Raw genomic sequence first — 122416 nt, 5'->3', positions numbered from 1 at the left:
AGGAGGATCGCCTCTTCCAGCAGCTCGTGTGACAGTCGTACTAACTCGGTCCTGCATTAATTCATCAAAGGTGGTAATTAATGAGTTGTGATTCTGGTCAGAGGAGAGGAGTCGCATTAGCAGATTTTGTCTACTGACCTTCCGTCTTTCACATAGTGTTTGCATATTTAAAGTATCTAAAGCTTTGGTGAGGCTATCTCTTCCTTTCAGTTTACATATAAAACGTAGTGCGTTGTTTTGCACCATTTCAAGTACATGTTGTAGTAGCTTAGTAGAAGGGTCCCACACAGTGGAGGCACACTCAATATGTGGCCTGCAAAGACTAGTATATGCTAAGAGTTTGGCCTTTTCAGGAGCTTCATATAGCACACATCATATCTCTTTATCCTGACGATACATCGCTGCTTGTGTGTTGGATTGTTTTCGTTTGGTTTGGTTGTGAATGTAATTTGTTTCTCTCTTTTATTACGTTTATTTACACATTAACTTTTGAAGTTTGTCTAAATAATTATGGTCATACAGATAATTTAATAAACTGGTTCTTGTGAGTAGACTAATTGCAGGTCTTACTAAAACGTGAAAATGTGACGATAAATAACTCTTCTTTCATGAACAAAGAAAAACATTAATATTTAAAATGTATTAAATCGTAAATCTAGAATGTTGGAAACATGGTATTATTGTTTACCGGTATTATTGTTTTTGCTGATTGTGGGCATCGCATGCTTGTACTGCTAATTGCAGTACAAGCATGCGATGCCCACAATCAGCGAGGTCTCAGGAGGCATCAAGGGACTCGACGATTAGAAATGTCAAAAGAATATTATGAACTACAGACAATCAATCATATTAACTACGTCAACAGAAACCACCAAAGAAATGTAGAAACAATCAAACCTACCAACCACCGGCAAGCACCATGGAAAATAACTGAACTTACCGTCACCCCAACCCAGTACTTTTCCCTGACGTATGTACAGTGCCAACGGAAGTAATGTTACACCATCATGATACCCAAGCCACAAGTTCAGCGCTCTTTCGACGACGTACCCAAAGACAGTGTTCCCTATAATGGACTGACGCCTACAACATGAAGATATGACACCGAACATTTATATACCCGTCCTCAGGCTATTGAAATACCTATAAAAGAGAACAATTTCCAATAGCTCATCCTCTTTTGACAGTGACACTTGTAGACGTACAAGACGAGCTTAAGAGTATATACAGCTGTTGGCATAAGAGATTATTTTACTTAGCTTTTACTACTTGTTATCTATCTTATATTCTAGAATTTTGCTACTTGTGTATTAGGGTTTTGGTTCATAAGAATAAAAGATATTTTGATTGCTATACCAAACATCTGAGATTTAGCATAGTTGAGGCTTACACAAAGATCTGGGTCAAGCCCCATGCTCACACTCTTGGCAATCATTGAATAAACAAGGTGGCTTGCCTAGTCTAATTAACCACAACAAGCAAAGTTTAGATTGAAGTAGAACTTGTGGTTATTAATCATTGATGTTAGTGTGGTATTCAAGTAAAGCAAATTACTTAAATAACCATATAACATTTTTGGTGGAGGTGCCTTATCGGTCACCAACCTTTCGCATAGCTAAGTGGGTATTCCCAAATGCTTTAAATCTTTCATAACACTTTCATAATATTTCATAGCGCTTACCTTAGATCTAACATCTTCATTTCTATTCATATCTGGTTGCTTGACTATCTAGAATATTTTATTTGGTCACTATATTCTACTGGGCAAGTAGATAATTAACACTATTGTGGGACTAATTAAAAAGTCCATGTTAGCTGAGATTTTGGTGACTAATCTAGGTATATCTTTTAGTCAAAACATAACCTTTCGTAACACCTTCGTTATACTTGTGCAGCGCTTAATTACAGCCTATATTGGGATTGATCACCCACTTGCATACTGCTAATAGGCTTGAGGATCCTAATCTATTTTAAGAAAATCTGAGGTCAGATTTACATTTGCCTAGGAGAAAACAACTAATTTACTATTTCCGACTGTTTCGCTTGCAGGGAAATCATATAAACAATTTCACAGCCGCGTGCTTTCATTTACATTTGCCATAGTGTCCACTATTTCCGACTGTTTCGTTTGCAGGGAAATTACATTTACAGCTGAGCACTGTTATTAACTATACTGCCTACCTTTCCGACTGTTTCGTTTGCAGGAAAAGTGCAGATACATTGACAATTTGATATAAGTACAATTTCACAAATTTCTCAGGACACTTTGATTTACCTTTCTGACTGTTTCGCTTGCAGAGAAAACATAAATCTATTCACACATTGGCAACTTTTCATGTACATTCAATTCTGCAGATTTATCCAGTCACATGCTCACACTTTTAACCTATCTTTCTGACTGTTTCGCTCGCAGAGAAAGTATAGCTTCATACTATTTCCGACTGTTTCGTTCGCAGGGAAATCAAACTTATATCCTTTCCGACTGTTTCGTTTGCAGGAAAAGCATATCCTCATTCTATTAGTGACTGTAGATACACAGAGCTCTAGGTTATTACACATAACATTTACATACATATAAGGCCTAATAATAATAATACACCGGTTATAAATAAGTTACATCAGCTTGACTCATAGACAAGCACACTACTGTAAGAAACTTAAACTCGAGTATAAACTTTGAGGTAAATACTAATATAACCTACCAGCTACCCCTAGCTTTCCAACCTATTTACAGAAGGTATTGAATAAACAATTACCAACTTATAACAGCGATTCATACGCTCGCGATACTAATCCTCTACATTTTGTTATGCTGTTAACTTATATATAAACGTTACAGACTCATACTTACGGTTGAACTCCAACCATTTGGAAAGCAACCCTCACTATACAGAATAACTTTCTCGTTGACAGACATAATAGACTATATTTTCTTTGTTACTTACTCGATACTTGCCTTAACATAAAACTGTCCAATAATTAAACATCTCTGTCAGCTACATACATATAAGAATATTCATAAACTATAGAGCTCATTACTCATAGGTTGCATATTAGCTGAGTTTGTTGTAGCAGACCAGAACCTACGCACACATACACACACACACCCTTCACTACAACCAGGAGTCAAACCAGCAGCAACGAGATAATACCCAAAAAGGAGCAGCCGAAGCCAGCGTTGAGCTACTCCCGCAGCTTGGACAAGCTAAACCAAGGCAACACAGCCAGACTGTAAAAATGCCAAGGAAGAAAGTCAATAAAGTACCTTCTACGGCAATAAGAAACTTGAGAAGCCAACTCAAAGCTCCGGACCAGCGCCCACAAGGTGAACAACAAGACTCGGATACCCTCGAACCCCAAGAGCAGTGCCCACAAGGTGCAAACACAAACGGAGACAACTCCGAGAGTTTCATAGAGTTCGACCCGTTCGCTAACGGAGCACCAAGGCTGACCGATGGACAGCTGCTATTCCCACCACCTCGAGCCGGACCACCTATCATCAGTGTAGTACCTAACACTGATAGCATAGAGCCATATAAGAAAGGAGATAATTTTGAAGATTACCTTGAACGATGGGAAATACTGATGGCTCAATACAACTACGACAACAGACAGCTAGTACAAGCCCTACCTGCTAAACTTGTTGGACCAGCATGGGAGTCCTATAGGAACGTCATAAAGCTTAAGCCAGCAGACGCGATAGATTACAACTCCTTGAAGGAGGAGTTGATATCCGCCTTTCGAGTCGATCACCCACTCCGAGAGAAGAACCTGTAGAACATCACCCAAGGGAAGAAATCGATCAACGATTTCTACTCCCGAGATTGTGGCTGCAGGTCGATCAGTGTTTAAAGATTTACCAGAAGTGAATCGCGACCAGGTAATAAAATCCGCATTCATAGGAGGCCTGAAGGAAAGTTATCAGAGATCGATTCTGAAACAAGAAAACATCACTTTACAAGAAGCTCCAAAGGAAGCAAGAAACCTAGAAGCCATAGATAAAGCAGTGACAAGAAATAAGACGATGAGTGTTAATCAAGTAGACACTGACTCCCTCGCACCATTGACGAGACAATTACAAGGATTGACCATGCTAGTGAACGATCAAGCAAGAAGAATAAAAGAAAATGAAACGGAACTTTCGAGAAGAGAAGCGACATCAGGAAACTGCAGAGGTAGAAGAGGTTACTCAAACCCAATAAATAATTATGATGGCCGTCAACGTTACCGACAGCAGTCTAGAACGAATTCATACAACAGGAGTTACAGCCAACGAAGAAGAGATGATAGAATCTCACCCGAAAGAGACAGATATTCCCCACCTCAAAGACCGAGATCCCAAGACACACAGACAAGGAATGAACACCGACCACGAAAAACACATTACAGGAGAGAACTACAATATGGACGTTACAATTCACAAGCTAGAAATAATAGCTCACGAGGAAACCATGAATATAGAAGGCCAAGAAACGCTAATACGCAGGCTTACTGTAGATACTGTAATAGGACTCACGCATTCGGAAGATGTCCTACAAGCTATCACGTCGCAGAGGTGTCAAACTTTCCCTTAAAATCCGATGACAGTCTGACAACGCGAGAATTCGTGCATAACTTTTTAACAACTGATCACGATAGCGCTGTCTCACTAAACGCGAGACGTCCCAGAGAAGACAACCCTTCATCCGAAACGGTCAACTGCATAGAAACAACCAAAATTGTACGCTCCGACTCCGTAGACCGACGACCTAAACGCAAAAGATTTACCGAAGGACGGCTAGGTCTGTTCAACATGGCCAGCTACTTCCAATTCAGCCTCTTGTGCATAGCGCTATGCGTTACTGGGGCGACAGCATCTCAAAGACAACCGAGCAACCCAATGATCTGCGGCACAGGAGAAAGCGATTCTCCGCAAACATTTCAAATAAAACAAGAATATGAATGCTCTACAGATACAAGCAAACGATCAGACCTGGTTCCTCAGAAGGTCAACGTTACCGTCTATAAGAAGAACATGATAAAACAAAAGACTATCGCTTACCAATGTACAAAGTTCACGACGCACGTCACGACACAAATATCGTTCTTCAGAGACATTAAGACACAGACATCCTCGAGCAGCACCCAGAAGGTAACATTAGAGGAATGTGCCGACATGGTGAGACACAAGAAATGCCAAGCAGGAGTTTTGCACGGAGGAGATGGCATATACATCACAAACAAACCAACCAATGCCATGTACGTTTGGTGCTGCCAAAAGAAAGTCTTCAGCGCAAAACAATGCAGTTACATAGAGACCTACTTGTATAAGAAACACGGGTCTGATAAATTCGAAAGTACAGCTGGGGACGTCAGTCACTGTAATTACAACAACGGGCATTGCGAATTAAACGACGGATCAATGCTTATGTGGGATCTAGACCTAGTCGAAACTTGCGAACATACACCATGGTTTAGTGAAGAAGGAGAATATTTCGAAGCTCACTTTGTCTCTAAGAAAAGGGGCCTAGCTCTAACATTCTACAACTCGGGACTGAATTCACAGAAAGATTGCAACAACTCTGCCGTTTCACTTTCAGACCAAGGCCTTGTAGTCAAGTTTTCTACACCCCTGGTGAATGTCACACTGAACGATACACTAAAAGAGAGAATGACAGTCGTGGGTCAGCAAGCTGCTCTCTTCAATTCAATGTTACAGTCACTTGCCTACCAGCAAACTAAGACGGCTCAAGACCTATTTTGGTCAGCCTACTTTTATGCATGCCACAATTTAGCCGCCACTTTACAAATAATTACCATGCTATTAGCATAACACCCGACACTCAGTGCGAGATATCTACTAGACAAACCAAATGTCATTGCTACAGCAGGTCCTGGTTTCCTCCAAGTTCACCCTTGCACTATACTTAACAACAGTCAATACGAAGTACTGCCAATGGAAGAGAATAATTGTACAGAATTTATTCCGATGAACATCAAGATAGCTGGTACAGAAAAGATTGGATATTTTAATCCGAAAGACAACGTCATACATCCAGACACTTATACAGTCAATTGCAAAACGAAAAGAGGCACAATAATGATGCTAGAAGGTGTTTCTGAGTATTTTCCAAACGGAACGGTATCGCCAATAAGAGAGATCACCAACTTGAGCATCCCGGACATCAATCTCGGAAGCCAACCTCTACAAATACAAGAAACCATATTCAGTAAAGCCCACGTACTAGGATGGTCAATCATAGACGATTATGGAGGACTGAATGAACTTCTATCTACCTTAGACAGACAGAAAAGAGTACTAAAATCCATGGGAATTGTCACAAACCGCCACAACACCCTACACTACAATACCATAGAAAGCAGAGAAAAACTATTTGGCTCGTCACTATTCAGCTTTTTATTTGGAGGGCATGTAGCATCGGTTTACGAACTCTAGACATTCACTTGCAACGTCATTCTCACATTAATGGTTTTATCTACAGTCGTTGCAGGTATCACGAAAGGATGCTTTATATACAGAACAAGAAAGAGCGCCACGGTAAACGATCTAGATGTAGAGACAGCACTGGAACTAACCAATATGCCAGAGGGAGAAGACGACTCCGAAACTGAGATTGATATCAACCCATCAGCACCGCCAGAGGATTCAGAATCCGAATCATCATCAGAGGACTTGAGCAGTGCGCCCCCATCATATAAACCCTACGTACCCATATACTCACGACCAGGAGCAACTGACGAAGAACGTGAATGCTTGAGGGCATGGAACGAATACTTTTCGCAGGCCTACAATATACAAACTCCACGGAGACACCCCGAACAGGTTAACAGTGTTGCCAACGCCTCAAGAAAAGATTGTAGAAGAGCCACGATAGATGTGAAGATCAACGGATTTATCTGCACATCACTCGTCGACGCAGGAGCCACGATAAGCCTGATCAATATAAGACTTGCTCGCGAACTGAATCTACACTTACAACCGAGCGACCTGACAGCTACAGGCGTAACCAAAGACACTTTGAATATCATCGGACGATCAACAGTGATTTTGAACATCGGAGGAGAATGGGCAATAGCGCAATAGAGATCATGCATGGGAAGAAATTTTTTAGCTCGATAGATTTGTGTTCAGGATTCTTTTAAGTTTCTCTACACAAAGACTCAAGGGAAAAATCAGGTTTCATCACTCCATTCGGACGCTATGAGTTTAATACCATGCCACAAGGGATGTCAGGCAGCCCAGCTACTTTTACAAGACTAGCATTGGCTATCATGGCGGACCTGATTAGCGAAGGCAGCAGCTGTGTCTATCTAGATGACTGGCTGATGACATCAAGGACTTTTGAGGAACACATCCAGCTACTGAGAACCGTCTTCACCCGTCTTCGCTTTGCCGGACTGAAGTACAGACCATCGGAGAGCCAACTCTGCAAAAGGGAAATTTTGTATCTAGGACACATCATATCAGAAGAAGGTATAGCAGTCGCACCACACAACACGGAGAAGATAGATAAATTCCCCACACCTAAGAATAAGACAGAAGCTAAAAGATTGCTAGGACTGTTTGGCTACTATAGGACATTTATAAAAGGATTTTCAAAAATTGCTGCACCCATCACACAGCTGACAAGTAAAGACAAAGAGTTCGAATGGAACCCAGAATGCGAAGAAGCAATGCAAATTCTGAAGTCACGTATTACCACTGCCCCTATACTTAGCTTCCCAAACTTTGAAGAACCCTTTATCCTGACTACAGACGCATTTTCTACTAACATAGGAGCAGTACTATCACAAAGACAAGCCGACGGAAAAGAACACCCAATATCTTTCTACTCCAGAACATTGAATAAAGCCGAGAAGAAATGGGACTCATGTGAACAAGAGCTCTTCGTCATAGTAACAGCGGTTAAACACTACAGATCTTACCTGATGAATATGCCTTTCAAGATCTTCACAGACAATGCGGCATGCACCTACATCCTGAAGAGGCCGGAGTTATCTCCACGCCTAGCCAAATGGGCTATCCAACTCTCAGACTACACCTTTGAAGTAGAACACAAGATGGGCAGTCAAAATAAAATGGCAGATGCTTTATCAAGAGCAGTCACAGCCATTAACACAGATTCACCATCATCAGCGATAGATATCGACATGAGAGAAGATCAGAAGAAAGATTTCTTTCTAGGACCTATTTGGAGATATCTCACAAAATCTAAATTCCCACAAGATGCAAGAAAAGCAAGAAGAGAAATTGTTACAGACAGCGAAAATTTCATGCTAAGAAGAGAAGCTTTGTACCGAAAACAGGATGAGAAATTACTACTTGCCATACCTGCAGTGCAGCGACCACTTCTACTCTATGCTATCCATGACAGCTTGACAGCCATGCACCCAGGAGTGACGAAAACTTTGTTGAAGCTCAAGGAGAAGTATTGGTTCCCAGCTATGTCACGAGAAGTAGAAGATTACATCCGACACTGTATTTCCTGTCAACAAAGAAAAAACCTGCATGCACCTACACGAGTACCACTTGGCACCCAGATGGCTAAAGCACCATTTGAAGTCCTATCTGTCGACTTTCAAGGACCGCTAACAGAGAGCTCATTTGGAATGAAGCACATACTCGTTTTCACAGATCACTTCACAAAATGGACAGAGATAATACCAAATAAAGATCAACTAGCTACAACAGTTGCTAAAGTGTATGTAGAACAGATATTGTGCAGATATGGAGCTTCAAAAATTCTACTGAGCGACCGTGCTAAAAACTTCATGAGCGAAATGATAGCAGAAACTAACAGACTTCTAGGAGTGGAACACAGATTCACCAGCCCTTACAGACCCCAGACAAACGGACAGGTTGAGATTTACAACAAATCAATAGCAAACATGCTATCACACTTCGTGAACCCGAGCGACCATAAGGACTGGCCTCGATACATACCATTCTGCCAACTCGCACACAACTCATCCAAACATACGATTCTACAAGCCTCATCAAGTTCACTCCTAATGTGCAGAGAAATGAGGCTACCCTACGACCTGACTAAACCATCACCAGAACCAATTGAAGCAGATGATGGCGCGTACAAGTCAAAATTACACGAGAGGATGACAGCGGTTTGGAAGCAAGCTAGAGAGCTAATGGAAAAATGGAAAGCCAGACAGAAGAGTTACTACGACCAGAAAGCTTCACCCAGTTCTCTACAAGTAGGAGACTATGTTCTCTACTATGACAAGAGAGGTTACAAGAACAAGACATCGAAATGATCAAAAGATGAAAGGACGCTTACGTAATTAAAAGCAGGACAGACACCAATGCAACCATTCAACCTTTCGACCGCCCAGACCCACCAGCCATTACCGTACACCTCAACATGCTTAAGCCACACATTGGACCACTGATTAGAGGAGAACACACAGACATCACCCTCGAATTGAACTCACCAGAAGGAACAGATAGTGAACAAGATGAAAATGAGGTACAGGATAAGACCACTCCATATGAAGACAACGAACGACTTGATTCAGACTTACCGGAAGATATGATGATGGAAGAGGACGTAGAACTGCCAGCGAACACGAGAGTACGCTTCCAGCTTCCAGAAATAATAATAAATCCTGACAGACAAGATCAGTATGGTGAAACAGCACCTGAAACAGAAAATCAACCATTACTACCGGATATGAGTCAGAATTCAGATGATAAATATGAACGCGAGACACCATTTATGCAAACAACAGGAAAACAACCAAACCCGATCACCCGGCTATGAACAAGAAAGAAAGACCGAGAGAGCTCACGGACTCCGAAGAAGCCCGAAGCCCAAGCGGATAGAAGATTTCGAATATTACGAATAGCTGTAGTTCTTACTTACACGATCGGAACAAGATTTTGGACTAAGACAAACTCTTCCTCAAGAATTAAACCCCAAGGACTATGATTAACAGAACAACAATAACAAGAAGTTCAACATATTTTATTTTTTCCTTCTATAACAACAAACAACAATAACAATAATAACGATCACCGCCACACCCCCAAACAGAGAGGCACCACGAGCCTGGGATCTAAAAGAAGACAACAATAACCACTACACGCTCGAGACGACCATTTAAAAGAAATCTTTTTTTTGGAACTCAATTTCATTCATATGAGACCACAATTAAGACAAGTTTAATAACCTACCGACTACCACTGGGAGATCAGGCGTGACAGCTTTTCCCATTACGAAGTGAGAAGGCCACCCCGAGGCTTGACGTAAGGTCGGATCAGTGAAAGCGTCAGGCGCTACAAGGAACCAATAGTGACAAGAAACATTAGCACTGGCATAAAGAACGGCGGAATAAGAAAATGAACGAAAACAACAAAAGAAAAATTCCCACTTACAAGTAGTTGGGACAGTGAGACGCGTTATGATGGCGCCCACTCCAGCCGTAACCATACCCCAGGTGTCCTCGCTGGTAGCGTCCGCCGTGGGTGCACCGGTTGTCAGGTCTATACAGGCGCTAACCTTACCAAAGCAAGTGCACCTAGTGAGGTCACATGGCTAAAAAAAAATTCAAAGATTCAATTCAAAAAATGTCCACTGGCACGAACAACCATCATCTAGGAATCACTCATACGCATATGATTAAACAAATGAACTTGCCGCTTCCGTGATGAGATAAGGCCAAACCAACGGCCAAAGTAAAAACAAAAGAGACACAACCCTGAACATGTTTCGCCTTCAATTACACAAAGAAGAATGAAGGGAACAGGACTAAGAACTCGCCGAAGGACAGTATACTGATCATACGACACCAAACGGGTTCCGTCATTGGTCACTATCTTCCTGCCGGCCAACCAGTAGCTTCACCCACTCTTTAAGGCTACAGATTGCGCAAGCCATTACGTGACCTCCAGACAATGACTAACCAACTGTACATCAACGGACACGACCACTGACTACCACCGATCAAGCGTTGATTAATCGAACAAACTGCAGCTTAGATCACGAAATACACTGACAGAATCCACAAAACTAATGACTACACACTAATAACTGTTTGACAGACAATGAATGAGACACATACAGATAGGTCCAAATGAATTTCATTTTAAGAGAGTGGGTAAGAAAAATAAGAAAAATGAAAGGAGGCTGAAGGAGAGACTATACGCCACTGGCACATTCGCACCACACATCCCGCTGGGTAAAGTTCCCACAGTTCAAACAGAACCGGCCTCCGTGATTACATTGCCGGTAACCCATTCTCACCCAGGCCAGGCACGCCGGCCCACACTCTATCGAGGACACCGAATCCATTTCGTCATCGGAGCTTTCCTCCCCTGCCGGGAGTGCTCTCGGAGCTGGTGACCTAGAATAAAACACAGAACACGTACAGAGCTATTCATTCAGGACAGAAGATAACTAAAGGACACACACCACATTAGAGCTTACCTGGCCTGCTCTTCCAGGTAACGGAGAAGCCTAGCTCCCCGTCCCACTGGACGCTGTGCCAGCCGAAAGGGCGGTACCCTCACCAGCCTCGGATCAGCCAGAGGAACGACCTCCTGTAGCGGTCGGATCGGCCTCTCCACAATGGCCTCTGTTTGGGTGGAGGCATCCACCGTAGTTGGTTGTCCTCCATGGAACTCGGCATTGACGATCTGATTCAATCTGCCACACACATAATACCGATCCACACATGACTGGTAAGTACCTTAAGAATAGGAATATTCAGTTTTAAGCCACGCTTAACTGTTTGCGGCCTTGATCAACCTACCTCCTTACGAATGCCAACAATTCAATTATCACCGCATCCACAAAATTTTTGCTTGCCATATTGATTCAAAATGCTGTTAAAATCTACGCCACGATATTTATACCTTGCCACCTCTGATACCTTTGGTTAACCACTCATTCCTTACCACCAAATACGATATATCAATTACATCATGTTAAACTATATTCTCTTGACAGGTACAACGTGCCGTGCCATATGGTTTTATCAATTTTGGATAAGTGGCAGACTGATATCTAATTTGATTAACCACAACATATCCACATAACTTGTGATGGAAATTAATTATAGCCACTGTAAGAAAATGGTTGGCGTGCCTCACTTCATGTAATGAAAACTTGACTTTTGAGTTTTTAGGATAAACTCTCTTGTTAATAGAGACGGCACATAACAAAAAAAAGAAAAAAAAAGAGTTACTTTAAAATTTTCAATTTCTATTATGACTTTCCAATTTTTTTTAAGGATAAGTCAGGGTAGTGATGAACACAGATGCTGAACTACTTTCTTTTTTTCTGTAGGTAGCTAATGGAAATTGATAAACACCTCCTACACACAGCTGAACCATACATACTATAACTTGTAATTTTGTGATTTTAGAATTTCCAGAGGCACGCCAGCTTTTTACTGTAATGTTATATGAAGTTTCTATTTCAAGATTTAGCTTTCCACCTTGACTATCATGCCTATGACCACAAACCCGGCCGATGACTACACATGCATACCGACATACGGGAGGACCCGTCTACTTTACTAAGGGAGATGCGATACAAACGATAACGCACAACTCCAAAATGACAATTGACACTTGCTTAAACTACATGGCAAACCAACGGCCATACCCTTCGACTACTTTCATATATACTTGCTACTTTTCAAAAAATTTTTTTTTATGTTTAGTGTTATGGTTTTGGATTTTACATATAACTCATGGCTCTGCTATTTTAATTGTTTGTTTATATTAAATTTGGTACATGGGTTTTAATTATTGCTAACTTTATAATTTCTATTTTTACTATCCTTACGCCAGCATCATCCTCACCGTAGAACGCCGACACCGATATGAGGACATATCGTTCTTTAACAATGGGAGAAATGTTGTATGGAAATACATGTACTTCGAAAACAAGATACCAGCAGGGAATGTAGCCAAATCGCAGTACAAGCATGCGATGCCCACAATCAGCGAGGCCTCAGGAGGTATCAAGGGACTCAACGATTAGAAATGTCAAAAGAAGATTATGAACTACAATCAATCATATTAACTACGTCAACGTAAACCACCAAAGAAATGTAGAAACAATCAAATCTACCAACCACCGGCAAGCACCATGGAAAATAACTGAACTTACCGTCACCCCAACCCAGTACTTTTCCCTGACGTATGTACAGTGCCAACGGAAGTAATGTTACACCATCATGATACCCAAGCCACAAGTTCAGCGCTCTTTCGACGGCGTACCCAAAGACAGTGTTCCCTATAATGGACTGACGCCTACAACATGAAGATATGACACCGAACATTTATATACCCGTCCTCAGGCTATTGAAATACCTATAAAAGAGAACAATTTCCAATAGCTCATCCTCTTTTGACAGTGACACTTGTAGACGTACAAGACGAGCTTAAGAATATATACAGCTGTTGGCGTAAGAGATTATTTTACTTAGCTTTTACTACTTGTTATCTATCTTATATTCTAGAATTTTGCTACTTGTGTATTAGGGTTTTGGTTCATAAGAATAAAAGATATTTTGATTGCTATACCAAACATCTGAGATTTAGCATAGTTGAGGCTTACACAAAGATCTGGGTCAAGCCCCATGCTCACACTCTTGGCAATCATTGAATGAACAAGGTGGCTTGCCTAGTCTAATTAACCACAACAAGCATAGTTTAGATTGAAGTGGAACTTGTGGTTATTAATCATTGATGTTAGTGTGGTATTCAAGTAAAGCAAATTACTTAAATAACCATATAACACAGTTAAATTGACTGCCAGTCGTTTTAACTGTTCGAGACTAGATAGTAATAAAATGTTGCCAACCTTTTGGTTTTACAGTTTGGGACTGAACGAAAGAATATGAACAACTACTACCCAATTACTCTATGTTGTTCACCGAGCTGCTGAAGCCTATGACCTAAACAAACGCTATCATTTGATTAGCTTCGATTTTAGCAAAGCATTTGATAAAGTTCTCCACAATCTATTGTTATTCAAACTTCGCCAATATAATTTTGACAATTAATGCGTTGACTGGATAGAAGACTGGCTCCTGGGTCGCAGCTCTGTGGTGTCTGTGAATGGGATTACTTCCTCTAGTTTCCCTGTCAAATCTGGAGTGCCACAGGGCTCTGTCCTTGGCCCCCTTCTCTTCTCGTTATAGATTAATGACATGACAAACCAAGTTACTAACTCCGATGCTAGGCTCTATGCAGACGACACGGTGTTATGCTCTTCCCACCCGACCCTCAAGTTTTACAGGCGGACGTAAACCAGTTGCATGACTGGGCAAGTCAATGGGGGATGAAATTCAACCCGCTGAAATGCTGTCACATTCAATTTGAAAAAGGACACCCCAGATATAATTTTTGAGCTAGGTAGTGAGAAGATTCCAGTCTCCAATTCTTTCAAGTATTTCGGGATCCTTATAGACTCAAACTTGAAGTGGAACACCCATATTAGCAAAGTTATTGCCAAGGCGAATCGAACACTAGGTATCCTAAAAGAAACTTAACTGGTGCCCCAAAAAAGACAAAGCTTATAGCTTGTCATACCATGGTCAAACCAATCCTTGAATACTCAACCCAAGTATGGTCTTCACACACAGTGGGACTATCAAATAACATTGAAAAGGTCCAAAACAATGGTCTGAGATGGATATTCTGACTCCGTAAAAAGAGCTAGTAGGATATAACAGAATGCCGCGACGAAAATGAAATTCTTTCTCTGAGTGACAGGCGAGACAGTCTGGATACCCTATTCCTCAGAAAAATTGAAGCAGGTCTCTATAACATACAATTAAATGAATACATTAAATTTGCACCTGTAGCACATGACACTAAAAGTAAGATATTAAGCCACCAACACCGAACAAATGTGTGGCATTTTAGCTTTTACAATCGCATTAAAAATCAAGTTATAGCATATTTTCCACCCACAGACAATCAGACTGATAATACGCACTGATATGCACAAATGCTCATATATATCATTTACATCACCTTTGGCCTTAGACAATCGGACTGATGATACATAAGTATATATATATATATATATATATATATATATATATATATATATATATATATATATATATATATATATAGTTTTTACCACTTTATTACCCTCATTTTATGCAAACAACTATACTTTGATTCACTTTACTCAAAGCTCAGTTAATACACGGTGATAATACAGGTTAATATACCCTATATGCCTTGAACTGGCTCTTAGGATCAATTGGAAAGTAAGTAAGCATGTAAGACTGTCCATATAAGGCTGTGATTCTAATTGGCTATTCTTACCCTTTTGTCATTAGTATTATTGTTTTATAATTTTATTAGTTACGTATTTTAATTGTTTGACTTATAAGATAAAGCAGTATCTTCTACTGAAAACATCAGTGTTGCTTATATTAGCTTAACAATTTCACTAGAAGCTGAACCAGTACTAGTCAAATTAGTTTACACAACCTAAGCAAAGGTGCCTAAACTAGACATATTCAAAATGGAATAAGATGACAAAGCTAGTTCAACACTGATGTATGTGTAGATGCGAGTTAGTTGTGTATAACGTAACTTCTCCCAAATCCCACATAACAACCTTCAATATACTGGCCAACAATCTTACAATATCTCAATTGAATATCAACAACATAACACAAAGAAATAAATTTATATATGAACTGTCAGATGTATGGCTAGTGCGCGTAGAACACAAAACTTCTTTTGCATTTTCTGTCAATCTCGGACAAAATGACCATTTCGATATTGTTGTATGGAAATATCACCCAAACAAATTACAAACAAGAAGTGAAGCCGGACTACAAAATACATATCCAACATGCACCAACAACATGACGCCCAAAACTTCAAAAGATACAATAATTGAAAATGCAACATCAGACAAATAGTAACTCTAAAGCGGAAGGAATCTAGCACAGAAGATGCATTATTCGTACTGTCAGAAATCCACCAAAAGAAATTAGACCATTACCAGATATGTTTAAAACAACTGAAGTTATTCATAATTTCCAATCAGTACTCTCCCATAATGTACTCAAAACAAGACCTCTCAAATACCAACCCTCCCCAACACAAAGAAGAGAACCTAATTGCCTAAACACCTTTCCACAGGCTAACAGAGACATATATAAAAGAAAACAGCTCCTTTGATGCAGCGTCTTCCCACTCTGCCTGCTGAGGCTCTTTCCTCCGCCTGTGGAGCCTCCTTCTCGAGGGCCTGCAGAGACTCTCTTTCCCTTGTGTCTGCAGAGCCCCTTTTCCTGCTGAGGCTCTTTTCCCTGTCTTTGAAGCCTCTTCCTTCATCATCACCTGAGCCTCTATATCGATAGGCTGTCATGACTCTTGTTTGACTGTCGAGGTTAAAAGATGTACGGGACTGAGCAAAGAACATGGATGACCCTTCTACTAAGGGCATAACTTTTATTGGCTATTTTAATCTTTTGTCATTAATATTATAGTTTTGAAATTTTGTGAGTTGTGTCTTTTAATTGTTGGACTTATAGAATAAAGAAGTAACTTTTGCTGGGAAATATCAGTATGGCTTCCACTAGGGTAACACCTTCACTAGTATCTGAACCAGTAATGAACAAATTAGTTGACACAGCTAAGCAAACGTGCATAAACTAAACATAGTCAGAATAAAATAAGATGACAAGGCAAATTCATCACTGACGTGTGTGGATTCGTATGAATTGTATATAACATAATTTCTCCATAACCACTCATAACAATGTACATAACCGGTCGGTCACGTTTAAGAGTTACCACAAATCACTCACTTAAATTGATGGAAAACCATTACTTGTCTAAGATAATTAAAATTTAAGATTAGAGTTTAATTGAAATATAAATACATTGACTGGGCATAATAATCGAAAAATACTCTGCATGGAGCCCTAGAGCCTTAAACCTTGATGTAAAGCAGCTTGAAACAAACCTTGGGAAATTTTAGATAGTAAATTAGCCAGAAGCATTTACATGTATACGGAAATTATGTACAGTTATTACATGTTCAAAATGTAACATAATATGGTATTATAAACCAAACCGACCATGGTATCGTCGAAATATCCATTCAAGGGTAGAAGGCGTGAGTGTTAGAGGGAAAATGTAGTTCCCATCAGAATAGTCTTGCAGTCGCGGTATACGGTAGAAACTTTTTTCTTTTGTATCAGAAATCTCCTTTCATCTTTAACTCGCTTCAACCTGTGTATTCCTTTCTCATTCCTATGTTGCGAGTACTTGGTTCGAAAAATAATAAATAGCGATAAAATATTGAGAATGCATAGTGCATCATCTTCATTGTTGATTAAAGTGGTATATTGTTGACTTGGAGTAATATATTGTCGACTTACAGTGGTCGTAGCATGATTTCTGATGAGAACGATTTTTTCTCTACCATATATACTGTATACCGTGACCACAAAACCTTTATGACGAGAGCTACATTTTACTCTAGAAATGAACGCATCTTTTGCTCTATCAGTATATTCACCCATCTTTGCACATTCAAGAAACAACAGACAAATTGAGCTAAGGAAATCTTATGAAACTGTCTGATGGCTCGTTTGTTATAATTGCAATAGCAACATCTCATCTATTTATAATAAATTTTTGTTGTCGTCAAATTCTGTTAAATTTTGAGACTAGATCGTTCTATTAAAACTAACAACATGAACGAGGAAATAATTCTTAACAAAAATGCTACTCATTTACGAACATCTTGTACGACATTTCAATATTTAGAGTTACTTGATCATATATTAATTTTGAAAGGTTAAATTACATAGCATTGACTGCAGTTAAAACCATTTCAATTTATAATATCCTTGCTTTGTGTCAAAAGTAATTGGAAATAAAGGGGATTTAGTTGAAGGGGCTATTTAATGGGCCGTCTAATCTTTGATCTTATGTTTAGAGGGGCTTGCAACTCTAAATTTGCTGCTAGTTTCAAAGGGAAAATATCCTCTCTTTTGAGTCCTTACCTGTGGAAGTAGCTAATGGAGACACAACTGCCCTGCTGGTGCAACCAGGCTGTCCAGCCCTTGGGAGAGATCTCGCCATATTATAAACAATATAGAAGATTGCCAATCGGTGTCAGATGAGGCCTTTGCTGGTGCAATAAAAAAGGTTGCCTACCCAGTCACTTATTGAAAATGATGGTTGCTGATACATTGTGAAAGCTGGTGCAATTTAGAAGGCTTGCAACCCAGTTTATTGCAATGATCGATTGTCACTAGTGCAATGTAAAAGATTGCTAGCCAGCTAATGTTAGTAGAGGTCCAGAGAAGGTTACAGTTTAGTCTTGTGCACACAAATGAACATAAACATGCAATTTGCAGTATTTATATCCTAGAGAGCAAACCATGGCAGATTCAAGAAGGTTATTGGATGTGTTGATTATTTTAAGTGGTTAGTTATACAACAGGTACAATGATTTGTAATCAGTAAGACAGACACCACCTTCAACGCATAATTTTATGCAATGACTAGTCATATGGTATATATGTATACACACACATTATACAAATGAGAGAAATTGGGATGCCGTAAATACTGGTATTATCTACACCAGTTCACATCAGAACTATCTCACTTGCTGTCATTGTTAGAAGACTTTCTAGAAAAGCACAATAACGAGCTTCCAGTATGCGCTATATATAATACGTCGCTGTGGCCAAAGCCATCATAAGCTGTAAAGTCTGTGTTAGTGTCACACCCTATATTTATCATAATTGCTCTTTTTCTGTGCTTGTTACTTTGTTAAGATCATTGCTTTGCAGAATATTGCAGAGGTAACTGCTGGAATATACTGTTCTATTGATGTATGATACTGATGATATTAAATTTTGTTTACCCACACTTTTTGTTCTATTTTTCTACAATTTTTATTGCATTGGTCAGACAACTTCCATGCAGACCTGATGTTCCAGATCTTCACATCTTGTGAAGAGCAATGACCGGACAGTTTCTGTGCTTCCTTTTTCTAACGGCACATCGGTTATCTCTGAGATTCATTTTTGTTGTTGATGTCTTGTGTGGGTTATTTGTTGCGCTAGCATACTGTAGGCTCCTGCGTTACCTGGTTGGGTTAGACTAATTACACAAATTTGCTTATTTCTCACAGTTTTGCATTTGTTAAAGGTTGACTTGCAACAAAATTCACATTACAGTTATATGATATGAAAAGATTCACCATGTCTTACTCTGTTGTGTTGTAGGTGCAAAATATTTGGAAAGGTGATTACAAGCTCTTAAAAGCTAAAAGAAAAACAGAAAATCGCAGCCACATGAGACCGCCGTAGTTTGGATTCCCTTTCCAAAACGGCTCAAATGTGATGTAGTTGTGAGAGATGGTTTCTGTTTACTTTCTTGCAACCTTATTCGTCGAAATATTTTCACAAATATACTTCACGCATTCAGTAAAACTATGTCTATTGTTCTTACGCGTCTATTTTATCGTCATCGTAATGCTGTCACTTTTAGGAGTGATATCTTACAACTTACCGTAAAAATTAGTTTAATTTTTAGCCTTAGCTCGAAAGAGTACATATCTTTGTCTGATAATCATGCCGAGCCTGTTGGTCACTTGTGATTATTAAAAAGTGCTGCAGAAATTATTTGCGAAGTATTGGGTCACATGATCAGATTACGACTTGCCGATTAGACCAGGCCGAAACAAAACTGTAAAGTAGCGAGCATCTATATTTGATGCGGGGTCTTCAGTAAAACCCGAAGTGTTTGTCATAAACTAGTACTATAAAAAGTTTTATATTGAGCTTTTTATTGGCCTTTCAATTCACGGGAGAACATACGTGACAAGACGATAACCAAATTTCATGGCTACGCCATCGAAATAAGGAGATTCCAATCTACAGCGGCTTTTCGTTTTTGAGCTTTTAAGAGCTTGTAATCACATTTCCACATATTTGGCATTTACAACACAACAGAGTAAGACATGGTGAATCTTTTGATACCAAATAACTGTAATGTGAATTTTGTTGCAAGTCAACCTTTAAAGTTTTTAATTTTGACAATGACAATACAATCTTGGCAGGAAAACAGGTATGGCAGAAAGTGTTTCAATTCCACATGCATATAAACATACAATTAAACCTCGACTTACCATCCCTTTGACATCTGAATTTTTTGAGATATCAATGACTATTTTAGCAAATATTTGTCTTGGCATACAACGTACCTTTTAACTTGCGAGATTTGAGGTTTTACTTGATCTTGCAGTATCTGTAAAAGAGTGGTTATGACCACAGCTTTCTTTCATTTAACTTTCTTCTACTTTGCTCAAATAATTTTAAAATTTTCTAAATGGCCGAATTCAAAAAAACTAGTGCAAGTGGCAGCAACGGTGAAAAATGGTAGAAGGCAATATTTTTATATAGAACATAGTGCTTACACCTGTGATAGTTGCCCTAGTCATAAATTAGTTCATTAACAGATCGAACTACACAATACTGTAAGTAAGAATATATAAGTACCAAATAATTGTTCGACTTTAGTATGTTTAGCATCTCCTCTGCCACAGATGAGCACAGCTTCAGGGTAGATATAAGAGCCATAGTAACTCTTTTAATCAGAATCTTTTTGACTACTGTAACAGTGAAGATGCTTTAATTCTGCAGCAAGTCTTTCAACTCAAATAAAGCACACTCACTTTTGCTGAAACAATAAAAATATTGTCTTTGTGTGAATTCCAAGACATTATCAAACTAGTGAAATCATTAAAAATCAGTAAGAATGTCACACTGGCTGGTTAAGGTAGCAGAATCACCCACAAAAGCCAATCACATCGCAATATAAAAATCAATAACTTTGTTTTTATATATTAAACTAAACAAATAAGTCTTGATTTAAACTGATTGCATAACTGTGACTGAATGCTCCACCTACGAATTTAATAGTTGCTAGTGATTGTATTCAATGTTCAAATACCGAATATATCCCTTTGAGGCCCGAGGACAACTTAATTGTGCTGCAATGATGAAACTTGGTGTATGCAGTGTCTAAGTAGCACTTAGAACAAATATTTTGTCAATTTTGTTTTATTTATTTTATTTGAAACATTATAAAACGTCCCTCCCAGGGACGTTGGGGCTGGACTTGGGTATCTGCAAAATTTTGACATGTACTTGATAATAAAATAGGTTGAGCAAGTAATTATGACAATTGTATTTTGTACAATAGTACTGGCACTCTACTATAAAGCATGCACACAGCTTATAAGACTAGGAGTGAAACTCCTGCAAAGTCCAAGTGTCATTTAATTATGAAAGTCCAGAAAACAGTTTCTGTCCGGCACCGTGCAGAGGAAAACATTACAGTGCACACATTTCACACTTGTTTTGAATTTGCAACCTTCTCTTCGGCAACGCGCACCGTTTTTTAATCTCATTGCCATAGGTAAATGTTTTGCGCCTTTTTCTCGACTTTTTTGTGTTGGGAGAGGTACGACTTGACGGTATTGACGTGGAGTGTCATCAGGATCATCACTAGAGCTGCTGGAATACCAAGCATCATCAATAAGTTGCTCTCCTAGCAAAAAACGGTAGTCATACAGCTGCATTATTTTGGAACCTGTGTTGTTCCTTCTGTATTCTAGCCAACAGTTGTTCACAGCTACATCTGTAAGATGCATAATAACTCGGATCGGCCACCGCTTTGATCGTGCCGTAAACCGATGGTATGAAACCATCTGATCACATAAGTCTACTCCTCCCATTGATTTATTGTATTCTCGAACGGCAGCTGGTCGAGGCACAGTAAGAAATGACTTAGTCTTTTTGCACCATCTCCGGCACTCATCTCTTGGTTCTAAGCCATGTAAAGAAGAAGCAATAAGAATGCTCTTGTTGTCAAACCACTTTATGATGCTGATCTGCTCGTCTTTCTGGTTTGCAGAGACAAATTGCTCCATGGCTCCTCTATCTTTCTTCTTCATGACTTTATCTGCTGAAAACGTTACTGGAACATTCTTGAGGCTAATAGTCCCCGTTAGGGATATGTCCTTTTTGGCCAAGTAATCTATCAAAGGTATGGTAGTAAAGAATCTGTCACAGAATACATGACTTCCTTGCACCACATCTTTAGTGAGCCGCAGGACCGCTCCTACTCCTTGCCCACCCGAACCATCGTCAAGCTTGTAATCTTTAAATGTATTTTCACCCTGATATATTTCGAAGTCTAGTACCATGCCACTAGGAATTGCTAGCACAAAGTTTTTGCACGTATTGCCTAGCTGGACATCTTCCGGTGAAAGATATCATCTGCTCATCAATGCTCACTTTGTTTCCCCCAGCTACCTGTGTGCAAGCAGTTCTTATCTATTCAACGAAGGGACGGACTTTCCAACGTCTATCTGCTTTTTTCTCGTGCTCATTTACCGAGAAGTTGTCAACTACTTTAAGATTATTTCTGATTTTAAAAAACCGTGTTCGAGACATTGAATTTGCTATAATTGGTACCCTCGTCTTCTTAGACCAATACATTCGCAGTCTCTTCATGTTGATGCAACCTATTATGAGGCTCATCCCAAAGAATTTCTTAATCTCTGCCATCGTTGTACAAAGACTTTTGCCATGGTTCTGGGCATGATACTGGTTGGTCAGATCAGCTATTGTTTTGAATGTGTCATCATTCAGGTATGCTTTGAATGATTCCAGTGATGTCTTATCAAGCACTGGTGGGTCAGAGAGCGCAGGATGTTGGGAGAACCTACTGGAAAACGTGTCACTTTTCTTGAAATTATAGCTTCTCTTTTTGCTCGCATCCTTTTTTTTTGTAGGAGGTTGTGGTTCGGCAACATCATCATTTGTGTCAGCATCATAATCTTCTTCACTGGTGTTTTGAGAAGCTACATCTTGTTCTGGGTTGTACTCATCTTCGCTTGACAAGTATTCAAGATCAGACTCATCCAGTTGGGCTAATAGATTATTATCACCATCCCCATTTAGTGACAACTACCGCTTTTTTGATGAATTTCCTACAAAAATTAGTTTTATTGTCATAAAAACTTGGACAAATGCACACATGAGCATTGTTGACAAGTCAGCAAAATAAACTGTGACTAATAAATACTTCAACTTTACATTTCTAAAATGTATGCTAAAAATTGTTTGTAAGCATTAAGCTCCAGTGTCCCCACAGAGGACATCAGATTTAAGCTTGAGCAAAATAACTTCTAATACTAGTAAATAAACTTTAAACTAGTTCAACATTTTAAAATGCATGTTAACAACAAGAATATGTAGTTTAAAATTATAGATGCACTGCTTGAACAACTATACAGATAGATTTACCTGGAAGGTTTGAAGTTTCACACTTTGAAGTGGAGGTAAGCCATCTTGAATGTTTTCTACCTCTCACAAACGAGAGTGAAGCAAGTACCAACATGAGAAGACAATAAACACATTGTCCCCTGAGAAGGTCATTAGACCTTAATACCTACAAATTGCTAGGCTCAATGGTATCACTAATAAAAGAATGTCCTCTTCAGGGGACTCATGGCCTCAAAGGGATATAACAACATTTTCAAAACTCCATGCTATTCCGGTCAGCGTTTAAAACCTTTTGTCTTTCTCCATTTTTCCCTTCCTCCTTCTCCCCTCCCTCGCTTTCCCTCCTTTCTGCTTAATAACAGCAATAGATAGATAAATTTTAGTTGCACAGTCCTTGAAAGGAGCCTTGACAAAAGACTCTATTTGATTTCCAATTGGTTCTATAAGGTTTTTTATGCTGAATGAGATTGAGAAAATTGTATTTACCACTATACTACATGTATAAGTGAGTTGTGGTCTATTCCAATAACAAAAGTTTTAAACTGCCGGTTACAGCCATGAATATGCCTTAACTTGGTAGTCGAAAGGAAGTGTGTTTTAACCCAACATGCATTACCTTGATCATAGAACAAATCTTACAAGGAGTCATTACACCTTTTAGCCGTGTGTTTACAAACATGATTCCATGTAATATAATTACCCCATCCAGGTTTTGTGGAGAACATATTTTCTGAAGTTACAGAGAAAATTAAAAGAAACACAGGGCATTCTTATATGAATATTTACTTCAACAAACTATGATTTTCCCTGCGGAACGAGTCTCAGGACAGATTAAGTTCGTATATTGAGATTTGGCTACAGAACCAAAGCAAAACTACTACAGGCATGTTTTGATAGCGTTCACCCTCTGAAGATATACACAGCCATTGGTGTTGCTGTAAATGAAAACAAAAGCAATTTTTCTGAATGAAGGATAACGCCGATAAAATCTGTTATTGAAATAACTTGAAACATTACCATAATCATAAAGTACAGCAAGTTATTTAACCGATACTAAAACAATGGCGCTATTTGATAGATGTACGCAAAACCATAGAGCTATTGCATAATTGTACACAAACCACTGGAGATATTGCATAGATTTACATATAATATCTAGAACAATAAACACAACCTTTACCCATTCAAATATTTTTTGTAAATATTTGTGAACATTTAATAGAAAAATAACAATGCTTTAAAAATAGAATATGAAGAGGAATAGTAACGAATGTTGAAGTAGTGAGCCAGTAATAGTAAAGAGTTTATTTGCTGGCAAAGAGAGCCAGAGGAAAATGTACTTGCTATTATGAATCATGACATTTATGGAAGACGATCTAATATATGAGAGAGTAAGATAGCTATTAAATAAGACAATCTTATATAAGAGGGAGTAGGATGGCTATTACAAGAAGACAAAGGTTGAACTACAGCATTCCTAATAATAGGTTATTCTTCAACTCAGGAACAGAGTCACGGACCAGCACTATCATTGCGCTTGGCGAACCAGCGAGTCCGACCAGGATGTGTGAGTACGTCCTTGTCATTATTGTATAGGCAACACTCACACAGCGGATTGGCTTTCTTAGTCCCATTTTGTTTACCCTTTTGAATCTGTAAGAATACTTTGACACCTGATTCATGGATTCAATACATACAAACTACTTGTATACTTACAAAACCCAAAACCAGGTAGAATAACAAGTAATGAATAAAATAGACATTGAAGAAGAACTGAGAAGTAGCAGAAGTTGGTGTGGGCAATCTACAAAAAGATTGCTCATATCTCAACACAGAGATACATGTATCAGAGCAGTTCCTATGGTTAAACTTTTCCTGTGAGAATAGTAAAAATAAAAAAGAACTTTTAAACTTGTTAAAGATAATGAGAGAAAAAAAGAGTAATGCTTTGAACAGAAATGACAAGAATGAGTCAGCTGGCATGCTGTTGAGCCTTTTTAATTATTTGTACCTATGTATCTCTCTGACGTAGAGATCTCCCTTTGATGTTCCATATATAAGATAATCTTCTAGAGTGAGCAGTTGAGTTGTAATCTGATGGTTGTCTTCTGCGGTCCCTATAGGGAGTCTGTCCAGAAAATGCCCATTTATGGAGTACCGCACCAGGAATCTCAGCACCTGTAGGCATAAAATAACCCTAATAACTATTAGCTACTACTAGTAACTACTAATAACCAGTAATAACTATTAACAGCTATTAATAACTACAAATGACTACTAATCACTATTTATAGCTACTAATAACTATTATAAAACTACTAATAACTATTTATAACGACTAATAACTATTATCAACTACTAATACCGCAAGACCTCTACTTGAACGTCATGGTGCTCCATTTTTCAACTCTTTCTCTATTGTGGCATTTAAATAAAGGATGGCGCTGTATTTTTCAAATAACTCATCAGAATTTTGGGAAAATAAATTTAGTCCTTTTACGGGCAAAGCGAATGTCACCTATATTTTGCACTCTCCCTTGGGTAGAGTGACATATAAATAACCCTTTTGGATGCAATAAACCTGCTAACTTACATCCAAAGGGTAAATATCTAAATAAATATGCATGGGGAAGCCGAGAAATATCTCTACTAGCTGTTATCTATTGCTTGCAATCAACTTGCAATGATGTTATAGTCTGCGCCCTGCTTTGCAATTTGTTGGAGCTTTCAATTTTTTATTTCATGCTAAATTTAAAGGCATATTTTATAATTATATTTAACAATGTTCCATGAAAAAACTCATTGTATTCATTGATATGCGTTCTGTAGTTTGCAGCCAAAACTGGCTTTTTATGTGCGATAAAAGGAGTTTTGAGCGTCAATCCATTGCAAGCCTAGCTAGGATAACTGAGAAGATGCTATAAATATGCAAATTAATAAGTTATATAGTAATCTATCAAATGCTAAAAATATATATCCGAGAACAAATGACATAAATGAACTATACTTGTAATACATGCGGAGACAAATATTAACATTTTTGAAACAAAAATATTTGCATCATTCGCTTGGCCAGTTGCATTCTGATTGTTGTTATGAATGGAACGAACATTTTCTGGCTGTTCAATACCTTCCACAACGTTTTCTGACCTCAACTCTTCTTCTGCACTGCTTAACTAGTCAATATTAACGTCCAAGCAATTATCTAGCGTAGCAAAACTTGTACGCATTATATTTCGGACAAATAATGAAATCTTTTAGCTGCATGAGCACTAAGCACAACTTTTAGCCTAAAACTAGTGTTCATACACCATCGTAAATGTAAATCATTTATCATGTACGACGACACATAGAGGCCGCGTTAACTAAGGAACAACCATTAGCCCGATACAACTATTAATTATTTTTATGGGGTTGCTTTTGATATTTTAACGAAAAAAAATGAAAAACTTTGGAGTTGGAGAGCGGAACTTGATATGAACAGAAACAATGAAACAATCAATTATTATTGAATGTAACTGAGTCATTATTAGTATGATTTTGTGAACACTTTTCTACTGATCCCTTTCTATTATGGTCATAGTGGCCGTCAAAGTGGCGGTCAAATGAAGGTGGCATTCAATTAAGTAGTGGTGCTCTATTTTTCAATCCTTCTACTAGAGTGGCGGTCACATAGAGTTCAATTAGAGATTTTACGGTAGCTATTAATAACTACTGATAACTACTAATAACAGTAATAAATATCGATCTATCTCAATCTTTAACTATAGGAAATATTTGATTATTATGCGAGACAATAACATACTTTGATATACCAAATCATCTCTGATTGCTTATTTAATATTTTAATCCTAATTTTAATAGTTTTATATACATTTAATTTTGTTATTATAAAAGTATTATGTGATGCAGCATGATCAAAATTGTACATTCATAAATGAAAACCATGAACGATCTAAAAATATTTGCACAAAAATCAGAGAACCATCTTCACAGAAAGTGCATGAGCAGTAAATTTATCAACTTTTCGTAAAGAACTGTAGGAAATTTAGGATAGCAAATAAGAAGATTAAACTAAAAAGGTGTAAACCTGATAGAAGTTTGCAATGGTTTTAAATGGTTTTATCACATGAGACACAGTTAACATAGCAGTATCACATGAGACACAATTAACATAGCTGTATCAAATGAGGTTTTCAGTACTTCAAATAAGATCGTTTGACTAAATAATATTTTTTTCAGCAAGGAAAAGTGCAGGTTCAATTCCACTGCCACTGGTCTGCTTTAGGCTAGCATTATTTTCATGAAGTCATGAAACAGTTTGAATGTTGTATCTCTATGTCTAGAACCTTTACTTGTTCTTTTTGAGTTTTCATCTACAGTTGCTGTGACTAAAAAAGTTGATGCTTACTGCAAACTACAGTACTGTGGCCGGACATTAAACTGGACATAAATGCAGTGGTGTTTTTATGAGCATATCACTAGCCTTTCTAATACCTTGTCAGGAGAGGTAAGACTCGTCTCCTCCGTATAGGCTATTATGTTGCCAAGGCTCGTCAGAGCCATCTCTTTGACTACTAGCTGAGAATTCTCCAACTTTCTGTCTATAGACAGGGACTGCATGAACTGGCCTTTTCTCACAGTGTGGATGTTTATAGTCCCATCCTGATAAACAGAATCAAAAGTCTTTGACGGTTGCAACTTAGGAACAAGATATTAACATACATTGTGATGACAGTGAACAATCTAAGGCAACAACACAGTGTGACGAAGATGGTAAAAGAAAAGCTCACACCGACAAAGGCTAGTCTGAGATAATGAGGCGGGTCAGCTAGAGCCCGTACTACATAGCTTATTATGAATTATGCAGCGGGTGACATTACCGACTGTAAAAGAGAAACTGCGGTGGCTACATACATGAAGAATGTCACTCTCTAAATATGGATGAGGCATGACACTAATTATAACTGGAGAAGCGTATGACGTGTCTGACAAATAAACCACGAAGCGAAAACAACCATGATCTAAGAAATCAAGTGTAGATGGTATCGTCAGTCAATGTTTACAATGTAATAAATAAAAACCTTGGATCCGGAGACAGCCATATCATACTCAGTGCTCATCGACACACAAGTCACTTCGTCATCATGTCCGTAGAGACATTGAAGCGGTCTACACATCTCATTCAAGTCAGCAGTCTTCCAGATTTTACAGGTTGTGTCAGCAGAGCCAGTCATAAGGAGGTCTCCATTTGCGTCAAGATGTAAGCATGTGACGACTCCTAATGAATATAAATTATATACCTATCTCATTATATATATAATATACAGTCAAACATAGATAACTCAAACTTCACGGGACCGAGTGAAAGCGTTCGAGTTATCAGAGCACTGTCATAAGTCCATGTATTTATTAGTGGATACATGTACATATACAAACTATAATATAAATCAAAAGCATGAATGGCTTGCTTTAAATAAAATGCTTCTAATGTAAAGTTTAAAAATTTTTATCAGAAAGTATAGAGATTTTGCTATCCCTTGAGATTTGTTTGTTGTTTTATGCGATGTGACCGCCAGGACGTTTCCAGATTAAAATTGACAAAACTTGATCGTTGTCGAAACCCTCAGAAAAAAATCCATCTTTTTCTTCTGAGCGTTTTAACAGGAATCAATTTTGCCAATTTTAACCTTAAAACATCTTAGCAGTCACATCACCTAAAACTACAAACAAATCTTAGCTGACAGAAAAATATCTAAACTTTCGGATGATTTTTAAAACTTCACACAAGTAAACATTTACGACCAATCCAAAAACGCATGCTTCACATCTGAGTAGTTGTTTCATTTAAAAAACCTATCGAGTGTACTCGGTGAAAAGGAGTGTTATCCTTATATATCCACATATAATCACTCTTACAATATGCATTTTGCATGTTGTGTCGATCTTTATTAAATTTTTATCGCTAATAATTTTTAACGTTTTTAGTTTGGCCGTAACTTAGCTGACGTGTTAGCGACCCCATTAATCAGGTTTTAGACGGTCTCCTAATCGGTTCCATTATACGGTACGGGGGAAATATATGTACACTATATACCTATAGGAAGCACTTTACTCGCTAGGAAGGCAGAGTAGTCGTAGCTCCCCGATTAATGTAAATTCCTTCGGATTAAAACAAACCAAAGTTTGTTTTAAGGTTGTTCCTTCGGCAAAAAACTGTTTGAGTTAACTGTGTTAAGTTCGAGTTATCTAAAGCAATATATCATTGCGTAGGAACGGACCAAAGAATTCGTTCGAGTTAACAATGTGTTCGAAATATCTGTGACCGAGTTATCCATGTTTGACTGTATATATCTATAGATATATTTCTCAAAGTTGGTGTGTCTGTATGTGTGTTTGTCCAGCTGTAGCTATTATAATCTTGGAATGAAGAATCCGTATCACAGAAGATTTGATCTCGGACCTTTCCGTTCACCCATCCAATCCCTTGGCAATCAAGCCACACAGCTTGATGTATTCATTAGACGATGTATTTCGTAATATGGGTGCAAATATGCTACCGCCCTCCATTACGACTCAATGTCATGGAGGGCGGTAGCATAATTTTATCTATGCTCAATCATGAGAGCAATCAGTTAGCTCTTATTATTAAGCTTACTCAAATTATCCATTGGCAATGTGCCAGGCTAATAGCAAGTGGCAAGCAACTACATTACCTCGCATTGTTTATAAGCTGATTTTTAATACCCATGCAACGTATGTCTATATGTATATATATTTATATATAAATATATATATATACATGATTTTACATATACAATCAAACATGGATAACTCAAACTTCACAGGACTGAGTGAAAATGTTCAAGTTATCAGAGCGTTCAACTTATCAGAGCACTGTCACAAGTCCATGTATTTATTAGTAGATACATGTACAAACTATAATATAAATCAAAAGCATAAATGGTTTGTTTCAAATTAAATGCTTCTAATGTAAAGTTTAAAAATTTTTTATCAGAAAGTATAGAGATTTTTCTACCACTTGAGATTTGTTTGTTGTTTTAAGTGATGTGACTGCCAGGACGTTTTTCAGAATAAAATTGGCAAAACTTGATCGCTGTTGAAATGCTCAGAAAAAAAAAACTTTTTCGTTTGAGCGTTTTAACCAAGATCAATTTTGCCAATTTTTCTTGAAGTTTATGCGAAGGTTACCTAGCTTTTCCTTGCCTTCGGAAGACCATCGCTAAGCGGATGTTTGGTAAAAATCAAATTTTACCAAACCTTTAGAAAAGTCGTTGACAAAACTATTTTGCCGATGATGGTAATAACTATGCCTATAGACTACTAAAAGTTGAGGTTTTATCTCTATAACTTGGAATAAAGTGATATTCTAAGGCGATAACAACCGTCTCGGTAGCCATTGGGCAAAAAACTGTTCGAGTTAACGAAGTTGAGGTCGAGTTATCTGAAGCAATTTATCATTGTGTGGGAACGAACAAAACAAAACCGTTCGAGTTAACTATGTGTTCAAGCTATCCGAAGGTGAGTTATTCATGTTTGACTGTATATATGTGACCTCTCATGTGAGAGTCAACCAAAATGAGGAATTTTCAGATTTTGAGTTAGTCACACAGCCAGATGCAGAATTTTGTGGAGAATTTGAAGCATTTTGAACTTTTGAGTTAGCTTAAGTAGTTCATGATATATTGCGAATTTTTGGAAGGCACGTCATCTAAAACTCTAAAAATCTGAAATGGAGAAAATCGCAAATAAAGACGCGACGCACAGAAATAGGTTGTTTACGTTAGGTTCTACTTGGATACGGCCATTTGTATTCCACGGATTGAGGTGAAACTTGGTCTGTAGGGTATGTAAGCATGCTGAAGCAACTGGTGTACACCATTTTAAGGCCAGGACAACATAAGACTGGTAAACTCTGCTCTCAAATTGAAAAACAATTGGACATTTTTACACATCAGTACCTTACACTAACCGCACATTAGGAATAAGATGAGAAGCTCCTAGGTATATCACCACTAACTAATAAGCTTCAGGATTTAACATCACATCTGAAATCCATACTGAGGTTTATTTTGCCAAAATAGTGAGTGTAAAAAACACAAGGGGTATCAGACCCAAAACCACGATTACATTCCTACTCAAATCGGACTCAGAAAAAGGCTAAAATTCATGCTATGGTCACGTTTTACGTCTTTTACCATGAGGCTTCGGGCAAACTAAATCCTCAGTGCCAAGACGGCAAAATTCTCGAATGTTAGTATGCAAATATTCTTGGCGGTCATAGTCTAAACCTTCAGGTTTGATCACATTCGGCAGTCCATTGATACTTTCGAGTCTTACATCATACATCATGGCAGGGGAGTCTAGATACGTCTGAACCATTACCTTTCCTAAACAAAACAAAAACATGGCTGTGCATCAAAGTGACCCTGGTAGCATGGTTAGCAAACAGTACACACAACCATCTATTAGAATAACCTGTCATTGTACCGGGGTAAGCTTGGCTGAATGAAAACTTGTGAAAGCTCTTAATTCCTTTTAGAATTAAATCCTTAAATTACATTAATTTAGAATTTCCTTCAATTCCTAATTAATTCAGAAAAAATCTAAAGAATGAGCTAATGAGGTGATTGGCAACGGATTCTGACTCTGAGACACTTTTACGAGTAATAAACTTAGTTGCCTAGTGATCGTGTGACCAAGGGATTGATTGCTCATGCCATAGGGTTAATGTCAGCAGGCAAAGAAATAAACACACAAGCATTGACACATTGAATAAGTCATGTGGCAACTGGCAATCAATTATGAGTGAAAACACACTTAACTAAGGCCAGTGAGTACGACTGATCACTGAGTCATGTATTGTATGATGTAATTTTATGTGACTCAGGGAGGCAGCAACTAGTAGGCTACTACACCCATACTATTACTACTAAAAATAAACAGGGTAGATCAGAAAAAATTCAATAAGACTCACCATGATATTTAAAGTCGCATCTTGACCTTTTTCTGATCTTCTCCTTATGCTCGAAAGGTTTTGTGGTGTTCCCATCATCCACACAAGTAAAAATTCGGCCCATGATAACCAAATCTAACTCTGTCTTTGAAATTCCTTTATTGTAAGTCAGCTGACTGAAAATCAGAGCTCTATCAAATTTGTTGATGCAGTCACACTTGCAACTGAAGCTAATAGGTTTAGCAGACACCATAGGATGAGTTGATAAGCTGACAGCAGGTGATTCGGAGTCATTAACCGGAGTATTATACGAGTGAATAACAGTTAATCCTTCGGTAGGTTCAACATCATCTTCTTGTCGTAAATAAATTCGGGCATCCGAGCTTGCAGGTCATCATTAACATGAAAATCTGGATCTCTAGACATTGTTTCTCCATATTTAGCATCAATTTTATCGAGCAATGTGCCAAGTTCCTCAGAAAAAAAAGTTTTTTGAAGTTTTAGAATCTTCACGAGTAGACATTTTGATGACGTCACGATCGCATAGCAACGACTACGATCGCAAATTTTCGGCATAAGGAGCCGATGAAATCATTTTTTGACTTCAGAAATGAATTCCTCACACTCTGATTGGTCTAGGGTGAAATAATAAACAAAATAGCCATGCGCTCCCCAATAAACCTAATGCAAACTTCGAAGCTCCATTACTAACGATAGTGAACTTTTGGTCGATTTTCACGCGAGAGTTCACATATATACAGTGAAACTCGGCTAACTCGACCTTCACGGAACCGAGAGAAAGTGTTCGAGTTATCAGAGCGTTCAAGTTATGAGAACATTGTCACAAGTGCATGTATTATTGTATTTATCAGTACATATACAAACTATATATAAATGAAAAACATTGATTGCTTGTTGCAAGTTAAGGAACCTCTCATGTAATGTTTTAACAATTTTTATCAGAAAGTATAAATATTTTCCTTTTATTACTTGAGATTTGTTTGTTTGTGGTTATGTGACTGCTAGGACGTTTTCAGATTAAAATAGGCAAAACCTGATCACGGTTGAAACTCTCAGAAAAAAGACATATTTTTCTTTTGAGCGTTTTAACAAAAACCAGTTTTGCCAAATTTATCTGAATTACCTGGGTTCTCCTTGCTTGCGGAGAGCTATCTTCAAGCGGATGTTTGGTAAGATTTGATTTTTTGCAAACCTTTAGAAAAGCCGTTAACGAAAATATTTTGCCGATAATGGTAATAATGACGGCTAAGAACTACTAAAAATTGTTGTTTATCGCTATGGCTTGGAATAAAGTGATATTCTAAAGCGATAACAACCGTCTCGGTAGCCATTGGGCAAAAAACTGTTCGAGTTAACGAAGTTAAGGTCGAGTTATCTAAAGCAATTTATCATTGCGTGGGAATGGACCAAACAAATCCGTTCGAGTTAACTATGTGTTTGAGATATTCGAGGGCGAGTTATCCGAGTTTCACTGAATATATATAAATATATACATATATAATGTATGTAAAATCAATATTACTAAAATGGTAACTAAAAAGAGCTTTATAGCAAAAAGGGAATTCCAGTGGAGCAAAATGAAAATAAAATGGAGAAGAAGAAAGAATTCTTAGCTTATAATCATTTGCAGTTAATAACAATCACCACACATATTCACAATATATAAGCAGAATATACTATCCTACCATAGTGAGCGTGTATGTGCTTCATGTTTCCATCAGCCTTGACATTTCCATTCAGACGATAAACTCTCAATGTATTGTCCCAGTACCCTCCGACATACAGCTTCTCAGCATCCTTGCTAGCGGCTAGGAGCTTTTGCTTTAGTTTATTACCATGATGGAAAGGTCCAGCGAGACGGTGGCTTCTAGCAAATGAAAAAGAGCACTTGATGACTGAACATTGGTTCCCTATGTACGCGACTTCTCAAGACTTAGAAAGTGCCCAGCATTAGACCCGACACGCTCATTTAGTTATAGTTACAAAAACTATGACTATCATCTCATTTAATTACATCTACATATGTGTAAGTGTCATATATGTAAGTGCCATATGTATACGTGTTAATAAATAAGGTGAAATGGTTCCCAGAAGAGTGCTTTTATAAGTAGAAGCTTACAGTTGTTTTGAGTTTTTTTAACAAATTCTCCATGCAATAACACAGTCTTACCATTAAAGTGCCAGCTTTTGAGTGTCTTCAGCTTTAGATTGACTTTTTAAAACATGGCTCAATGAAATCTTAACCTCATCACAGCGGGTTCCTCTTTTTAACATGACTACATCTAACAATACTGACCAACCTCCAAAGCTAATCTCTATAAACATTGGAGCAAGTACAATGCTAAATTACATAGCACATTATTTAATTTGATCCCAAGCCCAAAAATTGATGATAGACGAATCAGGCAGCTATATACTATATTTAGCGCTGTATAGGTTACTAACCAAATTCCGGCGTTGCACGGGTATTAAAAAATAGCTTATAAACACTGGCCGGTAATGTAGTTTTCTGCCACTCACCATTAGCCTGGCACATTGCCAATGACTAATTTTAGTAAGCTACTATCCGCATCGTTAAATTTACTAATAAGAGCCGTGAGAGTAAGCTTTAGTGATGCTACGTAAAGCAGAGTGCTATGCATATTTACATAACAACTCGTAATGCCTAATGAATTCATTGCATCTCGCGTAGTTTAATTGGTTAGTTTATCGCCTGGAGGACAGGAAGATCCGCAATCAAATCCATGACAAAGCGGATCTTTCATTCCTAGATTTTAATAGCTGTAGCTGGACACACTGAATGCCAGACTTTGAGATTTATATATATAGATTTGTATATTTTATGCTATGTTATAACATTAAAACAAATATATATATATATTATACAAAACTAGGGAAGAGGTTGTTATAGGAATAAAGAGTTAGTCGAACTTTGACTAAATAAACTTTTAAATAACAACCTATTTACATTTTTTGTTTACATATATTTTTATATTCTATCTAAAATCTAAATTTTATCTTTATTTTACTCTCAGTTATAACTACCGAATTACTTTGAAAGAGTCTTTCAAGAACCGATCTCAATTTATTTACTCAGAAATTCGTTGTGTTGCGGAAAGTGTTGCGTGAAGTGATGCAAGTTCTCAAATTCAATTTGAATAGCGAGAATCAGGTAACTAGCCTTAAAAATATCGCATTCTCTCTTGCCATGCATGACATACATTATGCAAGGTCATCTCTATTATATATACATTGTACTAATAGCCTGTCAGTCTGGGTCGTCATGAGAGATCGCCAAGTGTGTTAACAAAGCGCAGAGAATAAGTAGCCATGCAGTTAGTAAGAAATACTTACATGTACAGGCGATTGATTAGTGCACAAGTTACAGTGCTGGTCGACCAAACTGAATGTCACAAATTGGAGTTTAACTGAAAACTATTATTTACTCCAACCTCAACTCTGGTGACGGACAGACAGATGGGCAAACAGACACGAGTCTTATTATAGCGAAGATATATTTTTGTTTTACTTTAATTTAGACAGATAAAATATTTTTGATTATCTTTTCTCTACCGAATAAACCTTGATGTTTATAAAAAACAGGTGTACGCTCCGGTTAAGTTATTGTGAATTTACCATGATCATGGACCCTAAACCAAGTGTAAGTGATAACAAAAAGGAGAAAAGTTGTCATTACAAACTAATAATACTGCATCTACTGTACAGTCATTGAATTAAAAAGTTAAATGTAGTTTTTCCCGTGATGAAGGGCCAAGGGGGTTTCCCGTGATGAAGGGCCAAGGGGGTTTCCCGTGATGAAGGGCCAAAGGGGGTAAGTTTGAGAAGATCTTAGGACAGATTAGACAATCCATCTGTGTTTTACTGTTCGTATAACTTAAAACTAAGGATTACATAAGCGTCTACTATACCGATTAACAAAACTGCAATTTAAAGAGAATTAGGGTGTCATATGATGGGAATGTCGAAATTCTGCGAGTCATGGTAGTGCTGACATCCAATATTACAACTTCTTTGATTGAATAGGCACAAAGCAATCGAGGAGATAATCTATGTCAGAGAGTGCAATTTTAATCGAATGAAAGTATTATATGTCATTCAGTCCAATACGCGCTAATCTTCAACAAGGCTTCAAGCTGACCATCAAAAAAGGCCAGTAAAACACTCCAGTGATTTGATGAGTTGGTATGTTGATAGTTCTTCAACTCACTTGCTATCTGACTGCGGATCTCTGTCAAACACAAACTTGTTGATGATTGCTCCATCAACTGGATGCCACTGATGTTGTCCAATATAGCCCTCATCACTTATGGTCACCTAGTAAAATGATACAGTTTTACCTGTGATGTTAACTACATCAACCGTAACTAAAGTTGGTGAAGATATGAGAACAAACAAGAATCCAATGATAAACCGAGCTCTGACTAATAGCAACATAAGTCTCACCAGAGTATCAAAGTTAGCCTGAGTGAAGGGCTTCGGCTGAGATGGAGGAATAGATACAAATATGACACTACCAGCCTCTGTCTTTTCGTGTATCTATAAGTAAACATGTCACAATTGTCTATAAAGGAATTAACACAGGCCATGACTACATTAGTATGAATGTTAGTATATGATCACAACGGTAAGGTTTCCTGAAAGCATACAGTTACCTAGTAAATATGCAGCACACACGTGCACTTACAGTGACACAGTAGCACTTGAGACTTTTAAGATATGGTAGAATACTGCTTGGTTTGCCATTTTTGAGCTGCACTTCGAGACATTCTTTCTGTGACAAGCGCTTTGGATGAGGGTTCTGTTGCACCATAAAATCATAACATACAGACCTTATTTAACATACAGACCTTACTTCTAATATACAGAGCTTACTTTTAATATACACACCTTACTTCTAATATACACACCATACTTCTAATATACACACCTTACTTCTAATATACAGACCATACTTCTAATATACACACCTTACTTCTAATATACAGACCTTACTTCTAATATACAGACCATACTTCTAATATACAGACCTTACTTCTAATATACAGACCTTACTTCTAACATACAGACCTTACTTCTAATATACAGAACTTACTTCTAATATACAGACCTTACTTCTAATATACAGAGCTTACTTTTAATATACACACCTTACTTCTAATATACACACCATACTTCTAATATACACACCTTACTTCTAATATACAGACCATACTTCTAATATACACACCTTACTTCTATTATACAGACCTTACTTCTAATATACAGACCATACTTCTAATATACAGACCTTACTTCTAATATACAGACCTTACTTCTAATATACACACCTTATTTCTAATATACAGAGCTTACTTCTAATATACAGACCTTACTTCTAATATACAGACCTTACTTCTAACACGCAAACCTTACTTCTAACATACATACCTTACTTCTAATATACAGACCTTACTTCTAATATATAGACCTTACTTCTAATATACAGACCATACTTCTAATATAAACACCTTACTTCTATTATACAGACCTTACTTCTAATATACAGACCATACTTCTAATATACAGACCTTACTTCTAATATACAGACCTTCCTTCTAATATACAGACCTTCCTTCTAATATACAGACCTTACTTCTAATATACAGACCTTACTTCTAATAGACAGACCTTAATTCTAACATACAGACCTTCTAACACAGAGTCAATATTTTAATGCAAACAGAACTTTGTGAGCAAATAGCCTCAGAACAGATCAAGCAATGTCAAAGCTAGAAAGAATTTGAAAGCAACTTTACCGTCTGTAGAAGCTGAATGGGCGTTTGACCAAATTCATTGATTATTTTTTCCGTAATTACCCTTTTTGACTCAGGTATCTTCGACAGGTCATATGCCCCTGTATCAACAACAGACAGGTCACATGTTTATTATAAAACAGCATGAATTAAATATATCCTTATATAACATTGTGTAAGCTATATGTCCATGTGAAATGTTAGATATATAACACAATCATCTGCTATCACTTGTTGATACTCTGTCATATCCTTAAATGGAGCCAAACACGAGTCACAGGTTTCTGTAATGATGTAGAGCTGATCCAATACCCTACAGGATGAATTTATTCGCGGAGTTATATTTCGCGAAAATTGCCATTTCATGCATATTAGTGGACTAATTTATTCGCGACTGAAAACTGTCACTCTCTAAGAAGAGTTAACTCTATTACGTCCAGCAATAGAGTTAATCCTACGCATGCGCACATTGCGTGTTTCGGTTTCTATCTAGCTTACAACTACACGTACGGGTCGACCGTGCTAAGCTATAAATTTTTTGCTGCGTTCAGAGGTTTTCACGAATATTCATAGATTTGGAGGCCTTTGATGAACCAACAATTTGTGGTAAGTAATGAGTTTTTCACATTTACTAAATTAGTTGAATTTTACTTTGGTTCTTCGGTAAAACGCAATATTTTTTTTCCATCCCTACTGCTTCAGTATTTGTTTTAGTGTGCAAGAGAGATTTTTCATCATACACAGAAGCACAATGATTGCAAGGGTGGTAGATGTCATTCTTAGAAGATCACCAATCATTCAGGGAGGTCTTGAAATTGCGGTAGAAATGACCGCAGCTGCTAACGAGGAGAATATATCTGTTTTAAAAAAGAAACAAAAACGCCTTTACGAGCACAAATCTTTGGCCAAACGGCAGAACTTTGCAATAGTAAGCCACGAGGAGAGTTTTGATGATAACTTCCTTACCAGTCATGTAGTAGTGAAAGAATCGCCTTTAACATCTACCCAAGACAGTGACAGCGACAGAGCTGCTATTACCAAAATAACTAGTCAGAGAGCACCATTACACGCTAGTATTCACTTATCAAGAGTACCAGTTTAATTTTATTGCTAGACAACCGCCATATGGACTAAACTGTTTATATTTACTCCATTCATCGTTTGTAAAATTTTAATTGTATTTGAAATATTTTAATTGTACACTCAAGTTTGTAATAAATTATAATATATCTATACATGAAATAAAATATATAATTTAATCATGTTTGCTGCAGCGAAATCAAAGAGTTCTTGTCGATGAAGGGGGTCTAGGTTGACTGGTTGCTTCTCTGCCAATATTCCTGCCTTGATGAATACTACTACTTGTCTCTAGTTTTCGTAATCGGAGTAGGTTGTTTCATTCTCAACCTGCAGTAAACACAAAAAAGAAAAAATATTAATAAGTGTTACGGAAATACAAAAACAATAGCTGAAGTATTCAATGAAAGCGATCAGTTTTTAAACAAAAAAAATCAACTAATGCAATTAATTTTGGAAAAACGTATCTGCACTGCAAATCAAATACATACCATAATGTCCAGATCAGAATCATGATCGTCTTCAACTTCGGTATTAGAGATTGATGGAGTTGATTTCAATGTAAAAAGACTAGGAGAGATTTTTTTGCGATGACAAAGCCATGCCGAATAACTTGTAAAAATCTTGAATAATTTTGTAAAGTTTGATACAATGGCAATAAAACTCAAAGCCCGGCGATGATTTTAAAGAAGTTTTGGAACTCGGCTACGCCTAGCGGCTATTTTTGCGATGACGCCATTCTGCATATCTTGTGACAACCTTGAATAATTTTGTAAATAAATGTGATGCATTGGCAATGATGTTAGCTCAAAGCCCAGGCAATGATTTTAAAAATGTTTTGGAACTCAACTACGTTTAGTATTTATATTAAAAACTAGCCTAGCGACTAGTTTTTAATTTGATGCAGTAGTTATTCTCCCTTGTGATTAATTGAACTAATTATTCACGGAATTTAATAATTCGCGGAAATGATTGTTCGCGAAATCGCGAATTTTTCCAACCGATGAATATTTTCATCCTGTAGGGTATATATATCATTGACGTAGTGCTAACACATAATTATAAGATACTATATATATCAGTGCAGCTGGTAGTTTGCAGTAGTTTTAAGAATGTTTAAACAATAGACTCATTCTCGTCTTAAAGTGCTGCATTGTGATTTTTATGCATTAATAAACTATGAAACAATGAAACTAGGCATAAATTGATGGATTAACTAACAGAAGGCTACGAAACGTAAATAACCTTGATAACCAATTGATGTCACAGAAACATAAATGACTATGGTAGCCAACCAATGACAGTCGAACAACCTTAACAGGTAGATTTGGTAAGTAAGGTAAACAATACAATATACTTAGCCTAGCAATACTTCGTAACCACGAGAAACATGTCCAAAATACTAAGCACATCTTATTCATATTACTGATCTTCAGTATCAGAAGAGAACTTTGATAAGAGCAAATGAAGAGATCAATTGGAGAATCTCATAGTATATTCGCACCTTCATAGCTGTAAGCATGAAAAACATTGCAAGCTTTTTCCGCTTCCTGCCCTCGCTGTTTGTAGCCAAAGATCAGGTCTATCCAGTGGTGCAGGTTTTCTGATACATAGTCCGACTCCAGGGCCTTCCGATGCTTATAGATAAAATCATCAGCTCGTCTTAGCTTCTCAGTAATACTGTCCGAAGAACTACCATTGCGAGCCCACTTGGGCAGAACAACATCCCCTTCAAGCCTACCAAGATCGAAACCTGCGGCAAAATACAATTAATGACAGCTAAAGTGATGGAAACTGTAAAATAACAATCACAGGCTTAATACTGGTCTTTTCAACGAACACACTTAAAAAAACACCACAAAAAAGGGCTCACTAAAACAGGTTCAACATTAACATCAAATTATGTGATTTCAATTGAACTTAATCTACAAGTCTGTGTTAAGTCTTCCAACACACATCACTATTTCAATACTATTCACTCAAATTTGAATGAATGATCATAAATGCTTTGCTGACTGCGATGACCATTAAATTTAAAACATTAGCAATTTTTCTTAAACCAACCGAAGAACCTTGTCGAATGAGTTTTATTAAGGTCAAAGTTTACATTCATGATTTTATTAATTTAAAACATGTTATTTAACTTATTAATTTAAAATAAAATTCTTGAGCTGAATAATCCTTGCATCAGTTTTAAATAAGACAAATAAAAGTTTAATTTTATTTAAGATGCTTCATTGAAATTATTTTTATGCGTGTAAAAAATGCTTGAATGTTATGCCTTTGTACAGAATGAAGTCTAACAATCAAGTCAATGTCTTTGCATTCATGTAAACTATTAATGTGACAAAAAAGAGTTAACATTTGCTGGAAGCCACCTGAATAATGACACATTTTTTCTAGATATCAAACACAGCCGAAATGGATACAATCACAAAAGAGTACTGTATGTAAAACTAGCTTTATTTTAAATCAATATAAACTAAATGGTTTATATTGATTTAAAATGCAATCCGAAATGGCTATAAAAAGTAAAAACCCCTTTCGTATTAAAACTATCAATATAAATTTTTTGTAGCGCTTAAAGCGGTTTTCACTAAGCTTTTAGCGCCCTATTTGACTTTTGAAATCGTACATCCGAAATTCATACGTTTGGGTGATGCTGTAGCAAAAGCCTTACAGAGTTTGCAATAGTAATTTGCTGAGTATTCAATTTAACAAAACAATCTTTTGTTAGCCCTGAAATTCTGACAGCAGTCTAGCAAAAAGTTAGCTACCACATGAGCTGTGACAGTGGAAAGGATAATCTATACATGTGTATATATTTCTCAAAGTATGTGTGTTAGTACGCATTCCGGCACTAGATCTTAAAATCTTGGAATAAAGATTCCATACCGAAGAAGACCCTGCCGTTCACCAGACCGACCGCTATCCACTAGACCACAGTAATTGAATTGCTAGCTTGCCAATATAAGCCAGTGTATGAGAGCAATTACCCAACAGATTTGCGTACGACGCAAATTAGAAGAAGAAGAGTACGAGAAGCTACGAGAAGCGTACTAGAAGCTGTTCGCCCACGTTATTAAACTGCCTAATAGCAAAACTCTCACTACTTCTCATTGTTTATAAGACAAAAAACTTTTTCTCATGATATGTACTTTGAAAGTTAGAATGGCAAATGTTGTTATATGTTAAATACAAATCAATTTTCTGTCCAAAGACTTTTCTATTACACGGGCAATGCCGGGTAGCACAGCTAGTATTCATATATGACCCAGATATATGACCCAGATAAGACTTGAGAAAGCAGAAACATTTAATACTTACCATTTATGTTGACTAGAAATTCTGGCAGACAGAAAAAGTCTGGAGTGAGTTCTTTGCAGTCACCAGTGTTGCCAAGAGACTGGTACGAAGCCTTGACGGAGAAAAATAGTCGATCCGCGACATCAAACCTAACAAAAGAATTGTTTTAAACACACTTTCATCTATTGCTCTGGCCTACTGTCAACTGATCTAGTGACACAAAGGATGATAACAAGAATTCACACATCAGAGGATAGACCAACAAAGCTGTAGATATAACACTTCATCAAAAGGGCATTGAGAGAATAGGTTAGTAGCTCTTACCTGCTGTTCTGGAGCTCTACGTGCTTGCTGGTGAAAGGCTCCATTCTGACCAGGAAATGCGTGACAACACCAGCAGCACTCGAGTAATGAGTTCCATGGTGAAAGGGTGCCATATTCCCAGAGTCTGGAAATTCTTCAAACCTATAATAATAAGAGACCAGCAGGTAATTTTAAACATGTGTACGCAAAAGACCAGCTAAAAAACTCTAACATTATCAAACATCGAAAGTGCGGTTTGTGGAGTGCACCCAGAAATGTACATGTGATGCTCATGAAACAAATCCGAAAACACTTATCACCTTTTCTGTAGCTCTGCCTCTCTCTTGGGATCTTGGGCGCCGGCGGGTTTCTTAAAATCCCTAAAGATTGACTCGTCATCAAATTTCAAAGTCTCACTTTCATAGTCTTTCAGTACCCAAGGAAACTATAACACAGCAAATAGTGATATGTTGCTATGATATAAACAACAATTATCTTCCAGTTTTTAACATAATTTTCAACATAATTATTATTACCTCTTTTTTGAAAAAAAAATCTAAAGAAATGAGATTATGCCTAAATATGCCTACTGCCAAGTCATCCTTCTAGGTCTGCGTTGGACTACGTATAAGCGTTAGAAAACAAAACAAAAGCTTTTTTTTGAGGTTATTTTTTTAGCATATCTATAGGTTGAGACTGAGCCAAGATTTGTTAACATCTACATTTGTAAACTTGTTTTCAGTAGCTAAGTTTGTACTGCTCCTCACTCACCGTTATATAGGAGAAGTTGCATCAGTCATAAATACATCAGTATTAACTAGCACTAGTTTCTTGCAAACTGTCACAATTAACATAGATTATTTGTAAGATTTAATCTAGCCTCAGAGTAGAATAGATAAAGAGTAGATAAATAATAACAACATATTGAAGAAAGTGATCGGCCTGGCAATTCAAACACGATTATTATACAGATAATGGTGAAAAAATAATGTGAGTTGTAAAAACATACAACCGGATACTGGCTCCAGTCGTTGTAAGTTCTACCAGCTATAGTATTCAACTGCATGAGATAGTCAAAGTTGCTGATCTCTCTTTTTTGCCATTGCTGCAAAAAGAACATATAGGAATAAACACAGAGGTTCACCTAACCAATTAAAACGTTAAACATACTTTCCCACAGCAGTCAGCTGCATGACCAAGTGAACCACTATTATGAGATCCCAGGTCTGCATTCACGCTGTTTGTATCAGCTTGTTGATGTCAAATGAGGTCAGAGGTTCAATTTTAGGAGACATTGAATAAGTTCACCAGATCTTTTATAAAACTGTTGTTTTATAATACTGCCCTGATTTTAGTATTTCAGTACAATTGATCTACATACCGTTTAATTTTTATTCTCCTGCATGAATATTGTCCTGTATTATCAACACACCAATATCTACATGTAGATGAAATGACTTGAAACTATGAGCGGATAGTCTCAAAACCCAAAGATTGACAGAAGAATAACTTAAAACTTACGCCAATGAGTGCAGATTGGGTTAGGATTTGGGCTGCTTTTCCATTAGCAGAGCCAAATATTTTGAACTGAGTGTCTCCAGCCTTTTTTTTTGCAATTTCTTCCAAGACTTTGTGTCGAATTTCCTAACAATACATCAGTGTGTTATTAACTCTTTCACTACTGCGCTAAATTCGCTATTCTGACCAAATTAATGCAAACGGATCTTCGAAAATTTAATATACTATTAGATAGTATTTATGGAATATCTTGAGAATCATTGCAGATATTGTTTTACTGTGACATGCACCTTATTCAGAACAAAATTCTTGACAAGATAAATACAAAATTGTTTAGCGAATCCCACTCTCACGAAATTTCGGATGCTTCCTTTGCATTTAATGACGCAGTGAATTTTTTTTGACATGACGCTAGCGATCTGGTTTTCTCGTTTTAAAAAATAAATAGAAATGAAATCGCTTAGCAAAAAGATCTTCGATTGGTTGCACGTGATTGGTGACTAGGTCGTTTTCGTAGAGACAAAATTTGATTGGTCTAGCTGAAAAGAATGTAATGAAAAGTGAAACCCTATTGATTAGTTGATTCAACGGCTCACGGTCTGTACTTCTATTACCGCGGCTGTCGATACATCGGCTCACGGTAGTGAAAGAGTTAAAAGGTACCAATAAATAAGAAAAAATAATTGTAAAGAAAGAACAGTTTTGTATGAAAGTGTGTCAAGGCCTGATTATATACTCAGCAAGAATAGAGACAGAACGCCACCAACGGTAGGCCACTAATGGTAGGCTTAAAAGTATGTATTTATATTAAGGGCTGCATGATCGGATGAACAGATGGAATCAAGTAACCAGGGAGAGTTCTGTGTGAACACCAGAAACAGAAATAATTGGTTAAGAATTTTGGTGCAAACTAAAATATGGTGAAAACCAAAACGGTAAAAGACCAAACACTCTAACCGCTAAAGTGCCCAAAACTGCTAAAAAATGACCGGCTCAGTTAAAATGTCTCACCTTCGTTGGAAAGTTGAGAAAATAGTTAGTACCATCATGAAGGAACAGTTCCAGAGCGGTACGCTGGAGATTTCTCAAGCGATAGTGAATACTGACTAGCATCCTCAGAGGCCAGACGTTGTCTCTCCCTACCCAAAAAAGACAGGAAGTAAGCTAAATATTTTCTAGACACTAGTCACGTGATGATCTTTCAGTCTTCAGCTTGAACCTACACATCTTGTGATCACATGATGCGATTGATCAGATAAAAACAAACAAGTTATAAATATTTATCTGACACACCTATTTTGTCTGGTGAGACATTAGCCTCAAAGAAGTAGAGATTATCAGTTTTGATTTCGAGGCGCCCCGAGATAGGATCCATCATGGAGATGAGATCACAGTCTACACAACAAACGAGTACCTCAGCTGTAGTCATCATATCTTTGACCCCATTAGCTGGACTGCAAAGGAAGAAGCTCACAATCAAGCCAAATACTGGTTAAACCAGCGGTGTCAAATGTAATTTTATAAGGGGTTAAAATTCAAAACATACTTTAGGTCGTGGGCCGAACAGGATAAACATTTATTTAACACACTAAAACTAAATGTTTTTGGAACATAAATACGAATAAAAACAGACGGGAATATTATTCTGAAACAAACTTAAACCGTAAAGGTTGACTTGCAACAAAATTTATATTACAGTTATTTGGTATCTTAAGATTCACCTTGTCTTACTCTGCCATGTTGCAGGTTCAAAATATGTGGAAATGTGATCACAAGCTCTTAAAAGCTCAAAAAGGAACAGTTAAAAAAAGTGGATGTAGGCTGGAATCCCATATTTTGGCGACGTCTTCAACTCGACAGGGTTATTGTTTTGACACGTAATGTTATCACGTGAAATCAAATGCTAATTAAAGGCTCAATATAAAACATCTCGTAGCACTAGTTTATGACAAACACTTTGGGCTCTACCAGAAAGCCCCTATCAAATATAGATGCTCACTACTTAAAAAATTCGTTTCTGCTCGATCTAATCATCTAGTCGTAATCTGATCATGTGACCCATATTTCCCGCTATATGGTGCGAACAATTGCTGCAGCCTTTATCGACTATCACAGGTGACCAACAGGCTCCTCATGTTTCTCAGAGAATGATATGCACCCCCTTGAGCTAAGGTTAAAAAATTAAACTGATTTTTAGGCTAGGTTTTGAAATGTCTGTGCTCAAAGTGACAGCATTACAATGATAATGAAATAGACGCGTAAGGACAATAAACATGGTTTCATTGAATACGAGAAGTATATTTGTGAAAATATTTTGACGGCTGAGGTTGCATTAATGTGTAAACAGAAACAAATTGTGTTCAACACCAATGGCCGTTTTCATGATGGCTGCGATCAGCTGTTAGTTTTTTAACTATTAAGAGTTGTAATCACATTTCCACATATTTGGCACCTACAACACAGCAGAGTAAGACATGGTGAATCTTTTCATATCAAATAACTGTAATGTGAATTTTGTTGCAAGTCAACCTTTAAACTAATTCTATTTATTTTTTGCTCTTCATAAAAATATCTTGTTAAAAAATTCCAATTTCTTTGCTCTTATGTCAATGTATATAAAAAATAAACTTAAATATCCCAAAAAAATTTGACACTCCTTAAAAATATTTCCTATCAAAATTATACAAGTTAGAAATATGAACACACTAAAAACATGGAAATATACATAAAATGTGTGCTGTTCAGCAATAACAATTTAAATCATGCAGTTTTCTTTGCTCTTATGACTTTGATCTGATCATATGATCTGACCGAAACAACAAATTTATTTACATTCAGTGTAATGTCCTGTGTTGTGGAAATTCTCAGAATAAACAGCAGCGCTCATCAGGCTAACTGCTAAAGACCTTTTAAGCATTAACAACCCCCAAAGTATGCATAAATGCAATCAATTGTAAGCATCAAAATCTACATAAATATATTGTTTATGGTTCATGGTAAGCAAAACTTTTTCTTTATTTAACGAAGGACATAAAACTCATGACACTACAAATTTCTGTAAGGGACATTGGCAGAACAAGAGCTATCACTTCTTTATTGCAATAGCTCTAGTTCTGTCAATGTGTCCACGGCAGAAATCTTTCACAACTGATTCTGTATCTATTTCAACATCTTTATATATGTATAATATTAGAAGATTATTTAGACAGCCTGCCCCATGGTGCTCCTCATCAATGTTTTGATTCGCTTCAATGCAGAAAAGGATCACTCACTCACTCACTCACTCACTCACTCACTCACTCACTCACTCACTCACTGCATTAGTGGCAGGCAAAACTAATACTAGATTAGTGAGCCTCTCCACCTCGTCCCTAGTTGCTGAAGCGAGCAATGAACTAGGGCAATTTACGCTAACAACTAGCGCTGTAGCGTTAGTCGCCAGTTGTTGGAAATTCCAAGTGAATGCGCTTAGACTGCAATTCTTAGTACTTAGCCACCAAAAATCATTGAAAAGTTGGGGCGGTTCAGCCGCTCAACCGCTCCAGGGAATACAGGCCTGTCAGCGCTTCATATCAATGGGCCATGGATAGCAATAATGTAAAATGATTTTGTGGGCCAGATAAGATTACAACGCGGGATGGATGTGGCCCACGGGCCATGAGTTTGACACCTGTGTGTTAAACCAATGCTTCCTGCTCCATTAGCATCAGACTCTTAGAAGTCCCAACTGTATTGACTGAAGCCCTTTTAATTTTTAATAGCTGGGAACCAAATAACAAGTGCAAGTAGAACGTAGTAGGTTTATAAATGTAGTAATCAGTCTTATTCTGGACACGCAGACAAACTGCTGGTAACAACAGTTAAAATTTGGCTAAAAATAAAGGTTGTGCAAAAAGCTGATAATAGCAGAAGCCGTCAAGGGATCAAAGGTTACACAAATTTTTTACTTTTACTGTTTTGCTGCCAAAGAACCGCAACCCACCGCCTTTCCCCATCGACATACTCACACATAGTAAACACAGGCAGCCAGGCCTTTGCTCAGCTGACCTAGTGTGAATACAGCACCCTAACATTGCAATCGAAATCGAACTAGAGAGTTCTCAGAAGATAGCTAAATTAAAGGATAAGCAGCAGCAAACGTAAAAGGCAGCACATTAATATCATGCTTACAACAAGACAGAATTTTGGATACTTCATCACACGCGCTCTTCTGTGATATTCCAAGGAAATCCCAATGGAGCAATGATGTAATAGACTACAGCACAACACTGTGGTACTAAACTTTAGGGTCTTTGGAAGGTTCACCTACTTAAAAATACTATAAGATGTTGAACAATGTGTATAATAAACCCAACACAACTGTAATATACCACCCGCTGTTGCAGGGTATAAATGAAATACCATGCGATACTGTACAATGCCAAACATTCAGTTCTGAAATGTTTATTCTTGTAGCCAATGGAACATAATAATGATAATATATTAATAATAATAAACATAATTATGACAATATATTAATAATAATAAACATAATAATGATACTACTGTACATTAATAATAATAAACATAATAATGATACTATGCTAGAAATTCCACTGTCATACAGCCCACGACCAAAGAGATATTAGAAAAAAAGAAAGGGTACTGATGGTTGAGAAATGCAATATTAGCAGTCAAATGGCACTGCAGTGCAATAGGATAACTGCAATGGTAGCTGTAATGTACTGGGTGTGGGTGTTATTATATACAACAAATAGCAATAATGAAAGGAAAAGATTATATGTTTATATATCTCCCCCCTGCAATAGGAGAAATGCAATATTGGCCAGTATTACAAGTGAAATGCACTGATATTATTAGAATAATCAATATTATTAATATAGTAATAATATAAGACCAATACGCAATTTTGTTTACATTTAAAAACGTCATAGTTTTTATAATCTCATAAGTATAATCTCATAATCTTAAAATCTCATAAAAATCGTTAGAAAAAAATATCATCGTCATTTCCTTTACTTACACTGCGTTGTACATCAGTTAGAATACCGAAGCACTCAAGAGTCTAAAATGTCAGTTACTTTGAAATCGGCAAAAATTAAACTATTTCAGTACTCCTAACTTATTTACAGAAACCTTCGACAATGCTATAGACTGGTGAAATGTGCACGTTATTTTTTCGTGAAATGCACACTTTATCGTTTTATTTTCTGTCGCTCGGCGTTTCAATTTCCAGTCTTAACTTTTATTAAACCAAGCTTTTCAAGCGTTTTGTGGCAATTTTCGTCCAAATTAATCTGTCTATTTGTGTATAATCCGATCAGATGGGTAAGTTTTAAGATAATGCCGACGGTTTACAAAGACTTGGTAACATATTTAAATAGGCTTAAATGCGTTTTGTATCGTTATTATACTTTAACGACTCTAGAAAATGATAGTTGAATTTGTTGATGAAATTTCTAGACAAGGGTTCGTCTCATTGTTGATGATTAATTTTCGTAAGTTCTGTGCACATGCATTTATTATAAAAAATCTCATACTTCGTTTCCACTCATTTGTTCGTGAGATAATAATAAACATAATAATGATAATATATTAATAATAATAAACATAATAATGATAATATATTAATAATAATAAACATAATAATGACAATATATTATTAATAATAAACATAATAATGATGAGTAGACCTGAATTGAACAGCAAGGCTGTTGAGCTCAATTTAAGAATAACTCCTTGAGGATTGCTATTAGAGACAGAGCATTAAAGTAGCAGGGAAAGAGAATATATAGCAGCCTGAGAGAATATATAGCAGGGAAAGAGAATATATAGCAGCCTGAGAGAATATATAGCAGGGAAAGAGAATATATAGCAGCCTGAGAGAATATATAGCAGGGAAAGAGAATATATAGCAGCCTGAGAGAATATATAGCAGGGAAAGAGAATATATAGCAGCCTGAGAGAATATATAGCAGGGAAAGAGAATATATAGCAGCCTGAGAGAATATATAGCAGGGAAAGAGAATATATAGCAGCCTGAGAGAATATATAGCAGGGAAAGAGAATATATAGCAGCCGGGACTACGTACTGAGCAAGAGTGGCATCGAACACTACTTCCTCTTCTTCCGCAGCAGTTTCTTGGAAAGGGGCCTCCAGTTTCAGGTCGCTGAGCATATCATCTGACAAATAAATTTCTATTATTACAATCTTCTTACACCAAAAGAAGTACAACAATATTGAAGTGTTTACAATGTTACAGCAATGAAAATTATCGCTGCGGCCGCCAACAATTATTGTGTTTACTGCTCAGTTTGAGACATGCATTTACTCTTTACCAGATTCTTCGTGTAACAGACGTGACACGAATGAGTAACATAGATGAAGTTGAATAGCACTGAGAGTGATGAAACTATGTTGTACTGACAATTGCTGTTTTGGGTAACGCTAACACATTTCACTTGTTCACTAGAGCAAGTGTCTATTACTGTGAATTTCCAAACAAGCCTTGTAAGTTTTAGTATACAGGCTGAATCTATCATTTTTTCTGACGTCATCAGGCTGTTTGCACATGCACTCGTTCACGAAAAAGCATCCATATTTGTAGAAAACGATCGTTTTCTTTTATTTAATAGTACTTTTTGGTGTTTTGATACTATAATAAAAAAAAAAGCAAACAAAAGCATTGTTTTCAAAAATTCATTGCAAAAGCTTCGTGTTTTTAACGATAAAATTGTCTATAAAGATGGCCAACAACGATACAATGACGACACGAAAAATCAAAGGATAGGAGGAACTACATGCTTTTAAAAAGGAGGCAACAACTCCACAAATTATACAAAGGCTGATGCAAGCTATGTAAGTGTGTTGGTACTACGTGATTTGCACACATAAAGTGACACAGTGGATGACTGACTTTGTTGAGGATGGTCATTCGTGTCCCTTAATCGACTCGCTTCCATGTGGTCATCAAAGTAGTCGTTAGGGACAAGTTTAATTCTCATTCTACTGTAGTTCTCATGCGACGACATCTTCCAACGTAGGGGTTCAGTCTTGCCACTGTGACAAACATGTGTCTACTTGACAGATACAACATACCCTTCTACGAATCAAATTGTACATCTTTTCAAACATCTATGACTATTGAAGTGTCTGTAGCGCTGCCTATGAACACATGTACTTCATCGTTTCATACAAAAGATGTTTAAACCCAAAGCGATCACATGTACAGTTATTCCTTAATTATACCATAAGCTACCCGACTCTCTCCATATTCATAACAAATCCCTAGGTCAATCTCTACATTACCTCTGAACCCAAGTGCCCCGTTTGCTTGAGAAAAATCTCATTCTAGACTTCCACTGTTCTAGAAGTAATTTGAGATTCAGCCTCTGAAAGTTGATCCAGGCGTAATACCGCTTCCACTCGGGTTCCATCTTCTGCCTCAACACAGATGTGATAGATTCCTGGTAGATATTAAAACAATTGACTAGTTTTTTATCTGACTAGTAAAAGTAGATGTTCAAAGATTAATTTACACAAAATTTTGTAGATTTTATCAGAAAGTATCAATATATTTTTTGTTTTATCTTTTTATACGATTGTTTTAGACGTTTCAAGTGATCTGATTTCCAGAGTATTTCAAGTCATCTGATTTTCAGGGTGTTTCAAGCCATCTGATTTCCAGGGTGTTTCCAGTGATCTGACTGCCAGGTTGTTTCAAGTCATCTGATTTCCAGGGTGTTTCAAGCCATCTGATTTTCAGGGTGTTTCAAGTGATCTGATTTCCAGGGTGTTTCAAGTCATCTGATTTCCAGGGTGTTTCAACTGATATGATTTCCAGGGTGTTTCAAGTCATTTGACTTCCAAGGTGTTTCAAGATTATAAGCGATAAACCTTGATTGCAATTTAAAAGTTCAGAAAAAAACTAGGTGCAGAATGGGATCAACTAATTGTTATCATTGTGATAGTTGATATCAACTATTGAGTTCAAATTAATAATGTTAAAATACTCTGCCGGGCTCTTTACAACTTCGAAGACATATTCACATTTCCGCCTGATCTGAGCATTTTAATCGTGATCAAGTTTTATCTATTTTAATCTTGGAATTTCCTGACAATCAGATCACCTCAAAAGTCACAAACAATAGCAAATAATAGAAAAATACCAATACTATCTGATAAAACTTGCTAGAAATTAATGAGAATTACAAGAGGCTCCGACGTGATGAGGACTAGAAATTGGTTACTAAAGTTGATAGTAAAAAGGTAACTGGTGAAAACTTGAACTGGAAATTATTGAAAATATACCTTGAAGGCGAGCTTACTCTCTCCAAGCTTGCGCTGGTACTTGTGCCAGTCTGTGTTGTATTCATCTTCAACCTCATTCCAGAGGTTGAGAAGTTCTTGATCAAGCTGTTTGAGCACCCGCACACAGTGTCGCTGCCTCTCATCTACCTTTGAACATTCAACAGAAGTACTTTTAGACTGTCTGAACTGTGACAGAGACTGTGACAGAGAGTGTGACAGGGACTGTGACTGCGACAGAAACTGTGATAGAGACTGTGACATGGACTGTGACAGAGACTGTGACAGAGACTGTGACAGAGACTGTGACAGGGACTGTGACAGAAACTGTGACAGAGACTGTGACATGAACTGTGACATGAACTGTGACAGAGACTGTGACAGAGACTGTGACAGAGACTGTGACAGAGACTGTGACACAGACTGTGATAGAGACTGTGACAGGGACTAAGATAGAGACTGTGACAGAGACTGGGACAGAGACTGTGACAGAGATAGAAACTACGACAGAGACTGTAATAGAGACTGTGACAGAGACTGCGACAGAGATTGTGACAGAGACTGTGACAGAGACTGTGACAGAGATTGTGATAGGGAAAGCACTGATTATAACAGTGATAAGGTCCAAGTAACTTATCAGGCGAGATCAGTCATATGATCAAATTAATCTTCATGGTTTATCGTTAGCCAACTGCAGAACTCCATCCGAACAATTCAGACACTTAAGTCTTAATCAGATTATTGCTGAGTATATTCGGTCAAAGACCGTCCTTTGCTCAATAAACTATTGATTGGTTTTATTACACAAATAGTTCTATTTCTCAAGTATGCATTAAAAGTTACGTTATTTTTACTGGTCGCCTTCGATGATAACAAAACAATGAGGAGAGGCAGCCAATAAGTGAGTTCTTTACTAAAATTCCTCAGTTCCCTTCAAATTTCGTTGCTCTTCCTTAAATGTTCTGAATAAAGAGCAAAGAGTCAAACATGTCATAACGTCTCATTCTAATGTTAATACATATTTTTATGATTGTGGACAACTCTTAAGTTAGCGAAGAGGTGATGAAGATAAAATCTTGGATCTGAAAAAAAGCATTATGATGGTTGTTAACCATGAGAAGTATTTTATTCCAATTATTCTAATAGCTATTCTGTTGACCATGAGAAGCGGAAAGAATAAAACCAACGTTGAACCAATAACTATTACTGAAAGTTCAGAAACTAGAATAAGTATGCCACTAGTGAGACTAGCTCAAGCATAAATGCTTATGATGACCATGAAAGACTAGTTCTATGGATAGCGACCAACATTTCAGATGCTACTTAACCATAAAATATTCTTGCTAACAAGTAGATAAAAATATAATAAAATTGAAAGCACTCACAACGATGTCTATGTAGTTGGTCCACTCAACGCTTCTGAATACGCTTGTGTCTTCACCGAGCCTAACTGTGCCCCTCTGGTAAAGGTTAAGCTGAAGTAAGAGATTACCGATTTCCAACTCATCTTGAAATCTCTCGAGCAACGCTCGCATAATCGGCATCATGTGAAGATGATTTTCTCTTAAGTCTGCGAGATACATTTAAAAGTTACTAACACATTAGGCATGAGCGTGTGACACAGACACGAAAAAAAGAGCGTATGGATAGAGGAGTGACACACCTCTGTCTTGGAAGGCTTTATGCAAAGTGAAGACGGTGTAATGTATCTCAGCTTCATGTTTCAGTTCGTTTCTCACAAGATGGTTGAGCTTTGCGGATGCATCAGATGAGAGCTACAAGGTTAATGCATAGTAAATGCTGAAAATCCAGTCAGAGATTGTGATGACACTCGCTAGCCATACAAATGGTGTTTAATGGCACAACAAAAGCAGAGCAAGCTGTATAGAGCGAAAATTCTCACCTTACTGGTGCTATCGCAAGCAAACCTGAGTAGAATTTTGAGGCCTATCTTGGCAAGCTCCGGCCAACCAGCACTCGGATGCCAAACCGTCATTTTGTCTAGCAGGTCTATGACATGCTTCAAGAGCTGCAATATATTGAAACCGATAAGCCTAAACTTATCAATTCTAATATCATGTAACATATCTCTGACACAAGGTCGCAGTCTTTGGAACTGACGATTCATGTAGAAATGGACTAGTTACCGTTTCGCTGAAGCATGCTGTAACGCTGGAAGAGTAGATGTGCAGAAAGTCATATACCAATCTTAGCAGCTGCTGTCCGTTATGAGAGCTAGTAGCATCAGCTGGGGCTGTAACACGAGACAATCCTTTAATGGAGACGCTAATAATCTCCATTTACCCATTAATATACAAGTATACGCATCTACTATATAAACGGCAATCTATATATAAATCTCAGTCTTTGTCGTTTGTCTGTAAGCCGTTTGTCATTCGTGTGTCCAGCAATAGCAATAAAGTTATAGGAACAAAAATGCGCTTCGCACAAGATTTGAACTCGGAACCTCTAAGCCATGCGACTACATTGCTATGCAACAGAATAGTCGTGCACACGTATACTTATTACACCTGCCAATCTTTAATACCAATTGGTTAAAATAATTCAATTAAAGCAAATAAAGCAATTTAGCTAGCATGCTTAAAGGTCATGATTGCATAAGAGATCATGATGCAATATTTTTCTTAATGCTGGCTTAAGTTATAACAAAGGCTCTAACTATAGTAAGACTACCTAGCCTAAGTTATTCAAATTCTTAGCATTCAATTTTTAGTTATTCAAAGCATAAGTAATAGGTAAGCATAAAGCATAGGTAATTGAACTTTTTATGCAAAAAGTTTTTGATTACCTGTGGAATGCCAGATATTCAGTAGTAAATTTATATACTGGTAAATGCATAGGTACTACATATTATCATATGCATAGTCATATAGATCTATTTTGTCCATGTATTTAAATATAGATATAAATAATACACCGATATAAGCTATCAGTCAGCACTTGGCTATAATAATAGTCTTTACAAAGAAGCACAAAGCAGAGATGAAGTCTTGGTACATTGCATAGATTGTACTTTAATAAATGGCGAAAGAGCATCATTTACTTAACTAATCTATGTATAGAAACCGTGTATATTAAGTATAACTATATATAGAAGCAGATGTGACGCTTTAAAACTACAATGCGCCATCGTAGGGCAGTTTGCGTGCGATGTGCAGTTTTCAAACCTTGAACCTTATGTGTACTGCAACTGCGCATTAGCGTGAAGTTAATCCTGTGGATCAACTGACACTGGTGACTTCCAAACATCTATACTTCATTTTAAAAAATTGCCAGATGCTTATCAAGCAAAGGAATTGTGCTCCAACTACCATGCCATTTCAAAATAGAGAATTTGGCATTATCACCATTCCGATCAAAGAAATTAGGGTATTTGTATTGTATTTTGATTAACATTATATATTAATGCCGTAAAAGATTTTCTCTTCAACCATATACAACATGCTAATTGTGATAAATACTCTTACTCAAGTTTGAGCAGCATTTACATCTCCTAATTGTGTTGTGGTTGCAATGAAATGAACTCAATACATCATTGCGTGATTAATTTTATGAAAATGTGCTCTGCATTTATGTACCGTGGGATGCAAAGTTTCCTATTGCATTTAGCACTGCCAAATGTGCGTTGGCAGCACCCCCTTGCATACAGCATTGCATAATACGCAGTAGGCAATACCGCTAATGTATCAATACTGCTTACTGCGCATTAGAAAATAGTTGTACTGCATGTATACCGCCACGTACCATGCAGTAGTAAAGTATAGTTGCGTAATGCAACAATACTGCATACCACATGGCTGTATCATGTTTACTACAGCTACCAATGCAATGCCACTTGAATAACAGATATCCCGGCAAAAAATTATTGCAACAGCAATGCATTTTACGTCTGGGCATCAATGAGAACTTATGGTAATGGTAACAATTTTTCGTAATGGTGACAACCCTATCAACATCATATGGTTTGTTATGTTACACCAACTTCCAAAAATGCTACTACAATACCTTGTTGTATTTTCCAATATCCTAACTCTTACAATCTTTGCATAATTAAATATGTAACGACGAGACAAAGTGGCATTGGCTGAGCATACCGTAGTCGGTGACGACAGCGCAACACTCGCTCAGCATGTACTCTATCAGAAGCCTGCTATAGCTCGTCGTTTCTATATAGTAAAGCCCTTGCGTGCTCTTCAAGCTGTGGAAAACCTTCAGTCTTTCCTAAAAATACACATAAACCAATTGAAACAAGTAACAAACTTGATATTCAACTGTTATGTCTTTTCAGGACCACTCAGACTTCAAGCTTGATGGACATACAAATACACGAGCAAATCGTTGAAGTTATTTGTCACATTAAACCTGTACAATTACAGTTAGAACAATTCAAGGTGTTTTGAGTAACATGAAGGTACGGACAAGTCAACTGATATGCACTCATAAAGGTGAATAGATATGAACAGAATATATTCACTGAGATATTAGACTTTCAGTTGTCTTCTCCGCTTCCCATAGAATGCTTCTGTAAGAATTACGTACAGTAGTCAAACAGCAAGCATTTTAATTCGTATGATGCATATATTCATACACAAAAGATATAACCCTTACTTCACATGACAGCCAAATAGAGCTAAGGATGGCTATCATACTTCATGAGGGAGTCACAACCACTGGGAAATGGTGTGACGTTAAATCACAGAGGGTGTCTCACTGAGAAATATGTCCTGCTGGCTGAGTAATGTTTCATATGAACCAAAAAGGTGTAACATGAACTATGGAAGGGTGTAAGACTGAGTGATGAAGGGTGTCCACTGACGGAAGAAATGTGTCACACTGAATGAAAAATGGTGTCACTTAGACAGAGGAAGGGTGTCACTTGGACAGAGGAAGAGTGTCACTTGGACAGAGGAAGGGTGTCACTTAGACAGAGGAAGGGTGTCACATAGACAGAGGAAGGGTGTTACATAGACAGACGAAGGGTGTCACTGGGACAGAGGAAGGGTGTCACTTAGACAGAGGAATGGTATTACATAGACAGAGGAAGGGTGTCACTTAGACAGAGGAAGGGTGTCACATAGACAGAGGAAGGGTGTCACTTAGAGGAAGGGTGTCACATAGACAGAGGAAGGGTGTCACTTAGAGGAAGGGTGTCATATAGACAGAGGAAGGGTGTTACATAGACAGAGAAAGGGTGTCACTTAGACAGAAGAAGGGTGTCATGCTATCGGACAATAGGTTTTCTAACGATTGAGGAGAAGAATCAAGCAAACTGATGATTGCTGTCGTTGAATACAGAAACTATAGCCAACCTTCCAGATGTCGTCAGACGATCCTATAAGTCCATTCCACAAAAGTTTGCAGTGAATCTCGAACACCTTCTGCTGGAGCTGCTGCACTACCTCACAGTCAGTGCACTCTGACCCACAGCTGTGCATCTCAGTTGCTTGTCCTGACATCCCATCTGTAAGGTGAACAGATAACATTTTGTCTATTGCCAGAGCTTGTTAACGAATAATACAAACAAAACAAACAAATTGTTCTTCATTTTAAAGTTAGTAGTCTACTTCGCTGTAGGCATGCAGCAGTCCGATTCTGCTAAAAAATAACCTACGTATTTGATAATTTGTGTATAAACTTCAGGTTCACAAAAATAGAAAGATTATTTTATACCAGATTAGTATCTGCTGAAACGGATTTGGAATAACTATTCAGATGAAAGCTTTTATAAGATTCAATACTCCAACTCAACTTCCAATACGTTGTCCATTCTAATACCTTTTGGAGTTTTTTTCTGTTGAATAATTTAGCGCAAGTTTTGAGTAGCCCATCATACCTGCATGCAATTGTATGCATATCGCATACAATTGCAGTTTAGAGGCATTAATAAAACACTGAAAACTAAAATGGCTCTCCATTTGGATGGATGTCCAAAAGCATTTGACCATTATATTACTTTCAATTGTTGATAATTAGATTGTTTTGGAACGACTACTTTGCAATGGCTCAATCAATGCATTTCATTACCAGCAGTAGATTTTCAGCCTCATCTTGATCACCAACCGAAGAAAATCTAAACAACACCCTGTTCTGAACAGTTGACAGGGTGGGCTTCACCTTGATTGAGAGATTGACACAACTCATGAAATATCCATGTTTCTGACTGTATTACGAATCCTTAAGGTGTAAACACACTAGGCGATTTTATCGCGAGCGTCATGAGGAGGGCGGAGATATCGCTAGCGTGTGCATAAACACACTTGAGCGATTCACTAGCAAGCGATATAATGGGCACGCCCACAAACTGCCAATAAAATTCCGTATCATTAGTTTCTTCGGAGTTGTTAATAAATTTAGGTCAGTCAATATGGCGCCGTCTAGGCGACAACGTAAACAACTTACGCATTTGTTATTAAACCTATCTCACTTTCACGGATTGTACACTGCCTACACTACAAGGAGACATAAGAAAAACGATTATTGCATTTTTAACTGTAATATTTTTCACTATTTTTATACGTATTTTATTTTGTAGTGGTTTTTTATATTCAGGCCTAATGTATTAAATATTTACCGTTCTCAAGATGGTCAACCTGTGCAACGATTGATTCCAAATGTTGGTTTTCAACTTGGATTTTTTTGTAATTTTTGTTTGTTATGGTGCACATGACTGGGCGTGCTATTATTAAATTTATGAACAAGTCAGTGCTCGTTCTGAAGATGTTTCAATATTAACAAAATAGCAAATTGTCGCTGCTGCACGTTGGTGAACATCGATAAGAAATAATTACCCGCCATAAAATTGCATTCTGGTAAAATCCAACCAATCGAAATGCATCTCGCTAGCGATAAAGTTGTGCAGAGAAAGTCTAGCGTTATCGCTTTGGATGAGCACGCTGGGTGAATTCTAGCGCAGATTAGCGCCACGCAGCGCGATATCGCTCTAAATATCGCCTAGTGTGTATATACCTTTAGGCTAATTAGTTGCAAATTCTGCAAATCCATAAGAAAAAACTGAAAAACACCTAAAAAGTGAGAATACTCAAAATTATATATATCTGCGTCAATTATATAAAACCTATTGAAAAGGACATTCTAGAAAAAACTAACAAATGGAGACAAACCTGATGAGGCGTTTGAGAAAGGTAGACTGAATGATTCCTCATCTGCATCTTGACTTGAGGCAGAAGGTAAAGAGGAGAGTCTATGAAGCTTATCCTTAAATTAAGACATGAAAAATGAGATTACGAAATTAACCTCTCAGAAAAAAACTCGGACAAACAAAACAGATAAAGATGTTGCATTCAATAAAGTTATTATGGTTCCAAAACAACCAATAAATATTGTTCACATCTAAGAACTAAAGTTTGTTGTCGAGTTACAGCGGACAACTGTACAGTTTGTTACAGCGGACAACTGTACAGTTTGTTACAGCGGACAACTGTACAGTTTGTTACAGCGGACAACTGTACAGTTTGTTACAGCGGACAACTGTACAGTTTGTTACAGCGGACAACTGTACAGTTTGTTACAGCGGACAACTGTACAGTTTGTTACAGCGGACAACTGTACAGTTTGTTACAGCGGACAACTGTACAGTGGACACGAAACAATTTGTATTTTTTGTTCAAACTTATTTTCACAGAATCAGATTTGAACAAAAATTTTGATTCTGTGAATAACAGTTAAAATATCTTAATTTAGCCTTAATAAAATGCATGTTACCAAAAGTTACTAAATAATTATAGTGTGTTCTGTTCATCAGTGTCTACAGTTGAGACCTCAACGAGAAATTACTGTAGAAAAAGGAGCGTCACAGACAGAGACATTCAGATAAAGTTCTTGGCCAAAAGACACATTAGCTCTTGCAGGACCAACTTGAAACTCTGACTTGTATATAGCTGATCAATTATATAAAAAGTTTGTATGCACTTTTATAGTACTTTTAAGTACTTTTAGTTTATGTAATTTTACTAGAATATTTTTAAATTATATGCATAAAAAATATATGAATCATTCCTTTTCGTAATATGATTCAACATATGAAGAATTTCTTTTCATAACATGATTTAACATATGAATCATTCCTCTTCATAATATGATTCAACATATGAATCATTCCTTTTCATAATGTGATTCAACATATGAATCATTCCTTTTCATAATATGATTCAACATATGAATCATTCCTTTTCATAATATGATTCAACATATGTATCATTCCTTTTCATGATTCAACATATGAATCATTCCTTTTCATAACATGATTCAACATATGAATCATTTCTTTGCGGATGATTCAACGTATGAATCATTCCTTTTCATAATATGATTCAACATATGAATCATTTCTTTTCATAATATGATTCAACATATGAATCATGTTGAAATATCTTCATACATTTCAACATTCAGTAACCAGAGTTTAATTGTTTGTAGGTGATCAAGATGATATACAGCAAAAACTCTGCAGTATTTACAAAACACTCCACATACAAAATTTCAAGTTATGAAGTCTTTTCATAAAATTATTGCGGCAACTTACGAAGGATGTTTCTAGATACGCAATATCGAAAGGCCTTCTGTATTTTGACTCTTTTGTTTGTTTCGTATGTTGGCCTGTTTTCATTGAATATGTACGATGCATCTCACTCAGTACCATTCGCTAGAGAGTGTCAGTAAATGACAAGCATCTGTGTTAATTCGTGATTTCATGGCAATTTCTCACTCGTACATTATCTCTCTCAACCGTCAGTGGTTTGTTGCCCTCTCTGACTGCCAACTCCCTCCCCCCCCCCCCCCCCGCTCTTTGCTCAATTAGTCTAATCAGCCAACACCGAAGGTAAACAAATATACCATTCATAGTTGATACCATTCATTCATAGTTGATTATTTGTTATTCCTTTGTTCTTTCTTCTTTCCATGTGAAGAGTTCATTTCCAAAGCCAGTTATTTCCATTTTTGGCACTTTTTGACTTTTTAATCTTAAATTATACTCTAACAATATGAGTACCTTGTTCAATGGAGTTTTTGTTCCTAAACTAATTATTTCTCATACATTTCACCCACTAAAATCTTGGTTTTGTTCCAAACCAGTTATTTCCTATTGGGTTTCATTCCAAAAGCAGTTATTTTTGTGCTTTCTTTTCAATTGGTTGTTGTAAAACTAGGTCAACTTTTTGATTCATTGACTTAGTTATGCAAACTATCTCTCCACTTCCTGTGCTTTCATGATGGATGCATCTTTAGCAAGTAATTCTACTGTAGCAACATTAAATGACTTTTTGGAAGAACCTGTGCAAATAACCCGACCTGCTAAAAAGAACAAAGAGAATGTAGAAGGTAATTAATTTAAACCTTTTACTGTAAAATTGGCTTGAAACCAAAATTTAACTAAATTGCAGAAGGCAAAGAAAAATGAAACAATCACATAAAAAAATGCATGTTTTTTGTGTTTAGTACAAAAGTTAACTGGTGCTAGTAGTAGTAATCTACTACTATTTTTGCCATTGCCTCTTTCGCAAGCCAATTTATCGGCTTGCAAAGTAATATAAGTACAGACCATAAGTCGATGGATCGCCTTATCAATAGGGTGTCACTTTTCTTTTCATTACAAGACCCAAACATTAGCTAGACTAATCAAATGATGTCTTAAACAACCTTACTGCCAACCACGTGCAACCAATAAAAAAATTTTGGCTTAACAATTTCATTTTTAATTATTTTTCAAAATGGCAAAACCAGATCGTTATTTTCATAGATATAAGAAACACACCCCATTTGTTCAACGCAAAAAAAAGTTGTGAGAGTGAGATTTACTAAACAATTTTATACATATCTTGTAGAGAATTTCTTTCTAAATAAGATGCGTTTTACAGTAAAACGATATACGGTATGTTTTTATTTTCGAGATATTATTGTATATAACATGTTGGGTCACCGCTTGTAACTAGTGCGCATTAATTATTAGTTCACCTAAAGCTGTGGTTAAAGTCAGACTATTATCTAAGACTTATCGTTTAAATCACGGGTCGCTGATTCTTTCATGTCAAAAGCAGTTATTTCTGGAAATAACTGCTTTTGAAAAAAAATGCAGAAGTCTGTTGGCTGTTTACCATGGTTCTTGACAAAATTGTTGAACAAAAAGAAAGTATAAGCTTGCTTTGTCATTTTTCTTGAAAATTAGCTAAAAACTGTGCCAATTATACATAACAATATTGAGTATACAAAATTTTCTTGTTTGTGAAAAATGCTAAAATCGGAAATAACTGGTTTTGGAAATGAACTCCTCATGTGTACTTTATTTTATTTATTATGTAGTAATATAATTCTATTATGTTATTGTTACGGATTTTAATCATTATTTACGATTTATAGAAATAGTATGTCAGAGTTTTGTAGGGCTTGGACCGGATTAGGGCAATTATATAGCAAATTTTTTGCTAGAGTGAGTTTTATCAGTCAGACTACTTCTATAATAAAAACTGCAATGATGTTTTAAGACTGTAAGATGTTATATCTAACCGCATGCTTCTAAATTTTTATTAGGCCACTTTCCGGTAACACTAAACTTTTAATGCAGAATCGCTCAATTTCAGTTCATTTGAAGCAACTGTTCTCATGTAACTGGCTATAATGTAGACACATATTTTACTATTACTTGGCCAGTCATTTGATTGTGTTTATAGTTTTATGAAGTTGTTTATCATATATCTGCTAATAAAATAGATAGAAAGAAGAAAAGCGTAGATGCTATACTCACTACAAATACTTCTCCTACTTCTTCTCCCTGATCTGAGATCATCACGTACTGTCAAAAAGATTCATATATGATTACGATGTTAAGTCTGTGAAAGTATGTAAATTGGAATATGTAAGTTTACATGTGCATACACTGATGAAATATCATAAAGGTTGTGCAAAAAGCTTTAATCATCTAACAATTTAGATCAGATTAAAACCTTGCCTTGAACTGGGCCAATTACAAAACTGTTGACAACGCTTTCAAACAATGGTTAGTTAAGATGAACCTAAAAATATCACCAAAAAACAGACGGGGGAACAACTCTTGATTTTAACCCAAAAAAAATGAACATGACAAATACTGCATAAGTTACGAAATATGAACATCGAAAACAATGAAAGTATTGATAAAATAGGTTGCTATATAACATACAGTCGACAATATTTGTCAGACTTTCTGTGCAATTTCTATATAATACTTAGCAGTCAGCAATTGGGTTAGAAACATCTTTAATAGAACATATAGTAGTCAACGCTTAGTTTGTGTAAGTTATACTTACAATACTATACATACCATAGTATGTATAGTATACTAGACATACTATTACTATACATACCATACTACACCCACTATACATACTAGAGTATACACACTACAATATACATATTATACTAGAAATTCCACTGTCATACAGCCCACGACCAAAGAGATGGCCAGAGATATTGGCAAAAAATAAAGGGTACTGATGGTTGAGAAATGCAATATTAGCAATCAAATGGCTTTGCAGTGCAATAGGATAACTGCAATGGTAGCTGTAATGTACTGGGTGTGGGTGTTATTATATACAACAAACAGCAATAATGAATGGAAAAGATGTTTATATTTTCCCCCTGCAATAGGAGAAATGCGATATTGGCCAATATTAGAAGTAAAATGCACTGATATTCTTAGAATAATCAATTTTATTAATATAGTAATAATAGAAAACCAATACACAATTTTGTTTACATTTCAAAACGTCATAGGTAGCAATATCGAGAAGTTGTGGTATTTATATAGGTTTTTAGAAAATTTATTTAAAAAGTGTTTGGTCATGACAAACAACAACAATGAAAGGAAAATATTACACGTTTATATCTCTCCCTTGCAATAGGAGAAATGCAATGTTGGCCAATATTATAAGTAAAATGCACTGATATTATTAAAATAACCAATATTGTTAATATAGTAATACAGCAATAATAGAAAACCTATGAGCGTTTACGCGTCTCGAAGATTTCTGCAAACTGCAGCAAAATAAAAGCTGTTATAAAAGTGTTATAAAGCTGTAGACCTAATTTACTGTAATGTATGTAATTCAACAACAATAAAGAAATATGTTTATTATAACTCTGAAATGCAAAATTAGAAGTAAAATGGCAAGCTACTGTGTACTATACACAGTTTGAAAGTTGGTTGCGTTGAATGTAGAATGGTTTTGATAAGCGATCTTTAACAGAAAGCGAGTTGGAGCATTCACGCGTATAAAACTGTAGCAAAATAAAAAATGTTCTCGTCATGAAGGGGCGTTGTAGTTCGGCCCTAGCTTGTACATAAGTTGTAAAGAATTTTGGCTAACGTTTCAAAAAATGAAACCTTCGGTGATTGGACAAAAAACATAGGCTGATAAACTGTGTACCACAATTTCGTATCTGTAAATCGGTCTACGCCTCAAACGGTCTACGTTTATTACAGAAACCTTCGAATAAATTCGATTACAAGTAAAAAATGCCATAGACTGATGAAATGAACACGGTTTTCTCGTGAAATGCGCACTGCTAAATAGTTCTACTATCTGTCGCACGGCTTTATTGGCGTTTCAATTTTCGGTCTTAACTTTTATTAAACCGAGCTTTTCAAGCTTTTTGTGGCAATTTTCGTTCAAATTAATCTATTTGTGTATAATCCGATCAGATGGGTAAGTTTTAAGATATTATCGGAGGTTTACAAAGACTTGGTAACATATTTAAATAGGTTTAAATGTGTTTTGTATCGTTATTATACTTTAACGACTTTAAATTCCGATGCTTAAATTTGTTGATGAAATTTCTAGCCAAGGGTTCGTCTCATTGTTGATGAATAATTTTCGTAAGTTGTGTGCACATGCATTTATCATAAAAACTCCCACACTTCGATCCGCTCGTTTGCTCGTGGGATTATAAATGCTATACAAACTATAGTGTACATATTGCACACTAGAGTATCCAAACTGTACTATTAATACCATACAAGGTATAGTGTACATATTATACTATACATACTATTATAATACACAGAAAAGCTAATATTATTGAATACTTGTTGATAGAAGTGAGCAACTTTTAGAGGAAATCAGGATAGTATCAACATAGAACAAAATGAGCCGTTTGGAAGAACGCTGACCTCTTCAGTGGATGGAGTGGATGGAGTGGCTAGATGCATAGATGCTAGCCTCGAGTCTTTTTCCGTTCTGTCACGTCTCTTGAGTAATCGACATATGCACTCTTGCCAGCCCTTCAGGGTAACTATGGTCGTTAGAGAGATCGGGTTGTCAGCCAGAGTGTCATGGAGCTAAAGTTGAAAAAATGCTATGGATTATTGTTTGCGCTGGAAGCAGCAAAACGAAAACTTACCATGGTAAAATTGTAAAAACAGCACTAATGGTAAACAGAGTCATCTAGTTAGGCACTAATGATGATGAGACATAGTTAGGGGCTATCAGTTAGTCATTGTTGAACTAAATCATTAACATCTGTTAGATGACAAATTACTTCATGAAATTACACAAATGTATTTATAGAGCTATTAACAGTGAATTAGAATCCCACAAGATATGAAAAGATAAATCCTTTCATTCATTCAATGCCTAGTGTTGACATGATAGTCTAGTACTCTAGACGAACAAGGTAATACGTGACTGCAATAACCTATATATTATCTAGTAATATAATACATGGTTGTACTAACCTATACACTGTGTAGTAGCAAAATACAGGCTGTCCTGCTCTATATAATGTCAAAAGACAATAGATGATTCTGACTAAACATGTGAATATAACTAATACAATAGTTGAGTGTGAGTAGACTTGTGACTATAACTGATACAATAGATGAGTGTGAGTAGACTTGTGACTATAAACATTGTAATAAACTATGTGTATACATGTAGTTTGACTAGACTTCCATAAATGAGATGCGACAAGCTATACCTTTGATGCAATGGCCAACTTAGTTGGAGGGGCGGCGCGATGGCAGAGTGAGATGACATCAATAATGTTGGGAACATTAGGAACCAAATCTATAAGGTAATCAGACAATATCACAAACAGAAGCACTGATGGTGAGTTAACTATACTGCTGCATATTATACAAAGTGATGTCACTTTTGGTGCACTCAGTACATCACAGATTTTTGAAAGCTGCAGTTTTATACTGTGGAAGTCAACATAAATTAGAACAAGATTCAAAGAAGTAAAAGCAAATTAAAAGATTACCATTCTTTCAAACTAATGACTAGCATAAGGAAACAAGCTGCTGGACTAATTAATTCTGATCACCACCTAGTTATGTGAGGGTTATGCCCAAGAACGGTTTCTTCACCAAAATTTGCTTCATCATTTCTGCTGGTGTCAACAAAAGCAGTCTGACAAAGTGAATATTAGAATTATTGAATACATTTGTTTTTATCTAAACTGACTAACAATAAATATGCTACATTTTATCTACTGTGTGAATAAAATATAGGGCTGATGTAGGTTTGCGACCTTGTAGTTTTCACTTGGCGTGATGGGCGCAATTACTAAAATATGTGAAAAAATCACTGTGCATCCTGGTTGGTTGATGAGATCTCATCTTAAAGGAAATATCTGTAAAAATTATGAGTTTCTTCTATTGATAAAGATAATGGAGCAGATCATCCAGCAAAAAATTGCCAAATGCGAGGAAGGGCAACTCTTTGTCTGTAACAAAGAAAGACTGTCCATGTCTGATCTAGCACAGGGCAAGATATGAAATTCTCATATGTTGCTGATTATCTAATTCTTGAAAAATAATCTACCCTACGTATGCAACACAGAGTGACTATAAGCAAGTGTCGGCTATTTATATAGAAACAAAGGCTACCGCATGCTATGTCCATTAGCGCAAGAGTTAGTGTGTCATTTGGAGGGTTTAGTGGGTCGAGTTGGATAGTGAGGCCCCCCATACGACAGTCCAGTCCCAGGAGCTTCCTTGGAATTGGAGCAACTGACGAAGTAGAGAGCAGAGTCAGCTGCACCTAGGAATGTAAACAAATACTCTAGGCTCTTGAGTTAAGCATATATTGTGTAGAGGGTTATGAGGTAAGGCATACCACTAGGGTGTTATCTTTTGACAATGTTGATGTAACTGCTGTCGGTATAAACTATTTAATTACTTCAAATTCTGATGTTACATGCAGAAAAGGTACAAGCCAAACAATGCTTTTCCCTGAATCAAGATCTGATAGTTTGGACTATAAATGCGAGACAAATATCTGGATCTGAAACACTAAAATTGTAGCTGATTAGACACAAAGCAAAGCAGGTAGACAGATAAGAGAGGCAAAGCGATTGAGGCAGGAACATTTCACCATAACTCATACGAAAAAAAGGAAAATCTGTTGTTACCTTCAAAACAGCCTGCTTGACCGCAAGAGAGACGCATCTCCTTCGGTTGTGAGAGTATGGCCCAGGATTGACTAGCAAGTGGTAAAGGAGAATGGCTCCATCATCCTCACACATCTTGAGATGAAGCTGAATGTTGAATGGGTTATCAAGGAGCTCTTGCAGCATTCCCACAGCCTCCAGCACCTAACCACATAAGATAGTAACATTATAGCGTGCAGTCCTACCAATGACCTTGCTTTGGCATGCAAAGTTCATAACGAACGTCTGCTGCCGTTTTACTAACATCGATGGGGTTGGGTGGCCAAGTTTCTGTGATTTGTTTAGAGCTATTTCACCCGATTGGTGAATTATATATACGAGGTCTGATCCAAAAGTTTCCGGAATGGAGTTGTATACTCGTGCATATTTGCACGATGGAAAAACCCATTGCAGCGTTGGCTGGGAAACACCTCTGGAGTGTTGTCACCAAATTTCAAGCTGCTATGACAACGCGTTCTCACGTGAGCCGACGATATGTCAAGGCCTGTCAGGTGCTTCTGTCACTTTAAAAAAAAAAATATCGTCATGTCTAATAAACCAGAACAGCGCATTTGCATTAAATTTTGTGTGAAATTAGGAAAAACAAGGATATTACGACCTTTAAAATAAAGTTTTGATCATTCCTGAAAGCTTCCTTAAAATCGTTGCAAGCGTGCATCCTGAGCTCGTTTTGATCATCAGTTAGCAAGCTTGGCACGAACTTTGCTGCGACTCGTTTAAATTGTTAAAAAATCATTTAAATTGTCAGTTAAAACTTTTTGGACAGTTCCAAAACTAAGTCCAGTCTCTCCAGATATCTCTAATGGTTAAACGTCGATCTGGCATGACTAGTGACCTCACACTCTCAATTTACGCGCAGGTTCTTGCCGACCCTGGTCTGCCAGACCTCGCGTCATCTTCAGTGCCGTCTCTACCTTCACAAAAACGTTTGTACCACTCAAAAATTTGTGTTTTCTTTAAACCAGCATCTTCAAAAGCAATAGTTAACATTTCAACTGTATGAGTACTTGTTTTCCCTAATTTCGCACAAAATTTAATGCAAATACGCTGTTCCGATTGATTAGACATGACGATAAATTTGTTAAAAAACGACGGAAGAACATGACAGACCTTGACATATCGTTAGCTCACGTGAGAACGCATCGTCATAGCAACCTGAAATTTTGTGACAACACTCCAGAGGTGTTTCCCAGCCAACCCTGCAATGGGTTTTTCCATTGTTTCACGATTAAAATTGATAAAACTTGATGGTGATCAAAACACTCAGAAGGAAGATATGTAAGAAATGACGGCACTCGTTGTTATTGCTGTGATAATTGATATCGGCTGTTACGTTCAAGTTGAAGCATTAGGTATCTCTATTCTGTCGGTCTCTTCGAAATTATAGATGTTGCAATCACACTTTTGATTGATTCGAGCGTTGTAATAGCCTTATTGATCGAAGTTTTATTGAATTTAATCTTGAAACATCCTGGCAATCAGATCTGCTCAAACATAAAAAAATCACAAATGATAAAAAACACGATACCTTCTGATGAAATCTACAGAAATTTTGTGTAAATACAGCTTTAGGGTGACCGTAAGATATGGTTTGACTGTTCCTTTACCTAAATGTAGAAACTCGTCTTATCTTCAGAGACAGTAAAGGCAAGCAAAAAGGGCAGGTAAGTTCAGAGACGGAGTAAGTCTGCAGAGCAGCGACTTTAGTTATAATTAGAGAGCCTAAATACATACCACATTATCATCTCTAACGGAATGTATGAATAGGAGAATAGCCTGCACTTCCCCTTTCTCTATATTCTTTCGCACATAGAACTTGATGATGTCGAACAATGCTGCACGGATCGACTTGATGTCATGCTCGATACTCGATGATTTGGAGCTAGAGAGTAGATAAAATAGACTTTTATAAACTAGTTATCAAAGGCTGTGGGATGACGCGCATTACACACTAGCAAGAACCAAATGTCTGTTATATTAGCAAGAGATGCTCAAGTAAGACAATCCTCATAAACGTACTCTAATTTACAAGCCAGCTGAATTTTGAATTCAAAAATTTCCGTAGTCACACTGTCATAGTAAAAAAGTAAGTGTTATGCAGGTTTTTCAAACAGATTAGTTAGACGATTCAAGCAGATCGGTCACATAATATTAAACACATAATTCAAAGACAAAGATAAATAAGTACTAACCATGCCATTAAGATAAGCTGGATTCATCTCCAGCCAAAAATGAATTTTAACATGTACATGGGGGAGAAACAACTTACCAATAGAATTGTCTAATTGTATCCAAGATGAACTGAACTCCAAATTTACTCCTGAAGAATTCTTGTCCAGAATTAGCATGCTTGACTGTGATGATGTTGTTGACATCCTGAGCGTGCGCTGGTATGAATATATAGAATACATTACACATACAAGCGCATGAACCGTACAAAAGCTAGTCTGCGTTGCAGAGAAATGCAGTAAACTGTACAAATTGACATCTAATTATATCAGGTGAGTCTAGACCAAAGTATTAGAAATACAATTATGTTCCTAACCAAGTATAGATATGTAAGCCTCTAAAGCATCATCTAGAGGGGGCTGTTACTGGTGTGTTTAGGGATGCGCCGGATCCAGGGAGTAACACTGAATATTGTATCTACACTCAATATTGTATTTACCCTGAGCTATGAAACCTCTTATTAATGTGTCATAAAATATATCTCTCAAAGTTTGTCTGTGTAACCGTGTGTCCGTGCGTCCATCTATAGCTATTAAAGTCCTTGAATTTAAAATTCCCCATTATCATGGAACTCGGAGTAATTGCAACCACAAGTTTAAGAACCACACACTCTACCGCTGAGCTATACAAGGCGTATTGATCACAGGCATTATCATATACCAAAAACGTTTGCACACGTTATAACGTTACACGTTGCACACGCTAAATGACGTAGTATTTTTAACTCTAAATTTTATTAACTCTATGAAACACGATGCTTTTTGTGTTTTCTTGAACTTATATTTTCGGTTATTTGTGAGGTTCAATTGTTATATCCGCGGTCAAGGCAAATTCTTTTCACGCGAACAATTGTATTATCTCCGTAGGAAACACCTCGACATTCAATACAGTACAATATCTCATTTTCACATTTGTAACAAAATCAAGAGGTACCAGTATCGTCGTATTCAAAGTTTTGATGGATAGCTTCTGCTGGAACAGCAACCATTTTTATACACACACTTCTATGCAAAAATTGTTATTATCATTCAACATATTCAAGATTTTTATTTTGTTTTCTCAGTTCATATTACATGTAATTGTATCACTACTGAATAATAATGTTTTATTGTAATCGTAGCAGAACATATTTAATTGAGCTATTACTTGCTAATTATTTCACATTTACTTTTAAACCCTGTTATAGTTCTTTTTCATATCATTTGACCGGCACAAATATTTTCCTCATGATACGAAGTTTGAAAGTTACAGTTGTTTGACAAAGTTTTAAAACCTTTACAGTTGTTTCTATTTTTACTCTGTATTTATTTTAACTACGCAAAACACTTTTCTTATGATATGTAGTCTGAAAGTTGGCATGGCAAATTTTGTTATACGTTAAATACAAATCAATTTTTTGTATTGAAGACCCTTTTATTATCCAGCCACGCCGGGTAGTACAGCTAATGTGTCATAAACTAGGAAGTCTGCATAGGCTGACCACTAAGATGGTCAGCCTATGCAGCTAGTTTTATGACACATTAATTACATTATTATACCCAAGAATAGAGCTCATTGTTACATTATTACTTGGGTATAATAATGTAAATGAAGTCTAATACTCACCGTCACTCAGTGTTTGCCATGATTTACAAAGACATGATTGTTTAGGGCCTTATTTCTACCATATTATTATACGGTTTCTAATTTATTGCTCAAATACTCTGAACATTGAGCTTTAAACTTAGCTTTCAATTGTTAGTGATGATTGTTGACAATGTCTGATTCATCACGTCTAGTTCTCTCATCCTCTGAACACTTTTACTTCTAAACGGACTCTCCCAAGGTCCCTTTTACTCCAACACAAACTCTCTCAAGGTCACTTTTACTCCTAGACAAACTCTCTCAAGGTCACTTGTACTCCTACTCAAACTCTCTCAAGGTCACTTTTACTCCTAGACAAACTCTCTCAAGGTCACTTGTACTCCTACACAAACTCTCTCAAGGTCACTTTTACTCCAACACAAACTCTCTCAAGGTCACTTTTACTCCTAGACAAACTCTCTCAAGGTCACTTTTACTCCGACACAAACTCTCTCAAGGTCACTTTTACTCCAACACAAACTCTCTCAATGTTAGTTTTACTCCTAGACAAACTCTCTCAAGTCACTTTCACTCCTCCACACTCTCTCAAGGTCACTTTTACTCCTACACCAACTCTTTCAAGATCACCTTTGCTCCAACGCAAGCTCTCTCAAGGTCACCTTCACTCAATCACAAACTCTTTCAAGGTCACCTTTACTCCAACACAAACTCTCTCAAGGTCAAACTTACCAACTCTAACCTCCCACCTCTCAGAAGCATTCCATATTCTAAAGTCCAAGAGGATATGCTGAAGGATTGAGTTGTAGAGGTTCGTGTGCTGCCGGACAGCTCCACTCAGAGCATTCTGCACAGCCATCAATGTAAACTCATCTATGAACCGAACATCCACCTGAATAGAGAAATGCTGAAAGTGTAGCTCGTTTAAAAGAGGTGTGACATCTGCAATCTTTAAGCATTTCTCTAAAATATTTAAAACAAGGATGACTTTGTTTTAAATGAAATAATTTGAAATAAATTATCACAACTGGACACAAACACTAGAGTAGGTCAAGATGACTGTCATTAAAAGCAACAAAATTTACATTACAGTTATTTGGTATCAAAAGGTTCACCATATTTCACTCTGCTGTGTTGCAGGTTCAAAATATGTGGAAATGTGATTACAAGCTCTTATAAACTCAAAAACGAACAGTTAATCGCCGCCATCACGAAACCGCCGTAGTTTAACCACATCAAGTTGAATATGCCATCAAAATAAGGGATTCCAACCTATGGCCCTTTTATGTAACTGTTCGCTTTTGAGCTTTTAAGAGCTTGTAGGCACATTCCCACATATTTAGAACTTGCAAAACAGCAGAGTAAGACAGGGTGAACCTTTAGATACCAAATAACTATGAAGTAAATTTTGTTGTAAGTCAAACTTTAAGTTATTCAGGCAACTACCTGTCTACTCGGATAACTGATAATCCATGTATTGTTATGGCTTCATTTCTCCTAACTGACAGTCTTTGTAGAGCTTTCTTAAATATAGCCTACCTGTCACAAAAATATTATGAAGTTATGTAAATTGATATAATTATTAATAAGTTGTTACAGAAACAAGTTTTTAGGAACCTGAAAGGCTGCGGATCTTACACCTATTATGCGCAGCTATCTGAAATTATATAAATATTATATCATCTACTATATTATAAAACTGTGATCTTGTAATCTTGTTTGAAACAGCCTCACTGAAGAAATTATAAAGGCGGCAATTAAAGTGTTTATAAAAGTTTGCTATGTACGACCTTGAACTAGTGACATTCAGATTGGTTAAATGGACACACTATCAACTAGGATAATCAGTCACCTTTGAAAAGCGTTGAATAATCTTCACCATAATAAGGGTTGTTTTCCTGATATCAACAATTTGTTGGGTGATGAGAGATTTACAAGAGCCGACGACCAAAGCTCCAAGAGTTATCTACGGCTTAGTAAATGTGAGAAAGGAGCCCCGATGCAAGTGATGCCGGGCTCGAGTGGCAATCTTAGGACTTTAGTTTTATGTATAACGACACCACAATCTATTTTATTGGAAACTTTGGAGTTCGCCTTCACGTGCATCAAGGATGATTGCCATCAATGAATGCATTCATGGATTTTTGTTGTGAAAATATGTGTGTTGAAAACAAAAAAAATTCCGAACTTCGACGAGCTTAATGCTATTATAGTTATAGATACATAACTTCAAAAATCAAATGTTTTTTTCAATTTGTTTACATGTTATAAAAATACAGAATTTCCATCTATAGCTGTCCTAGTGCTGGGACGATATTAAAAATTCGTTTCGGTACGATATGATAGAGTAGCCAAACAATATATCGAAATATCGGGTTTGTTATTTGGAGTTATCTTACCTGTTAGAAAACGCTGCCATGAGAGAAAAACTCCCTAATGAATCATGTACCAGTATAATTCTTTGAAGAATCGGGTATCAAATCGAGTAGAATATATATATTATCGTCGATATCGTCAAATATTGACGATATCCGATATGGGCAAAAAAAACACTCGGTACTGTTGGTATCAGAAAGTGGTATCGACGGTATACCGAAATATCGTAATATCGTCCAAGCACTAAGCTGTACCGGAAATATGAAATCAGTTTATTTTTTCGGATACTTGCTTACCTATATAAATAAATCTCAGTGTCTGTTCGTCTGTTCAGTTACAGCGATACAGCTAGAGGAATGAAATACAAGTTTCGTACTGGATTTGAACTCGACTCCTCCAGTTCTCGAGGTTGTGAGCTTACCCATTAATCGACCTGAGCTACTTGCGATGGAATGAATTAGTAATGGTCATAGTCATTACATTGGTTAAGATACTCATGCTTAAAATTAAAATGTGAGTATTTAACCTTAGCGTGTGTTTGTACATAAAGTCTAAAAACTGTACTTAACGTCTCAAAACTAAACTTCAAAGAACTTGAGAAATTCCTATTGTTTGTTACTAGCACGGTTTATGATTACGAACACTGGCTTCAAACACGGCTATTATCATAGTCTATTATATAGACTACTAGCTTACTAGTATATCAAGTAAGCAACTCAAATACATCGGGTAATTATTTTATTATCTGTGAAATGCCAGGCATTTAACCAGTACCTTACCAGGCTTATATGAAGAACTGTGTATGCAGTTGAGAAAACATGTAATTGACAGCCTTTGTATGTGCCAGAAGGTACATACAAAGGGTACCAATGGTGTGAAGGATGTAAATGTGTAGACGGTGAAGCAAGGGATGCAAACATAAGTTTGATTTAAACAAATTTTTTTAAAACACCTCATAAAGATGAACTTACACAGAATTTGAGTAGATTTTATGAGAAAATACCTTCTATCATTCGCGATTATTTTTGATGTTTGAGGTGATCTGACTGCCAGGGTGTTTCAAGATTAAAATCGAAAAAAACTGATTGCAGCTCAAACGCTCAGAGGGAAAAACGTGCGAAATTATGTCACTAGCCGTTATCCTCGCGATAATTGATATCAGCTGTTGTGTTTTATCAATTTTAATCTTGAAACATCCTGGCGATCAGATCACCTCAAACATTAAAAACAATCGCAAATGATAGAAAAATACTGATACTTAAAAAACCTACTAGAATTTTGTGGGAGTTCAGTCTTTAAACACCCACTTGCCGGCCGATTGAAAAGACATAATAGGCATTGCTGGACTCACGGCTAGTCTTCATAAAATTCATTTCATTAAGTATGTAAACTATACTTATCATATTATCGATCTCACATATTTTACATATAATAGTTTATCAAGTATGTAAACTATATTTAATAAATCAGTAACAGAACAAATCTTGAAAGAACGTGTACAATTTACTTGTCAAAACTGTGTTTAAAATTTAGCTCCAGAATTCATTACATCTTATTTTGTTAAAAAACTCTATAATATCGGTCGTTCTTTAGCTTTGCTTAATGATTTTATTCTAAAACCATTTTTATTCTTTTTATTTTAAAAGTTTTAAACTTTTTATTCTAAAATTTATGATTTTGAAAATGATTTTATTACAGTTGAACATAGACCTACGATCAGCTCAACTTACAAATTGTTTAACAGACGTTGGAAAGTTTTAGCAAATATTCGACGACGCTAAAAAAAATTCCAACCCACAATTTTCAGAGCCTCTCAAAACATTACAGCTTTGTAAATAAGTAAATAAGCAGGCAGTGTTGCTCAGTTTGTTACTAGAAGATGGCATATTGTTACATAGTGTGTCATATCTTACTTATCTGACATACATTTAGTCTTAAAATGACACATCCTAATAGAACTAGCATTACTAGTAGCAGTAGGAAAAAAGATTCAAATCAATTAAGTATCGTTGAGAAAATTTGACAATTTTGATTATCAGCCAGTGAACCAGAATCTTATAATATACATGTAGCTATATTGAAAATGCTATGGTGGAGCCAGGTCAAGGTGCCCACCTTTAGTAGGAGAGCCCCGATAATAGGGATGGAGTTAGATGATAGCAACTGCACCACATTCTCTTTTGCATGTTCCATATAACTGCCCAAAAACTCCAGAAACCTTGACAAGCAGTTCTCTGCAAAAAATGCATAGAAATGAGTATAGAACAGCTGGACGGACAAAATCGAACTTACATCAACTTTCAAGGCATTCACAGCAATATTTATTGGAGCCACTGAGTAAACTAATAGTACTCACAGTAGTAACTAAACAGACCAAACTAAATGATCAGTGATCAATGGAGTCACTTGAACATATATTTTCATTGCGCTAATTGCATGTCATTGTGCATACATTCCATTGCCTCCAATGGCATTAAGAAAACAAGCACCACCTACACTAACCTTTGTAGTCCTTATCAACCAGGTGGTGGTCAATTTCTTTGCCTTTTTCCACAGTAAGCTGCTCAAGCAGTGGGATCATAACTTGGAATCCTCCAATGCATTCAAACATGTCCTACAAGTGTCATACAACAGCACTGTATTGATACAATATGGAAAACTGCAGAAACAGTTTGGGAAGCATATCAACATTTCTTACCTGCAGTAATATTTTTGTTTAAACTAAATTGGGTCTTGAGTAAACTAAATCTTTGGTCTTGATAAAACTAAACACGTATTCACATTTGAATCCTTGAGTACACTAAACACGTATTCAGATTAGAATCTTAAGAATTTGAAAACTGATCTACTGGCTAGTGATTTACTGGATCAACATGTTGTGAGTTGCTATCAAATTGACCATGGTTAGTCAAGGTTGATCAATGTTGGTAGTATTTAGTGTGCTCCTGGATGCAATGTGCAAAAGTAATCTTTTTGAGTTTGTCAAAAGCCTTTGTTTTCACTTACTAGAAGTTACAAGAACCTTTGATGTTTTTTATTACGAGAAAATACCCAACAAGTTTGGTAGTAAAGGCATTAAAAATATGCCTTTAGCATTAAAACTATCATACTATTTGAATTCTTCTGCTAAGATTAGCAAAACTTAAAAATTAAAACTACATTTGAATTTTACGCTTTGATATGTTTGAACAATATTAACTAAAATTACATTTTTGGCTGTCAATGCAGTCAAACTTGCCAAAGATCCTCCCTTAACAAAATACAGCCATAATTCCCAAAACTTCAGGCAAGTGACAGCCATCGACTTTAAAAGGGGTTAGCCTACTTCCTTGTTTTTGATACAAGCATTGAAAAATAGTATTATACAGTAGACACTCGTATGACATAAATCCCATCTAACGTAAATTCCACAATACGTTACAAATACAAATTTATGTTAAATTTGGCTTCATATTTTGTAGAAAATTTCATATAACGTATAACGTCAAGTCGGTAGAAGTTCTAAAATTCAATTTGAATAGAGAGCCTCAGTTACCTTTAAAATATTGTGTTCTCTCTTGCCGCACTTGAGAGAGAATACGATGTATACGGGTATCTCTATTATATATCCTAATAGCCTCGCAGTTTAGCATGCCGGAAGAGATCATCAGGCGTACTGATAAAGCACAGATAGTAAGTAGGTGTACATTTATTCAGAAATACTTGAAGGTGGTCGATCGGTGCATGTGTTACAGCGTCAGTTTACCAATCTGAATGTCACCAATCGGAGTCTCATTAAAACCAAACTTTTATCCTAAGCTCGGAACATGGCTTCGAAAAATCGGATGAACAGACTGACACCGCTCTTATGTTAGTGAATATATTTTTTTATTTTACTTTATTTTAAACCATTCTTTTTTCTTTTTTTGCTGTCTAGAAAAAGAAAAAAACCATTCTAATTGACATTGAAGTGTGAGCTGCTCTTAACCTAATGTAAAATATGCTGTAATCATGGACCCTAAAACATGTGAAAGTGATAAGAAAAAAGGTTGTCCATACAAGCCAATAACACCCCGATTACTGTATGTAGTCATTTAATTAAAGTTTTAGTTCTTTTTCCTTTCGAACAGCCAATAGGGTGAGTTTGGGATGATCTTGGAACGGGTTGAGCAATTAACATGTATTCAACATAAAATCCCTATAAGGTAAACGTTCTCGGAACGGATTATTTATATTGCAGGAGTGTCTACTGTATTACAGATGAATACAAACCTTAAATTATTAGCCATGTAGCAAGCATAAAGATGAACTCTTCACTTTCAAGTCAATTAAATAGTTTTTAAAATATACCAGTAACTTTTCTTTTAGACAGAGATATGAAAACTGCTCAATAAATATGATTACCATTCAAATTAGCCTTAAAAGTTCAACCAAATAGAAACTATCTCATTTCATCAAAGTATACTACTCGCAGAGCCTAATACAGTAGAACCCCCATGAAATGGGTGTCACTTACAGTGATACTCCAGTTTACACATGTATGTCCTTCAGTGATGACACCATCTTTGTTGCACTCGGTCATATCACTGCACCGTCCATTGACACACATCTGCATAAGTGTAGTTAGCATTTAGCACCTCTAGCATCATTTGTAGAATGATTTCTTAACTCTTTGTGTACCACAATTTGAGTAATGCGGCTCGGCACAACATTTGTGTATAGCAAAAGGCCGCATGGTGCGACTATAGTAGGCCTCGTACAAAACGTTTCTGGTAACTCAGCAGATAATAAATTAGCCTATCATTTCTGTACCTAAACAAAAGAAAACCATCATCTGCCTGCATTGAGCCAATAGAAAATGTTTATAGCCTACCAAGGAGCTAACAATCTCTTTACAAAATCTTAATTTTTTATTGCAACTTTTCCTTAGCAATGACCAATCGTGTCAGACGCATTACAGCTACGGAGGTTTCACTAATTGTGGATCAATGGACTAGGTGATCTTTTTTATCGAACAATCGTACTACCGAAGGTGATTATTTTCTTTTTAGCAGCAATAATAATTTATAAGGATAATCAATAAGGAATTTAGTAGATGCAACATATGTTCACCAGATACAACTCTCCATATGAGATCACTTATTCCATCGCAAAATACAGAAATGTATAAAAAACTCATATTAGCAAAGAAATCGTCTTACCTTGGGATGCAGGAATAGAACAAGATCAGCTTTGATGGCCGTGTCAAAGAAACTCTCCGTATGATTAGCACCTTTAAACATAGAAACCAAAATGTGAGATGTCTCTAGCCATTTTAGTTCATCCAACAATGTGGCTGAATCTTAGGCTATAGATATGTCTGTCAGTATCTAAGATATATAGATCCTTGCATAGAACTTTAGCAAGAAGTAGATTAGCACACTTATGATGAGCTATAGAAACAAGCCTACCCTATATATTGTACAGATAAGATATGAATTAGAGGCTACCCTACATATTGTACAGATAAGATATGAATTAGAGGCTACCCTATATATTATACAGATAAAATATGAATTAGAGGCTACCCTACGTGTATATATTGTACAGATAAGATATGAATTAGAGGCTACCCTATTTATTATACAGATAAGATATGAATTAGAGCCTACTCTATATATATTATACAGATAAGATATGAATTAGAGGCTACCCTATATATTATACAGATGAGATATGAATTAGAGGCTACCCTATATATTGCACAGATAAAATATGAATTAGAGGCTACCCTATATATTATACAGATAAGATATGAATTAGAGACTACCCTATATGTTGTACAGATAAGATATGAATTAGAGGCTACCCTATATATTATACAGATAAGATATGAATTAGAGACTACCCTATATATATTATACAGATAAGATATGAATTAGAGGCTACCCTATATATTGTACAGAGAAAATATGAATTAGAGGCTACCCTATATATTGTACAGATAAGATATGAATTAAAGGCTACCCTATATATTGTACAGATAAGATATGAATTAGAGGCTACCCTATATATTGTACAGATAAGATATGAATTAGAGGCTACCCTATATATATTGTACAGATAAAATATGAATTAGAGACTACTCTATATATTGTACAGATAAGATATGAATTAGAGGCTACCCTATATATTATACAAATAAGATATGAATTAGAGGCTACCCTATATATTGTACAGTTAAGATATGAATTAGAGGCTACTCTATATATTATACAGATAAGATATGAATTAGAGCCTACTCTATATATTATACAAATAAGATATGAATTAGAGGCTACCCTATATATTGTACAGTTAAGATATGAATTAGAGGCTACCCTATATATTGCACAGATAAGATATGAATTAAAGGCTACCCTATATATTGTACAGATAAGATATGAATTAGAGACTACCCTATATATTATACAAATAAGATATGAATTAGAGGCTACCCTATATATTGTACAGATAAGATATGAATTAGAGGCTACCCTATATATTATACAGATAAGATATGAATTAGAGCCTACTCTATATATTATACAGATAAGATATGAATTAGAGGCTACCCTATATATTGTACAGATAAGATATGAATCAGAGGCTACCCTATATATATTGTACAGATAAGATATGAATTAGAGACTACTCTATATATTGTACAGATAAGATATGAATCAGAGGCTACCCTATATATATTGTACAGATAAGATATGAATTAGAGGCTACCCTAAATATTGTACAAATAAGATATGAATTAGAGGCTACTCTATATATTATACAGATAAGATATGAATTAGAGGCTACCCTATATATTGTACAGATAGGATATGAATTAGAGGCTACCCTATATATTGTACAGATAAGATATGAATTAGAGGCTACCATATATATTGTACAGATAAGATATGAATTAGAGACTATTCTATATATTGTACAGATAAGATATGAATTAGAGGCTACCCTATATATATTGTACAGATAAGATATGAATTAGAGGCTACCCTATATATTGTACAGATAAGATATGAATTAGAGGCTACCATATATATTGTACAGATAAGATATGAATTAGAGGCTACCCTATATATATTGTACAGATAAAATATGAATTAGAGACTACTCTATATATTGTACAGATAAAATATGAATTAGAGACTACTCTATATATTGTACAGATAAGATATGAATTAGAGGCTACCCTATATATTATACAGATAAGATATGAATTAGAGGCTACCCTATATATTGTACAGATAAGATATGAATTAGAGGCTACCCTCTAACGCTTTAAAGCCGGGGCCTGAAATAACGTGGAAATATGTTGTTCCACAGATCCTAAAAGCACAAGTAAACTCAGATTCATAGTTTCGCTTTGTTTCATGTACTTCCGGTTTAAAAAAATTACGGATGTTTTCTGGCTTTATGTGGTATAAGATTTTAGTAGAATTCCAAAATTTTAAGTTGATAGGATAATCGGTTCTTGAGATATAGCGACAACATCGACAACACTCTTATCCGAATAAGAAATGAGAGATGGCTGCCGACAGAACACTAGTTCTTTTTGCACTTCCGTACCTCCGGTTTACATGAAATTACAAAGTTTTGATCATCACTTCGCGCAGAACAGGTTCTTAACGTATCGTGAAAGTTTAAGGTTGAGTGGACTATTATTTCTCGAGATATTGCCCAAATAATGAGGGCACTTCTAACAAATAAAAAAGTCTGCCGATAGAACATGAGTTCTCTTTGTACTTCCAGTTTACGAAGGATTATCAAACTTTGATTGATTTGTACAGTAAATATGTTCAGCATAATATTAAAGTTTTAAGTTGATTAGACTACTACATGCAGCTCTGAAGATATTACCAGAATATGAAAGGCACTTCTGAGTGACAGAAAAATGATGAATGTCTGCCGTCAGAACATTAGTTTCTGACTGATATTGGCATACTGACTGATATCCTGTGTAATGAAGATAAAAACTGAAGATAAAAAGCTAACTAAGTAAGCTAACTAAAGATCAAACTAAAAAGCTTCTCCTCAGCCACATGATCTTTACACTAAAACTAGTTGTTTTTCTATTCATAACAAATACACAACCTCTATCAGACTCAGTGTACATAATAAATATACACACTCTATCAGACTCAGTGTACATAACAAATATACACACTCTATCAGACTCAGTGTACATAACAAATATACACACTCTATCAGACTCAGTGTACATAACAAATATACACACTCTATCAGACTCAGTGTACATAACAAATATACACACTCTATCAGACTCAGTGTACATAACAAATATACACACTCTATCAGACTCAGTGTACATAACAAATATACACACTCTATCAGACTCAGTGTACATAACAAATATACACACTCTATCAAACTCAGTGTACATAACAAAAATACACACTCAATCAGACTCAGTGTACATAACAAAAATACACACTCAATCAAACTCGATCAAACGCCAACTGCTATGTTTCCTCAGTTACCTCTAAAACATCACATCTATGAAAGACTGAACAAAAGTATTTTCTACATTTATGTTCTGTTTTTATTGCGTTCTACGGGCTTGAAGCTTCAATATGATATTCAGTTCAGAAGGAGTTGTGCTACCCTGAGCACTTTCACAGTCGATTGAAAGTTGTTAATATGGTCTGGAATCAAGGAGCTGGCTTGTATATACATGGTTAGGCTTAAAAGTGTTAAGGTATGTAATTGTACTTGAATATTCAGCAAACATGTATCTAGTAAATATTGTATTGACAATAATAAACAGATATCAAGAACTGATAAAACTTAAAAAATAACTTTATTAGACTCTGTATACGAGTTATGAGGAAAACCACTCATTTCTTTAGCTTCATGCTCTTTGCAAAAATCAGATTTGTTTGTGAGAAGTTATTTATAGATACTGTATAAACTATCTCAGCATTGTTAATTTATAAAAATTACCGTATTCCGTCTCTGTTAACCAATCAAACGATAGCAAGTGGGTGCCACCTTCTAGTATTTTAGACTTACTAGCTACAGGGATTAAAGCCTCAACATCTAACAGCAACTATGTGACGATCAGGGGCAGGAAATACTTACAGATAATTTTGTTAAATAAATAAGCAAATACTTTTGTAAAGTTTGTAAATAAGTAGATACTGAACATACCTTGTTTGTACATCTCCGTCACATGAACAAGTTCCAGAACTTTCTTAAAGATGCATATTGTGCCCATCTCTCCGTCAAGCCCAACAGGAAGACCGAATCGTCTGCCCAAATCATCTGCAGCTACTTCTATTAGGGGGCAGTCTTCCCGATAATTCTGACAAAACAAACGACAACTCATGTGAGTGACAGATATTCTTAAATGTAAAATTCAATTTTTAAACTAATGAAACAATCGTTCGCTTATCATACTGTTTAGTTTTTGGTATAGCAATAAAAGAAGTCATGAGAGTTGACATTTTGCAAAGCTGTGAGCGCATTTTTTGGCAGAAAATTTGTTTTGCAGAAGTCTTCGGATTCATACTGCAAATATATTAGGTTTTTAATCGATGTCATATAGACGCATACCATAATGAAGTCACGATCTGGGTGAATAAGAATGAATATTAAGCTGTAATCTTACAATGAGACACTTGCTTGCACAAACAGATAAGTTTTAACATTTGTTCTTGTCTCTCCTCCAAAACAAAACTTCCATTTAAATTGCAACAAACAAATTTATCTTAATATAAAAAACTACGACAATAAAATCACAGATTGAGTGATTTTATTAAAATAGTTGTTTCATATTCGTCGCAAAGCTAGCTGTGAGTAGAGACGAGTCTTATTATGGACGCATGGCTCAAACCCATAACTAACAGTTCCGTGTCAACTATCTACCCTCTATAAACAGTCAATATTCATATAAATGTTTGCTGTTAACTCACTCCTTCAAGGATGAGGCTTCGTTATAATTTTGATCTCTTCAATTTAGTTGGTGTAAGCTCAACTATTCGCTCAAAACAAGCAGTGTTACTGGTACAATAGAATAATGATTTAAACAACAACGTAAGTTCAGAATAACTGAGTATCCACTCTTGCATATAGGAATATGTCCAATTTAATTGTACAAACATCTGCCAAGGCTAGACAGGAATGAACATAAATAAGAGCGCAGTGTCATGAAATCAAACGGAGTGTATCTCTGAATAATTTCAACATATATAGTCACCAGAATTCCACAAACAAATATATTAAATAGTGTTCTTTTTACTAAAATATGAGCAGACGGAAAATATTTACAAAAATTCTATGAATTGAGTGGCGTATGTCACAAGCATGCTAAAAGGGAGTCTGATGTTTGTGGTCTAGCAGCTTTCTAACATAATGGTATCAGAAAAGAATGTACAGTCATACTTCGACTTACGAGCTTAATGCGTTCCGAGACTCAGCTCATATGTTGATTTACTCGCATGTTGGTGCAATTTATTTATATATAGAACAATTAAATATAAATTGATTGGTTTCCATACTCTAGAAAATGCAAATAAAACACTCAAAACAAGATATTGTAACAGAAAGAACATGTTGGTTATTGTCCTAACTTACCACATGCTTTCAAAAAGCAACAAATAAAAAATAATGCAAGGAAATGTGATTAATTAAAATGTAAAATTAAATACATACAATAGCAGCTAACGCTAGCATTTGCCAGGGAGGGAGATAAGTTATCCTTCATTACAACAGTTGGCTTTTATCAATGTCTTAAAAGACAAACTTAGAAGCAAACCTAAAAGCAAACTTTCATTTTTAACTTTACGTAATTAAAATTTCTTCGGCGTTCGTAGTTAGAAGTTTCTTGCCGGTTAGCTAATTTTTCCTTGATTTCGCTTTCACGACTAGCCGGCCGTTTTAAGAAATACCTATCTAAGGACGTTGGCCTTTGTCGCCCTTGCAACATGTTGCTATTAGAACGAACACAGGTGTCATCACAAAGGGTTAATGCACGACCACTAGCCAACTTGTCCGAATGTCTATTTTTATAGTTTTGATAGATAGCACCGGCCTTTTCACATAGCATCGTTTCAGTTACGCTGCCACCGGCCAATTGTTTATCTTTTATCCAATGCCTGAGCAGTCTCTCCATCAGCGGTCGTGAAGATCGTTGCGCCGTTTAGAAACTATGGTTAGTCTTTTTGCGAACTAAATGCCCTGACTATATTCATTCTGTTTGATAATTGTGGATGTATTTCTGTCATATTGCTGAGCTAGCTCAATCACGCATACACATTTTTGCATATTTTTCAATAATTTTCCGTTTAATATCAACTGCTATCATTCGCTTTTTCTTTGCATTATCTTTCATTTTACTCGCAAACTTTCGGTCAACGCACGGTACTTTTAATTCACATAATTCTGCACTAAAAATTGCGCACAAAAAACATGGTACAAAAGTATAACCTGAGCAGTTGAAAAATACAGAGTGATGCTGTTCTCATAAAACACCTCCAGCATACTTGGCAACTGACTCACGTGCTCGTATCTCAAACATGGCTCGTATTTTAGTGCTAAAACTTGCTTAAAAGCTGGCTTGTATCTCACTTTTCTCATTCGTTGGAGCACTCGTAAGTTGATGTATTACTGTATAACTATGGGGAATAATATAATATATCTTGCGGAGTTGAATTATTTCACAAAAAGACGCCTTACTTAGTAACTCATGTTTCTGCAAAACATAAACGTGTGTGGCAGAAGATATTTAAAACTTTTTCAAATTTATGATCTACATCTGTCATTTTAATAATTTCATTTCTACTGTAAAAGAATGGCTCTAGAGTTCAGTGATGAGTTTCTCATTCCAAACTTGCGTTCAAACTGCAGTCATGGCTGTCCCTCTCAGTCACTGAATAGTACTTGGTAAAGTCGGCAGGGCGGCTTAAACAAATCTCACTCTGCCACATGTTTTTCTAAACATCCTTGCGAGTAAATGGCACTTACCCTAACAGGAGCGCCAGGAAATATCTGTGAAAACATCTTGATCATCTTTCTCTTCCCTCCTAATTGGATCTGGTGCGAGGAGAGTGGCAAGGCAGACCCTCCCTCCGTAAAACCTCCGATACAGTATGAAAGTTTCTACCAAGTTAAGAGCAATAATCAGAACAATGTGTATAAGCAACCAACGATTGTTAAGGTATTTCCTTTCCATAGAGTTTCACAGAACAATAGACCCAGGTCTATACATAAAAAAATGTCAAGGTATGCAGAGACTGTGTTACAGGTATGCAAATGCTTTTCAATGGAGAAATAGCCTGTGATTTTATGAGAAATACCATGTAGGTGCGAGTGGTCAAAAAGTTAAAATAGCATGATTAAAGATTAAATGCCCTAGAGATGACCGTTACTCTACGATCATGGCTTTTTGACACTTTTGAGCCAACTGTTAAGCTTCTACAACATAAATAATCCGTTTCGTAAACATTTATATTATGCTTTAGAGATTTTATGTTATACGAACAGTAAAATACATGTAAATTGCCTAATTCATGTCAAGATCTTTCTAGATTCTTCCAATATCTTTTAATTTTTTCAAAGATCTTAGCCCTTAAGAAAAAACGCTAGACTTAACTTTTTAATTTAATGACTGTATAGACACTGTAGTATTATTGATTTGCATTGACAACTTTTTTTCCTTTTTCATCACATTTACTTGGTTTAAGGTCCGTGATTATGGTAATTGTACCATGAGTTAAAGGGAGTGCACACCTTCAATGTCAATTTACATCAACTTTTTCATTTTTTCTAGACAGCAAGGTCTATTCTGCAGAAGAAAAATCATAAAAAAACATTTAATGTCTAAAATGAAATAATACCACAATATATTTACTATATTATAAATGGTGTTTGTCTGTCAATCCGTCTATTCACTGCCAGCAGAGTTCGAGGTCAAGATAAACAAAAGATTTTAACGAGACGCCACCTTGTGACATTCAACTGGTATACAAACATTATAGCACCAATCGATCGACTTAAAGTATTTCTAAATAATTACACAGCTACTTATTCTCTGTGCTTTATCGACACACCTGACAATCCTGACCTGATGGTTTCACGCGGTGAACTAGACTGTCTGAATACTAATCAGGCGAGTGTCAGGTACTACAAGCTATATTTTTAAAGCAAACTACGAGATTTTCGTTATTCAAACTGAATTTGAGGAACTTGCCCCAACATGACACTACGTTATATGGAAACTTTTCGTAATATGAAGCAAAAACTTTACATAAATTCTTTACATTATGTGAAATTTACGTCATAGAAGCCTCTATTGTAAACAATTTTGTCGTTTATGATGTAAAACCTTTTGTAAACCAGAGCATTTTCTAAACTTTTCATGCAGCATTACAATATAATATTTTGACATCCGATCTCCCAAAGTTTAGAACATTTACTTTACTCCCCTCAATGGTTAAATGTCTCTATTTTCTTCTTGGTGACACCATTTTAGTAGTGGGTGACATCATCTTAGCTAATAACTAAAACTTATCGCTTGAGGTCATAGCAATAACTAATTTACAGTTTGAGGTAATAGCAGTAATTAAAGATGGCGGACATGTAAGAATGTTACAACAATTTTAAATTATGTTGGGGTCAAATTATGCTGTGAGTTTAAAAATATTTATTGGTGATTTGGTCTATAAAGATGAGCGCCATACAGTTCATGATTTTAAACAGAATGAATCGGAGAAACATGGAAAACTTGTTTTTGTCCAGACATATTCGCCGCTACATGAAAAGTAGTGTGTCATTCTTTGCAGATGAGAATATATACTATGCTTAGCAGATAAAATATTCTCATACTTTACAACCAGTCTGAAAATCATCTGCAATGTTCTTTTTATTTGTTAGTTGTATTTTCAATTTTTCCAATTGTATAATTATTAACATAACTTCCAATAGGTTTCTCGGATTAAACACAAAAATTGTATATAGAGAAATAATTTAGAAAGACTTACACCTCTCAGACTGAGTTTTGAGGAAGCTGAGCGATTGCAAAGTTCACCATCTATGTAGATAGTAACCTTCCAGTTTGAGCTTCTTTGTGCATGATGCACAATGTCAAGCATGTGCTAGAGAGAAAACAAATGAAAATGGGCACTCTTCAGTTATGTCTTCAATTAAGTCTCCAATTAAACCATAACTGTCACGCACAACTTTTATCGTATTTTCTAGGTAAATCAGACACGCTGATTTCGATTTTGTGCTCAAAATAAAGATATGTCCACTAACCTTCAATGTCATTAAGCTTTTTCTAAAGCGTTTCAATATACGTCTCGAAAACAACACATTCGGCATTACAAGCTTCGCCTATGAATATGTGACGAAATCTAGCTTTTTCAGGAACGGAAGTTAGGGACGTTTAGTCCGATTTAGAATATTAGAAATGGGTGTCTTAAAACCCATTATTATCTAAATCCGGCCTGTAAAATAATCTCAATCTTTTACGAAAGGTATATAAACTATTTAAAATTGCTCGTAACTTGTTACAGGGTGTTTAAATATGCTGAACGCCGAAAAAAGATGAGCTCAAAAAGCGCAGTTTTATCCCAAGCTAGCATTGTTATCGCACTTTTTAAGCTCATTTTTAAATATGCAATATTAAATAGCTTATCTACCTTTCAGAAAAGACTGAGATTATTTTTAAGACTGAATTAAGGTAATAATGGGTTTTAAAATACCCATCTCTATTATTCTAAATCAGTCTAAACATCCCTACGTAACTTCCGTTCCTAAAAAGCTACATGTAGGTTACGTCACGTATTTATGGGCGGAGCTTTTTGTGCCGATCGTGTTGTTTTCGAGACCGATATTAAAACGCTATAAATAAGCCTTCATTACTCTGAAAGTTAGTGGACCAACTTTGAGTACAAAATTGGAATCAGTGTCTGATTTGCCTAGTAAATATGATAAAAGTTGTACGTGACAGTTATGGTTTAAGTTTTCGGTTAAGTTTTCAGTTAAGTCTTCAGTCAAGTTTTCAGTTAAGTCTTCAGTCAAGTTTTCAAATAAGTTTTCAAATAAGTTTTCGGTTAAGTCTTCAGTCAAGTTTTCAAATAAGTATTCAGTTAAGTATTCAGTTAAGCGCACAAATACAGTGAGCATTCACACACACAGAATTTGATTAAATTGATTGAAATTGACTGCAATTTACATCTCCACATCTTTGATACTCAATACAGTTACTGATATATTTGATATACAGCTATCTTACCCATTTGCCATCAGCAATCCTCACTTGGGCCTTATGTATGTAGTTACACTGGTCCTCGTTTGAAAGAATAACATAAAGAAACCCTTCAGTGCCTACAAATGCCTCAAATCCTCCCCCGGAACTTGACTGAAAGCTACAATCAACATATCATCAGTGCATTGCCGCTGGAATGAATAAAACATCCTCTGAACCAGTATGTACATAAAGGGAATGCTGCTTTGCATAAACAGTGGGTTAAATATAATGTGAAGCTTGAGTCAGGAGTTAAGATGAGACGTTACAAGTTAAGATAATTAAGCTGGCCAGAACTCTCGTCGTGTTCATATCAATCAATTACTCACTCTCACTAGCCTCAGACATACAAATACGCTTCAAGTCAATAAAAACTTCTTGTATGCTTTCACGATAGTCTAGTTATGATAGTCTAGTTTTCGCTTTCAGATTTGTCCTGTTTTGAGAATTTCTGATGTCATATATTAGAAATTACTTGACATGTTGAGACAAGTGCTTGCTCAGACATTACATCATAAGTGAAAACTTTTGTATGCAGAGGTGATAGCTAGTTGAGATACAACCATAGCATGCAAAAAGAAACAAGAATCAACAGGAAGGAATGCACTGACCTATATATAACTCTACGTGCCAATGGTCCTTTGTCATCGTTTTCCATGCAAAGCCAGGTGTGGAATGTGAAACCGGATTTGAGCAAATCTGGATTTCGATCATCTGGAAGCCTAACGACCTGCAAAGCATTTTCTCATTCAGTTTATTTATATATAAATCTCAGTGTTTGTTGTTTGTTGGTCTGTCATTCGTGTGTCCAGTTATAGCAATAATGCTTTAGAAACAAAAAATCCGTTTCACACTGGGTTTGAACTCCAATTCTCCAGGTCTGAAGATAGGCGACCTACCCCATTAAGCTACATGGCTTACTTGCAAGACAATGGAATAGTAAAACACTCCCTATCACACCAGTTAGGATACGCAATACGATGTTGTGTGAAGCATAACGTAACACAAGCTAGATTAATTTTAACGCCGTTTAAACCCTTTTATAGTTGTTTCATTTTTTAAAATTTATTTGACCTGCACAAAACATTTTCCTCGTGATATGAAGCTTGAAAGTTCTATTTTCTCTCAATTTATTTATTTCAACTACACAAAATATTTTTCTCTTGATATGTAGTTTGAAAGTTAAAATAGCAAATGTTGTTATATGTTAAATACAAATCAATTTTCTGTCCAAAGAATTTTTATTACCCGAAAAATGCTGGGTAGTACAGCTAGTTACTTTATAGTACTCAACTATAGTAAGCTTAGCAATGTAAGCAAGCCTAAATTACTAGCTTAAGTTACTCAAACTTGCCAACTTGCTCATCTTTGCCTTGGCTAATTACTCAACTTAGCCGATGGCGACTACATATCTGCCACTGTTTATAAACGGTTTTTATTACCCGTGCAATGGCAGGCATTAACCTAGTTACTACTAAGCGCGTGTCTCAAAATTCAACACAAGTTTGCTGCTCATGTCATACAAATAATGACACGAAAGCAGGAGTTGACTAATAGTATGAAAGCAATTGTTACAGTTATAGGACTAGTAATATAAAGGCATAGACATCTTCATCAGTCTTAAGAACAACAGAACAATTATATAAAATCATTATTTGTATAAAATGTATTTTTGAGAGAAAAAGAAATTCCGGCAAAGTCATTATTGGCCGTGATAACTCCAACTAGTGACCGTACTTGTCTTAACGCAGTAAGACAGACACGATCACAGTGGTAGTTATTACTGCCACAACTAGCACTAGAATCTGAGTGATAATCTCTTATTCAAGACCAGACCAGTTTATATACATTAAAGAATGTAAACAGTAAATGTCACCTATACTATTTCCTCGATGGCGAGTGCATTGGGAAAACTCACTCAAATCTACGCGCATCATTACAATTAAAAAAAAGTGGTCAATGACTATAAACTGAGCAGAAACCACCTTGACATTAGTTTAGTGATAGTAACTGTGATCAGAAACTTACATCAGCACTGATTATACAAGTAGCAAGTTGGGCCTTTCTATTTTCAACTTCCTCTCCTCTTCCCAGCACATTATATGACTTCATATAATAATATGAGCAAACGTTAGACTATTCCAGCTGTTTCTGCTAGATAACTAACTTACTGCCTTTGGTGACGAGAGCGAGAAATAGCATAAAGCTCTGCCAGGTGTCTGCTGCCTCGTCATGTGTGTAAAAGCCTGCAATATTCTCTTTTTGAAAGCCCCCTAAAATGAGTCAAAAATATGTTTTAACATTTTCTTATGGAGCGTCTATAGAATAAAAATGACTGCAAATACCGAAGGACAATGAGAGAACTCCTTACCGTGCTGAATGCTACGTCTTCAAGTTGAAAGAGATTTATCAAAGCCTTGATTTCTGATGGAGTGATAGAGAGGGCTCCAAGCTGCTCTAATATACCGATCAGCACACCTGCAGAGAGCCCATGTGTATACATATGATACATACTTTACACGTGTATATGTACATTTATGAGGCTGCCATTCCCTTAGAGCAGTTATTTTAAATAGTGGAGCGCATGCCTCCGGGGAGGGTGACGTGAGGCTACATCACAAGGAGCATGCTTGATGTCGGAGAATATACTTTTTAAATTTTTCATTTCCACTTTTTTATTGTTCATGAATAAAATGCAATTGCATTTCCACTGCATTAAGTGTCAGTGGTGGCCTCACTGTCAAAGTGTGCACGGAAAGCAATCGCTCTACAGTGTAAGGGTTCTGTTTGCACTGAGCATGCGCGCTGTTCGAATTGTAGGAGTATGAAGTATTAAACCTGTTCTTGCATAGTTAATAAAGTTATCCTTGGTAGTAAACTGGTCCCTAGTTTTTCTTCCCTTTTACGTTAATAAGGATACAGTGTTACCCAGAGGTGTACTCAAAGCAATTTTATAGACAAATGGGGTTAAGATGGGGCTGCATGAGATAGCTTCTTCGTCCTGGGAGGCATGACATAAAATAATTGAGAAGCACTGCCTTAAAAAATGAAGCTATCAGACTTTATGCTACTCGTATCTCTCTCAAACTAAAGGTCAACTATACACTTAGTGAAACTGGCCAATCTAATCTACATGTACTACAGCCACCATGATTTGTTAGAGTTAATTTTCCCAAATAAAAACGCTTTGCCATAAAAATAAATATTTTTACCATATATTTCTTAACAATGTCTTTGAGATTGTATGCATTAAATTACATCTGAACATTGCAATGAATCTTACAATTTAAACACATGCATTTTAGAAGAGCTATATGCGCCTGCCTGATCTTAGACACACTGAACGGTAGTAAGAACATAGTTGAGGATAACTTTGGACCTCGACGCATAGAGGTACAAGATTAGGTACACGAGACTACAACCTTATAACAATTGAAAGTGAATTATGGCATGTTGTGACTTTAATAGGTACACAAAAGTATAGAACAGAGTTGCTTAAAATCAAGTAATAGTGGAAAGCACACGCCTCTATTATTAACAGCAGTAGGTTAATGTGTGTCAGCTATGATAGCCAAAAGTGGGCCAGATGGCAAACGCATTTAATTTATGCTAAAATCTTATTGAATTCATTTAAAAGTCATCCCCTAAAGCGATTACCATGTCAGTCACACACTGCTGAATGAACATGGGGAGGGTAACTCCAAGTATCTAGATACACCTACAACTTGACGAACATCATATTTCACCATGCCTATCCCTCTGGGGTAGGCATGATTCCTCATTTACCGGTGGTTTTAGAAGAAGCGGCAGACTGCGCTGTTCGTTGTATAGATTTGATAGTATCCAGTACTATGCCATTATTACAGCAGACCATTCGATTCCTCTCTGAGTTGCAGGCAACATTATAAATCATTTTGGTAAGCCACAGCTGATTGGAAGTGTCCACTATAGCCGGCAGCCAAGCTATTAGTATATTCAGCATGTCCGCATTCTCAATCTTGGCTTCCTCATCATCCTTTTCACAGTGCTCTACGTGTGTTTCCACAGTCTACAACATAGCATGTGTTCCTGTGAAACAAGACAGAGTATGTATATGTTAGAAAGTACTCTGGCTAAGACTGTTCTGACTCAGAATTGGGAGGTGTGGGTACAATGATCCACATCATCCTGGGTGATGATGTCCATCGCATTTACTCCGAGTCAGCTGGTCATATGAAGTCTGGAGAAAAGGAACCTGAGCCTTGACCAATAAACTTACTCCCAAATTTTACAGAAGACATTTTCGAGATTACTCAAAGTAAGTAGTCAGAAAAGCACATGAGAGAGTATAAAATAAACACCAAGTATTGTCTCACCAACACCAGCTTACATGTATTATCGCTATAATAGTGTGTCACCGTTTAGCAGAGTACCGTGAAACCTTTAATTGAATGCCAGTGTACTCTATTTTTCAACTCATTTTTTCTAGGGATGGTCAATTGGGGGTGGCGTTTAATTAGAAGTTTTACAGTACATCCTCAACTCTCTCTCTCATCTGTTACTTTTTTACATCTACCACTCAGCTGTCTCAACATTCCCATTCCGACACTCACCATTCCCATCTGTTTCCTTTATGCGCTCACCGCTCAGGCTCTCGGCCATTCCTCAACATCTTGTGGCTAGCTAATTTAACCAGACATAAAAACCTCGTTAGGAACACGTGTAACTACTTATAATCGCTTCTCAACAAAAAGACCAAGAAAAACCCTTGCAGATAAGTAATTAACGAAGGAGAAATTCAGCAGTGAATTACCATTTTAACGATAAGAGCAAGAAGTGCCCGATCAGGCTGCAGGCGCTGAAGAAGTCTCAACAAGCCATCATACCCAACGGTCTCCGTAAAGCTCCTTCGAGCAATTCTCGAGTTGCACAAGAAGCACTGAAGGCAGTTAACAAGTGCTTTGTGTAGATGTCCAACACTAGTCGCCGTGGCTTCAGTTACCTGTAGATACAGAACTCTGAGCAAATATATCAGCAAATTTTATTTAGTTAATCACCACTCAGATGAAAAAGGATTGGGGTAGGAGTCCAACTTTTGTTTTAACAACTGTATGGATCAATCCCTATTTTAGCTGACTAGCAGCAATTCTTACCGCTACCAACGACATGATTTATCCAACAGTTTTTAGCGTTTCATCAGATGATCAGAAAGACCAATACTGGCAACAGACGCACTGAGATTGGTATAGAAGCTGAAATGTAACTGATCTGTGTGCTATATAACCATTCATTCTTGATAAATCTGAAATGTAACTGATCTGTGTGATGTATAACCAGTCATTCTTGATAAAGCTGAAATGTAACTGATCTGTGTGATATATAACCAGTCATTCTTGATAAAGCTGAAATGTAACTGATCTGTGTGATATATAACCATTCATTCTTGATAAAGCTGAAATGTAACTGATCTGTGTGATATATAACCAGTCATTCTTGATAAAGCTGAAATGTAACTGATCTGTGTGATATATAACCAGTCATTCTTGATAAAGCTGAAATGTAACTGATCTGTGTGATATATAACCAGTCATTCTTGATAAATCTGAAATGTAACTGATCTGTGCGATGTATAACCAGCCATTCTTGATAAAGCTGACATGTAACTGATCTGTGTGATATATAACCAGTCATTCTTGATAAATCTGAAATGTAACTGATCTGTGTGATATATAACCAGTCATTTTTGCTAAAGCTGAAATGTAACTGATCTGTGTGATATATAACCAGTCATTCTTGATAATATTTAGTTCATGCAGTTGGTCGCTTACTAAAACATCAGTCTTCACTAGGGCTCTATTAAACTCTGAAATAAATTATTATCTCTTCAAAACTATGTGAGGCACAATCTGCATGCTAGAGGTGATAACCCTAACCAAAGATGCTAGGGGAGATAACCCAATCCAAAGATGCTAAAGCAGATAACCCTAACCAAAGTTGACAGCGCCAAAGAACAATATCAACCACAGTTTAACCACAAGAAAAAATAGCATTTTTGAAAATCTCTCAACAATTGTTAAAATATCATATAGCTAATAAGTTACGATTTTTTCAATTTTTGCTGCTCAGTTTTGGAACCAACCAAACCTTAACCTTTAAACCCTTGCCGTCAGTGTCTATGGGTGTCACTTTCCCTGGGCAATTTGTCAAAATGTAAGACGTTTTGAAACTTATTAAATGTATCTAAATATTCTCCTAACCCAATGATACTTGGTGAAACCCATGTAAAAAAATCTAATAACACACAGCAAATATCATCAAATATAAAAAATGTTTCATGGTTCTTCGAGATGAAATCGTAAAAATTTGTACAATGTTAACAAATTCTAAAAATCTTTGCAGTCCGCATCATATCTATCGAGCACATGTTCATCATCATTTTTGACTTGAAATACTCAGCAAGATAATAGTTAGTATCACGCAATTTTTCATCTGCCTCAAAATCATCTATCACTTACCATCAAAGGAGTCGTGTCAATTATTTTGGCGATATCCTCCCAGTAAAATACTTATAATAACAAAGGATGCAGATGAAGATATTTGAAAACAGTAAACAATGGAAGCAAAATTTCCGGTTTAATGCCTTACACAAGAATGAATCCGATTGGTTTACGCTGTTACTTAGAAACAGCACTTGTAAACAGAACCATGTGGATGCCGGAACATCAACCATCAGGGTTTCTAAAATGCGCTACATAATGGAGGAGTACCGGCTGTCAAAGTTCAAATATTGAGTAACTATAAAACTTTGCAAAGACTTAGGTAAACCTCATTCATATTTATCATAAAAAGCTGTCACTCACTCAGCTTTTGGTGCATGTATGAAATTAGTTATGCATACCCACTTTTAAATTAATACAAATAAAAACATCAAACACACCTGGAAACCAGCGACAAAGTTCATTAATCGCTTGAAGATATTGCTGCTAGCAAATGATGCCTTCAGACCTTCCAGATCTTTTTGTCTCCATACCATGTTTCTCACAGTATCTGTAGTAGCACAACACATGTATAGCAAGACTTATACTGACAAGTATGCACAACTACCAAAGACTTGCACACAAAGTTAAAGATGTAGTTGCGTCAAAAATGAAATTAGGACCCATAAAAGGCTAAAACATCAGCTACAATTTGATGCCATTTTTGCCTTTGTAGACCAACCCTGTCCAGAGATATATGCGTTTGAATGAGGCCCTCTTTTAAAAAGCTCACGTTCCAGCGGGTGCCTATTTCGTGACGTCACAAGCAAGGTATCTGAAACGAAACCACGAGCAATAAATATGAGGTCGATTCGTTAGCCAATCATGCGTGCGAAATTTTTATATAGGCCGTAATAAATGTTATCACTCGTAAAACGCGTTGTCTGTGATCTCGAAGATTCTCATCGTTAGAGAATTCATTCTCATCGTTACTGATTCAACGCGTTTCAACAATTACTAAGTTATACATAGTTTTAAAATGGCTTCAAGTTCGAGCGACCGCTACTCAGAGTTATCTGAGCAACTTTTAGTAAAAGATTAGAGTAGACAGCCTATGGCCAAAGCTGACAGGCGTCAGCAGTGTTTTGCTGCAGAAGAAGACAGAATGGAGGTAAATTAACTTAGAGTCTTCTATACTTTAGTAAATGTAATATTTTTTATAGTCATAAATACATATACTAATTAATAAAATGATAATTCTTTGCTATCTCCAATCATCGTTTCATAGCTTATCTGCCGTTTTACCTAGCTATAATATTTTTTTCGAATTTTCTTTGGTAAATTAGAGTCATGATTACAAATTATTTTCACTCGTATGAAGTGGGTAAAATCGATTGATCATCGCAAATCTTTAATTTCTAGAACCAAAGCTTCGAATCGTTGGCTTGGCGTACTTGTGCCTTTATTAAATGTTTATTCGTTTTTAAAATTACACTCGCAATCTATTTAACTCCCAATTTGGAAGCTGTCAATAGATACGCTTTAGAATGACATACAGTCAAACATGGATAACTCGTCCACGGATAGCTCGAACACATGGTTAATTCGAACATTTCCTTTGGTCCGTTCCCACGTAATGATAAATTGCTATAGATAACTCGAACTCAACACTGTTAATTCGAACTGTTTTTTTGCCCAACAGCTACCGAAACGGTTGTTTTCGCTTTAGAAAATCACTTTATTCAAAGCCATAGAGGGAAACTTCATCTTTTCGTAATTCATAAGCGTCGTTATTACCACCATCGGCAAAATATTTTTGTCAACGACTTTTCTAAAAGTTTGGTGAAATTTGATTTATACTGCGATACGATGAATAGCACGGGCTAGCCGGGTCACACGCGCAAGAATTTTCGCCACGCACATACAAAACAAAAATCGCATGTTGTTTTGTATGTGCGTGGCGAAAATCCTTGAGTGCGTGACTCGGCTAGCCCGTGATGAATAGTTTTCCGACGTTGATTCCGTGTTGAATCAACGTCGGAATGTTGAATGTTTAAAACGTCTTAAAAAATGTTGTAATTAAACGTATACGTTGTCTGAGCTACAAAAAACTATTCATCGTTTGACCTAAACACAGAATACGTGTGTACATTCAATAAGTATCTATTAAAAAAGCGTGAGTGATATAGAATGTACCGTAAAACCTCGTAAAACTTCTAATTGAACTGCCTCGGAGTGTTGCTCTTAACGAATCCCAGGTAAAGTAAGGTAATCTGCATAAACTTCAAGAAAAAACGGCAAAATTGATCGTGGGTAAAACCCCAAAAGAAAAAAATGTCTTTTCTTTTGAGCATTTCAACAACGATCAAGTTTTGCCAATGTCAATCTGAAAAACGTCCTGGCAATAACATCACCTCAAACAACAAACCAATCTCAAGTGATAGAAAAATCTCTATACTTTTTCATGAAAACGTTTTAAACTTTACATTAGGAGCATTTAATTTGAAACAAGCCATTTGTGCTTTTGATTTATATTATAGTTTGTATATGTACATGTATCTACTAATAAATAAGTAAATATATGGACTTGTGACAGTGCTCTGATAACTTGAACGCTCTGATAATTCGAACACTTTTGCTCGGTCCCTTGAAGTTCGAGTTATCCATGATTGACTGTATCTATGAATGACATATTTATTGCATCTACTTTGTTTACATTTACTTGTTTTACTGATTACAGAATGTTTATGTCGTCCCACCAGCCGAAGAAGCTTTGTCAGTGTGGAAACTGCCATAAAGGGGAAAGCGAGACTTGAATGCGTGCTGGATGTTTTGTTTGAGTTTGTTGCAGTAGATGAATTTGTCTTATTGTATCAGCTAATACTATGTGAGTGGCCACGACTTGATGAATATTTTTAATAAAAGCTTTATGCCAGGATGAAAATATTTTTGCTTGTAAAAATTATATAATAAAATAATATTGTTGAAGATAATGCAAAACATGATTTGCAGAATATTGTAGTGAATCGGATATGGTATATGGGTGTCCGCAGAACTGGAGAATGTGAGTTCAAATCCAGTTTGCAGCAGACTTCTCATCCTTAAAACTCTATCCCTGTCTATATTCTTTTCAAAGAGGTGGCTTGCTTATTTCAATTATTTAGTATTCGGTAAGAATACTAGTAAGAAACTAGTACGTAGGCAATAGGTAATAGGCGACATAATGTGGGCGGGGCTTATGGGAGGCTGTATATCGTTTATATGGGTAGCTGCAGAACTGTGCTGATACAAAGACCGCGTTCTACATAAAGTGACTTGACGGAATTACCGTAGACCGGTAGAATTGGTAGTCGGTACCCAAATGTTTACACAACATTTGGAGAAAGTGAGTAGAACAAATTTTCAATTTTCGTTATTTGAGGCCTTTTAAACATTCATAATAATGCATCTGTAGCAGGATTTAAAATTTTATTCTAGCCAACATGAGCAAATACAAAATAAGATATATGCCAATAGAGCCGCGTAAGACTAGACTTTTATCGCAAAAAGCCGATGTGAATACGAGAGATAGAGACAGGTTGCCAAACGCGTGACATCATTTTTGGCGAGGCTGGGCACGTTTTTGTGGCCTGAGCGTTTTTACAGCGATCAGATTTTTTCGGTTTTGATCTTCAAATATCTTGGCAATGCGATCGCGTAACACAACAAACAACATATCAACTGATAGAGAAAAAAAAATGCTTTCTTTCAAGATCAACTTAAATTTTGACGCAACTACATCTTTAAAGCATCATAGATGTAGCACTGGTAGGACTTCTCGGACATATGCCCCGATATGTCTCTAAATTAGCCTGCTACTATAGTGGCCACAAGTGAATCTACCTAACTTCTACAGTGTATATATAAATAATAAAAATTCATTTGGTTACCTATGAGAGGCGTGAAATGAGCAGGATTGTTCTGCTCTTTGGTGTGAAGAGTCCCCATGGCCATCAAGTACCTGTCTATGACATCACATACCTCCATGTGCCTCTACAGGTATAATAAAGCGGATCACTCATGTATGCGTCCATGATACAATACAGATCTAACTAGGCATGTTAGTGAAGACCTCATCGATGGCATCACACAGCAGGTGTGTATCCTTACACATATATGTATCGCAACAACAAGGCAGTCTAGTATGTTTATGATGTCATACTTACCGGCCCCTCCTCAGAAATACTATATATCACAAATGTTATTAATATAACAAAATGTATTGTTGTATGTGAGCAATACAATGACATGCAAGTTTATGAGACTGATTAAAAACGTGTTAATGAATCACAACGCATACATGAACATGTCTACGGAGACCACACAAAGCATACGCTGTTGTAATGTGATTTGAATTGGTGACTCGTCGCAGAAGTGATAAACTATTACAAAATTCAGAGAGGTATGATGACTGGCATCGATGAGATTAATTTCATTGACCAATAAACTCAGAATAAAATGCTTTCAATACATGTATAGATATACGTGTATGTACACTCAGTATTGCACATTATAAATAAATAACACATAGATCTATGTACACTATTAATACAATAGAGAATGCCCGACGGCGTTGCAGGTATAACAAAAAGGTTTACGCCCAGAAAATCTATTTTCCATCAACGTATACAACATTTACTGTTCTAACTTTTGAGTGAAAGTGTTTTCCTTATTTCTGTGTACTGCCTTCATTTCTGTATACTGTATTTATTTTTGCGTAATTCACACTGTACCGGCTGCAGTGTCTACTAAGACCTCTACTGATTGCAATAATCTAGCTGGCAATTTAAGTTTAAGTATTTTCCTCAAAGTATGGGCACACATTTTTCTTCTGGTATGTGTTCACGTATAACGCTAGCCGCAGTGTTGAGCGTGAAGCCATGAATGATTGGCATATGTAATAAGTATTTACCCCTATTTATTCCACAGAATAGTCAGTTGAACAGCGTAGTGTATAATTGAATATATGCCTGTCTGCAAAACTGGAGGTTGTGAGTACAAATCGAGTACGCAGCAGCTTTTTAATACCTAAAACCTGATCGCTGTAACCGGACACAAAGACAAACATTGAGATTTATATATAGACCAGCGGAATGCCCAGCGTTGGGTATTATAAATCTATATATACCTGTTCCTCAAAGTTTGTCGTATGTCGTCTGTAGGTGCATCCGGCTATAGCTATTGATATCTTGGAATAACGATTCCATATCACATAAGATTTGAATTTGGACCTACCGGTTCACCAGTCATACGCTGCACCAATGCAGCGACACGAACCTTATTATTTCACGAGGCAATTATGTCGCTATATGGGAGCAAATATGCGAGGGCTTTGCGTACTATGCAGGGTGATTGCCTAACGTCACCGAGAGGGTAGCTCATATTAGTACGCTTACTCAAATTATGCATTGGCAATGTGTCAAGCTAATAGCAAGTGCCAGGCAACTCTCATTACTTCCAATTGTTTATAAGCTGATTTTTAATACCCGAGCAATGCCGGCTAGCACAGCTAGTCAGCTTATGAACAGTGACAGGCAATGTAGTTGTCTGCCACTTGCCATTAGCTTGGCACATTGCGATTGATGAATTTGACTAAACTTACTAATAATAGCCGTGAGAGCAGGCTTTAATGACTTGCATAATGCAGCGCGGTATGCCTATTTTCACCCACCTAGCGACGTATATCGCCCAATGAATCAATCAATCTCGTGTAGTTAAACTGGAGGTTCCAAGATCAAATCCAGCATAAAACGGATATTTCATTCCTAAATTTTAATAGCTACAGCTGGCTTGACAAACCAAAACATACACACAAACTTTGATATTTATATACATAGATAACACATAAGTATATGTACACTCAGTATTGTATGTTACTAATAAATATATAACATATGGGCTATGTACACTCAGTATTGTATGTTACTAATAAATATATAACATATGGGCTATGTACACTCAGTACTGTATGCTACTAATAAATATATTTCACAATAGCTGATCTAATAATGTAGATGAGTTTTGGAATACATCATTTCAATGTGCTCCAGCAATATAAATTCAGTAAATGAGTTCTATGCGCATACCAACTCAGGAGAGGCATTGTGAAGGGTGTGAACCATGACAGTAAAGCAAGTGAAGATGTTTCTCCGAAGGCGTGTTGGTATGCTCAGAACCTCCATATCATTGTCAACAAGAATATGATAGAGCTTGTCCACGATTGGTTCACAAGTGATAATGGTAGCATTTCTCTGCAATACAACAGAGACACATGGCAACACATAAATCAAAAGTAGGCCCTCAAAAAAGACAACAAAAACCTCTTCTATAGAGAACACAATTTTTCATCTTATAAACCTTTTAAAAAACAAAATAATAATTTGCAGACTTGTTACTTGTAACAATGTATGAACATTGTTACAAGTTGAGTGTAGTTAATATGGCAAGAAACAGTTTTACCATATTTAGCAAAAATATTTTTGTCCTTGGAAATTAGAAGCAAATCAAATTTGATTACTTATAGAGTGTTATTACTTATAGAGTGTTATTACTTATAGAGTGTTATTACTTATAGAGTGTTATTACTTATAGAGTGTTATTACTTATAGAGTGTTATTACTTACAGAGTGTTATTACTTATAGAATGTTATTACTTATAGAGTGTTATTACTTATAGAGTGTTATTACTTATAGAGTGTTATTACTTATAGAGTGTTATTACTTATAGTGTTATTACTTATAGAGTGTTATTACTTATAGAGTGTTATTATTTATAGAGTGTTATTACTTATAGAGTGTTATTACTTATAGAGCGTTATTACTTATAGAGTGTTATTACTTATAGAGTGTTATTATTTATAGAGTGTTATTACTTATAGAGTGTTATTACTTATAGAGTGTTATTACTTATAGAGTGTTATTACTTATAGAGTGTTATTACTTATAGAGTGTTATTACTTATAGAGTGTTATTACTTATAGAGTGTTATTACTTATAGAGTGTTATTACTTATAGAGTGTTATTACTTATAGAGTGTTAGGCAGAGAAGGTTATTATAAAGACATGACAATTATGCAATGACTTATATGGATGCACCAAAGGATGAACAGATAGACAATGCCAAACATCTACATGTAAATTAAATTAATATATATTAAGATGTTTTCATTTCTTGCATTAGATTAATCATAACATTCCATTAAAAGTTTATATATACCATAAGTTTACCATGAGGTTACCATGAGTCTATATCAGACCTAATGGTAACCCCTAGTGACCTTTAACAGGTAGTCATAAAGGCAACCATAATGAGTGAAATAATTTCAATTACAAAATCTGACTCGCCAATGTAATATCTCCTTCTATACTACACTTTGGTTACTAGTTATGTTTATGTCTCAGTTCTCGGTCTTTTACCATGGGTAGTCTTTTCTAATCTTAATTCATCGTAGCTAGTTAACAAGTTCGGACACCAAGTTAGAAAATACAACACAGTCAAACAAAGATAATTCAACTCTAATGTTTTGCATCTCACAAATTTTAAAATGACCTAGATGTTTAAAATAGCGCTGGAGTCGGTAATATACTAGTTAGTTAACCTTGACCTATTGCATGTCAGATGAGCAAATTATAATGACATGGCAATGACTTCTCAAACCTTAGAGTCAGAAATACTGTTAACATCTGTAGAACTGTCAACAATTCTGGAATCTAAAATTAGTATACATGTATGATGAAATACAGTGTAAGTGTTTGAGATGTTCACCAAATCATTAATCAAAGCAGACCTTGACATAGAGTGTATAACGATTTAGAGAACAATAGTAATCACTGATAAAACTTGCCTGAGAACCGCTGAGAATGCAGCCTATGAGGTCAACAAGTCCAGCCTTCAATTCATAGTCCAAGTGACCAGAGCTACAGCACTCTACAAGAGGTAAGAACGTGTTAAAAGAACTATCAAAAGCATTGGTAAAAATGAAGAGCTGCTATTGACACTAGCCATTTGCAGGCAGCAAAAGAATTTGTATACCTAACGTAAAGGAGGCAGTACCTATCATAGAGGAGGCAGTACCTAACATAGAGGATGCAGTACCTAACATAGATGAGGTAATACCTAGCATAGATGAGGTAATATCTAGCATAGAGGAGGCAGTACCTAATATAGAGGAGGCAGTACCTAGCATAGAGGCGGCAGTACCTAGCATAGAGTAGGCAGTACCTAGCATAGAGGAGGCAGTACCTAACATAGAGGAGGCAGTACCTAGCATAGAGGCGGCAGTACCTAGCATAGAGTAGGCAGTAACTAGCATAGAGGCGGCAGTACCTAACATAGAGGCGGCAGTACCTAGCATAGAGGCGGCAGTACCTAGCATAGAGTAGGCAGTACCTAGCATAGAAGAGGCAGTACCTAATATAGATGAGGCAGTACCTAGTATAGAGTAGGCAGTACCTAATATAGATAAGGCAGTACCTAGCACAGGGGAAGTAGAATACAAGAATACTCCTTACCTGATATGAATGTGATAACAACACCTTCTGCAGTTGCTGGCGAGTGCTCATGGTGTACACCAACCAAAGGTGAGGCGCTGTAAATAATTGAAAAACAACTCAACACTACTGAATAACTTTTTTGAATATAACAGCAACGAAATTTAGTAGTAACATATTGGTTCAAATGGCACGACAGAAGGATGTTTGTATTCAAAGCAGTTTTAGCCTTAAATAGGTATCAGAGCCAGCTATAGACATCTGTAGAGGCTAGCCTAGATAAATATGTTTTTAGTTCTGTGTACAAGAAATAGTAAGTTCCCGTTCGCCCCTTTACTCAGTTCTTCCTTGTAAATCTACCATTGAATTAGAGTTGCTGTACATATTTTCCTAAGAACACCCATTCTCATCCAAGTTACATCTCTAAATACACCATATATACTCTGGGCACTACCCACAACAAGGCAACTAAGGCATTTCTATCGACAAATGAGTAATTCGTACATTGAACACCATATATAAATATGCATTAGAGCTATCCGGCTTAGTGTGTAATGTAGGTGGATATTGTAGTTATCCCATTGGGGTGAAAAATATATATATTTGAGATAGCCCATTGAGTTGATGAGGTTGATATATTTTGGAGTTATCCTTGTGAGTTCCTATTGCAAATATATCTTGGAGCTATCCCACTGAGTTCCTAATATATATATGCGCCTATATAATATATACCTGTATATATCTACTATATATATACTAACTGTACTAACAGGCGTTGCCTGCGTAATAAAAAAGTCTTTGGACAGAAAATTTATTTGGATTCAACATATAACAACATTTGCTATTTTAACTTTCAAACTACATATCGTGAAAAAAGTGTTTTGTGTACCGTACTTTCCGGACTATAAACCACACCCCTATATAAGCCGCATCTGCTTTAGTTTCCAAAAAACGATAATAAAACAATACATAGACCGCACTTTTGTATAGGCTGCAGAACTCAAGACGATGTTTTTTAACAAGGCAGCAACTTTCCTGTTTAAAACGGAACAGTGCCTGAGGCATTGTTGGCCTAGTGCCTTACGGAACAGTACCGTTAAGCATTGTTTCGTATTTTCTTTCACTGCTAGAGGCGCACTAACCGGAGATTCTGGTTAATGCGCCCTAGCGATGAAAGAAAAAGCCACAGAATAGCCGCACCCTTATATAAGCCGCATGGCTCAAATCATCAGAAAAAAGTAGCGGCTAATAGTCCGAAAAGTACGGTAGTTGAAATAAATTAGGAAAAAAAATAAAAACAAATGTAAAGGTTTTCAAACTTTGTCAAACAACTGTAACTTTCATACTTCATATCATGAGGAAAATGGTTTATGTAGGTTTATGTTTATTTATAAATTAAAAAAAATAATACAACTATAAAAAAATTTAAATGTAAATATAAAATAATTAAACAAGTAATAGGTAAATTAAGCCTGTTTTGCTACTATTACAATAAAAGATGATTCGATAATGATTCAATTAATACGAACTGAGAAAACTAAATAAAAATCCTGAATATGTTGAATTATTAATAACAATTCTTGCGTAGAAGTGTGTGTGTATAAAAAAGGTTACAGTTCCAGCAGGAGCTATCCATCAGAACTCTGAATACAATGATACTAGTACCTCTCGATACTGGTACAAATGTAAAAATGAGAGATTGTACTGTCTTTATCTGACCGAACAAAGAGAGAATGTCGAGGCTCTTCCTACGGAGATAATACATCTGTCCGCGTGAAGAGAATTGGCCTTGACCGCGATATAATAATTGAACCTTACGAAAAACCAAAAATAGAAATTCAAGAAAACACGAAAAAGCATAGTGTTTAATAGAGATAATAGAATTCTTAGTTTTAAATAATACGTCATTTAGCATATATATGTGTATATATATGCAATATATAATAATATAATATATAATACGCAATATGGTATATGATAACATCTTTGATCAATCCGCCTTATATAGCTCAGTGGTTGAGTGCGTGGATTTAAACTTGCGGTTGTGATCTCAGTGAGTTCAAATCCATCAGAATGAGAAATCTTAATTCCAAAAGTTTAATAGCTATAGCTGGACATATAGAGACACGTACACACAAACATTGAGAAAGATATATCGGAGTTCTCTCATCGTGGTCTTCATGTAGATATATATCGCTGGTACCTGCTTAGTCTCAAATTTATGTAGAGCATTTAAACACCAAGAAAAGCTCTACAAAAAAAATATATGTATATATTTAACTTCAATTCATTAGCGGAGTCCTACCTGGAACGCAGTGCCATCTGCCATCTCTCATACGGGTCAAAGAGTCGCTCTAACAGTATTATGTACGCTGAAACGATTTCTTTTACCATCGGAGTGACCTCCTGCAACATTAACAGAAATCGAACAGTCTGTTGGAGTGCAGTATTCTAAATCTAAGTATATAATTATATTTAATGCTGGCTCTTTTCGAATGTCATTACATCTGGTAATTAAAAAACTATATATTATAGACCAAAAGGTATTTGGAAAAACATAAACAGAGGTGAGAAACCTAAAAGGCCAGGAATGAAGGTTCTTTTAGATTTTTATAAAAAATGGAACAAGTAGTTTCATATGAACAGCTTCGCTATTTATAACCTGTTCATGCATAGAAGGTTTCAAGTGAATAGCTGTAGATATAAGTTATATGGTTAATATGGTTGTTCGTTCACTGGTGCTCTGGACCAAAATTCTACGTTTCTATAATGTCTACTTTATGGTACTGCAACTACTACTGTGTTTTATGGTGCCGCAACGACTACTATGTTTTATGGTACTGCAACGACTACTATGTTTTATGGTACTGCAACTACTACTGTGTTTTATGGTACTGCAACTACTACTATGTTTTATGGTACTGCAACTACTACTGTGTTTTATGGTACTGCAACTACTACTGTGTTTTATGGTACTGCAACTACTACTATGTTTTATAGTACTGCAACAACTACTATGTTTTATGGTACTGCAACTACTACTATGTTTTATGGTGCCGCAACGACTACTATGTTTTATGGTACTGCAACGACTACTATGTTTTATGGTACTGCAACTACTACTGTGTTTTATGGTACTGCAACTACTACTATGTTTTATGGTGCCGCAACGACTACTATGTTTTATGGTACTGCAACGACTACTATGTTTTATGGTACTGCAACTACTACTGTGTTTTATGGTACTGCAACTACTACTATGTTTTATGGTACTGCAACTACTACTGTGTTTTATGGTACTGCAACTACTACTGTGTTTTATGGTACTGCAACTACTACTATGTTTTATAGTACTGCAACAACTACTATGTTTTATGGTACTGCAACTACTACTGTGTTTTATGGTACTGCAACTACTACTATGTTTTATGGTACTGCAACTACTACTGTGTTTTATGGTACTGCAACTACTACTATGTTTTATGGTACTGCAACTACTACTGTGTTTTATGGTACTGCAACTACTACTGTGTTTTATGGTACTGCAACTACTACTATGTTTTATGGTACTGCAACGACTACTATGTTTTATGGTACTGCAACTACTACTGTGTTTTATGGTACTGCAACTACTACTATGTTTTATGGTACTGCAACTACTACTGTGTTTTATGGTACTGCAACTACTACTATGTTTTATGGTACTGCAACTACTACTGTGTTTTATGGTACTGCAACTACTACTGTGTTTTATGGTACTGCAACTACTACTATGTTTTATGGTACTGCAACAACTACTATGTTTAATGGTACTGCAACTACTACTATGTTTTATGGTACTGCAACTACTACTGTGTTTTATGGTACTGCAACTACTACTATGTTTTATGGTACTGCAACTACTACTATGTTCTACATCCTCTCAAATAAGCAATGTTGAAAGTAGGCAAATAACATCTAAAAAATTTCAGCTTTCTTTAGCCAATTATATCGCACCATTGCCATAGTCAACTTTGCTATAAGCAGTCCTGTTTTGGTGAAAAATCCCCTTGTTTATGTAATGAAAGTTCTTCCAGAATGGGCATACTATTCTTTAAACAACACATTTACTGCTGACGTAAAAAACAGTATTGATACCCAAAATGGCATGTGATCCCGGTATTGCGATCTCCACATCTCAGCTGTATCTCTCCCAGAAAACAAAGAATTTTGAGGGATCTCATAAGATTTCCACTTTTTAATGTTTGCTAGCAGGTACACTCTTTTGTAGCTACCAGATACATATAAAGATACCAGCATATTCTGTATATAGATCAATGATGCAGCTTCACTGCACTTTGATTGATTAGCAAAATAAAATCACAATTTGCAATTGATGGAGGGAATCAGAAAAATTTTATTTCCTCAAATGTCTATGATTTATGGTCAGACAAATCATGTGACTTCAAATAAATGATCACTTCGAGTTAATATGGATAATAACCGTAGGATTTCTAATATTGACTACTAATTGTGGCTTGAGTTTTCCAAGCAGGAAAAAAAATCAAACTTCCCCGAGTAAACTACTCATAAAGCCAAAGGTAGCTTAGCGGGTACCTGGAGGACAGAAGGTAGAGAGAGCAGTTGATACACGCTGGTGATGACTGAGAGAGAGGCTATCAGTGCAATTGCTTCTGTATTTCTACAAACGTATAACATGCAGGCTATACACTTATAACATAACTCAAATGCACGCACAAAAATATAGGGCACGTTTTACAGCGCAGACACTTGCTCAAACCTATAACTTGTCTGCAACTCACCTAGCGAGCGTTGACAGACATTTTATGAGGAATAAAATTCTCTGTCTCTGACTTCCGATCAACCTAATTAGGCCGTGGTTGCTATATCTCAACAGCCTAGTCGAAATCTCAGACAGGATTCCATCCGGGAGGTCAGACAACTCTAAAAGTCTTGCATTGTGTATATTCTCCGAGTTGAATATTTCCAAGAATCGCACCATCCAGGCATCGAAGCTAGCATCATCACGTTTCTAAAAAGTGTTTTGGAAATCTGGTAAGAGTACATTGCAGCGAATTGGAGAAACTACTTGTTATCAAATACATAAGAATATAAAAGCTTTTATAAATGAATATCCAAACCAAATTGGCTACCAGCTAAACACGGATGCAATTTGAACTGTAAATGCACATATGGCAAAGACACAGGCACAGATATAAAAGTCACTTTGGAACAAAATGCTGACATTAATATATTATAGAGCTGATACTGCTAACAAGAGCAGACGCGCGAGCTGTCTAACCTACATAATCTCAAAGTCTGTAGTTCAGTTTGTCCAGCTATAGCTATTAAAATATTATTGCAATGAAAAATCCACATCTTAGAAGATGTGATCTCATTTGATTTGATTCTCTTAAAAGATTTAATCTGGGCACCTGCTAATCGTCAGGCAAATACCTTGCCGGGCCGTGCCAGGCTAATGGCAAGTGGCAATGTTTATAAGCTGAGTTTAGAAGTGTGGTATTGCTAATTGCTATCACTGTTTAGAAGCCGATTTTTAAGACCCGTGCAACGCCGGGCATTCCGCTAGTCCTAGTATAACACTACTGACGAATTTGGGTGCGAGCCAATAAAGTTTAAGTAATCATGCAAACATTGTAAGATGCTACCAGATGGTAATAAATCTCTGAAAACATCCCAACAATGGGATCACATCAGATTCTAATATATTTTCTCAAGAAGTAAAGATATTTTTTAATCATTTGAGATTGTGCTGGTTGTTTAATGTGATCTGAATGCCAGAATATTTCATGACTAGACTCGGCATAACTTGATCACTTGAAATGCTAAAAAAAATACGTGCCTTAAAATAACATCAATAGTTGCGCTTTCTATTTATAAGCGATAGATATATGGTCTCATCAGCATCTGGTACTCGTATGTTTACATGACATTTAGATAAAAACAATGGGACAAATTTTAAGCAACCTATTTTTAAATCGTTCCAGACATTTAGGGCATCGTTCAAGGCATTTGAAGTGTTAAATGATTGAAGTTTGAAATGATGAAGTGGGAAGTGATGGACTCTGGGAAGTGATGAACTATATAACTAGATGAATTCTGACAGTCCTATCGTGTCAGGGCGTAATAAAGTGCAAGGTTCCTACTGTGCACTATTTGAGTTATTCGACCTAGCCGCCTTGACCTAGCTGCTTCGACCTAGCCGACTCGACCTAGCCACCTCGACCTAGCGGTCTCGAACTAGCCGCCTCGAACTAGCCGTCTCGACTTAACCGCCTCGACCTAGCCGTCTCGAATTAACGGTCTTGACCTAGCCGTTTCGACCTAGCCGTCTCGAACTAGCCGTTTCGAACTAGCCGTCTCGAACTAGCCGTCTCGACCTAGCCGTCTCGACCTAGCCGTCTCGACCTAGCCGTCTCGACCTAGCCGTCTCGACCTAGCCGTCTCGACCTAGCCGTCTCGACCTAGCCGTCTCGACCTAGCCGTCTCGACCTAGCCGTCTCGACCTAGCCGTCTCGACCTAGCCGTCTCGACCTAGCCTTAGCTCTGCAATGAGTGTACACGCTCTGTAAAGAGTGTACACGCTCTGTAAAGGGTGTACATGATCTGCAATGAGTGTAAATGCTCTGTAATGAATGTACATGCTCCGTAATGAATGTACATGCTCTGTAATGAGTGTACATACTCTGTAATGAGTGTAAATGCTCTGTAATGAGTGTACATGCTCTGTAATGAGTGTACATGCTCTGTAATGAGTGTACATGATCTGTAATGAGTGTACATAATCTGTAAAGAGCGTACATGCTCTGTAATGAGTGTACATGATCTGTAATGAGTCTGCATGCTCTGTAATGCGTGTACATGATCTGTAAAGAGTCTACATGATCTGTAAAGAGTCTACATGATCTGTAAACAGTCTACATAATCTGTAATGAGTGTAAATGCTCTGTAAATGAGTGTAATGCTCTGAGTGTACATGATCTGTATACATGCTCTGTAATGAGTGTAAATGTTCTGTAATGAGTGTAAATGCTCTGTAATGAGTGTAAATGCTCTGTAATGAGTGTACATGATCTGTAATTAGTGTACATGATCTGTAAAGAGTGTACATGATCTGTAAAGAGTGTACATGCTCTGTAATGAGTGTACATGATCTGTAAAGAGTGTACATGATCTGTAAAGAGTGTACATGATCTGTAAAAAGTCTAGATGCTCTGTAATGAGTGTACATGATCTGTAAAGAGTGTACATGATCTGTAAAAAGTCTAGATGCTCTGTAATGAGTGTAAATGCTCTGTAATGAGTGTACATGATCTGTAATTAGTGTACATGATCTGTAAAGAGTGTACATGATCTGTAAAGAGTGTACATGATCTGTAAAGAGTGTACATGCTCTGTAATGAGTGTACATGATCTGTAAAGAGTGTACATGATCTGTAAAGAGTCTACATGATCTGTAAAAAGTCTGGATGCTCTGTAATGAGTGTACATGATCTGTAATGAGTAATACACGTTAATTTATTTAGAAAAAGATGTTTGTGCTAAACAACCATTTATGTCGTATGTACTATATATGATTTATTGGCCAATGTGTCCTGAAAGTTACCAATCAGTGAAATTTTAAAAAGCATCTAATCAGTTTCTTCTAAATTCACCAATGATCAGTTACAAATCAAAGCTTGAGTTCAAAATGAACTAATGTTACATTGATTACTAAACACATTTTCATATTACTACTTGATACTATAAAGGGTTTGTAACTGTGCTTGCTCTCGATAAGGTTCCTCCAAATATTTGCCAAGATGATAAAATGGATTGCGCAACAGCTGCTGATATACTGCATACCAAGATAAGAGATGTTGTTGCTCATATCTATGCACATGCATATACTGTCAAACCTTTACTTGCTAATACCCAAGATATAAATCCTTCAACATATGATATAAAATTCATGTAAATACTAAGCTACTATTACAACCTATGAAAATTTTGGAGTTATTGTTTTTCTTGTCAAATTTGAAACACAGTAAATATATTACAGTGTATGCGTGTATAGGAATATTTGATGTAATATTTATACATATAGTACTATATATATATAGTACTGTATACCGTAAAACCTCTAATTGAACGCCACCTTTATTTGAACGCCACCTTTATTTGAACGCCACCTTTATTTGAACGCCACCTTTATTTGAACGCCACCTTTATTTGAATCCCACATTTATTTGAACGCCACCTTTATTTGAACGTCACCATAGAAGGGTTGAAAAATAGAGTGTCACCTCCATTTGAACGCCACCTCCATTTGACCGCCACTTTGGCATTCTTTGATCGTTATGAACCTATGATAACGAGTGATCCGTAGAAAAGTGTCCACAAAATCGTATTACTAATGACTACTGATAATAACAATCAATTCTTTCATTGTTTCTGTTCGTATCAAAGACCATTGTCAAACTTCAAAGCTTTTCGGCTTTTTCATAAAAAATCTGAAAGCAACACCATGGAAAAACTTAACTCTTTCACTCTGCACATCTTTACGAATTTCCCAGCAACTGCGTAGTAGCTTAATATTACTATTCGTTGACAACATAATCAACAATCTTTAGGACTTTTATGGTATTAACAAAGTTGTCCAAAAATTTCTATGTAAAATTAGCCTAAAATAATGAAGCAATTTCAAATTTTTGTTTAGGAATTCCCAATTTAAAAGCGAACATGTTTTTGTTTAAGTTTTGTAAATACCTCCCGAGTTAAAAAAAGATAATTACTTATGTAGATGACATTATAGCTACTTCAGATTTTTGTGATTACACAGATAACTAAAGTAGCAGCACTAACTCTGATGGTGGTGAAAGCAAGTTTTGTAAGAGTAAGGAACATTGTAGAGGATCGTTTTAGCTTTGATCATAGCTAGCAATCGTAGCTTGAAATAGCTTTAGCAATGCACAAAGTATAGATACATTGAATTTTTTGCAAAACATTGTTTGTTAACATGTTGGAAACACAAAACATATAACAAAAATTTTCTAGATAATTTTTTATTGAAAAAATTGTGTATACATATCATTAAGCAAAATGGTTAGCAGTAGGCCGATAGCTAAATTTGTACATGGATGGCAGTGCAAAGGTTAATAACTGTATCAGGCTCAGGCTAATAGTAGTTCCTTGTTCAGCGTGGTTTTGATACTTCGACTTATGTGAAATCCAGCTTACATTAATGGTGGTACTACTGAATGCCCGACGTTGCTCGGGTAATAAAAAGTCTTTAAACAGAAAATTCATTTTTATTTATCATATACAACATTTACCATTCCAACTTCACATGATGGAAAAAACTGCTTTTTCTGCAGTTCAAATGAATTCAAAAACAAAACAACCGTAAAAGTTTTCACACAACTGTAAGTTTTAAATTTCATATCATGAAAGAATTATTTTGTTGAAATAAATTAGGAAAAAAAAAGTGTACAAGTTTTTAAATGTAAATGTGAAATCATTAGCAATGGCTAAATATAGCCTTTTTTGCTACGAATGCAATGAAAAATTGTTTGGTATACAATTATATGAATTTAGTTCGTTTCAGGGTTGGCATCGTAAAGCGAAAATATCATATAGACATATAGAGTGGTATAGAAACCTATAGTAATTATCTAATGCAAACACATCTTGGTAAAAATCTTCAAAAACATCATCATTAAAAAATAGTAACAAAACAATATGTTAACCTTAGTAACTATAGTTGTCTACGATAACTTTAGTGTATTTTGTGGTTATGATCTGCATGAAAATGAAACATTACAATGTACTACGTAGAGAGTTTTTACCTTTGAGACAGACAAGTAATATAAACGCTGAATCTAACTCAAATGAATTTAGCTTACTAAACACATACTTGAAGTTTTAGTATGTATTTTAGTAAACTTCAAACTTGTAACCAAAATTTTATCACTTATTTGTTTACAAATTCGTTTTTATCATACCGGATAAAGCTCAACTGAGTGAGATAGCGGCAAAATAACATAATTTTTGTTATTTCGTCGAAATCAGTACAACAGTCGCCAAATTTTTATTTCGACAAAAATTATTGTTGATATAGTATGGAGGAAAACAAATTCGCCTTAGTATGGCGAGGACAAAAAGGCACCGGCAAATGAAGACAAAAAATATTTTATAACTGGGGCGTCGTAACCCATAGGCGCGATGTATCAATAAATAACACATTTGGTGTGCAATTGAAAAAAGGCTGTAGGGTATCATATGATGAGAACAATAGAATCCTAAGGACTGTGCAGCCCAGTGGTTAAATGCGTGTTTAGAAACAAGCGGTTGCAGTCTTCATGAGTTTAAATCCTGTACGAAGTGAGCTTTCGTTTCAAGATTTTAATAGCTATAACTGGACACACGGATTCGCAGATGACGACGCTCAAACTGAGATTTATATAGATATGAACTACTAGTTTCAGATGGGAGAAGTAAACTTTCTACAATGCTTGTATTTGAATGGATTTCACATATCCACAGGTAAGCAAGATAACGAGCTGAACACACAAAGAAAATAATCCAACATTGCATAATGAGACAATGTGGCCACCAGTGATAATGAAGACGCAGTGGTCAATTTAGTGCTAACTCTGCTAAGGCAACTGCGACAACAATATTATGTAATACTAATATATGAATATAATAGACTCAAGCAAAGCGGAATAAGAAGTAGGTTTAGCTAGGTGGCATAGACACACTTTGTACAACTTTACTATATCATGCAATAAACAATTATTTAGCCACATCAGAAGGTTTTGCTTAGCGCCCCTACGACTAAAAGTTTATCTCTATTTTTGTGAAGCGCATCAGTTTCGTTCCGCTAAAACATTTGTTTGGAGGCTAATATCATCTAGTTGAGCAATGCAGATGAAAAGAAGTCAGAAGATTGTATTGAAAGTATTGAACAGTCAGAAAAAGATGTTTGTTCTATCGAATGCAACAATCAGAATGCAACTGGTTGAGCAAGTGATACAAATATTTGTGTTTCAAAATTGTTACTTTTTTGTTTCTGCATGTAATATAAGTATGATTTGTTTATGTTACTTGTCCTTGAATATATATTAGTAGCATTTGATAAATTATCGTTACATAACTTATAAATTAGCAGATTTATAGCATATTATTTAATAGCATCCTTGCGTTCATCTTAACACGGCTTACAATGGATCGACCACTCGTAACTCATCTTCTATTGCACATAAAAAGCCAGCTTTTGCTCCAAGCTGTAGTTAAATATAGTTATGCATGTTAAATATAGTTATGAAATGAAAATATGCTTTCAAATTTAGAATGAAATGAAAAATTTTAAGCTACAACAAATTGCAAAGGAGGGCACAGGCTATAATATCATCGCAGGTTAATTAAAAGCAATAGATATCAACTGGTAGAGCTATTTTTTGGCTTCTCAATGCATAATTATTTAGAGATCTTTGAGAACTCTAAGGTAGGTTGGTAGATTCATTACATATAAAGGAGTTAAAGTCGCTCTGCCCGAAGGAGAGTGCAAAATATATGCAACATTCGCTTCCCCTTTAAAAGTGTTAAATTTGAGACAACAATTTAGATAGATCCCACAGTCATATAAATTTACAATGTACGAACTACGTGTAACTTAGCGGAGTAGAACCACTAGCATTTTCACATGAAGTACAAATGAGAGGCGATAACATAAAAAGGCACTATGATATATTCAAGCACGTTCTTCACTGGTCTGGTCGATGCGGTTGATATTACCTTCCCTGTATAAGGGAAATGTATTAGGTGTATACATATGTTTAATACAACTCTCCTATACAGGTGAGTAACTATCATACACACTTAATCCACGATAAGAGTTGGAATTGAGAGCAGAGTTATATTAAGTGTGTATGATAATCACTTGGTGCATAGGAGAGTTGTATTAAGTGTGTATGATAATCACTTAGTCTATAGGAGAGTTGTATTAAATGTGGATGATAATCACTTAGTCTATAGGAGAGTTGTAATCAGTGTGTATGATAATCACTTGGTGTATAGGAGAGTTGTATTAAGTGTGTATGATAATCACTTAGTCTATAGGAGAGTTGTATTAAGTGTGTATGATAATCACTTAGTCTATAGGAGAGTTGTATTAAGCGTGTATGATAATCACTTAGTCTATAGGAGAGTTGTATTAAGTGTGTATGATAATCACTTAGTCTATAGGAGAGTTGTATTAAGTGTGTATGATAATCACTTAGTCTATAGGAGAGTTGTATTAAGTGTGTATGATAATCACTTAGTCTATAGGAGAGTTATATTAAATGTGTATGATAATCACTTAGTGTATAGGAGAGTTGTATTAAGTGTGTATGATAATCACTTAGTCTATAGGAGAGTTGTATTAAGTGTGTATGATAATCACTTAGTCTATAGGAGAGTTGTATTAAGTGTGTATGATAATCACTTAGTCTATAGGAGAGTTGTATTAAATGTGTACGATAATCACTTAGTGTATAGGAGAGTTGTATTAAGTGTGTATGATAATCACTTAGTCTATAGGAGAGTTATATTAAATGTATATGATAATCAGTTGAATGAATATTAAAGTTATAATAAATGTATATGATAATTACTTAATTGTATCTATAGGAGAGTTGTATCAAATATATATGATAATCACCTAACTGTATAGGAAAGTTACATAAAATGTATATGATAATTACTTATTATATACACTTAATGTATATTAAGTGTATACGATAATTAATTATCATATACACTTAATGTATATGGAGTGTATATGAGAATTACTTAACTGTATAGGAGAGTTGTATTAAGTGCATATGGTAACTAATTAACTGTATAGTTCAATTGTATAATGAGTATCTGTATAAAATTCACAGTTAGCTCTTACACTCTATTCACTGACCTATCCCACCCATGATAGTAGGCCTACACAAGTTGACAACATGTGTAGCTCAAGGCCAAACGGCTGATAAAACCATAAATGATCACACACTTAGCCATAGCTATAGGTATCCAATTGAGCCAAATAAGAAGTGCTTACTTGTCGAAATCGCTGCCATAACGCTGCCAGCTCATTCTGCACATCCATTCCACAGCTTTTGTCACTCTACATGGGTTTCTTTTCTAGAAGCAGCTACTGTGTACAAATATCAAATCTCATGCGAAGGCGAACGAAAGGTAAATGATGCAGTAAAAATGAGGGCCAATATAGCAGCCAAGCATGCTAATATTGAAGCATCGAGGAACTGTCTCGAGCACATTAGTCATGCATCAATAGTTACAGAGGAGAGAATGGGAAGAGTAAGTATTCCCCGTTGAAGGAAATAACAGGCCAACTGGTAGAAAAGACTAAGTACAGATACGGACACATTTATCATTATCACTAGTAGACTATGACATAAAATAAGGATGAATACATATCATGAGATGAAATCAAAAAATTTGATCTGCCCATGGTGTATGGTGAAAACGTTGAACAAGCTGAGTGAAAAATGATTGAATAAACAAGTGATCGATAGACAATAATAAGCCCAGGAATTAATAGATGATTTGCTATACTTTATGATGTGTATATAAAGCTTCATCTACGCTTATTTCAATTTGGAAACTCAAACGATTATTAATACTTTTGAACGACCATGACAGACCCTCCATTTCATTTTCTAATCAGTGAGGGTATTGCAAATACTAAATATTAGTGCTCACAGTAAACTTTTCAACTCTGGTTTGCTTTGCTCGCATTTACTTTAGTAGATGACCATTTTCACTGAGAGCGCTTAATAGCTCCTGTTTTATCATTTTATCAAAGAGAAAATTTATAGCTTTCAGTTTCGTTTTTCAGCAAAACTGAAATTATTGAGAAATTTAATGAGTGGAGGAAAAAGATATTCGTGAGGTAAATGCAGTCTCATGAATCTCGGTGGTTGAAAGAGATGTGTTACAGAAAAAGTTGACTCCCACTGACTTGTGATACATAATTGCTATAGAGAAGAGTGAAAATCAAGTTATGTAAACAACACTTTCAAAATAATAAAAACTATTTGTAACACAAATTACACAATTGTTTGAGGACATGTAAGTTAGTAGCAAATGCATCATTTCCATTAGCACTTAGCCTCATTAATTGTATGCAAATCCAAAACACTAGTTATCTTAAGAAGTATTTACCAGCAATAGCTACCAAATGCACAACCTAGAACAGTAACAGATTCTCAGCTACTACCAGCTTTATAACTACAGCCTATGATACTACCGAAAATGCAGTACAGAGTGCCTACTATATGCATCAGCACTATTTTTTGTCTTTCAAGTATTTTCATGTTCCGATATACAATAATATCAGCGGGCTTTAATTATGGTAGTAACTATATTGATACTAGCATTTTGTTGAAGAGTTTCATTGAATGGCTACAAATACTCTAATCTAAACATGAATGAAAGCAGGCAAAAGACAATGTAGACCCAATATCTGAATCATTGTTTAGATGTGTACAAACTTCTAGCAACAAATTAAGCAAATATATTGATTTTCATTTAAGCTATCAGATCAGATTGTTCTCACTGAGAGCCTCTAAAGGCAAAAAGACGTGAAAACTCAGTTTCAAGAACCTTTTTTGCTTATTTTTTACTTTAATTTATTTTTTTTTATTCTTCATTATATATTTATTTATTGACATATATACGTGTACAAATCTCTCCGGTTAAATCAAAGAAACTAAGCATTTGCACACTCGACATCCCCTCCAATATCCCTAGTTGTTTTTGGCCAAAAGGAGTGAAAATCTTGCCCTGATTTTATAGCTGGCATGTACAATTCCCTATTTTGTCTTGTATCGTGCGGGTTATTGGGAAGAGTAAAAGTGTTTTGAATAACACCAGAACTCAACACTTTGCAATCGTATTTCTTGTATTTAATAATTACAAACTATGTTATTGAATTACTGACAGCAGCTAAAAATTATTTTATTTTGACAATTAAAAGGTGAAAACATTGGATCTTGTGTATTTGATAAAACAACAATCTTTTTTCAAACGTCCACAGTTCTAGTTGTTTTCAGCCTAGCTATAACAAAGCTTAACATGAAACGCACAAGAGCAACTCAATCCTTAAAAATCTAACAGAAGACTTTGACGAATTGTAGCATCCCCAGTTTCATCAGTGTCCAAACAAATATTAATCAATTTCAAGCTAGTGCGTAAGAAAACTTAACATGTAAACAAACAACAAACGCAACTGTCTCAACAGTGCTAATTTTAAGCTCTCTTTTTCAATACGCAGTTTTGAGCTGACTCGACATGTTCTGCTATGTTTCTCTATTGCATTAATTTTTGAGCCAGAAAGCAAATGAATACATCTTAGAACCTATCTAAGCATTTTCGTAAGGAAGGTACTAATAGAGCAAGCTTCAACGAACGACCATTTATTGCTGATACGGTACAAGTAGCAAAGTTGTCTAAGGTTAGGTCTAAGTTGTTAGCCTAGGCTTCGGGTTAGCAAACCGTAGTACGTAAATAGTAGTCTGTTTATTGAAAGGCTGGTGATACCCGTTTCCCCATTCTTTTCCCTGAACTGTTATGAACGGTTATAGACATCGTTGAGCGTAACATTATAGTAGAGAATCCAATTTTTATCATAATCTTATTTTGATGGTTTCCTGTTACTCTGACTCCAGCAATTTTATTTGTGATAGCCTCTGTTCCTCTACTCCCTGCGTTACAAGCCGGTCGGAACCGCCAAATAATAAACAAACTTACGTATTGTATTTCTGTCTGAACATAAACATCTGTCTGTAGACATAAAGTGACGGTTGATTCGCCGCAATAGACAAAACCGGCTTGTTTTCCTCAAGTTTTATTACAAATAGGCCTATGTTCATCAATCAATTATATTAGAAGCACTGAATTATACTACCCTTAAAATGGCCAAGGTCATTTATCAGCGTAAAAATTTGAGTGCCATCTTGAACCTTGCTACATTGCCATGCCTTATATAGTAACCTACCAACATTGTACAACATTTAATCTCAATGAGCATGTGGGTGCTTTTATCCATCCCCAATCTTTATCAACGATCTTAATAAAGATCTAAATATTCATTCAACCAATATATCTATGCCAAGCTAGCTAAAGATCTACAGATTCGTAGGCTATAAGTTTTTGCTGTAGATGGCTATTGGCATGGTTTCAACAATAGGCAGACAACTCTATATGGGCTCTATATAATTTGCATTTCTTATCAACACATGTTTCCACTAAATTTAAGGGTATTATTGGCATTGCTCGCCTTACCAGCCCAGTGAATTTTAGCTTTAAAACTTATTGACTATCTAATAGGAGATCACAATAATCGTTTACATCACCAAGAGCAAAAAACTGGCTAAAACTGTTGTATACATTTGACTGAAATCTTGCAACCTACATTTCTTTGTTTGAAAAGTGGTTACATTCGCCTTGAGCCTAGATTAGCTTTAGCTATTGCGCCAGTAGGTCCCAACACTCAATATATCTTGATTTGTGTTATATTTATATGTGTTATTCGTTGATATAGACCAAAAGCAAAATATAAATCTTAATTACATTATGCTTGACCATCAAATCTTTTTGTGATTCAGCGAATAAATGATCTACACATAAAAGATTAATGAGCCAGATGCTCTGATGATCCCAATATAACATCTAATAGCATTATAGTATATATAAATTATATAATAAATTGAACTACTACATGCCTGCAAACTGTACAATTTGTATGCATATATATGGAGAAGTCTTAAAAATAAATACTAACTTAAACCGGCTATAGACAGTTTATGTTACAGCGACATAACAGTTCACTGTTCTCTAAATAGTATGTTTTTTTGTAACATTATGTCTGATGTTCACTTTATGTAAATCTAGGTTTCTTAAGTTGGCAAAGTAGAGCTGTCTTAAATCAAAGTACGTTTCAATAACTAAAGCTAGTAGTGAGGAGTGATGATTATCAATTCCTACAGAAGTGTCAGTACAATGTTGCTTTAATTCAAATATATCATAGCGTGCAGTCTCTTCTTTCACACACTTCTGAATCTTGGGATATTTCAAACATTGATTTACTGATATAGCCGTCGCCAGATACTTTTCGGTGCATAGAACAGTTGTTACAACACCATCAGAAGGAGAAATCAAGCCACCGTTGTTCTTAACTTTTAACTGAACATGAATATCATCAAATTTGCTAACTTCCTTAGATTGAATTAGGGAGCGTCTACGTGGCTCACAACGCAACTTTTTAAACAGTTTTCTGACAAGCCAACCAGATAAATATATAGCAGCGTTACCAAGAACAGGATGTGATGTAAATCATGTAATGTTTAGCATTCCTTTGGGAAGCATAGTTTGTCTGTCAATAATATCTTCAACATAATCCTCACTACCAACAGTTGGTGGCACATAGGTAGTAGAGCTTGTAACAATGCAGTGTCGTCCATAGATCTGACATTACCAGTAGCTCCTGGTGTAACACCACATCTTGTAACCAAGCGCCTAAAAAAGCACAAAACATTATAAAAAGCCTTCAATTAAAAATAATTCACCACAAACCTTTAGACGGTCTGGTATATAAACTAGGTCAGAGGTTGGCACCGCCCCTTGTTTGAGTCGACATATTTGACCAGTTTTATTGATCATAGACTCATTGAAGTGGGCACTACATAGAGTTGCATTTTTGCTGGCGATCTCCTGTCGCCTGGAAACAGTCCGCCAAGTATGCCATCTTTCTGGCTCTTTCTCTTTACTCGGAAACCTGATGATAAAAAAACTAGTTAA

At 36.1% G+C, this 122416-nt stretch overlaps 3 protein-coding genes across 3 annotated transcripts; all 3 read right to left on the bottom strand.

Annotated features, from left to right (window-relative positions):
• Positions 1-7392: 7392 nt before the first annotated feature.
• LOC137390541 (uncharacterized) lies at positions 7393-11825 on the bottom strand. Its single transcript, XM_068076869.1, has 8 exons — positions 11767-11825; positions 11442-11660; positions 11259-11358; positions 10391-10550; positions 10190-10291; positions 9538-9654; positions 8333-8486; positions 7393-7427 (listed from the first exon to the last, which is right to left on the bottom strand). The coding sequence occupies exons 1-6, from the start codon at positions 11823-11825 to the stop codon at positions 9635-9637; spliced, it is 660 nt and encodes a 219-aa protein (XP_067932970.1). The 3' UTR covers positions 7393-7427; positions 8333-8486; positions 9538-9634.
• Positions 11826-21308: 9483 nt separating this feature from the next.
• Positions 21309-22238, bottom strand: LOC137390540 (piggyBac transposable element-derived protein 3-like). The gene has a single exon (XM_068076868.1). It carries the CDS (start codon positions 22236-22238, stop codon positions 21309-21311), a length of 930 nt encoding a protein of 309 aa, XP_067932969.1.
• A 2058-nt stretch (positions 22239-24296) lies between these two features.
• Positions 24297-102306, bottom strand: LOC137389702 (neurobeachin-like protein 1). The gene is made up of 52 exons (XM_068075779.1): positions 102157-102306; positions 99961-100063; positions 96493-96602; positions 94369-94557; positions 93363-93624; positions 91948-92054; positions 91748-91849; positions 90188-90306; positions 89565-89697; positions 88309-88422; positions 86294-86428; positions 83480-83633; positions 79477-79547; positions 78792-78884; positions 76799-76910; positions 76412-76530; positions 72653-72812; positions 70380-70497; positions 69845-69992; positions 68072-68254; positions 67548-67701; positions 66635-66723; positions 65829-65996; positions 63426-63473; positions 59788-59881; positions 57976-58127; positions 56761-56887; positions 54793-54899; positions 54549-54674; positions 54309-54420; positions 54031-54215; positions 52649-52795; positions 51647-51804; positions 51255-51397; positions 50430-50520; positions 45631-45791; positions 45349-45476; positions 44341-44463; positions 43829-43924; positions 43140-43264; positions 42841-42981; positions 42538-42665; positions 40715-40963; positions 38137-38234; positions 37026-37139; positions 36785-36877; positions 36549-36655; positions 34006-34187; positions 28407-28603; positions 27820-27987; positions 25334-25500; positions 24297-24975 (listed from the first exon to the last, which is right to left on the bottom strand). Exons 1-52 carry the CDS (start codon positions 102250-102252, stop codon positions 24789-24791), a joined length of 6993 nt encoding a protein of 2330 aa, XP_067931880.1. The 5' UTR covers positions 102253-102306; the 3' UTR covers positions 24297-24788.
• Positions 102307-122416: the final 20110 nt, after the last annotated feature.

This window comes from Watersipora subatra, chromosome 3 (assembly GCF_963576615.1).
Source record: "Watersipora subatra chromosome 3, tzWatSuba1.1, whole genome shotgun sequence".
Taxonomy (NCBI): domain Eukaryota; kingdom Metazoa; phylum Bryozoa; class Gymnolaemata; order Cheilostomatida; family Watersiporidae; genus Watersipora; species Watersipora subatra.
This window is presented reverse-complemented; position numbering and strand designations above follow the sequence as displayed.

What these genes read in the sequence shown, in the direction of transcription:
- LOC137390540 (XM_068076868.1), bottom strand. Translation starts at nt 22,238, where the DNA reads ATGGTACTAGACTTCGAAATATATCAGGGTGAAAATACATTTAAAGAT.
- LOC137389702 (XM_068075779.1), bottom strand. Translation starts at nt 102,252, where the DNA reads ATGGAGGTTCTGAGCATACCAACACGCCTTCGGAGAAACATCTTCACT. An exon ending in TTTCTCAAACGCCTCATCAG is followed by an intron (nt 58,128 to 59,787) that starts GTTTGTCTCCAT and finishes TTCACCTTACAG; the next exon opens with ATGGGATGTCAGGACAAGCA. An exon ending in GAATGACCATCCTCAACAAA is followed by an intron (nt 50,521 to 51,254) that starts GTCAGTCATCCA and finishes TTTATTTGTCAG; the next exon opens with ATGATATGCTCAGCGACCTG.
- LOC137390541 (XM_068076869.1), bottom strand. Translation starts at nt 11,825, where the DNA reads ATGGCAAGCAAAAATTTTGTGGATGCGGTGATAATTGAATTGTTGGCA. An exon ending in GGCCGGCGTGCCTGGCCTGG is followed by an intron (nt 10,551 to 11,258) that starts GTGAGAATGGGT and finishes ATTTTTTTTTAG; the next exon opens with CCATGTGACCTCACTAGGTG. An exon ending in TGATCTCCCAGTGGTAGTCG is followed by an intron (nt 9,655 to 10,189) that starts GTAGGTTATTAA and finishes TTTCTGTTTCAG; the next exon opens with GTGCTGTTTCACCATACTGA.